This window comes from Vombatus ursinus, unplaced genomic scaffold, assembly GCF_900497805.2.
Source record: "Vombatus ursinus unplaced genomic scaffold, bare-nosed wombat genome assembly UNPS02015175.1, whole genome shotgun sequence".
In the NCBI taxonomy this organism is placed as follows: Eukaryota; Metazoa; Chordata; class Mammalia; order Diprotodontia; family Vombatidae; genus Vombatus; species Vombatus ursinus.
In genome coordinates, this window is record NW_020954953.1 from 22,592,921 (window position 1) to 22,735,219 (window position 142,299).

The 142,299-nt window shown below is 39.8% G+C and overlaps 3 protein-coding genes, 1 long non-coding RNA gene and 1 pseudogene across 9 annotated transcripts; 2 read left to right on the plus strand and 3 right to left on the minus strand.

Moving 5' to 3' along the window:
* Positions 1-354: 354 nt before the first annotated feature.
* Positions 355-19,083, plus strand: LOC114031499 (poly(A)-specific ribonuclease PNLDC1-like). Of its 4 annotated transcripts, none has more exons than XM_027846599.1 (19): positions 355-433; positions 1,439-1,496; positions 2,428-2,501; positions 3,883-3,922; positions 4,620-4,743; positions 4,952-5,040; positions 6,373-6,473; positions 7,099-7,175; positions 7,523-7,666; positions 9,239-9,308; positions 10,232-10,317; positions 11,104-11,159; positions 11,769-11,833; positions 12,360-12,413; positions 14,166-14,208; positions 15,812-15,908; positions 16,851-17,026; positions 17,187-17,285; positions 19,005-19,083. In XM_027846599.1, exons 1-19 carry the CDS (start codon positions 358-360, stop codon positions 19,030-19,032), a joined length of 1,557 nt encoding a protein of 518 aa, XP_027702400.1. In that variant the 5' UTR covers positions 355-357; the 3' UTR covers positions 19,033-19,083. The 4 variants fall into 4 exon arrangements, with proteins under 4 accessions (XP_027702400.1, XP_027702399.1, XP_027702401.1 ...); XM_027846598.1 differs by lacking the exon at positions 19,005-19,083 and adding an exon at positions 17,775-18,234; XM_027846600.1 differs by lacking the exons at positions 12,360-12,413; positions 19,005-19,083 and adding an exon at positions 17,775-18,234.
* A 21,956-nt stretch (positions 19,084-41,039) lies between these two features.
* LOC114031515 lies at positions 41,040-42,314 on the minus strand (annotated as a pseudogene).
* Positions 42,315-42,415: 101 nt separating this feature from the next.
* On the minus strand, positions 42,416-83,675 carry LOC114031418 (mas-related G-protein coupled receptor member H-like). Its single transcript, XM_027846486.1, has 4 exons — positions 83,546-83,675; positions 57,304-57,514; positions 48,806-49,705; positions 42,416-42,902 (listed from the first exon to the last, which is right to left on the minus strand). The coding sequence occupies exons 3-4, from the start codon at positions 49,671-49,673 to the stop codon at positions 42,727-42,729; spliced, it is 1,044 nt and encodes a 347-aa protein (XP_027702287.1). The 5' UTR covers positions 49,674-49,705; positions 57,304-57,514; positions 83,546-83,675; the 3' UTR covers positions 42,416-42,726.
* LOC114031419 (proto-oncogene Mas) lies at positions 71,445-93,695 on the plus strand. Of its 3 annotated transcripts, none has more exons than XM_027846487.1 (2): positions 71,445-71,628; positions 92,257-93,695. In XM_027846487.1, exon 2 carries the CDS (start codon positions 92,325-92,327, stop codon positions 93,300-93,302), a length of 978 nt encoding a protein of 325 aa, XP_027702288.1. In that variant the 5' UTR covers positions 71,445-71,628; positions 92,257-92,324; the 3' UTR covers positions 93,303-93,695. The 3 variants fall into 3 exon arrangements, with proteins under 3 accessions (XP_027702288.1, XP_027702290.1, XP_027702289.1); XM_027846489.1 differs by lacking the exon at positions 71,445-71,628 and adding an exon at positions 74,388-74,410; XM_027846488.1 differs by lacking the exon at positions 71,445-71,628 and adding an exon at positions 80,914-81,174.
* An 11,831-nt stretch (positions 93,696-105,526) lies between these two features.
* Positions 105,527-111,853, minus strand: LOC114031530. The gene is made up of 2 exons (XR_003567751.1): positions 111,816-111,853; positions 105,527-105,823 (listed from the first exon to the last, which is right to left on the minus strand). It is a non-coding gene; the product is annotated as an uncharacterized LOC114031530 (long non-coding RNA).
* Positions 111,854-142,299: the final 30,446 nt, after the last annotated feature.

Here is a 142,299-nt window from a genome sequence, read left to right on the forward strand (position 1 = left end):
CCCTTTCCTCTTTCTCCTCCCCTCTTCCTTCTTTCCCTCTTCCCCCTTCCCCCTCCTTCAATCTCCCCCTCCTTTCTCTCTCCTTCTCCTCCTTCTTCTTATCCTCTTCCTCCTCCCCTCTCCCTTCTTTCTCTCTTCCCCCCCTCCCCCCTCCTTCAGTCTTCCAGTCTCCCCCTCCCCTCCCCCTCTTCCATCGCCCCACGTGCCCTCGTGCAGCTCGGCGGGAAGGGGCCCTGGCCGGGCCTGGGGTGAGGGCGGGGCGCTTCCCCTTTAAGAAGCCGGCGGTCTCCGGGATCGCCCCGGGGGCGGGCCGCAGGAAGAGGCCCCCGGCAGGCCTCAGTGCGCACGTGGTCGGCCATGGAGTTGGGCGCCGACCGCTTTGAGCAGAAGCTGCCCTTGCTGGAGGAGCTCGTTCTGGGCTCCGACTTTCTGGGTAAAGAAGCCCCCGCGCCGGGGCTCTCGTCTCCTTCTCGGGCCGCCGGGAAGGTCGGAAGGGGGCGAAGGGCGGGCGCGCGTGGCGTCGAGGCGGCCTCTCCCGGGCTGCAGGCTGCTGTCTGGGAGCGCCGAGCTGGAGGGGCCGGGGAGCGGGCTTAGGATCCCGGCTGGGCCCCTCCGGGCCTGGGCAGCCCCGGGGACAGAAGTGGGGCGGGTGGGGCAGGATCAGAACTCACTTGTGTGCGGTGGGCTTCTTCCCTGGGTTCAAGGCTTCTCTGCAGGCTGCAGAGTGTCTGCCCTTAACAGGGAGCTGAATTTTGAGCCCCTTGGAGGCCCAGCCCTGGGAGTCCTGAGCCTCAGGAAGAGGGGGATGGAGGGGTCAGGCCAATTGGGATGTTCTTTTCTTTGGCTATTTCCTAGGCTTCCTGTTTCCCCTTTCCTGGCTTTCTGAGTGCCTAAGCTTTGCAGGATCCTGAAAGCAGCCCAGGACACTCTCCTCCTGCTGCTTAATTCAGAGTCCCACGTGCCCATTGGTCCAGTTTTCCCCAGATCTGTGTGTGTACTGGTGGACAAACTTCCTAGGTTACCCCTCCAGTTATGTCAGAATTTGGGCAAGAGACATTTTTCACCCAGTGGCAAATCTATGGAAGAATATAGACAAGAATCAGAGAAGAGCTAGCTTTGTTAGAGGAAACATACAAATTGTTGAGATCACAGATCCATTTTTGCTCCCTTGAACTAGGACAATCTGTGAAATGTATATTGTTTTGCATTAATCTTTTTTAAAAATTAATTTATTTTTTAGTGCCAAATTCTCTCTCTCCCTCTACCATCCATTGTAAAGGCAAGAAATACAATGCCCATTATACACATGAAGTCATTTGTTTTGCATTAGTCTTACAGCATCCTGCATGCTGAGTGCTCCCTAAGTACTGACTGGTGAGTAATGTGATCCTGATGTTCACAAATGGATTCTCTTTCATTTTATGAATTTCACCTGTAGGTTTGGACATAGAATTTACAGGCTTGAGGTCCATCTTTCCAAAAGGCCAGCAAACAAGGTAAAGTGGGAAAAACTTCTATCATCAGTTTATGTAGAATTCTGCTGGGACTTAATTTGAGTCATACAGGGTGGCATAATAGGTAGAGCACTGGGTGTGCAGTCAAGAAGACCTGAGTTTAGGGGCAGCTAGGTGGCACAGTGGATAGAGCACCAGCCCTGAATTCAGTAGGACCCGTGTTCAAATCCAACCTCAGACACATAACACTTACTAGCTGTGTGGCCCTGGGCAAGTCACTTAACCTCATTGCCTAGACAAAAAAAAAAGAAGACCTAATTTGAAATTCGGTCTCACCCCTTTAACTGCGTGACCCCTGGCAAGTTATTGAACGTCTGTTTGCCTCAGTTTCCTTAACTGTAAAATTAGTAACAGTATCTATCTGGAAGGGTTGTTGTGAGGATCAGATGAGAAATTTGTAAAGTGTTTAGCACAGTGCCTGGCACATAAGGGATGCTATATAAATGTTTATTATCATCTTCCACTCAGAGAGGAGACTTCATCTAGTAAAGTGGAATCTATATTTGAACAGACATTCTTTCTATAAAGTGGTCCTCTGGAATTTACAGGGATTAGTGCTAATAATTATAATAACAGCTCATAGTCACATAGTGCTTTAAGGTTTACGAGGTTTTCTTAAAGTAAAATTCTTAAGGTTTTCTTGTAAAGCTCCTAAGATTTTTTTTTCCATAACCCTAGGAAGTATATAGAGAAAATATAATTTTATTGAAAAGGAAACTGAAGCTCAGCAACATTAAAAAATTTCATTATTGTAGATCTAATGAATATTGGAACCAAAACTTAGACTTGGGTCTTCTGACTCAACTTCTATGCTCTTTCTGCTACCCAATACCTCTCTTAATAATGAAAATGAAAGCATCTTATTTGGAGACATTTTGTCAGTATTTGTAAAATACCTGTTCTCTTTTAACAGTCTCTTTGACTCACCAGCAGAGTGGTATCTGAAAACTAAGAAGAGCATTCAGCAGTTTACAGTGTGTCAGATTGGTGAGTTTACTGGTTAAAGATGGTGGCATCCTTCCCTGCTGTTCTAAGCTGTTAGATATATGGGAGGTGGTTAAATTTAGTGGAGAGAGGTTTGAATACTAGGTTTGAAACCTTGTTTTGCTACTTAATTCCTGTGTCACCCTGAGCAAATAGTTTCTGTAAAACAGACTGATACAGTTTTAAATCTGTGATCCTATTATCTTTAGGAGCACTTGGGAGTGTTGCAAAGTTGGTTTATCCTGTAGGTTTTTTTTGTTCGCTTGAACTGGTGATGATTTTTGGTGTCATGTTACTTATTCATCGTTCCCTAGATTAGGGCTTCCTTCCCTGAATTGACCCATTTCTTGGAATAATCTTTATGTAAGCGGAAGCATTAGTTTCACTTTGACATACATTTGTTTAAAGGAGGACCTATTGATCATCATGTTGTTTATGCTATGAAATTAATCCTTTCAAGTTGTTTGCCATCCTTTGATAAATCTGGAAAAGTATTTAAAATAATGTTTAATGATGGGCACTGTGCCAAATGCTGGGAATACAAAGAAGGGCTATGCTATGTTCAAAGAACTTGCAATTTAGTAGAGAAAATAGAATATGCAAACAATTACACAGGTATATCCAAGGTAGACGGGTGGTAATCTCACAGAGAAGGTATGAGCTTTAAATGGGAGCAAGACCAGAGTTGAGATTTTGGCTGAGACTTCAGGGAAGCCAGGGGGCAGAGATGAAGAGAGAGAATTCCAGACAATGGAGACAGCCAGTGAAAATGCCCAGTGGGGGGATGAAGTGTCTTCAAGTCTAGCGAGAGGCAAAATTTTCTCTATTGTAAGCTTTGTACAATTGATCTCTTCTATTGACGCAATTTTAATTTTTAAACAAGAAACATTCAACCTCAGAAGTGTGAAGTCTAGCAATATGGAACAGCTTCTTCTTGATCAGATCATCGGGATATGTTCTGTCCTAAAACTATTGTTAATCTGCCTGTCTCCTTTTTTGTCCCCAAACATTCCCGTAGAGATATTGAAGCCTGACCTATTCCTGATTCTTTCACATCTCTTGTTCATTTACTTGTGAAGCCTCTGTCTTCAATATTCATTTCTCTGCCTAAGAGAAGACATACTTTTGTCTTCAGATACTTAATTAACAAGTTTTTACTCAGAAGCAGGTAGAGAACAACCTGTAGCAGTTGCCCCTATATATAATAGCAAGATCACGTTTAGGAACTGTATGTTTTCTTTTCTTGGAAGTGTGGATACACAGAGTATTACCAAAAAAAAAAATGGCTCTTAATTTGTGGTTTGAAGGGATGGGAATATAACTAAAGTTCATTATAACCTCATCCTTCTCCCCCCCCCCCCCAACTCTTTTTTCATTCTTTTAGGATTGTCAATGTTTTCAAGTATGGGAAGAAAGTCAAACAAGTAAGTATGAAGACTTTTTTCAATAAAATTCAACAACTGTGGATGAGGTATACCTCATGTACAGCAGATGTAGAATGCAGCGTATTCTTTAAGATATTGGTATTTTGGTTTGTTTTGATGAACTAAACTTTTCTGTCAGAAAAAAAGAGGGTTCTTTTTCAGAGGTGGGACTGGGAAATCTCAACAGTGTAAAAAAAAAAAAAAAGAAGTAGCAAGAGGCAGTATGATATAGTGGATTGAGAACTGACTGCAGAGTCTGACAAATATTGGCTTTGTGGCCCTGGGTAATTTCACTTAAATTGAAATTTCACTTACCATCTTGATATCCCAGGAAATGCTTGGTAAGTTCAGAGGAGGTGGGAGGTGCAAAGTTGCTTGGGTGGAAAGGGTTTCCTCATTGAGAGCTCCTTGTCCCAATGAAATGACAGGTCTGCCCCCATAAAAATTGTTAAGAAATAAAAAAGAAAAAAAGCTATCACATAAAACATAACCAACCTGTACCCTCCTAAATCTTTAAGTATCTACTTCTATTATGTATGAGGCATTTTGCTAGACCATGGACCTTGATCTTTTATTTGTTTTATTTTATTTTGGTACGAATCACATTTGAGTGCAGGAAACTGAAAGATACTGCAAGTGTCCAATATTTAAAAAAAAAATTTTACTCTGTGTTTCTTTTCTTTTTTTTTTTAAATAGGTATATAGCCCATTCATATAACTTCTTCCTCTTCCCTACCACACTTGGGATTATGGATTCAGAGTTCTCCTTCCAGGCCTCTAGTATTCTATTTTTGAATCAATATGGTTTCGATTATAATAAGGTATGTTGTTTGTTGGTTTTTTTTTTCCTTTGCTCAACTTTCGCCAGTGCAGTAGGTGGGGAGAGTACAATCTCGAAAGGACTTATTTATAAGGAAGAAGAGCTAAGGCCTTTCCCTGTCTCTTATTCACACCCTTCAAACCAAAATTTCCTTTTAGCTTTATGGTGCCTGGCACGTCGGATGATGACTGCATTTTTTTTCTATTTAGTTTCTCAAAAATGGGATCCCATATATGAATGAAGAACAGGAGAAGAAAATTAAGCAAGACCTTTTAACAGGGAATTGGAAAGTTCGTAGGTAAAGTCTTTTCTCCTTAGTTTATACAGCCTTCTCTAAAAGTATGTACAAGCTCAACTTTTGTAGTTATATATTTGGTACTGATGTGCCAGAGAAGTATTCATTAGCATTTGGGAGAGCAAATGTTAGCTGTTAGCTATTGGTGAAAGTAGTCCATGTGTGATACAAGTTTCATAGAATCAGAAAACCAGAAGGAGCATTGAAATCCATCCAGCTATCTTCATGAGTGTTGAGGTTTTCCCCAAAATTCTACTTGTTTTTATTTCCCTAATTAAAAAGCATTCCTTCTTAGGGAAAAAGCCTGAAATTTCAACCTTTTCCTCCTTTTTTAAACATCAGAGGCTAATGGTTGCCCTTATTTCCCAAATAGCAATTCCATTTTTTTTTTTACCCAAATGAAGGGATAAATAAAAAGGCATTTAATATAAGCACTTTCTGTGTACAAAAAGCACTTGGCTCACGTGTAGAAAAGCAAGATAGTCTCTGCTCTGAAGGAGTTTATATCTAATAGTGACAGACAGCACATATAGGAGGGTTCAGTTGCAGGGCCCAGAGAAAGGTCGTTAGGGTGTAGAGCAAAACAGATGGTCATCCATCCTTTTTAGTGTTATTTCCATTGGTAATCCTATATTTCTTTCTGATGTTGAACTGTTTGTTTGTCAATGCCAAGGACTTTTTGGATTTTCAGTAACTGTAGTTGTTGAGGAGGTAGGGTTTGTAGCATCTGCCGAGGCAGGTGCCAGGTCACATCTCTACATAGGATTATTCTCTTAGATATTGGCTGTGAGCCTGGGTTGGAAGCAGGGCTGGTGCTTGATGGGTGAGGGGATAGAGTGCTGGTATTCCTAGACCCTTTTGGGCAGGGTCCTAGGCTGTTCCTACCAGGGTTGGAGAAGAGATGGTAGTATTTTTGACATAGATGAGCCTATATTTATCAGGGTCTCTGTTGCTAGCTTTTTTTTTTTTAATGATATGATTCTTTTCCTTTGGAACTATAGTAATAAGGATACTTAGCATTGAAGAAAACACAATTTTTTTTCCTCCTAATGTCCTTGTGAGGCAGGGAGGGGATCGGGAAACTTATCTCTCTTAAAAAGAGAAATATAGATCTTTTAAAAAAATTATTTTTATTACTTATATAGCAAGAGTGGTAATCTCTTTTTGGTGGCCCATTTTCTCCATTAAATCATCATGCTAGAACTTGAGACACAGGAAACAGTAACTTAGTTTTGAAGTCATCTCATTTTGTTTGGTTGTCAGGTTTATTTGGAATCATCTCATTTTATTTGGTTGTATTTTCATCTCCTTTTCTTCTTGGAATTTCATTTATAGTACATTGGACAAAGACCAAATGAAGGTGGTGATTGATGAGGTAACTCGGTGGTTGGAGATGGCACAAGAAGGAGACTGGATGACACTTCCTGATATAACTGGTAGGCAAGGAAACTTCTTTTTGTGGATAGGCGAATGTGAAAGGGGTACTTGGCCACGTCCATGGCACCCACCCATAAAACTGCTAGCCAGATTAAAAAAAAAAAACAAGGATTTTTCCTTATTCTTGAGATCCTGCCTGTTGGGGAGGCATGGGTCTTAGGTAGGACTTCTGATGCTGGTCCCTTCTCTTTGGGGAACTTAGGGTCATGCTGTGTAGAAGTGTGACCTCTGTCTTGCGAATAGATTCATTCTGGATTGGGGATTCATAAATGCGTAGGGATTCATAAATGCATGGGCATTCAGGGACCTCTCCCTAAGGGTAATCCCAAGTAGTTTTCATATTGATTGATTCTGTTTTTCCTCTTGCATTCCCTCTTTGCCTAAACTTCTCTCATGTAAGGTGAATGGAAGATAATTCTGACTCTGGGTTGTATTAAACATGTCTTTGACCATAACATGTCTCATGGGTATATGGAGATAGTTTTCCATTTGTTCCTCCTGTGGTCTAACTGCCTCAAGGTTGTAGATTTAGGAGGGAGAGTGGAATGTTTTTTTCAAATCTGAATATGTGACCTGTGAATTTCAGTCTTTGTTTTCAGTCTTGCTTCCCCTTCTTTGCTTCAGGGTTCCAGGCTTTTGAGGTACAGTTAGTACTGAGGCAGGCTCTCCCCACAGTTTGGACCCTGATGAAAGACAAAGGGGTGAGTTAGGAATTCTGTGCTTTTAGACTAAAGGATGTTTTCTGCCTTGCTTTAGAGGAGTCCTTGGTAGCCTCTTAATTTATCAGTCTTTGTCACCCAGCCAAACCTAATTTAAATTTGTGCTCTGTGAAAGGTCCATCTCCATGGGCCAGATGCCAGGTTTCCTCAGTGGAAGTCTGGAAAAAAGATGGTTTTGGGGAGGCTGGACTTAGCTGCCAGATTATTACAGCCTGCCCTCGGTTTCCTTCTTTCCCCTTCCCTACATCCTTCTTCCTTATGTTGGAGAGTTCTTTTCCCTTACCCCAGGTCTAAGGCCAGGATAACTTGTCCTCAATCTCTCCTGGCAGATACTAGTAAAGAAAGTGAGCAGGCAATATCGCTGGTGTCTAGAGAACTCCTCTCGTGACCATGATGACTGCAGGAGGGAGAAAATTCTCCTCTCTGCCCGGGGCTTTGCTGTTTTTTTCCAGATGCTGGTAAAAGCCAAGAAGGTAGAGATCCACATTTGTATTGCATGCTTTTTGACAGTGTTGAGGTTTATGGCCATGGCCAGTGATTCCTCTAGCCATGGGAGCTAGCTCCCTGTTCCTGTCATTATTTTACTTTGGGCAGCTGGGAGGTACAGTGGATAGAGTGGACTCTGTCAGGAAGATGCAAGTTAGAATCCTTCTTTGGACACTTGCTGTGTGATCCTGGGCAAGTCTCGGTTTCCCCATCTGTGAAGTGGTGATGATAATAGCCCCTCCCTTCATCACGGGGTTGTTATGAAGATTGAATGAAATCATATTATAACACATGTAACACACCTTAAAATACTACATAAATGTCAGCCATCATCATCATCATCGTCATTAGTATCTGTTACTTTAGTAACTGTTGATTTCATCCGTGTGAGGTCTCCACTCTCTAATGCAGATTGCAATCTTCCCATTTAATTAACCAATTATTTATTATTACATATTAAGCAATATTCACAAGTTGCTGTGGCTAAAAAAATTAATTTCCTTGTGGCCACTTTTTCATTGATGAGGTGTCTCTTAGCTAAGCCAGACTGGTCCGCAGAGTTCTGCCTTGTTGTCTCTTGCTGGGCTTCTGGCCATTATTACTTTTACCCACGTGATGATAGATGACTTTAGAAAAAGACTACCCCTAAGTAAAGCGTTGCCTTGTTTCTTGGGTTATGAAGCTTTGTGTTTGTTTTGAAGCAGAGTGCTGGTGTACTGCATTTTAAATTAAATAGTAGTTTTTATTAGCAAAGCACGCTATCTCTCCTGCATCTTGTGATTGATTTTATGGTTAAGAAATTCCTGAAGCTTACCTTACCTTGAGTTCTTCGTACTCCTTTCTTCCCTTCTCTCTCTCTCTCTCTCTCTTTTTTTTTTTTTTGGCAAGGCAATGGGGTTAAGTGACTTGCCCAGGGTCACATAGCTAGTAAGTGTCAAGTGTTTGGTCTGAGGCTGGATTTGCGCTCAGGTCCTCCTGACTTCAGGGCTGGTGCTCTATCCACTATGCCACCTAGCTGCCCCTCCCTTCTCTTTTTTTTCAAAATTTTTTTATTAATATTCCTCAAGAACATGGCCCATTTCCTTTTTGTCTTTGTTTTCCAGGCAACTTAGCAGAGCACCTGGCATATAACAGGTGCTAAAAAATTGCTTGTTGAGTACCTGATCCTCCCTGGTATTTGGGCTGTTAAGAGCCCCTTTTCTTAAAAGGAAAAGAGAGAATGATGTGGGAAGAGGTTGAAAAGGTTACCTGTAGCTACTGATAACACCGACTTGTTTGTAAGAAAATACTGATGGGGCAGCTAGGTGGTCCAGTGGATAGAGCTCCGGCCTTGGAGTCAGGAGGACCTGAGTTCAAATCTGGTCTCAGACCAAAGACTTGACACTTATTAGCTGTGTGACTCTGGGCAAGTCACTTAATCCTGATTGCCTCACCAAAAAGCAAAAAAAAAAAAAAAAACCAGAATAGAAAAAAAAAAAAGCAGAATAGCAGGAAAATACTGATGGCATTTGGTGACTTTGATTCATTTCTTATATGTCTCTTGGCCCTATTCTTTTTAGCCTTTGGTGGGACATAACATGATGATGGATCTTCTGCACCTTCATGAAAAGTTCTACAGACCTCTCCCAGGTAGGGAAAGAGATGTCCTTGCCCCTTTTCCATCCCAGCAAAACCTGACCTGGGGCTTTGGAGAGGGAGCTTGACCCGAGAAAGCTCACAATTTTTTAGTCTTTAGGGGATTATAGGGACTGGGAGAATATACCCTCTTGCCTGGCCACCTGCCCACCTCCACAGATACATGTTCCTCATCAATATCTAGAGGACCTTGGAGTCAAACAGGTGCTGCTTATTGTGATTCATCACTTGTTGTCTTCTTGGAACAAAAGATATCCACCATTCTGCCTTTTACCCTCCTCCACTAGGAAGGTAGCTTTAGCCTTTTATTTATTAAGCTTCTTTCCTCACTGGGCACCGAACCTCAGCCAAACTCATTGTATGTCACTTCCAGCTTCAAGCTTAGCTGATAAAGTTCTTAAAAATCAGCCCTTTCACCTCTCTCTTTTTGAAATGAGAGTCAGCATCCTCTCTTCATTTGATACCTTCTTAGTTTATAATTAGTGACCAAAGTCTCATCTTCAGTCTAAAATCCAATAAATTACATTTGTTTTATAATCAGAAAAAACAGCCCATTTCTTCTCCAGTATATTCTACAGTTTGTTCCATTCCAAAATGATCAGTTATTTGAGTTCTGAATCAGAGTAACTTTTTCCCTTAGAACTCTGAGCAAAGTAGACTGCTTTGCTTCATATGAAAGGGTAGAACCACAAAGGGAGACAGTACCTTACCCAAGTATAGAGGGTTTCCATAGGCTTAGTACAATTTTAAGCTTTAATAGTTTTGGAGACACCTTATGTCTATCTTGTCTCCCCTGGCTAAACTAACCTTCTTGAGGACAAAGATTTCGCTCTTGTCTTATATTCACACCCCCAGACACAATGCCAGGCACACAATAAAATACTTAACAAATGCTGATTGATTGAGTCTCTCCTCAGAATCCTATGAGCAGTTTAAGCTGAACATCCATGGCTTGTTTCCTGTCCTCATAGATACCAAGAATGTGACAAAACAGATTTGGAAGGTAAATAAACAAATTGCATTTTGTTAGTTTCAATGTACATCTTTCTTCTGCCTTCAGTTTCCTAATAAAGTTTTTAGAGTTCAGGCTCTAGTACTTGTTGCTGTTTTGCCCTGTGCAAGATTATGAATGGTGACAAAATCAATTCTGTCTTTTATGGAAACTTCAGTGTTTTTCCCTACCTGTTTTGTTTATTGAGATCATCAGCGCAGGGACTTTCTCAAATCCAGGGTTGGGGAGGGATTTGTTCTGTGAAATTTGGATTCAGTCAAAGGGCTGCACGTGAGGACCTAGATGGCCACATGAAGCAATATATGTAAAGCACTTTGCAAAACCTTAGAGGGTTGTGTAAATGTCAGTTTTAGTGATGGCAGTAGGGATGACAATGCAAGATGAAACTTGACTCTTTAGAAGCTTCAGAACCAAAAATTCCCTTCATGGCTCTGAGGTTATCTGGGCCTTTTGAGACCTGGAAATCTTAAGGTGTTTCCTGGGCCTCTAACTTGAGGCTCAGGTCACCACCTTGGTACACTGGTACACTTGGTACTCCTGTCAAAGAGGTGTGTCAGCAATATTGGAGTTACTTTCTGACCCCCAAAGAGACTGCATAGTCATTCAGTCTTGATTGGAGGAACAGGGATGGTTATGCTGTTGGACGACATTGGAGGGCACCAAAGGGCTATTTTACGAGTCCTTTGGGGTGTATTTAAGGTGAAGGTATAAAATCCTAGCTGACCTCATCTCTCATGTCCCAGTTTTGTTTTTGGTTTTTTTTTTCCTCCCTCACAGGAACTAAGTTTCCCGAGAGCTTCTAATCTTTTGGAGGTTTATGAAGTCCTAAACAGGCAAGCAAGATGTCTTTGATGCTGGTCAAATGTGCTTTTGTGAAGACCCAACCTTTTTTAGGAAGCAGAGTTGTCTTATCTTTGACCACAGCCTTGAGTTGGTATGGGTTTGCAGACTGACAGAAAAGCCCTCCTTTCAAAGAAGGGAGGCATCAGCTGTGTTCACTTCCCTGTTGAGAAGCTCAGCAGGTTGAGGGTGGGGATGGGAGAGGCATGACAGCTGCAGCTGGTTTAGAGACTTAATGGGTAAAGCTTCTTGATCTGCCTTTAACGTCTCTATCAACCACCTGGGGATTAATGATCCAGATATACCTCGCACTTCTGTTCATGGCCGGGGCAGAAGGTAGATCAGGGACGTAGATCAGAGTTCGGGGTGATAGAGGAATTCGACAAGTCCCTTAGAGCAGTGTGGTTTGGTCATTGCCAGTGTTCTCTTATTTGTCCTGTCCCTTGAATGAGCTCTCCCTTCAAGAGTCACAGTATTTTGGACTCAGATTGTCTTAATTTAGTTAAAGGGAAAAGAGGGTGTGTGAGTGCACACCCTGTTGTGAAAGAGTGAGCATTTTCAAGTAAGAAAAAAAACCTGACCTTTTGCTCTTTCTCCAATAGTGACCTGAATCCTACCAAGAATTCTTGTCCAGTGATCATTCATGCAAGCGAATGTATCAAATATGGTATGTTCCAATTAAAGTGAGGCCTGCTTCCTGGCTTACTGACCAGGGAGCTAGGTTTCCCTGAAATGTGCCTTATCCCTAGCAAGTGTTGGACAGATAGGCACATTCTCACTAGGCATTTCTCACCTGAGTTGTCTTTGATTCAGTTTGATTCAAGAAGCAATTATTAAGCACCTACAGTGTTCTAGGTACTGGGGAAGTTGTGATTGATCTTGTGATACGTCCTCTCGGTTTTGTTCAATAAGTTATTTTATCCTTTTGGGAAGCTCTTTCCTTTGCCACTGTCTTTCCCCTACATTTAATTTTTCTTCCTTTGGCAGGAGGAGAAAATTAGGAGGAGAAAAGGTGGAGCATTAGACATGGTTTTAGGGAAGGGCAGGTATGGGCTAGGCATTCGTAGTCCTAAATGCCAAAGGAGATAGAAAGTTGGTTGGATTGGGATAAAGAGTAGATAGTTGCTGGTCCAAGTTTCATTTCTAATCATAGCTCAATTCTGTTTTTCTACCTTATGGGGAAAATGTTTCAGTTGAGACCAAATACCCTCATGAAGCAGCTTATGATGCCTTCCTTTGTGGATCAGGTAAAAAAAGGAACTTAATTTTTTAAAAATTCCCATTCGTATAGTTATAAGATACCTACTGTGTGCAAGATACTGTGTTAGGGAGCTGAAGGTAAAAGAAGACACAACCCTTCCCTCAATAAACTTGCTCTTTGTGCATGTGTCTGTGTGAGGGAGAGGTGTACAAGTAATACAAGGCTCATTAGAGTTGGTAAGTGCATAGGAGGGGTCTGAAGGGAATGTCTGAGAGACTCTGGAAAGGAGAGATCACTAATAGCTGTAGAGATTGAGTCTATTTGGAGCATGTGGGCTTGGCAGACTATGGAGTATGTGAAGGATAAGAGTCCAAGATAAGTCTGGAAAGGCAATTTGGAGCCAGATTATGGAGGCCTTGCATCCCAGCTAAGATTTGGTAAACTGAGGGGAGGTTTTATTTGTTTGGGGTTTTTTTTTTGTTTTTTTTTTTTTTGCTAGGCAATGGGGTTAAGTGACTTGTTCAGGGTCACACAGCTAGTGAGTGTTATGTGTCTGTTAGGTCCTCCTGATTCCAGGGCCGGTGCTCTATCCACTGCGCCACCTAGCTGCCCCATTGAGGGGAGGTTTTAGAACAGGGGAGTGACATGTTCAGAGCCTGCATCAGGAAATTATTCTGGTGGGAGTGTGGGGTGGATGATGAAAGAAAAGAGAGAGACCAGAGGCAGGGAGGCCAGTGAAGAGTCTAGAAAAATAGGCCAGGGAAAGCTGGGGGTGGCAGCATTGTCTTGTGAGGAGACTGAGGTTGGTGGATTGCTTTTTTGTGAATTCTGAGCTGCAGTAAGGTTAAAGCCTGAGCAAGATAGGGAGACTCGGCCTCATTTAAAAAAAAAAAATCCAAAACAAAAAATAATAGTCCTGGGCAGAAGCAACCAGATCCCTAATGAGGATGATAATATGGGCATAAAAAGGAGTGAATAGAAACAAGATATAGTGTGGAATTAGAATAAAAGACCTGACAGTTGATTGGAGTTGGGGATGGAGAATACATGGAAGTCAATGAAAACTTGATAGGTTTTGAACTTGAATGACTGGGAGGATGGTGGAACCATGAGGAAAAACATTTATATTTACATTCGTGGGACTTTTCACTTTCCACAGTGATGAGAAACATAATGTGATAGCACTCTGAAACTGATGGGGAACAAAAATGAAACTTGGAGTCAGTTAATAAATATTAGATGCCTGCTCTGCGAGAGGCACTGTGCTAGATATTGGAAATTCCGAGTCCAATCTCTGCCCTCAAGACACTTACATTCTACTGGTGGAGAAAATGTATAAATACATTTTATATAAAATAAATAGAAGGCAATTTAGGGGTGTGGTCAAGACAGACTTCATGTAGAAAGTAGTACTTCTGCTGAGATTTGAAGGAAAAGGAGAATTTTCAGGCATGGGGCGTGGCCAGTACAAAGGCACAGAGTTGGGACACGATTGTCCTGTGTGAGGAATTACAAGAAGGCTAGTCTGTCTGGACCATGGATTTTGGGAAAGGGAGTGATGTATGAAGGCTGGGGAGGTCAGTTAGGTCCACGTGGAGAAGGGCTTTAAATACCAAACAGGAATTTGTATTTGATCCTGGAGTCTATTGGGAGCCACTGGAGTTTATTGAATAGGGAGTGACATCATTAGATCTGCATTTCAGGAACATCACTTTGGCATTTGGGTGGAGGATAAATTGGAGAAAGGAGAGACTTGAGCCAACGAGTCAATTATTTTTCAAATTTTCTTTCCTCCCAGTTCTCTTGAAGGTGGCACATTTACTACTATATAGAACAACTGGGTGAGTATTTCTTTTCATCTTGTACTTTTAATAGTTGATCAACAAGTACTTTCTGAACATTTACTATGTACCCAGCATGATCTTGGTTGTGGGGGAATAATGAGGACAGAGTCATCACAAGTATGGGAAACCCCTGACTTGGCAGGTTCTGACTAATGTGCTTTTCTTTCTCATAGGACCACTTTGGTTGGACAAAACCTGAGAACTCCCCTCCTTTCCTCACAATACTGCTACCAAGGATTGCTCTCCTTTTCTTTCCTCCTGCTTACAGACCCTTCTGCTGGCTACTACTGCTCAGTCTAATCCAGTCCAATGTAGACAATGGGTGGGAGGGACATAAAGTTGCTGACATTATGCAGACATAATCTGCTCTAACCCTTGTTTTTATTCTTGACTCCAAAGCTCTAACTCCTTACTGCTCTTATCTAACCCTTATCCTCTGTTCCTTTTCTGAGCCTCAGTGGCCCTTGTCCTAAGAAGACAGGTCTCAGGTCAAGAGAGCCATTGCTGGTAGTATGGAGCTAGGGGAGTAGAAATGGTCCTCTGGAGTTGATGAGTATTTCAAAGACCTGTGACTTTGTTGGTCTGGGTACTTCTTCCACTAACACAGATCCTTCTTTGAGTCAATGAGTTGTGTTGGCCCAAATATTTATCACTGAGGGCATACTTAGTGATGAGACTCTCAGAACTTAGCTTGACTGGTTTCAGACTGGGCCTGTACTTGATAGGGCCAACTGGAGCCAGAATAACCTTGAGGGTCACCCCCATGCTACAGTGAAGTATCAAAGGTGGGCTTTAGTGGAGGTGATAAAATTTTTACAAATTTTATTATTTGATACAACCTAGACCATGATAAATGATATTAAAAACTTAGATTTATTTAGCCTTTTGTAATTGGGAAGTGTTTTCAGTCAGTCAGCACAAGTGCTTATGATGTGCTAGGTACTGTGCTAATTGTTGGGGATACAAAGAAAAAGCAACAATAATCTCTGCCCTCAGGGAGAAGCTTTCAACATATTATGTAAATAAAACGAGGACATTGAAGATCCACACAGGAGGAGTGGAAGATAGCTTCAGAGGGGAAGGCATTAGCTGCTGGTGGGACCAGGAGAGGTCTTGCTTAGGTAGAAGGTAGCATTTGTGCTCTCTTGAAGGAACTTAATGATTTCCAAAAGTTTTTAATCTCTTCATAATATACCCCTGTGAAGTAAGTACCATGAATAATAGTGGCCTTATTTTACTGAGGAGAAAAAAGAAGGCAAGCAAGGTTAAATATGAGGAGGGAGTTCCTAGAAATGGATAGAGCAGCCTTTCCTAAAGACCCCGCCCATCCCGACGTGGGAGGCAGTGTGTTGGAATGAAGAGTCCTGGGTGTGGAGTCATGGGACCTGGCTTCGAATCCTGGCTCAGCTACTTATTATTGATGTGACCTCAAGCAAATTTGTTAATCTCTCTGGGCCTCTGCTAAATGAGGAGATCTCTAAAGATGTGCCCAGCTCTTCATCTGTGACCCTAGGTTGTAGTCTTTATCCAATGCAGAGGATACTGTGATTAAATATGTGTATCAGAACTGATTGGGGGCTTTCTCTTCCCCTCCTAACAGTGGCATAAGAATGGAGCCCACGTTCCCTCAGTATCTTGATGTTCTGGCTCCCTATGTGAACCAGGTGAACCTTATCCGAGCATGTATCTCTAAAATTGTGAGTAGTTGTGTGTGTCAGTCCTTTACTTTCTTTGGGGGGCCCCAAGTGGGAAGTCGCTTGGTGGTGGTTGGGGCTGGAGAAGGGGTGGGGTGCTGGGCATAGGGATCCCAGCGGCTTCTCCCTGTCTTCAGCATAAGGGCAGTCCTGGATGTAGGCCCACTGCAGCTCACTCTGTGTAAGCTGGGTGGGATGGTGTTCCCTTAGGGCCAGAGAGCAGGAACGGCCCTTTGGTAAGTTACTTGTGCAGACTTGAGTATGGTCCCTAACTCCTTAGTCTCCATCTTGATTGTCCTAAACCGTTGAGGTCTGAGCATCTTGTGTTTACTGTATGTACTTTATATTTACTTACTATCTGTGCACATGTTTTCCTCCAGCTGATTATAAGCTTCTTGAGGGCAGTGATTAGATTTTCAGGCACTTAACAAATGCTTGTCATTTTCATCAAACTGCCTCTCCATACCTACTCAGAGACCAAAACTGATGGTAGAAAGGAGAGCGACAGCTTGTGTATTGTGTCCTGACAAATCTGTAAAAACCAAGCTTACATTATTTGTTGTTGGGTCTAGTTTTCTTAAAGTTTTCTCAAGCGTATAATATATGTCTATTTTCTTAAGGCCCAGTCCATCCTGGCTCTGCCATTTTTTAGCTGGGTGACCCTGGGCAAATCACTTAACTTGTCTTGCCCTGAATCTCCCCATTTTTGACGTGAACTAGTTGAACCAAATGACCTCACTATTTCTCTCCAGCTCTAAGTCCATGATCCTATGACCTTTTAGTTGTGAGACCTGCAAACTGGTGGTGGTCTAAGGATCTTCAAAATGAAAAGTAGTGACTAAATGTAGTTTATAGTCTCTGAGTTTGTAGAGATAATAGCAATATCAGATTTGAAATTCAAAGCTGTGGACAGTGTGTTGATAGTCCATATATAATGTTTTCCAGAATTTCTCTGGTCCAGATTCCCCCAGCAACCGGCCACCCACCCTTATCCTCAAAGTCAAGAGGTGGCCTGGGGTAGATGAAGAACAAGTCTATTATGAATTCAAGGACCTCTGCAAATTTGATGTCCGACGATTCACCTGCAACCAGTTTCTACTTATGACCAACAAGTTCAAGGAGTAGGTGGCTCATGGGTTCATTTTCCCCTTCCTTGAAATAGCATCTTTTCCTTGCTTCACCTGCTTCTAGCCTAATGCGTACAGTATTATCTCTTTACTTGTGTAGTGCATTGCCAACCACTAACTGACTGAGGAAATGCCTTTTTTCCCCTCTCTCAAGTGTCAGGATTGTGTTGCAAGAATACAGGTATCACCCTGACTTGCAAGTGACCCTGTACCGATACTGGAGGCATTCACCTAATATCAACTGCATACTACAGTAAGTGGCCAGGGTCATAAAGGGTCATTTTGGTGGCATTCTCCACTTGCAGACAGAAGGTATCAGTTTGTTGAATCATGGCATGTTCACTAGATGATTTATAATGCAAGGGAACAGCTAATTATATGTCTTTGAGCTATGTAAGTGCTACATGAGGATCATGGCATCTGAATAAAACTTTTACATATATGCTTATATTAAAATTGCCCCCTTGGATGCCAAAGAAATTAATTTTTAATTTCTATGAGCCTCTGTAAATTTACTAGGAAAATTAAATTTACTAGGAACACAAAGGCACCATCTTAGGGATGTGTATATGTATGAGTTTAGTGTGATAGCACTGGACCTTGGGTAGTAAAGATTTCCCTTCTAGATGAACAAGACTCTAGAAGTGATGAGAGAAAAATACTCGGCCAAACTCGAGTGTAGCCCCAAAAGCCAAGTGATCCTTGGTTTGACGGCCATCTACCTTCCATCATTTCCTTGCAGAATCTGTGGTGTCGTTACTACTTGGGCCTTTCTGGCTTTCATTCTCGGAGGATCTCCATCGATCATACAGTGAAGGCTTCAGGAACTGTTGCCCCATCTCAACTTTGCCCTTGGAATGCCATTCTGCATGACTTGGCTCTTAAGAGTATTTTAAGATGGGCTTGTTAAATCTTTATGAGGTTTCTTTTCCTACCCCAAATCTCTTAAGTGTGTCCTTTTCCAGCGCTCCGGTGCCACAAAATTGAGGATTCAGTAGCATTGGCTCATGGGAAGAAATGTACTATTGGGACAAAAGCCCAAATCATTTTGATGACTGTATTTGTCAGTGAATTCATTAATCAGATTCCAGGGTGGCTGGTAAAAATATCTTGTGAGAGGAGATACAAGTTGCATAAATAAAAGGCTATGCTAACTTTTTTTTTTTTTAAATACTTTTCAACATCATGAGAAGAGTAAATGATTGATGGGTTTAGGGTAATTTTGGTTCTGTTTAAAACTACTTTTCTGAGTAGATTTAATAAAGAAAAAGTTTAATTGGGAAGAATAACTTGTAAGTGTTCTTTTGTGGGAGGGAAAAAAGTAACATTAGCCCAGACTTTGTCTTGGAGCGATGCATGAATACTTTTTGATCAATGTTTTTAATTGCAAAACATACTATTTTAGACTTTGAACAAAATATCCAGAAGGCATGATCTGCACCACTGGCATCTTATATCTCAAAAACTGAGGGTACAGTTAAGGAAATTTATTTAGGCTTCCTCTAAGTTAATTAATCCGTATTTAGCTTCACAGAAATCTTTATAAGACTCTTATGTTAGATGGGTCATTTACCCAACTTTACTTTCTTTGTATGTCGATGCTTTTTATCCCACACTCCCCACCCACCCTTGGGAAAAATAGAAGCAACCATTCAAGTTATTGCCCAGAATTGCCTGTTCCAGGATAAAAGACATATCAATCCTGAAGGGTGGTGGGAAAGGTCTTGCTACTCTGGATGGGGCATTCATGTCCTATTTGTATTTCAACACCCAGGATTTATAGCCATTAATGACTGGGAGAATTGAAACTGTTGACTTTTCAACAGTTGGTCTTATATACTGCCTTAAGCACAAATCAAAGTGATAGTCCCCCTCGATGCCCTCCCCCCACCCCTTTTTCACTAAACTATAAAGTTTTCTTTTTGGCCCATATGTTGGGTATGTGATCTGATTTTTTTTTTTTTTTTTACAGATGCCATTTTCAAGAAGATACAAAATAGGAAAATCCATCTTTTAACAAATAAATTAGAGTGATTGACAACCTATTTTACAAAATTGATTCACTCCAAGATCCCTTTAATTGGGAACTCTCCTGATATGTTTAAGTATTTGCTTAAAGAGAGGGAAAGAAGTAAACAGGAAAGCATAGGATGACAATATCAAGAATCATTATTGCTAGAACATCTTTGAAATAGTGGAGACTCTTGGGGTACAGGTTTGATTTGTAGAAACTGAAAACCAGTTCAAAATAACATTCAGATAGGCTTGATCCAAGGAAACGAGAGATGTTTGATTGTGTTGTTCTCTAGTCCCCCTAACCTCAATAAAAAACAAAAAAATTGGAATGTCAGAATGTCCACACAGAGGTGCCCCCAGTTCAAATCTAACAGCCCTTGGGAATCCGCTCAAGTCCCATCTTTTTAGTGAAGCATTCCCTATGGAAAGGTCACTATACTTGCCTACCCATTTTTAAGATTGCACTTGAAGTAAAGCTTTGGACTTTTGAACATTGTAGGGGTCTGCAAACTACAGCCGGCCAGCCAGCAGGCCTTTTTTGCACCACTAAGAATGATTTTTACATTTTTAAATATAGTAACACTTTATTTTAAAATGTAAAAAATCATTCTCATCCTAAAGAGGTAGTACAAAATCAGGCTGTGGACTAGGCCATAGTTTCCTGACCTCTTCTCTAGAAGGTGGCAACAACCCATGTGTTTTTTTTGTAAGCTCTTTGAGGATAAGGCTGTCTTTTGCCTCTTTTTGTATCCCCAGCTCTTATCACAGTGCCTGGCACACAGTAGGTGCTTAATAAGTGTTGAGTAATATCTCTTTCTATCTAGTAAATAGTAGGGAATCAATAAATATTTGTTAAATGGATGAATGCCATGTTTCATTATATATGTCTCTACCTATAGATTGTGCATTTTCCAACAGTCTTCTTTTCATGATTTAGTGGAAAGAGCTCTAGATTTGGAATCAGAGTTCAAATCCTGTCTGAGTTATTTATTACCTGTGTAGTCATACAGGGCAAGTTACTTAATCATCTCTCTGGGTCTTAGTGTTTTCATGTCAAACCTAACCCAACCCGAGGAGGTTGGACTAAATGATCTTAGATGTCCCAACTCTAGATCTATGATTTTATGATCTTTTATTGTACTGTTTGGCTGACTTAATTCTGTTAGAGATTCTCAGTGGTTTTTTTATGAGCTTGGGAGTGAAAATGGTGCAATAAACAAAACAAGACAATAATCCTTGCTTCATACCACACACAAAAGCTGATTAGCTTTTCAACAGCCACTATTCTCTTGGAGTCTTTAACTTTCTAGATTCTTCTCTTCTCTCCCCCTTAACCTTGACAAGCAGGGCCTGGGGCACTTAAAATGTTTATAATTTTAGCTGAATTTCTCATATTATCTTTTACTTCTTTCCTTCACTGCTAGAAATACATATTTTGGGTATTTTTAAAATTTCTTTTTTATTTAGTATTTCATTTTTTCATAGTTATATGTAAAAATAATTTTTAACATTCATTTTTAAAACTGAGTTCCAAATTCTCTCCTACCCCTCTCATTGGGAAGACAAACAATTAGATATAGGTTATACATGTGCAGTCATGCAAAACATGTCCATAATAGTCACATTGTGAAAGAAAATAGACCCAAAAAAACCCAAACTAAAAAAAAAAGTATGCTTCAATTTGCATTCAGACACCATCAGTTGTTTGTATGGGGATGTATAGCATTTTTCATCATAAGTCCTTTAGGGTCTTTTTTTTTTTAAATTCTAAAGGGACAGAACTACATAAATCACTCATTTTTCCTCCCTTCAAAATCTTGACCTTATAAAAACAGTTCCACTTGAGCTGTCTTTTTACCACTGAATGCTTTGCCCCTTTTATCTAATTGTTGGCCATCCCTTTCCAAACCCCAAACCTGGATGATTCCCACCATCACCCTGTCTGCTTTTACTCCCATGCTGCTGAATGGTACTGGAGGAAGTCATTCCTGTGCGGACTAGGTTCACTCTATCTCCAGTGGTGGTGTTTCCACCTGTGGGTGATGACAGGATCAGGGATATGCTCGTCTCTGTAGCTGAGAAAGAATGGAGGAACAGGTCATGGAAATTAAGTAGACTGAGGAACTGGGATACTCCCTCAAAGCCCTCTCCCCAGTTTCTGTGTGTGTGTGTGTGTGTGTGTGTGTGTGTGTATGTACGTATACAAACACGTATATAAAATCTCCTCCTGTATGAGGACAAGAGTTGGGATGGGATAGAAAGAAAGATTGAGCCAGGCACTAAACTCACTGAGGAAGGAAGGGAGGATGATGTGGGGGCAGATAGGTTGTAATTACCAGAATCTTAATTTGGATTGAATGAACCTCAAAGAAGGACAAGTTAGAACATTTTAGAAAATATCTTTGGAACTTTTAATATGAGAAAAAAATGATGAATAAAAGGAGTGACATAGATTCCATCTTAAAAGAACCACTGTACTCTTCCTCTTATCCTTGAGTTCTTTTTATTTTTTTAGAGTTTATTTTTAATTTGTATTTATTTTCTCTTTCACCTCCCTCTATTGAAAAAAAAAAAAGCAAAATCCTTATAAGAAATGTGTAGGGCAGCTAGATGTTGTAGTGGATAGAGCACAGGACCTGAGTTCAAATTTGACCTCAGACACTTGACACTTAGTAGCTCTGTGACCCTGGGCAAGTCACTTAACCCCATTGTCTAGCAAGAAAACAAAAATAAACAAAAGAAATGTGCATAGGTACTCAAAACAAATTTCCACATTGACCATGTCCAAAAATATGGCTCATTCTGCATCCTGAGTATATCACTATCTGCCAGGAGGTGAGTTAACATGCTTTATCATTGGTCCCCTGTAATTACAGTGGGTCATTACCTTAGAGTTCTAAAGTCTTTCAAAGTTGTTTGCCTTTACTGTGTTGTTATAGGATAAATTGTTCTACTGGTTCTACTCACTTCATTGTGTCAGTTTATACAAGTCTTTCCAGGTTTCTCTGAAACTGCCCCTTCTGTCATTTCATAAGAGGATAACAGTATTTCATTATACTTGTTCAGTCATTCCCTAGTTGATGGGCACTTCTTAGTTTCTTTGATGACACAAAGAACTGCTATATTTTTGTGCAAATGGGTTCTTTTCCTCTTTCTTTATTTGGGGTGAGTTTTTTTATAAAGATATAATTTATAATTCATGACACTTACCTTCCCTACAGAAAATTTATTTTTGTGTGTAATTTTTACAAAACACCAGTAACAATAGAAAATAATCACCATGGGGCAGTTTGTATGGTAGAAGTTAGAATCTGGGGCCTGTTTTTAACTGGGAAAAGGAGAAGCTGCCCTTTCTAACCTTAAGGATCTGTAGTACTCTTCTTAGGAATAAAGCTACCAATCTTCCCCTTTTCTTTCTTCCCACTCTGATATCTTTTTGTATAATGGGAAGTCATAATGGGAAACTAGATATGAAAAATATTTTATTTCTGTTCTAGGTGGTGGTGGGATTGTTAGCTACTAGAGGGCAAGGACTATCTTTTATTGTTCTTTGTATCCACGGTGCTTAGCACAGTTCTTGGCACATGGATGCTAATGACTGACTAACCAGATAGCTCTACCTGCTGTGTTATTATGTTGAATTAGTTTAGTTGAATTTAATGACTCAGTTTCCTCTAGATTCTTTTGGGGAAACTGTTCGATAATCTAGTAGATTTTAGCATTGGAGAAGATATCCTAAAATAATGTTGTTCAGTTGTATTCATAACCCATTTGGAATATTCTTGGCGAAGATACTGGAGTTGTTTGCCATTTCCTTCTGCAGTTCATTTTACAGAAGAGGAAATTGAAGCAAACAGGGTTAAGTGACTTGCCCAGGGTCACATAGCTAATAAGTATCTGAGGCTGGATTTGAACTCAGGTCTTCCTCACAACAGACCCAGCACTCTATCCACCACACCACCTAGCTACCCTAGAGTGAGGGATAACAGGAAGGAAAAGAGGGAATGAACATTTATTAAGTACTCACTACATTCTGGGCACTGTGCTAAGTGCTTTATAAATATCTCTTTTAACCCTCACAATAACCTTGGGAGGTAGGTGCTATTATCAGCCCCATTTTACAGTTGAGGAAGCTGAGGCAGCCAGGTTAAGTGCTTTGCCTACAGTCCCACAGTTAGTAAGTGTGTCTGAAGTCAAATCTGAACTTGGGTCTTGCTGACTTTGGCCCCAGATCTCTAGTCACTGAGTGCCTAGCTGCCTCCAGTTGAATAGATTGCATGCTGTAATGGAGGAAGGTGCCTAGTGGATTGGAGAGTCCCAGGATCACAACTGGAAGAATCTTGGAGGTCATTTAAGTCCGGACCTCTTATTTTACAGGAGGGAGGTCAGGACCAGAGAGGTTAAGTAATGTGCTCCAGCCATTGTTCCAGGATGGGTTGTGACAGTTGTAATGAAGTGGTAACACACAGGTGGGTGACGAAATCTCTCCTGCAGACTTAGCCCCCCCAGCTCCAGAGTATGCCAGTGTCTCTGCCCCATAGCCTGGGAAAGTGGAGACGTGAAAAGTTAGCATTCTCAGGGCAGCACAATCCAAAATAAAATGTTTGCTCTAAATTTGTCTGGGCTTGTTCTGCTCATGAGTAAATTTGTACTTAACCTTGAGTAACCCAAGTTGCACTTGTAGCTTCAGAGAAACAATTCATTTAACTATTCCTATGTCCAGCCATTCTGCTTTACTTTCTGTTGAGTAATCTCCTTATTCTCCACCGGAGAATCACAAAACTATGAGATCTGGAGAGCTGAAGGGAATGTTAGGAAGTCTATAGTCCAACATATTCATTCTACAGATGAGCCTTTCCCTCTCCCTCTCCTCTCCCTCTCTCGTCCTCCATCTTCCTCCTGCTTCTTCCTTTCCTCGTCCTCTTCCCCTCTCCCTTCTTCCTCTTTTCCCCCTTCCTTCAGTCCTTTAGTCTTCCCCTCCTCTTCCTCCCTCCCCCTGCTGCTGCTTCTCTTCCTCTCCTCCTTTCCTCTTCTTCCTCCCCCTCTTGTTCTTTCTCTTCCTCCTTCCCCACTCCTTCAGCCTTCCCTTCCTTTCCCTTCAGCTCCTCCTTCCCTTCCCCCTCCCCCTCCTCCTTTCCTCTTTCCCCTCTCCCTTCTTTCCCTCTTACCCCTCCCCCCCTCCTTCAATCTCCCCCTCCTTTCCCTCTCCCCCTCCTCCTCCTTCCTCTCCCTCCTCTTCCTGCTTCTTCCCTTCTCCTCCTCCTCCTTTCCTCCCTCCTCCTTTCCTCTTCCTCCTCCCCTCTCCCTTCTTTCCCTCTTCCCCCTCCCCCTCTTTCAGTCTCCCCCTCCTTCCCCTCTCTCCTCTTCCTGCTTCTTCCTCTCCTTCTCTTCCTTTTCTCCTCTTCCTCCTCCTCCTCTCCTTCCTCCCCTCTCCCTTCTTTCTCTCTTCCCCCCTCTTTCAGTCTGGAAAGTCTCCCCCTCCCCCTTTCCTTTTTCTTCTCCCCTCTCCCTTCTTTCCCTCTTCCCCCTTCCCCCTCCTTCAATCTCCCCCTCCTTTCTCTCTCCTTCTCCTCCTTCTTCTTCTCCTCTTCCTCCTCCCCTCTCCCTTCTTTCTCTCTTCCCCCCTCCCCCCTCCTTCAGTCTTCCAGTCTCCCCCTCCCCTCCCCCTCTTCCATCGCCCCACGTGCCCTCGTGCAGCTCGGCGGGAAGGGGCCCTGGCCGGGCCTGGGGTGAGGGCGGGGCGCTTCCCCTTTAAGAAGCCGGCGGTCTCCGGGATCGCCCCGGGGGCGGGCCGCAGGAAGAGGCCCCCGGCAGGCCTCAGTGCGCACGTGGTCGGCCATGGAGTTGGGCGCCGACGGCTTTGAGCAGAAGCTGCCCTTGCTGGAGGAGCTCGTTCTGGGCTCCGACTTTCTGGGTAAAGAAGCCCCCGCGCCGGGGCTCTCGTCTCCTTCTCGGGCCGCCGGGAAGGTCGGAAGGGGGCGAAGGGCGGGCGCGCGTGGCGTCGAGGCGGCCTCTCCCGGGCTGCAGGCTGCTGTCTGGGAGCGCCGAGCTGGAGGGGCCGGGGAGCGGGCTTAGGATCCCGGCTGGGCCCCTCCGGGCCTGGGCAGCCCCGGGGACAGCAGTGGGGCGGGTGGGGCAGGATCAGAACTCACTTGTGTGCGGTGGGCTTCTTCCCTGGGTTCAAGGCTTCTCTGCAGGCTGCAGAGTGTCTGCCCTTAACAGGGAGCTGAATTTTGAGCCCCTTGGAGGCCCAGCCCTGGGAGTCCTGAGCCTCAGGAAGAGGGGGATGGAGGGGTCAGGCCAATTGGGATGTTCTTTTCTTTGGCTATTTCCTAGGCTTCCTGTTTCCCCTTTCCTGGCTTTCTGAGTGCCTAAGCTTTGCAGGATCCTGAAAGCAGCCCAGGACACTCTCCTCCTGCTGCTTAATTCAGAGTCCCACGTGCCCATTGGTCCAGTTTTCCCCAGATCTGTGTGTGTACTGGTGGACAAACTTCCTAGGTTACCCCTCCAGTTATGTCAGAATTTGGGCAAGAGACATTTTTCACCCAGTGGCAAATCTATGGAAGGACCTTGTTGTTGTTCTTTGTTCTTTGTTCTGAAGGACCTTGGCACCTGGCAGATGATGCCACTACTTGCAAGTGAATTGGATTTAAGTGAGGGAGGACTGTGCAGAGGCACCAGCCTCACTTTCTTCTCTGGAGCCATCTGCGTCCAGTGGCTAGATATAATACGGGAAGACTGTAGATGGCCCTCATGGAAGGATATTGCCAAGAGTTAGTGAAGGATGAGCAGGCTTTGTTGGAGGAAACATGCAAATTAATGAGATCATAGATCCCTTTGAGTTTGCTCTCTTGAACTAGAACAATTTGGAAAATATGTTGTATATTGTTTTACATTAGTCTTTTTAAAAAATTAATTTAATTTTTATTTTTAGTGTCAAATTCTCTCTCTCCCTCTACCATTCATCCTAAAGGCAAGAAACACAACACCCATTATACATATGAAGCCATTTGTTTTGCATTAGTCTTACAGCATCCTGCATGCTGAGTGCTCCCTAAGTACTGACTGGTGAGTAATGTGATCCTGATGTTCACAAATGGATTTTCTTTCCTTTTATGAATTTCACCTGTCGGGTTGGAAATAGAATTTACAGGCTTGAGGTAGGTTTTTTCAAAAGGCCAGCAAACAAGGTTAAGTGGGAAAAACCTCTACTCTCAGTGCATAAAATCCTGGTGGTACTTACCTGTCTTAGACAAACTGAGACCTAGGAAAGACTTTAGCTTGAAAAGGTCAAGGTTTCCCACTGCATCGTGGGCCGTTGCCAGTTGTTTCGACTTATGTTTTGCCACTGGACTCTGATGACTCCGGAGGAGAGAGTGAGGCTAATGACTTTGCACAGTTCTGTCTCACTTAAATACAATTCAGTTGCAAGTCAAGATATCACCTTCCTGATGTCATTGGTTCTTTTCAAGGATGAAAGACCAATAACAGCAACTATAGATGAGGAGTATGAGACCCAGAAAGGTTATGACTCTGCCAAAGTCACACAGCTAGTTAATGGGAGAGACATTAAATTAAAACTGTAGTCTACTAACTTTTCATACTAATAATTACTGGCCTGCATCCATCCATCCATCCATCCAACCATCTTTCTCTCCATCTGTCTATCCATCTTTCCATCTGTCCATCCATCTATCCATCTATATCCATCTATCTCTATCCATCTATCCATCCATATATCCATCTATCTCTCTATGTCTCTCTATCCATCTATCCATCTATCTATACATCTATCTAGATAGACCTGGACCTGGGAGTGAGAAGCAACCTAATATGGTGAATAGAGATTGAGGACCTGGATTCAAGTCCTCCCTCTAACATATACTGGCTATATGTCCCTGGGTAAATCAGGCAGTTCTCTGAGATTAAAAGTTGTGGAGAAGATATTGGTTTGCATTTGTTGGAGGAATCCTTTTTTTGGGGGGGGTGCAGCACTGAGTGTTTAATTCAGTGTGCCATGAATACTGTGATAGGAGCAAAAAAAAAAAAAAAAAAGGTTGAGAATAACTGAGTTAGTTAAGCCAATCTAGGTGCTGTGGGAGCATCCTCCATCAATTGCATTATTCTGTATCCACCTAACTTAGACTGGAAATTATCTTGCTTTAAGACTGATCTATTCACACTTTAGTCATCCTCCAATGAGGGGGAAGCCTTCGCAGCTCTGGAATACAAACTCTAATGTCCTTCATTTATTCAGGAAAACATGCACCACAGGAAACTTCTTCTGCTCCCGACTGTTAGTCCTCACCTCTCTTCAGTCAGGGAAATCCTCTTCTTTACTCAAATATAGAGCATTTGCAAACTCTTTCAATTTATAATCACCATTAGAAAGGTGTTTAGAAAGTGTTAACCTGTTAATATGAATAGCAATTCTCTTTAAGCCAGAGAACAACACAGCTCATCAGAGTGGTTATCTCAAGGATTCTCTCACCCAGATGCTGCGTTGTATAATCAATCTCATAGCAACGCAGCTTAAATTACCTTTTTAAGCCAGGCAAACTGACCTGGCAAGCAACTATAAAGTCCTCTCTGCTTTTCCTGCTCTAGCCAGAGATGGCAGTAGAGAGTAATAGACCCTTGTGAGAAGCTTCACCTCTCTCCAACGGTAGGTGGCACTGAAGGGTAACCAATGTCAGGAAGCCCTTGGCCAGTTAAGTTGTGTCTCTTCCACCAACCGGGAATCGCTTAGCCGAAGCCTGACAGATAATTAACTGCGGCAACTCTGACAGCAAGTGGTTAACCCTCCCCCCCCCCCACCGTGCATCTTCACGTATTCCTGTTTAAGCGTCCTATGCCCATTTTTGCTTACTTTAATAGCTTAAAAGAAAAGCTCATGCCTTTCAGTGACTCACCTTTAACTTAAAAAGGAATAACCCTAAATTTCTCCTAGCAGATCAATAATCCTTTAAAAATCTTAAATCAGCATCCAGTTGTTTATGTAATTTCTCATTGTTAGTTTTACCCTCTTCAATTATAAAACCTATGCAACTCTAACCCTAAAGAGGTGAGGGTCCATAGTGCTCAAAAGCTCTAAAATCTGTATTCATTCGTTCTTTGGTGTCCTTGAAACTATTTCTTTATACTCCCTTTTCTACACTTTTTAATAAATATAAGCTCTTTATTTGTTTCTTTGTAGCACCAAACTGTTCCCACATAAGAAAATTATTGTACATCATTCGCATTTGAGAATTTTTATGTTACTTCACAGTTCATTTTCTCTCTAAAACTGCTCACATCTCACCTGAAATATGTGTTTGTTCATGCACAAGTATTAGTTTTTATTAAAAACAAAATTATTTTCCTGCTCTTTGTCAGAATCAAAAGATTCATCTGTGACAGTGACAATATCATTTCTTTTTTGTCAGTTGATATACATCTTTTCCTTTACTCAAAAATGCTTATTCTGTCCATTTCATTACTAAATTGTTTTATATGAAAAGGGTCTTATAGGAACAGCATACCTCACATCTTCCCACCAGTGAATATTTTCACTCCTCTGCAAATTAAAATTCAAAAATGGGGAGGAGAGTGTGTAACATCAGCTAACAAAAAAAGCCAGATATTTTCATAATATTTTATATTATATCAATGCTATTTTTTCTCATTCCAGGCAATCAACATATATGGTCAAAAATAATCTTGAGAGAGAATGTGTGTATGTATATATATATAAATATACATATATACACAATCATCTGAGCAGATAGACAACTAAATGTATAAATTACGTAAGATTCTGTATATACAAATCAGCAACAAATACACATAGATTAACATTTTCAACCAATAAAACATATGTATCAACAAATGGAATAAAATAAAGTATCACATGGTAATTGTATATAAACCTATAACATATTAAAGTATGGTATTTAACTATATGTAAACCTTTACAGATTTACCTGGTGCTTCACGTGTAAGTCTAACAACTGGCCTACTATTTCTTATACTCTTAACTTTATTTTCAAAATTCTTACCTGGTTTTATGAATTTATTTTTTGAAGGGAGGGGGCACAGGCTTCTTCTACCTGCTGTCCCTTCCCTTTTCTGGAATCTTCTGTAAGCTTCCTTGTCCTATGCAACCTCACTAAATGGCATCTTCCTGCTTTATAGAATATAAGCTCTTTGAGGGCAAAGATTTTCCCCTCCCCTCCCTGCCATTTACCTATTTCTCTCCTAATTTTAGCTGCATTGGTTTTGCTTGTGTACAAACTTCAATTTTATGTAATCAGAATGTCCATTTTTACCTCTGGTGATCCTCTCTGTCTCATTTGGTCATAAACTCTTCTCTTAACCATAGATCTGACAGGTAATTTCTTCCTTGCTCTTCTAATTTGTTTATGATGTCACCCTTTATGTCTAAATCATGTACAAATTTGGAGCTTGTCTTGGTATACAGTGTGAGATGTTCTTCTACACCTAGTTTTTGCCAGACTGCTGTCCAATTTCCCAGCAGTTTTTGTCAGATAGTGAGTTCTTGAGCCAATAGCTGGGACTGGGAGATTTATCAAACACTGGGCTGTTTGTTTGTACTCATTTGCTTCTGGTACTTAATCTGTTCCACTGATCAGTTCCTCTATTTCTTACCCCAGTACCAAAGTGATTTGATGATTCCTGCTTCACGGTATAGTTTGAGATTTGGTACTCCTAGGTTTCCTTCCCTCCCACTTTTTTCTATTAATTTTATTGAATTCTTGACCTTTTGATTCTCTGGAATAGGCAGAACTAGAGATGTCACGTGAGAAGTTAGGGATAGATAAACAAATCTGAGAATCATCTGCATAGAGAGAGAAATTGAATCCCTGGGAGCTGATGAAATCACCAAGTGAAATAGAATTGAGGGAGAAGATAAGAAGGCCCAAGCCATAGTCCTAAGGGACACTCGTGGTTAATGGGCACAGTCTGGATGAAACACTTTGTGAATTTTGTAGCCCTTTATAAAAATATCAGGGCACTTCTCAATGTCAGCCTATGAAAACTTCACCCAGGTTCAAAGCATGGTTTGAGTTACTATATAGTCAAAGCCACACTTCATGTGACCTCTATCCAGTGTTCCTAAACCAAAGGAAAACCTATAAACTCAAAGCAAAGGCATTTAATTAAATATTATGAGGGGCAGCTAGGTGGCACAGTGGATAGAGCACCAGCTGTGGAGTCAGGAGGACCTAAGTTCACATCCATTCTCAGACACTTGACACTTAACTAGCTATGTGACCCTGGGCAAGTCACTTAGCCCTATTGCCTAGCCAAAATTGAAATGAGTGTGTGTGTGTATCTGTATTTATTATGGCAAAATAAGTAATGAGGAAAATCCATTCTCTCCACCTACCCTATATGTATGGGGGCACAGATTTTCAAGTTGCCAGTGGGAAAGTATACATGTAGCCCAGCACTCATATTTCTTGGATTCCATGCTCCCTGGAGCTCTCCTCTGCCTCTGAATCCGCTGCTTGCTCCTTCCATGCAGAGCTGCTGATGTCATCTGTGGTTTTACCCACGTCATCTAGACTTTCCTCTTCTTGGCTGCCTTCATTTGGTTCTCTGCTGAGCTACTACTGCCATTGCTTGGTTCTTCCTTGAGCAGTTGCTGTTGTCACTTGGTGGTTCTCTATTGAGTGGCAGCTAATACGCATTCTCTTCTTCATTGGAAAGTGAGGACAAGTCTTTGGGAGGAAAAGCCCACAGCCTCAGAGGGCTTTGGCAGTTTTGTTTTGTTTTGTTTTTTCTTTTGGCAAGTCAAACTCTCATATATACCTCCTCCCCCTCACTCCCCCCACCCCCCCCCCATAATGAGAGTCTTTCAGGACACATCTTCGCTTCCTTTTAAGGGGCAGCTTCCCCACTCTAGTCTGATACTTGTGTTAAGGTGAGTAAATTTTTTTCACTTTCTATCATGACCTTCACAACTAGCCGTAAGTCTAGGCATATCACTCTGGACTTTCACTCAGTAAGAGTGGAGGTAACAGGATGGAGCTGTAGGATTGTCCTGACCTCCTGCAAATCTTTCCTCTCCTTACACATACTTAAAATTTTAGAGTTGAAATGAACAGTGCTCATGTAGTCTAAGCCCTCTGTTTTACAGAGGAGGAAATGGAGACTCCTGACAGTTGAAGTCACTTGCCCAGATGTCACACAGGTAATTAAGTGGTAGAGATAAGATTCAAGCATGTCTCCTGAATGCAAATCCAGTGCTTTCACCACTGTTCCACGTTGCCTGCTTCTTTCCATGGCAATGAAAGGAATCTTTGCCAGTGGTAACAAAAACCTATGAGTTAGCCGCAGATGCGGTAAAACCATGGTCTTACTTACTCTATGAGAGTGTGATGTGTAAACAGCCTGTACCCTTTAACATCTGGGCAGAATGGACCCTAGTAAGGAACCGTTGGTGCCTTCCATCTTAGAGATTTTATTGAGGTTCAGCTCAAATTCCACTTTCTTGTTTTGTTTTTTAGGCAGTTAGGGTTAAGTGACTTACCTAGGGTCACACAGCTAGTAAGTGTCAAGTGTTTAGTCTGAGGCTGGATTTGAACTCAGGTCCTCCTGACTTCAGGGCTGGTTCTCTATCCACTGCGCCACCTAGTTGCCCCCAAATTCCACTTTCTTAAGACCTTTTCCAGGCCTTCCACCTGCTAATGCCTTCCCTTCGGAGCTTACCTTTTATTTCCTCTCCCTCTATTTTCTATGTGCCTAATTATTTACTTGTCTCTCCTAGAGGGTAGGGACTGTTTTTACCTTTCTGTTCCTAGCACTTAGCATAGTTCCTGGCACAAAGTACAAGCTTAATAAATACTTAGTAAACTTTGCTCACTGGGCTAGCTCCCTGCTGGGTGTGGTATCTCTACTGGGAGAGTTTTCTACTAGTCCTAGCCAAGTCTCCCCGTGCCTACAGGGCACAAATTCTCTGTTGGGAGTTGCTCCACTGCTCTTGTGTCAACTGCAGGCATGTTGAGGATTGTTCCCTGTTACCAGCATTTTAGGCTGACCTCTTCAAGGTCACCCGCTCATCAGCTGTAATCTCGGGAATTTGTGGCCTGGAGGCCACATCTAGCCCTGTAGGTCCTTGGGTATGGCCTTTTGACTGGGTCCAAGTTTTATAGGACAAATCCTTTTATTAAGGGGATTTGTTCTATGAAGTTTGGATTCAGTCAAAGAGCTGCACTTGAGGACCTAGAGGACCCCATTTGGCGTTGAGGCTGCAGGTTCCCCACCCCTGTGGATAGAGTATAGTGGCTGTAGATCCTTTTCCTTAGAAGAACAGGTCAACAGAACTTTTAATCATTGCCACCACACTTAACTACCACAAGTTTGACAGAGTGCTCCCAGGCTAAAATGAAGACTTTTTTATCCAGAGGTATGTTGGTAAATGTTTAACAACTAGCTTGTCTCCTTCTCCCCCAAAGTATGCATAACACACTTTTAAGCTTAATCTGCATTATTTACATTTTCTCTATCCCTTTTTTAAGTCCAAACCCTGATTTATAGTATTTGCATATTTCCCAGGTGTAAATGTTCATACTGAAAATTCAAAAATTGTCTTCAGGATTTGAACTGACACCAACATACCCCTTTTTTCTTTCCCTATGATTAGGAGGGCATTAAAGTCCTCTGTTACAGATAATTGTCTGATTTAGAGTTAGCTATTCCCCAAATAATTGGGCTATTACTTTAACATGATCTAGAGCAAAAGGTTCCAACCAAGCCTGTGCTTACATCTTTGGTACTTAGGTTACTGGAGATCAGTGTCGATGAGGCAAGTGACAAGAACATAACCAAGATATCTGTCTGGGAAGCTTTATCTTGGCCAGTAAACACGCTCTTTGTTTTCCTAAATGTAAAATGATGGTGTTGGACTAGGTAACTTGTAAAAGTCTTTCTAATTCCACGAGTCCATGTAGGTAGAAGGAAACTATCACTTCTTCAAAAAGAATAAAATACATCAAAAAGTGCCACATCATGGCACCTAGGGTGTGCTACAGTCAGCTCGGACCATTTATGTGGAAGAAATCAGCAAATGCTATTAATCAGGGCTGGATTTCATGTTTTGTTGATTGTCTAGACTTAAGAAAGTCATGGTGAAAACATTAATAATGCAGATTAAATTTAAAAGTGGTCAAGCTACTTTTTTTTCCCCACAAAGTGCTGGTTGTTAACCATTTACTAGCACACCCCTGCCTATAATCCCTATTATCTCTATAATCCACTCTCTCAGGAGGCAAACTTCACAGTCCAGCTGCAATCTGTTTAGATCATTGTCTATCCCCATGCTGTGAAAGGATTAGGGTAAAGATCCACCTAAGAGAAGGAAAAGGTTTTGGTTATTTCATTTAATGGAAGTATTTCCTTCTGACTTTACCTTTGAACAGCAGGAAAAAAGAATACTTAAAGCAGAAGTTCTTAACATTTTGTGTGTGTCATGGACCCTTTGACAGTCTGGTGAAGCCTATGGACCCTTTTTCAGAATAATGTTTTAAAAAAATTTTTTAATGCATAAGATTACATTATATTGAAAATCAATTATCAAAATATAAAACAAACAAACAAAAAATTTACAAACTCCAGGTTAAAAATTCTTGCTTAAAGGGAGTATTCAAAAAGGGATTGAATGATTTCAGGAAAATGATTCTCCAAGGGCATGCAGAAAGTTAAATGACTGTTGTTTTGTTTGAAGAACAAAATGTTAACTAAACTTTACTCGGAGACTTGAAACTATGTTTTCCCTTATTGTGGAAGATTGCCTATTGTTTTGAGAATATCATAGATGGAAACTCAATGATGGCTTTTCAGAGTGTGATTTTTCAGGGTCAGAGGGTGACTCTGGCTGTCTTTGGTCCTCTGTGAGCAGAAATGTTTGGATTAGAATAACCTAAATTAATAAAAATTGTTTCTGACAAGCTTGTACTTAACAAATGGAGTGCTAAACTTTCTTCACAATGGTCATTGATATTATTGAACAGTGATGTACATCTTAGTTAAGATAAAATTCTAGGCCCCTCAGTAATGTTATAGAGCTATGACAAAATGGGTTACTTGAAAATATATTGGGAAAAACATGTTAGACAACTTTAGCATGAAAATCTTTTTCCAGTCTTATCTGGGGGTGAGGGATATCTATATTTTGGTCTCTTCATACAACCTGCAAAGAGATTCCTTTAATTTGTTATAATATTGTTTTTGCAGTTTAGGAATATGCCACTTTACAGTGTCACCAAGGACAAAAAGTATGAAGAATTGAGTGATTAAGGTGAGCCATGATATTTCTTTTTGAATTAGTGTTCTATGTTGATAGTGTACAGAAATGCTAATGATTTGTGTAGGTTTGTTTTATATAGTGCAACTTTTTTGAAGTTGTTCTTGTTTTGATTAGTTTTTAGTTGACTGTTTAGGGTTCCCTAAGTAAACCACTGTATTATCAGCAAAAAGTAATAACTATTTCCTCTTTGCTGATGCTTATTCCTTCAGTATCTTTTTCTTGTCTTATTGCTATAGCTAGCATTTCTAGTATAATATTGAGTAAATAAGGGTGATAGTGGACATCCTTGCTTCACACCTGGAAAGTCTTCTGGCTCATCCCCATTACAGATAATTCATGTTTTTAGTTTTAGAGTATCACTAAAACAAAGCTCCATGTATTCCTGCCCTTTCTAGGGTTTTTGAGAGGAATGGGTGTGGTAAAAGTCAAAACCTTTTTCTGAATCTACTGAAATACACATGCTTTTGGTTGTTTCTTTTATTGATGTGGTCAAGTGTGTTTATAGTTTTCCTGATACTGAATCAGCCCTGAGTTCCTGGTAAAAATCTAGCATGGTCCTAATATGTGATCTTCATGATATATTGCTGTAATTGCCTTGCTAGTATTTTATTTAAAATTTCTTTGGAAATCAATATTCATTAGAGAAATTGGTCTATGGTTTTTTTTCCCTCTGATTCTCCCTGTTTTAGGTATCAAAACCATATTTGTGCCATAGAAAAATTGGTAGGATTCCTTTTTTACCTATTTTTTCAAACAGTTTATGTAGTACTGGGTTTAATAATTTTTTAAGTATGGTAGAATTTGGTCCTGAGTTGTTTTTTTTCTCCCCCTAGGGAGTTCATTTCTGGCTTATTAAATTTCTTTTTCTGAGATAGAGTTGGTTACTTAAGTACTCTATTCCTGTTTTCTTAATCTGGGCAATTTGTATTTTTGTAAATATTCATCTATTTCATTTAGATTATCAGTTTTATTGGCATATAGTTGGGCAAAGAAAAAAATTATTTAAAAAATTATTTTTAAAAATTTTGTGCGACTAGTATTTTATTTTTTTCCCATTGCATGTAAAGATAGTTTTCAACATTCTTTGCATATCAGGATCTTTGCATTTATCAAATACTAGATTACTATGGTCATTTACTACTGTGTATTAATACTGCTAATTTATTCCACTGATTCACTACTCTATTTCTTAGTCAGTACCAGATTGTTTTAATGATTACTGCCATAGAGTACAGTTTGAGATCTGGTACAGATAGGCCATCTTCCTTCACAAATTATCTTGATATTCTTGATTTTTTGTGATTGCTGTTATCTCTTAGGCTAACACCTCCGTCATGTTATAGCTATGTGGGCCTCTTTCCAGGAATTGACTTTTTTATGTGGCCAACTACTATTTCTGGAATTTCATTAGTCCAAAATATCTGTATGTAGACCTGGGGAAAACGTGACCTTTAGTTCAGGCATGTGGAAATCTTTATTCCAAAATGGAAACTTGAAGTAGGGTAAGGAGGGAAAGGTTAACCATTTAGGTAAAAACATCAGCTCCTAGGCCTGGGTCCTCTCTCCTACCTGGGACATTCCCACAAAGTACATGAAAGGAGGACTCAGGATTGTTCCAAAGTAAAATGTAGCTTTGGAGCTAATCTCACTGTTGGCAGGCAAAAGTCGTTTTTGGCACTCACCAGTCATTGCCTTTCTCCTTCCTGGCCTTTTCTTCCCCCAGGCAGCCAGGTGGCCCAGTAAATAGAGCATTAGACTAGTAGTGAAGAAGATCCAAGTTCAAATCCTGTGATACTTATCTTTTCTCAACCTTAGTTTACTCATCTGTGAAATGGGGTTGTTATGAGGACCTTAAAGCACTACATAAATGCTAGGATATAACTAGTCACCACTTCTCTGTAAATTCTTCCCCTTTCAAGTTCTCTCCTGTGACTTGGCAAGATGAGTTCAGGTTAGAAGAAAGCTTTGGATATAGTAAGCCACACTAAAGTGTCCCTTACTATTTATTCCAAGGGCATTCACATTTAAAGAAGACCCAGAGTGCACACATGACCTTTGACTCATCCCTCTCTCCCTCAGCTTCTTATCCAGTCAGTTGCCTGGTTCTCAGGTCAGACAATCTCTCCCTGTTATTCTTCACTGCCGCCATTGTGGTTCAGGCCCTCATCCCCTTTCTCTCTTGGTCTATTCCAATCCTAACCAAACTTCTGGCTTCCAGTCTCTCTCCTCTCTAACTCCCCCTTCACACAGCTGCCACATTATTCTTCCTAATATTTGGGTCATTGAATGATAACATAATGCTCTAGTCAAACACCTCATTTTACTGATGAAGAAACTTAGACTCGAGGGTTAGCAATGTGCCTAAGGCCCAGCACATAATTACTTGTAGAGCCAGGGTTTAAATCCAGGTTGTGACTCCAAGTCTAGTGCTTTTCTTATTATACTGTGTTACTTCTTACGTGCTCCCACCACTGCTCAAAATTTTTCCGTGGCTCCTTATTGCTCATAGGATTAACTGTCAACTCTTTACTTATCCTGGTACTTAAGGACCCTCACAGTCTGGCTCCAGACTACTTTACCTTTCTTGAATTACTCTCCTTTACACACTGTATGCTAGAGAAACTAAGACTACTCGATGCTCTGTCTTCTCACTGATGTAGGCTATTCTCCCATGATTGGATCACATTGTTTCTACATCTTTGTCTTGTGAAAACCTTCTCTGCCTTCAAGGGTCAGGTTAAGGGCAACTTACCCCACCCAAAAGTCGTTTCTCCTTAAGCCTTTTTTTTGGGGGGGGGGAAGTTAGTACTTTGTGCTTTTCCCTTTGTGATTTCTCTTATTAGATTGTGAATTCCTTGATGGTGGTGTTTTGTTTTGTTTTTTTGTGTTTTTGTTTAGTCATTTCAGTCTTGTCTGACTCTTTGTGACCCCATTTGGGGTTTTCTTGGCAAAAATACTGGAGAGGTTTGCCATTTCCTTCTGTAGTCTGTTTTACCGATGAGGAAACTGAGGTCAAAAGGGTTAAGTGACTTGTCCAGGATCACACAGCTAGTAAGAGTTTGAGGCTGCATTTGAACTGGGTCATCCTGACTGCAGGCCTGGCACCCTTATTTACTGCACACTTAGCTGCCCATCCTTGAGGGCACATGTATAATCTATATTAAATTTCTTGCCTCCTCAAGGAGGGCTTGAGGAGGGAGAGGGGGAGAGAATTTTGAACTCAAAATTTTAGAAAATGAATGTTAAAAATTTTGGTTTACATGCAGTGGAGGGGAAAAAAGATTAAGCATAAAAAAAGAAGAAATTTTCCTCTAGCCAGAGTTGTGAAAAATTCTTCTATCTCTTTTCCTCCATTAAATAAAATGATATGGTCTTTTATGTTGAAGTGTAATATCTATTTGGAACTTGTATATGTGCTATAAGATGCTGCCCTAAACCACTTTTTGACAAACTGCCTTTCATTTTTCCCAGCAGGGGAAGGAAAAGAAAGGGAAGGAAAGGGAATAAGCATTTTATATAGCACCTACTATATGCCAGGCATTTGTTAAGTGCTTTGCAAATATTATCTCATTTAATCTTTATAACAACCCTGTGAGGTAGGTGCTGTTATTATCCTCCCTTTACAAATGAGGAAACTGAGGTAAACAGAAGTTAAATAACTTGCCTAGGGTCACACAGCTAGAAAGTATCTGAAGCTGGATTAGAACTCAGGTCTTTCTGACTCTAGGCCTAGTGCCCTATTCACTGTGCTGTATGTAGAGCAAACATGTAGTCTGTCCAATTGATTGAACACAAGGTTATTAAGATCAATTCGTGAAGGTAAAATATTGGACCTGTAAGTAATGGTTTAGAATAGATTGCTTGACAATGAAATGAGAAAAAAAAATTAGATAGTAGGCATGAAATTCTTTTGTTGGTATTATGAGGTAGAAAAAAAGACCAATTTTGGTCTCATGTTTTGCAAAGAGATCCTTTCAGTTTGTTATAATATTCTTTTTGAAATTTAGTAACACAACATTTTCCAGAGTCACTGAGGAAAAAAAACTTGAAGAGCTGAGTGATTAAGGTGAACCATGATGCTTCTTTGCTAACTAATTTTTCTCCCCTTATTGGAAGGTTCTGAGACCTTTTCCCTATTTCCCTGTGGTTATATTTTCAAAGAAATGTCAGTGTTCATTATACTTAGTGGAAGAAAGACACTTCATTCTGGATTTCAGGTAAATTAATCAAAGACACATTTATTAATTTTTACAAGTAATTGTAGGGATAGAGATTACAGACAATAAATTTTCCTACTAATCAGAGACCTTTGTGACTCAAGAAATTTCCAACTTACATTGTAAAATAATAATGAAACAAAAGATGAAGAAATTTTATAGTTAGGAAATAACAAAGGTATGTCTACAATTTTCATAGGCTGATTGTGGACACCAATCTTGTGGGAGATTCTGACTGCTCAAAGAATTCATTTTGTTGTTGTTCAGTCATTTAAGTGGCATCTAACTCTTTGTGACCCCATTTGGGGTCTTCTTGGCAAAGATACTGGAGTGGCTTGCCATTTCCTTCTCCAGTTCATTTTACAAATGAGGAAACTGAGGCAAACAAGGTTGAGTCACTTGCTCAGGGTCACTCAGCTCGCAAGTATCTGAGGCCAGAATTGAACTCAGGTCCTCCTGATTCCAGGCTGGACACTCTTTCCACTGTGCCACCTGCCTGCTTTCATAAGATTAAGGATACTCCCAAATCCTAATCTGGTCAGTGATTCCCGTGGAAACTAAGGCCACCCTAACCACCCTAATCCTTAGTTTTAATAGATTCCTTAGGACTGTTGGCTTTTTTTCCCACTTTTAGGGTGAAAACCTTGAGCTTATCTTTACTGTGTCTGGCCCACTAGCTATCTATGTATTGAGAACAATATTAACAAATGCTTTGGAGAACAACTACCACAAAACAAGATGAATATTGTGAAACTCAAAAGAACAGTCTTGATCCCAAAGAAGAGATATGAGAAGATGCCTCCCTCTACATTTTGCAGGGGTGAGGATTCTTGGGTGTGAGACATTGAATGTAACATTAGATTTTTTGATGTGTTGATTGGTTTTGCTGATTTTCTTTTCTTCGTTTTTTAAAAAATCCTCATAAAGTTGACTTTTAGAAAGAAGAGACATAGGAGAAAATATAGGCAATGTAAAAACAAAAAAAAATCCATAAAAATCTATTTTTAAAAAAAGAAGAAATACGTTTTGGAAACCTTTGAAGCAAAGTACAACCAATTCAGTAATTTACTTTCAGAAGACATATATCAAAAGTCCCTACCCTTGCCAGCTACTGTGGTGTGTGTGTATGTGTGTACGTATGTCTATGTGTATGTGTTCAGACAAAACTGAAAAACTGAAACAATTCCTGCCCTCAAAGAGCTTACAGAGGAGCTTTTCACCTACTGGAGGAAAACATCATGAACACAGATAATGAAATATATAATATATACAAAATCATTTTTATGGACAGAATGAAAATACTAACAACGTAGGTGAAGGGGCTTCAGAATAGGTTTCATATCAGAAGTAGCAGTTAAGCTAAGTCTTGAAGGGAGCTTGGGACTCCTGGAGAGGGAGGGGAAGAGCATTCCAGCTCTTCCATAGGGACAGCCTACACAGATATATTAAGATTGGAGATGGAATGTCTTCTATGGGGAATAGCACATAGACTAGATTGCCTGGAAAATAGAGGTGTGTGGAGGAGGGGAGTATAATTTGAAATTAATTTGGAAAGACTGGAAACACTTGTAAAGGGTTTCTAATGCCAAGGAGGAGTGTGTCTTAGAGACAACAGGGAGCCACAATAGAACCTTGAGTAAAAGAGTGTAATATAATCAGATCTGTACTTTAGGACCATTAATTGGCCAGCTGTGTGGAGGATAAATTGAAGAGACTCGAAGCAGGAAGAACAATCGGGAGGCTACTGTTATAGTCCAGGTAAGAAGGCCTGAATTGGGTTGGGTATATGGGTAGGAAGAACAGGATGGATACAAGAGACAGTTGAGGAATAGATCACATTCATCTCCTAAATGTATGTGGTTACAAGGGGATTACATTCTACTTGAGGGAGAGGCAAGAGTGAAGAATGAAGAGTTAAGGTCAGAGGATCATAGATTTAGAGTTAAAGGTCCTTATGGGCCATTAGATCTAGCTTTGTCTTTTTATAGATGAAGAAGGACAAGTTAAATGACTTGCCCAAGGTTTCTTTTAAGTGTCTAAGGTGAGATTTGAACCCCTCTCCTCCTAACTGGACTTGAGTCCAGTGGCCTATTGGCTATATCACACTGCCTTTTATAAGAGGAGAAGGAAGGTGGAAGAAGGAAAAAGGTAGGTTATCTTCAGGGATGTGAACCTGGGCAACTTGAAGGCTGATATCCACAGAAATTGGGAGGCAAAAGCATATAATGCATTTAGGGGAAAAGACAGTGAGTTCTGTTTTGGCAGTATTAAATTTGAGATGCTTGTAGGATATCCAGGTGGAGATGTCTAGGTGGCAGTTGGTGACATGGGACTTGCGGTCAGAAGAGAGATGAGGGCTAGATATATAGATATGATAATTTTTGTTGCTATATAATAATTGAACCTATGGAAATGGATGGGGATTAAAATACAAAAAAAGTCAGTCTCCGCCTATAAGGAAATAACAATCTAATCAGAAATGACAGCCAGAAAGAGAAGGGTTTCCAGGACAGATCTTTTGAAAATAGCTACAACTATTTTCCAGTGTCTGGTTTGTAGAATAATATTAGAAGGAATGGGTTAAGGACAGTAAAAACAACTAAAGTTGTCTACTCAAATAGGCAGCAATTTTTTCTTACCTTGGCTGAGAATATACTTTCTAGGTAATCTTAGTTTAATACAGAATAGGATTTGTTTCCAGTGAGAGGCACTGAATTTGGAGTGAATCTATGATCTATGATCTCATTCTTGGGTGTGACATCCTCAAAGACCCTTTGCAATGTATCTTTCAGAGACTTCCTGGTTCTCTTTCTCCTGATCTGACCAACCATCAAATAGACAATTGGGTTGACAGTGCTATTGATAAAGCATAATATATTCAAATATGGATGTAACAATCTCAGAGACTCATAGTTTTCATCTTCAAAATAACACATCATAACCAAGACTCTTGAAGGCATAGCAGAGAGAAGGAACAGAATGACCTTGGTTATGATGATGATGTAAAGCTTGGCTGGTTGGCAGTGCTTCAGGTTACAGAAGACCTTGATGAAGAGGATCAAGTTCGAGAAGACCATGAGAGGGGCAAACACAAGAAGGTTCAAGATAAGCAAAAATATTTCCACACCCATGCATGGTCTAAAAGAGAATCTGGGCTCTGCTGCCCACACACAAAAAAACCATTCTAACCAGCTCACAAAAACAGAATACCCACAGCAAGGTACAGATGATGGCAGTTTGGTGCTTCAGGCGTTGGCATTTGTACCAAATGGAGTAAAGGACTGAAAGACACCTTTCTGCACTGATGGCTGTCAGGAGGAAGAGGCCAGTGTTGTAGCCAAATAGAATGAGCACATAAAAAATACTCAGAAATAACTGTAGCCCAAATGATTGCATATCAAAATTGTAGGAAATTATTATGCCCGTATTAACAGTAGATGTACAAAGAAGGAAAACCAAGTCAGCAATTGAGAGGTGTAGGATATAAACAATAAAAGGGTTCTTCTTGAAGTGGAAGAAGAGAAACCAGATGACAAGTCCATTGCCAGCTGTTCCCAACAGAGTGATGAGCAGAGAGACATAAATTGAGATAATTTCAGCTGATTGTAAATTTAAAAAAGACTCATTCATATGGCTTGGGGCATCTGATGTGGATTCCATAGAAGGTCTGCTGGTTGAGGACAGCACCATTATCTAGAAATCATCAATTCTGCTCATCACACCTGTCAGCGTAGATACAAAATAGTGTCTATATAGATGGTATTTAATGCTATTTAATTATTAAATAATATGTTAATTGGATTTAGTGCTAGAAGGAACCTTAAAGACCAGTCCGTCAATCATCAGTCATTTTAAAGTGCCTAGCTAGGAGTTTAATCACTTATAAGACAGTGTTGTGTAGTGGGTGGGTTTAGTGGTAGATTCAAGGCTTTTTGAAAATAAGTAAAACCATTTCCCAGTATCTGTTACAGAGGACAGGATTAGAAGGTGGTGAGTGGAATGGACTAGGAGTAGTTTGGACAGCCCCATCAAGACGTATGTTTACAATACTTCTGTAAACCTGTTCTTTCCCTCAAAGATGCAAAAGGAATTTTAAAAATTGTCTGCAGAGATGGGCAGCAATCTTTTCTTCTCCTGGCTGAGAATCTATTTTATAGGTTACTGGTGTTTAATACAGGAGACAGTTTGCTTGTTTGTTTATCAGTGCCCCTGAGGAGGGCACTGATTTTGGAGTGCCCAGGTTTTTCTCTCCCACATGGACATGGGTTATCCTCAAAGATCTTTTGCATTGTGTCTTTCAAGGACTTCCTGGCTCTCTGCCCCCTGAACCAAACACCCAGCAAATATACAATCAGGTTAATGATACTGTTAATACAAGATAAAAATTCAAGTATATAAATAATATTGATAAAAACATAGTTTTCATTCTGGAAGTCAAATAACATCAGTAAAACTCTCAAAGTCTTGACAGAAATAAGAACAGGAACATAGGCTACATTCCACTAACAGATTGTAAGTTCTTTGAGGGCAAGGTCTGCCTGATTTCATCCTTACATCTTTCTTAGGGTGTTTTAAGAAACTTGCACTTAATTTAATAAATGAATTGAATTTATAGTTCCATTCTGTAGTAGAGAAGAGAGATGCTAGAAAGAAGCCTTGGCTGGTCGGGATGGAAAGGAAAGGAGACTGAATGATTCCTGGAATTTTGTAGAAAAAAAGATGGCCATGTTAGAAAAGTGAAGTGCATTCAACATGTTTATATTTTTGTATTTACTTGAGATACAACTCCCCCTTCTCAAGTGGATATTTTAAAAATGGGAAGACTTTGTGAGAAATAAAAATATTCTCTTTTTTTGGGAATAAAAATATTCTTAAGAAAGTTGCTCATGACTTGCTCCAAATAAAACAGACAGAGAGTATATGTTGAGTAAGAGGAGACTCATAGAGCAACAATTTAGTTAGGGAGCTGAAAAATGAGAAGTGAAATGAATATACGAACATGTCAATTATCTGCAGTTCCAACCATGGAGTCCCAAAGGATCTGGGACAACTCTGACTTGGGGCAAGTCCCTTTACCTCCCTGAGTCTCCATTTCCAAATTTATAAAATTAGGGGGTTGAAGTAAACAATATCTAAGGTCCCTTCCAGGTCCACTTTCCATGATTCCATAAATATTGTCAGATAACATCTTAGGGGATATCATATAGTGGATTTTGAAAGAAAATTGACAATAGGAGAGAACATAAAAGCACAATTAAACTCTAGTGCCTTGAAGGCAGAAAAGGATTTCAGTAGGCAGAGATGTGGAGCACAAAAGCACAGAGAGCTTTTAATTGTGGTCCCCCCCCCCTTTCTGGGTACCTTAACACACCGCCACCTATAACTATAAGCACCCAGTGTCAATGGGCAATTAACCAGTCAACAAGCATTCATTAAGTACTTACTACATGCTAAGCATTATTAATATAGTAGGGATCTAATGGTAACGTATTTTCTTGTACCCTTACAAGTTTTGCCATTGAAATCAGCGTGTTAGTATTTGTCTGCTATGATTTACTTGGAATGCAAATCCCAAATGGTTATTTTTGAAATACTAGAGTTTTATGGGAAATAATATTTCCTTAAGAATTGTGAACTCCTTGAGGGCAGGAACTGTCTTTGTCTTTCATTGTATCCCTAGAATTTAGCACAGTGCCTGGCTGGTAATAGGCATTTAATAAATGCTTATTGACTGACTGAAAAGGTTGCTTATGTCCCCAAATGTAAACAGACCAATAGTGTGTGCTAAGTAAGAGGAGGCTACAAGGGCAACAATATCAGTCAGTAAGGAAAGTGAAAAATAAGAAATTAAATTAAATTAATATGCCAACCCATCAAGGACCTATGAAATCATAAGTGGAGCCCTAAAGTATACCCTAATCCTTTTCTAATTTAGTAGCTAAGCTTTAGAGACATGGCTGAGCCTCAGAGCCTTGAAGAAATGAAATTATAGGTGGGAAAAGGGAGACAATTGACAGGATACCTACATCCTAGGAAGAGGAAGTTGACATACATAAATGAGCCCAAGATGTCAATGGTTGCATCATTGACAGTGCAGTAAAGAGGCTCCTTTATGGTAAGAGTAAGGTCAGAGTATTCCCATGGGAGAGAAGCTAGAGCATCAGCAGGAGAACCAGGAGACCAGGCTCTTGTCCTAACTGTCTCTCCTTGACACTGGTTGGGTCAGACATTTCACACACATGCCTCTTTCCCTTAGCCTCAGTTCACTCCTCCGAGTAAATTTAGAGGGAGATCTCAGGTCCCTTTTTGCTCAGAAATAGTGATGAACTTAATATGAACTTACTGTCAGGAATTCTGTCCAGCCCTGAGTTATCCTCCAACCACTTGCTTTTCTCTCCGAAGACAGCTTCTTGGGAGGGGGGGGATGCCAGTGTAACTGAGTAATTGCCAATTTAAACAGGTGGTTTTTACTGGCAGCTGGACAAAGTGCTCATTCACTCTTCAGACAGTGTCACCCCAAAGTGCACTGGATGATGCCAACAGGATCTTTTTGTTCTATGTGGAAGCGGGAACTTAAAACGGAATGGCTACGAAAGGTTTTTGAAGCCTTTCTGGCCTGATATCAAATCTGGCAATAATCCTGGTGTCTATGTTCAGTGAGATTTGAAATCTCTTTTGTAGCTGAAATTCTAGTGGTCTGTGTTGTTCTGGACATCGGAGAGCCTTGGCTTGGACACAGCTGCTCATAGGGGAGAAGCTGGCATCATTTTGCTTCCCCCCCTTCCTCCCCAATAGTCCCCCATCCCCACCCCATGGGGCACATCTATTGCTTTGGGAAAAAAGTCAGTATAAGTAGGCAAGCCACAGAATGACTGCCTAGAAAAATGACTCTGAAATGCTTGGTTGGTTAAATTTAAGTGAAATAAACAAACAAAAAGCCAGTTCTTTAGCAGTATGACCTAAGACATTTTATGGTTGTTGTCCTTCGTTTTTGAAGAGGACCAAAATGAACATAGACAGCTAGCTAGATAGACAGGCATATAGATAGGTAGGCAGACAGATTGATAGGTTGATAGAGCAGCTGGGTGGCGCAGTGGATAGAGCACAGGCCTAGAGTCAAGAAGATCTGAGTTCAAATCTGGCTTCAAACACTTACTATCTGTGTGATCTTGAGCAAGTCACTTAACCCTGTTTGCTTCAGTTTCCTCATCTGTAAAATGAGCTGGAGAAGGAAATGACAAACTACTCCAGGTATCTTTGCCAAGAAAACCTGAAATGGGGTCACGAAAAGTTAGACATGACTGAAATGATTTAACAACCACAACAAAAAAAATCGATAGATAGATAGACAATTTATTAAGATATTACTATATGCCAGATAGTGCCAAGTGCTGGGAATACAAATACAGACAAATAAGATGGTCCCTGACCTCAAGGAGCTTACATAATAATGGAGGAAGCCAGCACATAAAGGAGGTTTGTAGAGGTAAGTAGAGGTAAGTGATGTGGAGGTGTCCAGGAAGTAGTTCTGGGCAATAAAAGGCAAAAATTTCTCAGCCCTTGAGGTAGTGCTCTTAACATCTTGTGTCTTTGAAAACTATATTTCTTTTCACTTGTATTTTATAATAGTTTAACAAGTTCTTTTTCTGTCTCCTTCAGACACCAAACTCTTGATGTGAAAGAAGCATGACCTTACATTCTTTACAAAGTGATTTAATCCTTTTTATTTATGCAAAAGTTCATTATCTGCTCTTTTTGGCAACCAAACTGCTCACATATTAAAGACAGCAGTACCTTATATCTGCACGCACATGTATGTGTGTGTATATGTTTATAGACACATATGCGTAGCATGTAGGTATACACTAGTACATACACACATGGAGACACATGTATATACATGCATGCATGCATGTGTATCTATATATATATGCATGTGGGTGTATATACACACATACATATATGTGTGTGTATTGTAAATATAGAACATTTAGAACAACTGCTGAGTCCAGAGGGCTGGGACATTATTTATTCTCTCTCCACTTTAAGGCAGCCCTCTCTCCCTGGACCTAGGTATGTAGTCCAGAATAGGTTCAGATCTAGGGAAACCTGACCCCCTAGAAGAAGGGGTCAGACTCCTTTGCTAATAACTTTTGACTCTTTTAAAAATATTTGTAAAATTCTGACCTTAAACACCAAAGGAAAAGAACATTTCCATGTATACAGCAGAACACAAAAAGATCATTTACGAAACTGTTTTCATTTCACTCTGCCTGCTTTAAAAAAAGTATATAATAAATTCTATGTGTTAATTTCAAAACTGTTCTGCTTTTCTGTGTTTCCTTCTGAACTTTCTTCTGTTCTCTTCTGTGCATTACAAATGTTATACAGGCTTTCTTTCTGTTGGCCTCACTATTGCCATTCCCTCCTCTGACTTATACCATGACCCTCCCCAAGTAACCAAGAACAAGAAGAAAAAACAAGAAATCTTTGTGACAAATATGGGCGGTCAAGCAAAACAAATCCATATAGAGTCCATGCCTAAACATGTTTGACTGTACTTTTGTGTTCCTCAGCCTCTCTCAGGAGGTGGGTAACATGCTTCATCATAGGTCCTCTGTGTCAGTGCTTTGATCAGATTTCTTAAGTTTTCCAAAATTGTTTTTCTTTGTATAATTTGTTCTCTTGGTTCTGCTCACTCCATTATACGTAGTAGTAGTACTCATAGCTAGTATTTATACTGTGCTTTTGTTTGTAAAGCACTTTACAAACGTGATCTTATTTTATCCTCCCAACATTTGTTAAATGCCTACTATGTGCAATACCTGGAAAAGGAAATGGCAAACCATTCCAGTGTTTTGCCAAGAAAACCCCAAATGGGCTCATGAAGAGTTGGATATAACTGAAACAAATAAACAACAAATGTGTCAGACCTGTGCTAGGTGTTGGTAGAGACAGATACAATGAGTGAAATGATCCCAACTTTCAAAGAGCTTAGGTTCTAACAGGGAAGACAACCTGACCTATGTTAAGTGTTTTCAGAATAAAGAGAGGAGTCGGGGTAGTGGGGTGGACAGCGACAGCAGCCTTAAAGCCAAGAATATGCACATTCAAGCCCAGCCTCTGCCACATCCTGGAACCTGTTAAGGTGCAGGGCAAATTTCTAAGACTCTAAGGCTCAGAAAAAATGCCAACTTGCATTGGTAGAGGGAATTTTCTGACTAAGAATTCCTTATACCAAGGAAATTTCAGGGGCAGTACGTTTCCCTATCCCCTCTACAGGAAAAACAGAGAATAAACACAAACAAATACAAAGTAGTTAAATACAAGGTATATTGGGAGGGAGGGCACTAGCAGTTGGGGGTTAGAGAGTGGAATCAGGAAAGACTTCATGTTGAAAATGGTAAATGAGGTGGGTCTTGAAGGAAGAGAAGGATCCTGTGAGGCAAAGGTGAAAAGGAACACAATTCAGAAATGAGGGCTGACTGATGCGAAGTCACAGAGATGTATGGCAGAGGGCCACGTGTGAGGAACAAAGTGAAGGCAAGTTCAACTGGATCACGGAATGCGAGAAGAGTCGTCGTTCAGTCGTTTCAGTAGTGTCTGACTCTTCGCGATGGCATTTGAGGTTTTCTTGGCAAAGATATTGGAGTGGTTTGCCATTTCTTTCTCCTGCTCATTTTACAGAGGAGAAACTGAAGCAAACAGGATGAAATGACTTGCCCAGGGTCACACAGCTACTGAGTGTCTGATGCCAGGTTTGGAGCTCAGGAAGATGAATCTTCCTGACTCGAGGCCTGGCACTTCATCCAGGGTTCCACGTGCAGGAAGAGAGTAATGTGTAATAAGTTCAGAAAGATAAGTTGGAGCCAGGTTGTTAAGAGTTTTAAAAGCTAAACAGTAGAGTTTATATTCTTATGATCCTAGAGGCAATAGAACCATTGGAGTTTATTGAGTAGAAGAGTGACATGGTCATATCTGTGCTTAAGGAAAATCACTTTTGTAAGTGTTTTGTACAAAACGCTTTTATGAGCTAGGCAGGCGCTAATCCATCTTATACTGGCTGATCATCTATCTTCAGAACGTGACTTGTTTCTTTAACAATGCTCCCACTGGATGACACTGAAATTAGAGCACCTTCTTTTCTCTCTCTCGTGGGAGCGTGGCTGATCCTCAAAGACCCTAATTGCAATGTGTCTTTCAAGATCTTCTTGGATCTTTGCCCCTCGAGCCGACCAACCACCAAATAGACAACTGGGTTGATGGTACTATTAATACAAGATAATAAATTCAGATATATAAATACTATCGATAGAAATTCATTGTTTTCATCCTGGAAGTCAAATAACATCAACAAGACTCTCAAAGGCATTGCAAAGAGAAAGAACAGAATCACCATGCTTATGATGATGATGTAAAGCTTGGCTGGTTGGCAGTGCTTCAGATTACAGAAGACCTTGATAAAGAGAGTCAAGCTCGAGAAGACCATGAGAGGGGCAAACACAATGAAATTCAAGATAAGCAAAAATACTTCCACCATAGCACGTGGTCTAATGGGGAACCTGGGATGGGTACCCTGAAGACAGAAAAAGCCTTCTAACCAGGTCACAAAAATGGAGAGTGCCCACAGCAAGATGCAAACCACAGCAGACTGGTGCTTTGGGCGTTGGCATTGGTACCAGATGGGATAAAGGACTGAAAGACACCTCTCTATACTGATGGCTGTCAGGAGGTAGAGGCCAGTGTTGTAGCCAAACGGAATCAGCACGCAGAAGACGAAGTCAAATAATTGTAGTTTGGTTGAGTCATTCTTGGAATAAAACATGTGAACTATAGTATTGGTAGAAGTACAAAGTAGGAAAGTTAAGTCAGCCATTGAGAGGTGGAGGATGTAGACAGTAAAAGGGTTCTTCTTGAAGTGGAAGATGAGATACCAGATGACAAGTCCATTGCCAATTGTTCCCAGTATGGAGATAAGCAGAGAAACATAAGTTGAGACATTTTCTGTTGATTGTGATTTCAAGAAGGACCCATTCACCTGGATCTGGGTATCTGATATGGGCTCTGGAGAACTCACAGTAGTTGGAGGGTGCTCCATTATTTAGAAATCATCAATTCTTTTCTTTAAACCTGTCAGCAGAGATGGAAAATAGTGTATATAGATGCTATTCAGTTTTGAAAAAAAAATAGATTCACAAGATTTAAAGTTTGAAGGGACCTTAGAGATTATTTATGAGAGATGTAGTATAGTAGTTAATGTTAGACCTTCAGTCACAAAGAGCTGGATTCAAATTCTTTTTTTAATGGTATTTTGTTTTTTTTAATTACACAGAAAGACAATTTTTAACATTCATTTAAAAATTTTTTTGAGCTCTAAATTTTGTCCATTCCTCCTTTCCCTCTCCCTCCTCAAAACAGTAAGCAATTTGATGTAGGTAGTTACGTATGCAATCATGTAAAACATTTTCATATTTCTCATGTTGTGAAAGAAGAAACAGCCCAAGAGAAAAAAAAAACATAGGAGCAGCCAGGTGGTGCAGTGAATAGAGCACCAGTCCTGGAGTGAGGAGGACCTAAGTTCAAATCTGTTCAGATACTTATTAACTTCATGACCCTGGGGAAGTCACTTAACCTCAATTGCCTTTAAAAAAAAATGAAAAAAAGTAAAGAAAGTAGAAATGGTCTGCTTTGATTTGCATTCAGATTCCATCAATTCTTTCTCTGGATGTGGAGAGCATTTTTATCATGAGTCTTTTGGAATTGTCTTGGATCACTATTTTGGTAAGAAGAGTTAAGACATTCATAGCTGATCATCATATAGTATTGCTGTACTGTGTACAATGTTCTCCTGGTTCTGTTCACTTTACTTTGTATCAGTTCATGTAAGTCTTTCCAGGTTTTTCTGAAACTGGATTAAAATTCTACCTGATGCTTTCAGCTGTATGACCTTGAGCAAGTCACTAACCTCTTTTAGTCTCAGTTTTCTCATCTGTAAAATGGGGGGAAAATAATGCCTGTAGCATTTATATTCATAGGGTAGTTTTGAGGATCAGATGGGATAATGGATATTAAAGTGCTATCACATTAGCCAGATTTTCTGTCTTTTTTTTTTCCCATTTGAGAAAACTGAGGCCTAGAGAAGTTTACTTACTTTTCTAAACACACACTATTGGCAGCTTATTGGCCAAACTAGATCTAAGCCTAAACCTTTATAAGCTAAGGTTTCCACTAGAGCACATGTCAGTTGATCTTTTGATCTGTTTCAGTAACGCAGCTACTGCGATAGCAAGCCACCCTCCTGCATCTCTTCTTTTTATCCCTACCACCACTGTTATTTCTCTCCTCCTTATAAAGGAGAGAAGTGCCTCAGAGAAAATCGAACAGAAGAGCCTTCTCGGCATCATGCCTTTAATACCCAGCCAGTGATTTCTTCACCATTTCAGAGTATACTGTCACTGGATACAGAAATGCGGCAATCTTTCCCCTCTAGGAAAATGTTATTCTCCTTCCCATTTGGTGACTTCCCATCTAGCTGTGGTGACACCTCACTGTGATGTGACAGCAAAGTCACATCTAGATGTAATGACATACATTACTGTTACTCAGGCTTCTTTGAAGGGAGCTAGACTAGGACAGAGACTTGTCCTGGCTCAATCACTGTGTTACCGTTATTTTCCTTTCCGGGTTTCAGTTTCTTTAGCAAGAAAATGAGGGGCTTAGACTAGAGGATCCCTCAGTTCCCCTTCAATGCTGACATTCTATGATTGTACAGCTCAAAATTGGGCTGTTTTTCTTTTTTTTTTTATGCAGTTGGGGTTAAGTGACTTGCCCAGGGTCACACAGCTAGTAAGTGTCAAGTGTTTGGTCTGAGGCTGGATTTGAACTCAGGTCCTCCTGACTTCAGGGCCGGTGCTCTATCCACTGCACCACCTAGCTGCTCCATGGGCTGTTTTGCAAATGGACACTTAGACCTCAACTAGACATGCTTTTCTTCAGTGACTTCTATTTTTATGTGACAATAACTATTTCTGTGTCTCTCTTAGGACAGAAATTCCTATGTGTAGCTCTAGGGAAAAGGGGCTTTAGGTCAGGCTTGTGGAAACCTCAAATGCCATCGCGAAGAGTCAGACACTACTGAAACGACTGAACGACGACTCTTCTTGCATTCCGTGATCCAGTTGAACTTGCCTTCACTTTGTTCCTCACTCGTGGCCCTCTGCCATGCATCTCTGTGACTTTGCATCAGTCAGCCCCCATTTCTGAATTGTGTTCCTTTTCACCTTTGCCTCACAGGATCCCTCTCTTCCTTCAAGACCCACCTCATTTACCATTTTCAACATGAAGTCTTTCCTGATTCTACTCTCTAACCCCCAACTGCTAGTGCCCTCCCTCCCAATATTAGGACAGAAATTCCATGAGGCTGGTGTTTTCAGGATGTCCTTCCTGCCTGTGAGAGGACAAGTGGAGAGGATTTGAGACTGTTAGAACAAAGGATGAAGTTTGGGACTAACCGAGAGCAGCCTTGGGAGGTTAGCACCCCTTCCCTTGTGCTCTTCCTTCCTTGGCTTTTCTCAGTCCTGTCAGTACTTCTCCCCTCATCTCCTTCCTCCCTGCAGGTACCTATCACTTTCCTGATTCTCAGCAGCTGGGGTCTTTCCTGTCAGAAGGAAGCCACCTGACACAGCGAATCCGAAAGTATGATTTGAATGACCCCAGGGATATTTTGTTTTAAAAAGACCCCAAGCCTTTTTGAGTCTGCCCTCATTCTTCCTCATCTCAAGTCAGTTGCCAAAGTCTGTTGAATTCTTTCACACCTGTTCCTTTATTTCCACCCTTCCACCTTCCTAGTTCAGGCCCTCATCTTTCTCCTGGCCTATTAGACTAGCCCTGTTATTGGTTTCTTGTTAACCTATCCTTTACACAGCTGTCATTTTCTACTTCCTAATATGCTTCCATAGTATGTAGGATTTAGAGCTGACAGAGGCCTCAGAGATCATCTGTCTAGTCTAGCACCTTATTTTACCAGTGAGGAAACCTAGGCCCAGAAAAGTTGAGTGAGTTGCTTAAGGACACAGAGTAACTGGAAGAATCAGGACTCAAACACAAGTTTTCAGATCCTAACTCCAATATGTTTTCTACTGTCCCATGTTGCTTTGTATGATTCCTGCTCCAAAACTTTTAGTGTCTCTCTTCTGTTTATAGGATGATTTTCTGATTCGTAGATTAGGAGGCAGCTGGTAGTGCAGTGGACAGAGCTCTGGGCCTGGAGTCAAGAAGACCTAAGCTCAAGTCCAATCTTAGATACCTACTAGCTGTGTGACATTGGGCAAGTCACTTAACTCTCTCTGCCTCCGTTTCCTCAACTATAAAATGGGCATAATAATAGCACTTACCTCATAGAGTTGTTGTGAGGACCGAATGAGATAATATTTGTAAAAAGCACTTAGCATAGTACCTGGCACATAGTAGGAGCTATACAAATGCTTATTCCCCACTGAATCGCTGAATTACAGATTTTTAGAGTTAGAAGAGCCCTCAGTGACCCTCTAGTCCAAACTATACACTAAACTAGGATCCTCATTATATCCTACCTAACAAATGGTTTGAACACTGCTAAGAAGGGAGAACTCATCACCTCTCCAGGCAGTCTGTTCCACTTTCAGACAGATCTACTTGTTTAGCTTTTTTCTGACATCATGTCTAAATTTACCTTTGGGTAATTTCTACTCATTTTTCTTGGTTCTGTTATCTGGCGCCAAACAGAGCAATTCCAATCTCTCCTTCACCTGACAACCCTTCAGATCCTTGAAAAGAATTATCATGTTCCTCTGAAGGTTCTCTTTTTTTTTTTAAGTGAGGCAATCGGGGTTAAGTGACTTGCCCAAGGTCACACAGCTAGTATATGTCAAGTGTTTGGTCTGAGGCCGGATTTGAACTCAGGTCCTCCTGATTTCAGGGCTGGTGCTCTATCCACTGCGCCACCTAGCTGCCCCAGAAGGTTCTCTTCTTTAAGAGAAACATGTCCAGGTTATTCAGCTGATCCTTACATGATGTGGACTCAGTGTCCTTCCTTGTTCTGGTTCACTTCCTCTGGACTTGCTCCAGCTTATCTATGTCCTTTTAAAACTGTGTAAGGCAGGGCTAGCAATCATGATGTCAGAAGAAGCAAAAGCAAAAAGAGACTTAATTAAGAGATAATCAGGTAAACTTCATTTTGCTAAAAGGTGCCATAGACAATGAAGTAATATAAAAATTTTTTACAGCAAGTTTCTCTGATAAAGACCTAATTTCTCAAATTTATAGGGAACTGGGTCACATTTATAAAAATAAGAGCCACACCCCAATTGATAAATGGTCAAAGGATATGAACAGGCAGTTTTCAGAAAAAGAAATCAAAGCTATTCATAGTCATATGAAAAAATACTTTACATCACTATTGATTAGAAAAATGGAAATAAAAACAGCTCTGAGGTACCACCTCACACCTATAAGAAATGACAAACACTGGAGGGGATGATGAAAAAATTGGTACACTAAAGAACTGTTGGTAGAGTTGTGAGCTGGTCCAACCATTCTGGAAAACAATTTGGAACTATGTCCAAAGGGCTATGAAACTGTGCATATCTTTTTACCCAGCAACACTATTACTAGATCTGTGTCCCAAAGAGATCAAAGAAAAAAGAAAAGCACCTATATATACAAAAATGCTTATAGCAGCTCTTTTTGTCATGGCAAAAAACTGGAAATCTAAGGAATGCTCATCAGTTGGGGAATGGCTGAAGAAGTTCTGGCATATGGTTGTGATGGAGTACTCTTATGATATAAGAAATGATGAGGAGGGTAGTTTCAGAAAATTATGGCAAGACCTATATGAATTGATGCAAGTGCAGTGAGGTGAACCGAATCATTGTGTGCAGTAGTAACAGCAATGTTGTAATGATCATCAGCTGTGAAAGACTTGGCTACTTTGATTAATAAAATGATCCAAGAGATTTCCAGAGGACTCATGATGAAAAAATGCTATCCCTCTCCAGAGAGAGAACTGATGACCTGTGAGAGCAAATTGAAGTATAATTTTCTCTCTTTCTTTTTGTTTTTTTAAAATATGGCTAATATAGAAATAAGTTTTACATGGTTTCACATGTGTAATTGATATATTGCTTGCCTTTTCAGTTAAGTGGGAGAGGGGGTAGGAAGGGAGGGAGAGAATTTGGAACTCAAAAAATGTAAAAAGAAAAGAATATTAAAATAAATAAATAATAAAGAATATTAAAATAAATAATAAAAATAAAAATAATATAAAACTGTGGCACACAGAACTGGAAACAGAACTCACTACAGACGGGGCTGAGCAAGGTTTCTTACTTAGGTTGGCCCTATACCATTTGGCTCCAAATGACTTTATCTTAGGGCAATTCTTTGCCAAAACTATGTTATAGAAAAACTGGATTACTCACTGATATTGGATCTTCTTCTCTACTTTCTCTCCTCTGAACAATGATGTAGGTTATTCCCTATGCCTGAGTCAAAGTCCTGTAAGACCTCTGTCAGACCTTGGCCTTCAAGGCCCAACTTGGATGCTACCTCTTCCCTGAAGCCTTCTCTGGTAGCCCCAGTAGAAAATTATTTCTTCCTCTTTGATTTTTTTTAATACCACTTTGTCTAGCTACTTCCTTTGATCTTATCACTTTCTACCTGTCTTGTCATCCCCAATCAGGCTATAATTTCCTTTAGAGCAGAGATTGTCATTTTACGTCTTTTAATTTCTAGTCACTAGTAAGTTTGGTAGGAGAGCTTAAGTATACAAGCAGAAATTCAGTTCACTTGCTATCTTTTTCCCAGCTTTGAATGTCTTTAACTCAAACATAGTAGGTTTGTAATAATAATAATAATAATAACAACAACTCATTTATAGAGCACCTTACAATTTGCACATATTATCTCATTTAATCCTTACAAACTGCCTGACATGGGGTGCTAATATGACTCTGATTTTACAAATGAGAAACTGAGGATCAGAGAAATTGTGTCTTGCTCAGCACCATATACCTAATAAACATCTGAAGTAGTATTTGAACCTGGCCTTCCTGAATCCAAGAGTAGCATCCTATTCCCTTTGCTACAGTGACTCAGTTTCCATATCTGAAAAGTGGGAGTAATAATACTCTCACCTACCTCAGAGTTGTTGTGTGACTTTAAATAACATATGGAGTATTGCATAAATGACAGTATCATTTACAGAGTAGGTGATCAGTCAGTTGATGTGGAATGCTTGTCAAAACTATTTTAAAAATTATTTATTTTAAACATTAAAAAAAATTTTTTTTTGAGTTCCAGATGCTCGCCATTCCTCCAGTCCTTCCCCTACCCATTGAGAAGGCAAGAAATAAAATATTAATTATACATGTAAAATGCAAAGCACATTTCCATATTAGCCATCAAAACCAATATTATTAAGAAATGGTTAATGCTTTTATTCACAACCATTAGTAAATGAAAATGTATTTACATTTCCACATATTTCTGATTGTGCATATATATATAATGCATATACACACACACACATATATATATATACATATATACATGTGCATACATATACAGTTGAACTCCATATGATATCAGGAAGCCCAGCACACATTGAGCTCTGCTATTATAAAACTTGAGGAAAGTAATTTCTCAGTTTTTAAGTGTGTAAAATGTTAAGAGTTTGGACTAGACCATCTTCAAGATCTCTTCCTTCTCTAATTCCCATTATCCTATAAATATTTTAAGGTCATAATACCTTAGGGCAAGGCAGAAAAAGGATTTGGAAAATAAAACACTTTGGTAGTATAAGTAAACACCAGAGCACTATTAATGAATTTTTAATCATTCTTTTATGCTATAAACCTTGCAACCTTCCATTAATAGCTATAAATACCCATTGTCACTGGCCAATCAATCAGTCAGTTCATTTAGTACCTACTATGTGCCAAGCATTATCAATCCAATAAGAATCTAATAGTAACAAATTTTCTTATGGTCTTAAAAACATTTACATTAGAATCAATACACTAATGTTTATCTGTTGGTTACTTGAGATAAAACCTCCTTACCCTAAATGTATAATTCTAAAATACTAAGTCTTCATGAAAAATGACATTTTCTCGAAAAGGTTGCTCATGTCCCCCAAAATAACCAGACCTAGAGTGTGAACTGAGTAAGAGAAGTTTGCAAAGAAGCAGCATTTCTATTAGAAAACTGAAAGATGAGAAATTAAATTAATACACAGACATATCAGGTACGTACCTACAGTTTTATCAATGGAGCCCCAAAGCAGATCCCAACCCTTCTCTAGACTACTAAATTAAACTTAAAGAGTTATCTGAGACTTAGAGAGTTGAAAAAGTGAAATTACAAGAGAAGAGAAATATCGGATATTGTAAGAATGGTTTACAAGCACAAATAAGTCCAAGGCTGTCTAGTTATTTTATTGAGCCCAGCACACAAGAGGCTAAGACGACCATTGAGAGTAGGACCTGCTGTCCCATGGAGGAGGAGTGAGAGACCTGCTTCAGGCACCAAAGATCCAGGCTCTTGTCTCAGTTCTGCTGTGGACTCTTTGAATTGACTATATTGGGTCAAATCACTCACTTCCCTAAGCCCTAGTTTCCTCTTTTGTAAACTGAGTTTACTCTGATCCCTAACAGCTCTGAAGTAGTAATGAATAGAGAGCATAAACTTACCGTAAAGAATCCTGGTCAGATTTCTTTTTCCCAGTACTGTCAGCCAGACAGGTTGGTTTTCACTCCATAGACAGCTTCTTGGGGGAGCAGCCAGCATGACTTGGTAATTAACCATTTCAGGAAGTTGGTTTGGGGTCTGACTGAACAATGTGACCATCTCTTGCTGATAAACAGAGACCAGCACTGACCTGCAATCGCCCCCAGATTGTACCTGATGGAATTAGAGGGGACAACAAGAGGTTGGACTGGAGGGACCAAGGAGGGTGCTTGAAAACTCTTAGGGTTAATATCAATCTGGCAACATTCGGCTCTCAGAAGCTTATCTTAGCTTGCATCTGTGCCCAGTGAGATTTGAAATCTTTTTTGCAGATGAAATTGTAACTGTTTGTGCTATTATGGACATTGGAGGTCCTTGGCTTGGATGTGGAGTAGCACAGGATGGAAGCCAGTTCTTTGTCAGTAGAGGCTAAGAGAACAAGTGTTTATTAAGTGCTTTCTCTATGCCAGGTGCAGTGCTAAGCACTAATTTAGTCTCAAGTCTAAAGGATCATAGATAGAAGAGAACTTAGAGATCATAGAGTCCAACTACTAAATTTTTTGGATGAAGAGCTTGAGGTTCGTAGAGGTTGGGGCTTACCCCTGATAACACAGCTAGTTAGTAGCAGAAGTAGTAATTTTTTTTTTAGACAGTTGGGGTTAAGTGACTTGCCCAGGGTCACCCCGCTGGCAAGTGTCTGAGGTCAGATTTGAACTCAGGTCTTCCTGACTCTAGGATTGTGCTCTATCTGCTGCCTCTGAGAGGCAGTAATCTTAAACCCACATCTCCTGATACCTATAATAATAATTGTTCACATTTATATATATTTCAAAGCTGGCAAAGCATAGTTACTGCATATCTTATTGTCCCCATTTAACAGATGAAGAAACTGAGGTTCAGAATAGTTAAGCACCTTGGATAAGGTCACATAGGTAGGAAGAATCAGAAAAGTCAAGGGGGGTAGGTAGTGCTGGGCCTGGATCTGGAAGACCTAAGTTCAAAATCAACTTAGAAACTAGGTGTGTGAACAAGTTAACCTCTGTTTGTTTTAGTTTCTTCAACTGTAAAATAGGGATAATAATAGCATTTACCTCTCTGAGTTGTGAGAATCAAACAAAATGATATTTGTAAAGTGCTTATCACAATGCCTGGCACATAATAGACACCATAAATGCTAGTGATGATGATGGATTTGAACCCAGGCCTTCCCAATTCCAAGTCTAGTGTACTTTCCATCATAGAAGTTTTGACTCTTCCATAAATTACCTGTCTGTCTTTACAGTGGGGTTGCTATCTTTCCTTTCCTGTCTGTGGCCCTGTTTCATGGCAAAGAACTTATCTCTTGACCAAGATCCAGGTTTATGTGGTACAGTGCCAAGTTTTGTTATATTTTTGGAAGCTAAAAAGAGGGTGGGAACCTGAGGAGCTATGTACTAGCTATGTGGTGTTGGCCAAGACAGTTAATTTCTTGGTCTGTTTTCTTATCTATAGAATTTAGGGGTTGAATTAAAAGATTCCATAGAACATATGTAGTTATACACATATTTAATACATGTGTATGTACATATTATTGTTGTTGCATTGTTGTTCGGTCATTCAGTCTTATCAAGCTCGTCATGACCCCATGGACCACAGCATGTCAGACTCTTCTATTTTTCACTGTCTCCTGAAGTCTGTCTAAGCCTATGTTTCTTGCTTCTTTGACACCATCCATCCATCTGTTGTCCCCTTCTCCTTTTGCTTTCAATCTTTCCCAACATCAGGGTCTTTTCCAATGAGTCCTGTCTTCTTATTATGTGGCCAGTGTGTTTAAGCTTCAGCTTTGGCATTTGTCCTTCCAAAGAATAATTTGAATTAATTTCTTTAAGTATTGACTTATTTGATCTCCTTACTATCTAAGAGACTCTCAAAATTCTTCTCCAGCACCACAATTTGAAAGCGTTGGTTCAGCAGTGCTCAGCTTTCCTTATAGTCCAACTCTCACAGCCATATATTGCTAATGGAAAAACTGTGGCTTTGACCATAAGGAACTTTGTTGGCAAGGTGATGTCTCTCTGCTTTTTAATATGCTGTCCTGATTTCCCATAGCTTTGCTTCCAAGGAGCAAGTATCTTTTAATTTCATGGATGCAGTTACCACCTCCAGTGATCTTTGAGCCCAAGAATATAAAATCTGACCATACTTCGATTTCTTCTCCCTCTATTTGCCAGGAATTGATGGGATCAGTTTTCAAGATCTTAGTCTTAAATTTGTAAGTTTCAAGCCAGCTTTTATACTCTCCTCTTTCACCTTCATCAAGAGGCTTCTTAGTTCTTCTTTACTTTCTGCCATCAGAGTGGTATTGTCTGCATATCTGAGATGGTTGATATTTCTCCCAGCAACCTTAATTCTGGCTTTTGATTTATTTAGCCTAGCATTTCACATGATGTACTCGGCACATAAGTTAAATAAATATGGTGACAATATACAGCCTTGTCATAGTCCTTTTCCAATCTTAAACCAATCAATTGTTCCATATTTAGTTCTAACTTGCTTCTCATACAGATTCCTCAGGAGACAAGTAAGATGATCTGGTGGTACTCCTTATCTCTTTGAGGATTTGCCACATTTTGTTATGATCTGCACAATCAGAGGCTTTAGTGTAGTCAGTGAAACAGAAGATGTTTTTCTGGAATCCTTTGCTTTTCCATAATTCAGGAATTAGGATGTAAACTGGTCTTTTCTGATCCAGTGACCACTGTTGTGTTTTCCAAATTTGCTGGAATATTAAGTGCAGCACTTTAACAGCATCATCTTTTAGGATTTTAAATGGCTCAGCTGGAATTCTGTCACCTCTACTAGCCTTATTGTTAGCAATGCTTCCTCAGGCCCACTGGACTTCGTCCTCCAGGAAGAATGGGTATAATCTCAAAAATGACAAAATGATATCTGTTCAAATCCAAAGCAAACTGTTCATTATCACAGTAATACAAGTCTATACTCCAATCACTGATGCCAAAGATGCCAAGGTTGCTTAATTCTATGAAGACCTACAACATCTAGAAATAATGCCCCCAAAATATGTCACATTCATCATAGGGAATTGGAATGCTAAAGTTGAAAATCAAAAGAGAACTGGAATGACAGGCTAGTTTGGCCTTAAAGTACAAAATGTAGCAGGGCAGAGACTAATAGAGTTTTGTCAAGATAACTCCTTGGTCATAGCAAACACTTGTTTTCAACAACAAAGGTAACTAACTCTACATATGGACATCACCAGATGGTCAATATCGAAATCAGATTGATTTTGTACTTTGCAACCAAAGGTAGAAAAGCTCTACAGTCAGCTAAAACAAGGCCTAGAGCTGACTATGACCACGAGCTTCTTATTGCAAATTTCAGACTTAAATTGAAGAAAATAGGAAAACTATCACACTGTAAAGGTATGACCTAAATAACATCCTTTATGAATATGAAGTGGAGATGATGAATAGATTTAAGGGATTAGATCTGGTAGATAGACTGCCTGAAGAACTGTGGACAGAGGTTTACAATATTGTACAGAAGGCGACAATAAAAAACATTCCAAAGAAAAAGAGCAAGAAAGCAAAGTGGCTGTCTGATGAGGTTTTACAAGCAGTTGGGGAAAAAAGGGTGTCTCTTTCTCTTTCTCCTTTCCCTTTTGCTTATTGCTTATTGATTACAAGGGCAACTCCATTTCTTCTAAGGGATTCTTGCCCAACAGAGTATATTCACCCATTCTCATCCATTTAAGCTCACCGACACTGAAGATGTCAATGTTTAAACTTTCCATCTATTGTTTGACTATATCCAGCTTACTCTGGTTCATAGACCTTACATTCTAGGTTCTTATACAATATTGATCTTTGCAGCACTAGACTTTCCTTTCTTCACCAAATACATTCACAACTGAGCTTCCTTTCAGCTTTGGCCCAGTTGCTTTATTCTTTCTGGAGCTACATATATGTGTTTATGTATACACACACACACATATAGCACTCTTCCATGTGGTGAGCAAAGAAAGAAATGGTTTAGGACTCAGCTGAGAAGAGTTATCTTTATTTTCTGAATGTGGGCTTGAAGTTTCTTTCTTTCTTTTTTTTAAATTTAATTTTGTTTATTTATTTTTGCAGATCCAAGCATTTATCTTTTTCTTTTCTTTTGTTTTATTTTTATTTTTTAAAATTTATTTAAATATTTATTTTTAGTTTTCAACTTTCACAAGATTTTGAGTTCCAAATTTTCTCCCCATCTTGCCTATCCCTCCACCCCAAGACGGCGTGCATTCTGAATACCCTTTCTCCTAATATGCCCTCCCTTGTATCATCCCCCCCTCTCTTATCTCCTTCCCCTTCTATTTTCCTATAGGGCAGGATAGGTTTCTATACCCCATTGCCCATGTATCTGATTTCCCAGTTGCATGTAAAAACAATTTTTAACATTTGTTTTTGAAACTTTGGGTTCCAAAATCTCTCCCTTCTTCTCTCCCCACCCACCTTCATTGAGAAGGCAAGCAACTCGATACAGTAGTCATGCAGAGCACTTCCATAGTAGTCATGTTGTGAAAAACTAACTATATTTCCCTTCATCCTACCCCACCCCGTGTTTATTCTACTCTCTTTTGATCCTGTCCCTCCTTAGAAGTGTTTGTTTCTGATTACCCCCTCCTCCAATCTGCCCTCTCTTCTAACATTCCCCCCCCATCCCCTTCTCCTCTGTTTTCCTGTAGGGTAAGATAGATTTCCATACCCAATTGAGTATGTATGTTATTCCCTCCTTAGAGCTTGAAGTTTCTTAAGGCAGGCAGAAGTGGTGAAAGGAAGGTAGATATTGTGAATCTGGTTTATCCAGAAATAGTGAACATCTCTAGTGTGTCAACAATGAATGGGACCAACTCAAGTCTGTTCAAAGTATTGTAGAATACTGTAAGTAGTAAGCTGGAGTTCAAAACCTTCCATGCTGTCCTGTTTGGAGCACAAATAAGAATGTAGGGGGTGGTGTGCTATGTTTCCCCCTCATACGTTATGAATATTCACCTGATGTCTAGATCTGGCTTGAAGGAGGCATCAATAGATATATCTTCAGTCTCTTCCATCCACCCTTCTTCAAGGAAGATTGATTCTTGCCAGAGGGGAAGTAAGAGGTTGATAGCAGAGGCAGAACATCCTGCTTCCTTCAGAGAAACGGTACTAGGCTAGAATTATACATACCTACTCCCTTAAAACTTATTAGTCTAGGAGAGATAATTTTTAGGTTCACACTAAGTTCCTGATCACTGTAGGAGTGACTCAAAATACATATTCATGACTTGACTCCATTCTCACCAAATGCCAATTTTACAATAAACACACTTGGCAAATAGCAAATGAACTCATTTGCTCAGGCTGATAACAGAATTCAGTAAAGATGAGACCATGCCAGGCAACACATAGAATGAATGAGTTTTGCCACTGGGAATGAGATAACTCAGAGAAAGAGATGGGAAGACAAGCAGAGAGAGAGACATAGGAACACTCAGAGATAGAGACATACAGAGACACAGAGAGACAGAGACACATACAAGGATAGAGACACACAGAGAGATAGAGACGTACATATAAAGACAGAAAGAGACAGAGACACCCAGAAACATACACAGAGAGACAGAGACACATACAAGGATAGCGACACACAGAGAGACAGAGACATACATATAAAGATAGACGAGATGGAGACACACAGATAATCTGTCCTACCCAGGCTGCCAGCCAAATGCAGTTGGTGTCTACGCTTTCATTCCTATGCTATCTTGATTATTTTCTTTTAATTAAAATTTGAAGGCCAGCAATCCTGATGGATGATTAATGACAGCAGTGGGGAGGACAACTTCTTTTACTCTTAAGAAGAAAGAGATGCTTTTATTTCCCTTGGCAAGATCCAATGAGAGATAGTTGAGGTGTTGTGCCTTTTTCTAACTGAATGTGGGCACCATTATTGGTATGGGCTAAGGTGTGGTGGGGAAGCTGGCCCCTGGGTCCCCAAGGAGAGAAATGGCTTATAAATTTAAAAATCATCCTATACACCAGTAAGAGAAAAAATCAAGCCCGTATGTTATGGATTTTTATCATTACCTCCAGGACCATTATTATTACCCATAAAGCTCATCACAAGTGGGAGATCTTAATGACATTTGCATGTGTATATCAACTGCATTCCCATTACAGGTGACCCACAGATAGAGGAAGTCCCTAATGCAAGGTGAGGTTCGGGACCAATTTTAGTACTTTAAGGTTCTGTGGCTTTTGTTTCTCCACCATTTTAGCCTGAAGCATTGGAACAGTAGCTGTTGAGGTTGTACTTGGTTTGGCTTTGATATTTCTGAATCTAGCCATCTAGCACTGGGAATGCAAGCTGCTGAATCACTGAGGCTACTGTTAGCCATGTCTGGTGTTAAGAGGAATTCCAGTACCAAAACTTGGCCCCTTCAGATCTCTCAAGGAAATCAACATGCATTATTATTCCCAAGACATATTAATTACTAATTCTCATGTACAGTTCTCCAACATGTGTGGACATTTTATAGGTGAGATTCCATTTATACTAGTACCTTTATTCTAACATATCTGTCTGTCTGTCTATCTATCTGTATGTATGTATATTTGTGTGTACAACTAGGTGGCGCACTGGATACAATACTGGGACTGGAGTCAGCAAGACCTGAGTTCAAATCCAGCCTCAGAAACTTACTAGCTGTGTGACCCTGGGCAAGTTTCTTAACACTGTTTATCTCAGTTTCCTCATCTGTAAAATGAGCTAGAGAAGGAAAGTGCAGACTATTTCTGTTTCTCTGCCAAAAAAACTCCTCCCAAAAAGGGTTCACAAAGAGTTGGACATTACTGAAATTACTAAATATACACATACATGTATGTGCATGTGTAAATATTATACACATATACATATTTACATATGCACACAAATGCTTTGCAGACCCTAAACTTGCTATATGGATGGGCTATTCTCCTTTATTCCAAATCTCTTCTTTTACATGAGGACACTGAGGCCCAGAGATGTCAAGTGACTTACCTGAGGTCATACAGGTAGCAGGGCTAGACCTTACTTATATACCTTTGTGACATTAAGGCTAGATGTCTATTCATTATACCATGACGTGTCAACTGATTTTTAAAGACAGTTCTGTAAAACAGCTGTGGACAGAAAAATATGCAAAACCCCTGACTGTTATTTCTTTCTCTCCTTCCATCCCTACAAATAAGTCATTTTCTAGGATTTCTTTCTTTTGTCTAAAAAGGAGAGGTGCCTCAGTGAGAAATGGATATCGAGAGGAGAAAGGCCTTTTTAACATTGGTTCACTCTAGGCCTTAGTTCCTAGCCAGTAATATTATCATTATTCCAGAGTATACCATATTTTCCTTCATAATTGACTTGTGTTTTTTTCCTCCAGGAGAACATTATTCTCCTTTTCCAATTAAAATTATCCTTTTGAACCTAGCTATATGACAGATGTGATTGTCAGTATAAGCTTCCTTAAATTTCTTTATTATATGAAATTAGCTTGGTAAAAACACTGTTTTGGGGGGGCAGCTAGGTGGTGCAGTGGATAGAGCACCAGCCCTGGAGTCAGGAGGACTTGAGTTCAAGTGTGGCCTCAGACACATAACACTAGCTGTGTGACTCCAGGCAAGTCACTTAACCCCAATTGCCTCACCAAAAAAACCCCAAAAAACTGGTTTGGGAGTTCAGGGACCACTTGATGACCCTGAGCAAATTACTACCTCTCTGGGTTTCAGTTACCTTCACTATAAAATGAAGGGCTTGAACCAGATGCCCTTTAAGGTCTTCTCCAACTCTGATATTCCATGACCATATTGGGCATGTTCTCTAGCATCTCGTGTGGAATAGGAGAAAGGCAGGGCCTCACCACCCTGGGGCATTGCCCTCTTTGCAGATGAGAACTCAGTCCTCAGCTGGACAGCCCTTCTATTTTTATGTGCTCAATGACTTTTTCTGAAGTCCCAGCAGAACAAAATTCTTGAATGTAACCCTGGGGAAAACTGGACATTAGGTCATACATGTGGAAAACTTTATTTCAAAATGGAAGCTTGATGAGGGAGGCAGGGAAGAAGGATTTAGATAAAAATAACCTCTCCCAGACTGATGTTTTCAAGACTTTCCTGCTACGTGGAACACTCCCACAAAAGGATCTTAGAGGAGAAAGGTCAGAGGATTGTTCCAAAGTAAGATGGAGGTTTGGGCTTAATCTGTGGACTGAGCCTCAGCAGAACTGTGAACAGGCAGTTTGTCTTTGGGATCCACTTCTCATTGCCTTTTTCTTTTTGAGCTTTTCCCATGTTCAAAGGCCAGTGGATTGCCTTTGAAGTAGGTACTATTATTAATCTCAATTTACAAATAAAAAACAAACAAACTGCAGATCAGAATGGTTAAGTGACTTTTCCTCAGCTACTAGGTATCTGAAACCATATTTAAACCCAACCAAATCTTTCTGGTTCTTGGGGTTCGTTTGTAATTGTTTAACAAACAGCATTCTGGGCAGGGGGAATGTATGCAAGACATATTTTTAAAAGTTTAAGTTTGAATTATTAGCACTTTCTTAAACCTAGACAATCATAACAATATATCAAATCCTGATCCACCATCTTCACCTATTTCCCTGGTGTAAGTACTCACAATAAAAATTTAACAATCAGCTTGAGCTAGTACAGTTGGCTCTAGCATACCACTGATATACACTGTTCTTTTCTGAGCCTTAGTTACTTCATCTGTAAAATGGGGGTGATAATACCTTCACCTACCTCATAAGCTTGTTGTGTGGTTCAAGTGATATACCTTATGAATTATTGCATAAAAGAAAGTTATTATATGAAGAGTAGGCAGTTAGTCAGTTGGTCCAGGACACCTCTCAAGACTAATGTTGTTAGTTCTTTAATATAAAGGGTGGCTCTTTGGGGAGGAGAAGAAGGGATAAAAGGAAGAAACTGAGGCAATGTAAAAAGATAGCAAGAAAGAGCTATTTAAAAGATAAGGTTGTTAAGGAGGGGCTTCTGCCTTAATTTAAGATCTTCAGCAAATGGACAAATCATAGAAACAGTAGAGTTTCATCAAAGAAAATGACAATGAAACAACATATCCTAATTTGAGGGATGCAGGAAATGTATTCCTGAGGGGGAAGTTTTTATCTACAAACAGTTTGGTCAGTGAAAAAGAGAAAGAATAGATCAGTGAATTGGACATGCAACCTACAAAAGTTACAAAATCAAAAAAAATTATTTAGTGCTTACCAGGCATTGTACTAAGTGATCAAAGAAAGGTAAAGAATGATCCCTGCTCTCAAAGAGCTCACATTCTAACAGATGAGACAACATGCAAAGAACTGTGTATGTACATGATATTATATAATGTAAAAGGGTGGTAATCTCAAAGGGAACGCACTAGGGTAAGGGGGGCCAGGTAAGACCTCTTATAGAAGGTGAGATCTGAGTTGAGTCTTGAAGGAAACCAGGGAAACCAGCAGGTCGAAGTGAAGAGGGGCAGTGTCTTCATTGAGAAAGATGGAGATCTCCTGAGAGTCAGTAGATAACAGAATCTTGACTGATAAATTTGGGTAGAATGAGTCTGAAAGGATGAGAAGTTACTGGTAGTAGAAGGAAAGTCTGGAAGTGGCCATGGGGAGCCCCATGACCAGTGAATTACAGAGATATGAGTAAACATGCAACCAGTACTGGAAAAGGTGGTCAGGGTTCCATGTCATCAGGAAGGAGCTAGGTCTCAACAAAAGCCAAAAGATGGAAGGAGTGGGAAAGGAAAATGTTTAAGATGAAATTGTTTGTTAACATGAGAGTACAGAGAGGAGTGGATAGGTATGGAGTGAGACCTTTGAGTAGTATGGTTGAAAGGATGGAAATAAGGGAGCAGGCAGTGGGGAGCAAGATACGGGGTTTGTATTATGGCATCTGGGAGTTAGGAACCACTAGAATGGGGAGAGTATTGTCAGGCCACAATCGGCTAACCCCCGAGGATGAGTCCAATGGTTAGTTATCAATGTTAGTTTAGTTAGTTATCAATGGTTAGAGAAAGGTCCCTTGAGGGAGGAAAGTGAATTAGATTACTCAAGGCCCTCCCTCCATGTTCAACTTTGTGGCAGGTGATGGCGTAGTGTTCTATGAGGCCCAGGAGGCCCAGAAGGCCCAAAATAAAGCAGATGAGAGCAGGAGACAGTATAGCCTGGAAGAGAGATGGACAGGAGGCAGGACCTCACAATTTGAGATAAGTCTGGTCAGAGAATAGCCTCCATCCCAAGGACTGGAGAACACCCTGGGGCAAAGAGAAATAGAGACTGAAAGGCCTGAATCAGTGCTGATCTCAACAGGAAGAGATAGAAAATGAAATTCCATTCAAAATAACTGCAAAATGTGTAAAATACTCGAGAAACTATTTGTTAAGACACATGAGAACTATATGAACACAACCATAAAACACTTTATGGGGAATAAAAACACACCTAAATAATTGGAAGTATATTAATTGCTCTTGGGTAGGCTGATAAAAATTAAAATGACAACAGTAAAAAAATCAAATAAAACAACAACAGTACATAAATTAATTTACTCATTCAGTGCCATACCAGTCAAACTACTAAAGGATTACTTTAAGGAGCTAGGAAAACTAATAACAGAATTCATATAGAGGGAGGGATATAATGAAAAAAAAAGTGACTTAGCAGTACTAGTTCGCTAGTACTATATTATTACAAAGTAATAATCCTCAAAATGATTTGGTCCTGATTAACAGAGAGAAACAAGTTCAGAAGGAAAAAGACAAATAGGATTACTTTGAAAGTAACATGTTGAATTGTGTGTGCATGTATATATATTTATATACATATATCTATATAGCAAGCTATATAATAGAAAATAGTGGTTTCATAAATAGCCCTTACTTTCTGTTCTCCTTTGCGTAATACATATATGCAGACTCTTTTTAAGTAGAGTTGGACATAATTTGTTCCTAATTTTGTTGGCTGATAATAGCTAATAGATACCATGTTGTTGAGGAATGGTTTTACAAGGAAGAGAAGAATGAAATGATGATGAGCCCAAAGGCTCCAATGAATAAGATTGGCCTAGTTGGCCAAAAGTAGCAAGTGACAAGAATATTACACAGAAGAAAAAAGGAAGGAAAAGATTCTTGTATAATTAAAGGTTAAAATCAGAATTGGGGCTCTTCCTAAAGAGGAGAGAGCTGGATGCTTTGAGCAAGAGGAGGCTACTTGTGCTGCTAAGAATAATAGAGCCACAGAAGCTACCAGGTAAGAGATAATCCAGGCAAGGGTAGAGGAAGAAGAGAAAATTAGGAGTTATAGATGACTCTCTGCTCAGAAATTATGAAACAACCATTTGTCATTCTGTTAACAGTAGACAGATGTGATAGGATCAATATCTACTGCCCCCACCTCAGGTTAGACTAATTATTTTTCTAACAGGCAAGAAAGCTGTTCCAGGATGTAATTGGAGTGAGGGTGGGAGGTGGAAAGGGGTTTCAGGCTCAAGAAACATTGTTGATGATGCAGCTTCCTGGTGATATCAGGTCTTGTTTTCGTAGTTTGCTATTGATAGTTTCATAGTTTGCATAAAAAGGCCAGACCATGTGGAGTTGGGGCCCTTCAGACTTGGTGATTGTCCTAAGGTCCTGAAAGGTACTTGCTGGTCAGATATATTTCTCTATAGAAGGGAAAAGATTCTAACCTAGCTGAGTCACTACATCTTTTTTTGTCATTTCTGTGCAAAGATTAAGTCAACCTTCTCTTGTTGACCTATAAATGTCTCGTTACATTCCGATAATGTAAAATGTAAATTTCTGATAAAACTACCAAAGAACCAGCCTGAGTCAGGCTCTGACATCAAGAATTCTGTTGTCTTTCTGGGGCATGTATCTAAGACATAAGAAAGAACCTTCCAAGACTTATGAAATGGATGACAATTAACCACTTCTGAAGATTCACACAAGCACACATGACACTTTTAGAAGGAACCTAAAAAAGTATTACAAATAATTATGAAATCTTGGTCAAGAAACTTGAAGATTATAAGGGCGTAGTTTTCATTTCCCTGTTTTTTGCTCACTGAAAATATGGTATATAGAAGAGAAAAATTAATTTGGGAAATAAACAGCTAACCAACAAGGTAGTGTCTGCAAAAGAGATTTAGATTTCTGAAACACAGTTTTGGGTTTAGAGTTGATGGATTCCTAGCCATAGATGGAGTAGACCCAAAATAGGTTGGTAAGAATAATTGCCAGGTGTCATGCAAACCTAATCAAAAGGACTTTAAACTAAAAAGGAATAAGAGGTAAAAAGCATGATGGAGAATGTCTGAGTAAAGGTAGAAATTAGAAACAGAAGTGATTTTGTCATTTGAGTGTACTACTGACGATTTAGACAAAAAGAAAATAGTTGAGGAGTTTGGGAAACAGTTCACAAGTCTGTCCCAGAGACATGATATAGTAGTGATAGGAGTTCAAGTATCCAGATATGCTCTAAAGAGCTCTCTGTGCCAAAAGTAGGGCAGCCAATAACTTCTTAACTTGACTTAGTGATAATGTCATCGTTCAAAAATAGGAAATTCTGCTGTGGAGATGATTTTAACTACCAGGGAGGAACTGGTTGCTGGGGTGGAAATGATGGGAAGTTTGAGGGGGAAGTGACCATTCAGTCATAGAGTTTATGGTAAAGAAGAGGAAATCTGAACACAACCTGGCATGCTCCGTAGACTTTAAGAAAGCAGAATTCAAAGGGTTCAGAGAACACAGATAGACTTCTATGGTATATGAAGTATATGCAGTAAAATACTTCAGGGGAAGTCAGCCCAAGAGGAATGGGAGATTCTAAAGAATAAAATTCTAGACACAGTTCCTTTTTAGGTTGTATATGTAAATCATGTTAAGCATACTTCCACCTTAGTCAAGTTGTGAAAGGAGAAACAGAAAAAAAGGGAAAAACCATGAAAAAAAACGAAAAAAGTGGAAATAATATGCTTTGATCTGCATTCAGACTGCATCAGTTCTTTCTCTGGATGTGGATAGCATTTTCCATCATGAATCTTTTGGAATGGTCTTAGATCATTGCACTGCTTGACAAGAGCTAAATCTGTCATAGTTGATGATTGCACAGTGTTGCTGTTATTGTGTACAATGTTCTCCTGGTTCTGTCAACTTCATTCAGCATCAGTTCATGTAAGTCTTTCCAGGCATTTCTGAAATCCACCTGCTCATCATTTCTTTTCTTTTCTTTTTCTTTTTTTTCTTTTTTTTTTTTTTAAGACAATTGGGATTAAGTGACTTGCCCAGGGTCACACAGCTAGTAAGTGTCAAGTATTTGGTCTGAGGCCAGATTTAATCTCAGGTCTTCCTGACTCCAGGGCTGGTGCTCTATCCACTGTGCCACTTAACTGCCCCCTGCTCATCGTTTCTTATGGAATAATAGCATTTCCTTACATTCATATACCACAACTTATTTAGCCATTCCCCATTAATGGGCATCCCTTCAATTTCCAATTCTTTGCCACTGCAAAAAGAACTGCTACAAATATTTTTGTACATGTGGGTCCTTTTCCCTTTTTTATGATCTCTGTAGGATACAGACCTAGTAGTGGTATTACTGGATCAAAGAGTATGTATAGTTTAGTTGCCCTTTGGGCATAGTTCCATAAAGACACAATACCATTGAGGAATAAAAATCAAACTTGTCTGGAGACTGATATGGATGCATAGGAATTGACCATTTTTTAAATGGTCAATTTTAGAAAAGAACAGAAGAAAGGATAGGCAACAAAGGTGAATATTAAAGAGTGGCACAGTCTTGTAAAAATGGTGTCAAGAGCACTAAAGTTCAGAATGAGCTAAGACCAATGAGAGAAGCTAAGGGCAAAAAAAGGGCTGTTGTTGTGTCAACAATATTGAGAGAAAAAAAGAGAATCAAAGAAGGGATTGGACCGTTGCTTGGGGTGATTGGAATTATGAAAAATGACAACAGTGAAAGCAGAGCTAATCAGCTGTTATTCTTTTTCTGTTTTCTCTCTCACAAAGGAGAATAACCCTTAAACCAGAAATAACAGAACAAAATGACTAGAAGGGAGTTGATACCCAAGATAAAGAAGGACTTTGATGAATTCAAGTTCCTGGGCCCAATGAACTATGTCCTCTCATTGTGAAAGAACTGGCAGATACTGTTGCTGAACTCACTAATGATATTGGAAAGATCACAGAAAGTCAGAGAGGTAAGAATGGGAGAAGGTCAAATGCTGTTCTAATTTTAAATAAAGGAAGAAGAATAATTTTCAAACTATAGACTAACAAGCTCAACTTCCATTTCTGGGGAAATTTTTGGTCGTTCTCCAGAGAGAGCTAGAGAATATCTTTAAAGGGAAAAGTCATTACAAAGAACCAGCTGCAGACATGATAATGTTTTTAATGAAATCAACTAAAATTGTAAGGCAAAATAGCACTTAAATATAAAAGTTATGCCACAGTGAAGCCAATTTGACAGCTAATATAGTTTGAATCACAAAATGTCAAGCTGCTTTATTTGCTATCAGAAATTAAAACAAGTGAAATCTCTATTCCCACACAAATTTGGGGTGAATATATTTTCCAAACTCAAATTACAGTTCCTGTAGTGTTTTTCGGCCTTTGATGCAAATGCTAAAGGAATTTCTATGTTTTAAAATATCTATTTAACCGTGCAATTAAGAAGCGTCTACATAAACTTCAATTGGAAGTGACTGATTTGTAATTGAAAATTAATTTGTAGTGTAATGACATGCCAAATGGGCAAAAGGTGCAGTGGATAGAATGCTGGGTTTGGAGTCAGAAAGACTCCTCTTCCTGAATTCAAATGTGGCTTCAGACACTTACAAACTGTGTGACCTTAGGCAAGTCACTTAACCCTGTTTGCCTCAGTTTCCTGAAGCAAAATGAGCTAGAGAAGAAAGTGGCAAACCACTCCAGTATCTTTGCCAAGAAAACCCCAAATTTGGTCATGAAGAGTCAGACATGACTGAAATGACTCAACAATGACAGTGCCAAAAGGCAAACATCGAGATAAGAATCTAATAGAATTCTCTAAATTCTCTAAAAGCAATGAATATACTCAACTAAAATTATATGATCATGGACTGATATCCATATTTGGCAATACTCATTTTTGTGAAAAGACATTTTCAAAGATGGAAGATATAAAAATCTCATTACAGATCAGCATAAACAGATGAACATTTGCAATCAATTTTAATGATAGAGAACACTTTGAACATAGATAAAATGTTATTCCCCCAAAAGAATTCTATTCTTCTCATTAGTAGACCAGAGTTACAAAAAAATTGTAATCAATTATTACTATTGTATTTTGAATTTCATCAATAAGAGATTTGTAAAAACTTGTTTTCTCTCTTGTTATATAGGAACCTACACAATATCCTTGATTTTGATTCACAGAGTCTCAAATATTTACTATCTGTCCCTTTACATAAAAGACTTGCTGACCCTTAGACTTAGAACATTGGGCTGAATCTAAGAAGATGAAATTCAATATGGATTAAAGTCTTGCACTTAAGTAGAAAAAATTGACTTCACAAATGCAAGATGGGGGAGACATAGATAAACAGTGGTTATTCAGAAGGGGTGCTGTAGACTCCAAGCTTAACATGAGTTTGAAGTATGACGTTTTAGCCAAAAAAAGCAAATGAGATTCGGACTACATTAAGAGAGGCATAGTCTTCAGACATAAGGAGGTGATAATCCCTCTGTGCCTCATCTCAGGGACTGTGTTCAGTAATGATGGTACAGTGGATTGAAGACCTGAGTTCAAATCCAGCTTCAGACACTTCACTGTGACCTTAGGCAACTCATTTAACCTCTCCACCTCAGTTTTCTCATTTGTAAAATAGGGATAATAATAGCACCTACCTCTCAGGGTGGTTGTGAGCATAAAATGAAATGGTATTTCTAAAATGCTTTGCAACATTCACAGCACTAACTAAATGTCCAGAGTAAAAGCAGTCAGGGATCTTCAGCAAAGGGCCTTGGGTCCGTGTTACATGAGATTTGGTTGAAGGAATTGCTTCTCTCATGGAAAAGGGGAGACTGTGGGGGTGGGATGAGATGGGAGAACATAATAGCCGTTTCTCAAGGGCTAGCAGGTAAAGGGGGATTAGAACTTGTTTTGTCTTAACAGCAGAACCAGAAGTGATGCCTGGGAAAAGGGGAAAAGGCTCATTTAGTAGGTTTGATGTCAGGAAAATATTTCCTAACAGTGAGAGCTGTCCAAAAGTGGGCTGGCTTTCCTTGAGAGGTGGTGTGTTCTGTCTCTTTGGACATCTTCAGGCATAGGCTGGACAACTATTTGTCCAGTGTGTTATAGTGGGCATTCCCTTTCACATAGGGGTTCGACTAGATGGCCTCTGGGTTCCTTTCCAATTCAAATTCTGGAATTTTGCAAAAAGCCTGTGTGACTGAGAAGGGCTCTTAAAGCCTGTAAGGCTGATAGCAATTTGTCAACATCCTATTCTCAAGAGCTTATTCTTAGCCAGGTCTGTGTCAGGTGAGGTTTGAAACCTCTTTTAGAGCTGAAATGCTTGTGGCCTGCAATGTTCTGTTCATGTAGACAGCTGCTGCATCTCTCTCTCTCTTTTTCTGTGCGAAAAGAAGAGCAGCTAATAATTTCTTGATTTGCCTTAATGATAATTTCCTCTGCTAAACGGCAGAGAAGCCAAGAAGGGGAAGTTCTATTCTGGTCAGATTCTCACCAGCAGGAAGTAACTGGTTGCCAGAGCAGAGATGATCAGAATCTTGTGGGGAAGTGACCATTTTGTCTTAAAAAAAATTTTTTTAAATATTTTATTTCTTTCAGTCAGCAGAAATCTGCCTTCTCACTCTCCCCACTCCCCATCTACCCCCAAATGAGAAGAAAAGAAAGACAAACCCATTACAAACACATAGTCAATCAGAACAAATTTCACATAGTGTTTTCTCATTCTACACTGAGTCCTTCTTTATTAGGAGGTGAGTAGCATGTTTCATTATTTTTTTTTCTTTCTTTTTTTTTTTTTAAGGCAATTGGGGTTAAGTGACTTGACCAGGGTCACACAGCTGATAAGTGTCAAGTGTTGGTCTGAGGCCAGATTTGAACTCAGGTCCTCCTGACTTCAGGGCCAGTGCTCTATCCACTGCGCCACCTACCTGCCCCAGCATGTTTCATTATTAATCCTCTGGAATCTTAGTTGGTCATTATGCTGATAAGAGTTCCTTATTCTTTTAGAATTTATTTGCCTTTTTCATATTGTTATCATCATAGAATTGTTCTCTAGTTCTGTTCACTTTACTATGCGTCAGTTTATACAGGTTTTCCTAGGTCTTCGTGAAACCATCCCCTTCATCATTTCTTACAGCACAACAGCAGTCCGTCACATTTATATGACATAACTTGTTCATTGATTCCCCAATTTATGGGTACCCCTCAGACTCCCATTCTTTGCCACCTTAAAAAGAACTATAAATATTTTTGTACATCCTTAGAGTTTGCTTTTCTTAGGACTAATTTCTTCCTTAATCTACCTTCCTTCTAATTCCTTCTCCCTCCTCTACAAGGAGAAAATCAAACATTTGAAATGTGTCTGAGAACTCCACTTCTCTATATTGGCCACATTAGATTTCCGAAATATTAACTGGCTTTATTCCCCAATATTAAACATAAAAACCACATGGTTTTTCATATATAAACATATATTTCTATATGTATAACATTTAGAAATATAGAAATCCAAATAGAAATAGTATAAACCTTTCCTGAATCATAAACAAAAATGATTTGGGGGATAGCAAGGATGGCAAATGAGCTGCTGTGTAAATTCTAGGATGAGGCAAAAAGTTGGAAGACTGGTTAATTCTCCTTTACTCTGTTTCAGGAATATATTTCTATGTATGTTTTACATATAGAAATATAGAAATTCAAGTAGAAGTAACATAAACCTGTCCTAAATCATAAACAAAAATGATTTGGGGGACAACAAGAATGGTAAATGGGCTACTGTGTAAATTCTAGAATGAGGCAGACAAATTGGAAGGCTGGTTAATTCCCCTTTCCTCTATTTCAGGAATATATACATATATTTCTACATATTTCATATATAGAAATGTAGAAGTCCAAATAGAAGTAACATAAACCTGTCCTAAATCATAAACAAAAATGATTTGGGGGACAGCAAGGATGGCAAATGGACTTCTGTGTAAATTCTAGAATGAGGAAGCCAAAAGTTGGAAGGCTGGTTAATTCTCCCTTCCTTCCTCTGTTTCAATTTCATCTTCCTTGGATATTTGACATCCATAGTGTCAAGTAGTTTCTCAGGGATTGTATTAGTGTGCTGTCTTTGCATGGTTCTTCTCTTACTGTATCAAGTCCAGAAATGGCTTTGCCAAAAACCATCTTCACAAGGGAACAAGCTTTCTATGGGGAGTTCAGGATCTTAGAAGAGAACAAAGCATCAGACTCAATTGTATGGGATGCAATGGTTGTATCTCCTTTTTGCTGATTTAAAATACTTCTTAATAGACTTGTGATTGATCTAGTACTAATCTCAGCCAAGTATTAGTATTAGTCTCCTTTCATTTTTCAAATTAAAAACTTTGCTTCCACCTTGTAAAGCGTTAGGAATTAAGAACTTTCCCAACGGAGACAGCACATTGTTATAGATCACTTAGCTTGGTTTCAGTTTTCTCTCTGTTTTCGTGCCCATCTGCTGTTTTTTTCTTAGCATCTTCCATCTTTTGCTTAACACTTGATGGACCTTCCAAGATGACTTCTAGGCTCCTACATTTTTGTAAGTAACAGATAAGATTCTTCTCCTCATTGAAACATTCAGCTCCTTACGTAGAGACATCATGTGGGCTTCCATGTCTCATATCTTTCATCCTGCTTATCCAGTTTGGCTTTCTGTGTGAGTATTTTGTGCCCAGAATGAGTTGTGACTGGCCAGAACGAGGTTCAGTGAACACTGGGGTGGTTACTCTTTGAGGCAGATCAGCTAACCAGTTCTAGATCCATTTATAATCATACTTTCATCTAACCTAGTGGTTTCCAAAGTGGGGGCATGACCCCGAAGAGTGTGTGATCAACCATTCAGAATGTGGAAAGATGGGTTGCATCCTACCCTTCCTGAGATAGCCAGTCATGGAACTTGTCTCCATCATAATCACACTTACCTTTTTCTCATTGTGGCCCAGTAGTCCCCTCTTTGACCTCCTCCCACTCCTAGGCAAGCTTTCAACTTGCTCCTATTTGGAGTTCAACCTCTTAGGGTAGTTAAAACATTAACTGCTACTCTGTATCTAACTGCTACTGTATCTACAGTAGCAGCATAGGTGACACTGTGAAAATTCTGCTTCTTTCCTCATCCAGCAGGTATGCACAAGTGCATGATCAGAAGAATTTGGAGACCACTGATGTAGCTCCCATAGCTCCATTTTTTTTCCCACAAGAATAGCCTGAGTGACTTTGTCAAGTGCTGAAATGCATGTAAACAATATGAAATGATTTCCCTGTTATACCTGTCAAAAAAAGAAATGGGTTCATTTGAACAAATATGTAAAGGGCTTTCATGTGAAAAAAGGAATAAATTTATTTTGTTTGATCCCAGAGAGCAAAATCGGGAATAATGCATGAAAGTTACAAAGACATCAATTTAGGCTTGATATCAGAGGGAAAGTTGTTTTTTTTTAATCAATTAGAGACAACCAAAAGCAGAATAGACTGCTTTGGGAGTTATTTTCCCTTCATTGGAGGTCTTCAAGCAAGGCTGAATGACTGCTTGTCAGGCATTTTATATTAGAGTTCTCTTTCTTGCTATTGGCTAGACTAAATGTCTGCTGAAGTTCTCAAATTCTGGGATTCTGGGAACTTGGACACTGGAAGGCCTCAGACTGGACAAAATGCTGACCATGAAGTAGGAATTGGTATGTTTTTGATCCTTACCAACGATACCCATTAGTGCTCTAAATTAATATTAAGATAAGTGAACAGGACAAAAAAATCATTGCCTGAAGGAGCCAGACAAAGGTTGTTAGAGTGAAACCTGAAACAGTTTATAGTCACGAGTTCGTAAGACCATAAATTTAGTGTTAGAAGCAACCTTAGAAATCATCAAACTCAGTCCCTTAATTTTACAGATAAGATAAACCAGCAACAAGTAGCAGATGCAGGATTTGAAGCCAAGTCATTTGGGTTATTTCCACCATACCAAATTGTGACTAAATTAGTTGTCATGCACCATGAGGCTACACTCTGCTTAACATTAACTCTGGAGACAATCACCTTTTTGAAAAAGAGATCATACTAATTTGTAATGTTCCTTCTATCTCTTAAATTCTGTTTTATTGGCCTCCTAGTCTGTAATCTTTTGCCCTTTAGTTATTGTCCTCACCAGCATGGATAACTGCAATCACTGTTGTTTTATGAGTCAAATGCTGGAGTATTCAACCTCTCTAACCTTTCTATAACAAAGTGAGGTGATCCAGAAGGAAACTAAGTGAGGATGTCCATTCTAAACAAAAACATGGGAAGGTATAGAGCTTGGTCCTGGAACAAAGACCCTCTTCAGGAACTAAAGTTGAAAAGATGAGTAAGACAAAGATGACATGAGCCAGTATCAAAAATTATAGCTATCCCTCTCTGCCTCTCCCACCCCCCTCCCCCAATAAAAGAGAGTAAATCTGTAACAACTATAAGCAGAGAAATAGGGAAAAATGGATTTTCTACAAGGAGTCCATGAATACCTAGAAGAAATGAAATAAGAGATTAAAAAATGAAATAAAAACTCTCGAGGAAAGAACTAAGAGAATAAGTAGTCTGATTTAGAAGGGGGAAAAAAGGTCAGCCTTATCCAAGATACGCACTTTTTGAAATCAATGACTCCATGATCAAATAAAATAATATTTGTAAAGCACTTAGCACAGTGTCTGACACATAGTAGGTGCTATATAAATTCTTCCCATAAGACAAATATTAGAACAAAATTTAAATATTTTAAAAATAGAAGAAAATGTAAGAAATCTGATATCAAAATCAACTGACTGAGAAAAAAGGTTAAGGAGAAATAATTTAAGAATCATTGGACTTTTTGAAAACAATTATTTTTAAAAAGTCTGGGCACTGTATTCCAAGAAATCACAAATGAAATCTACCCAGATCTATTAGAACCTTAGGGCAAAGTAAAGATGAAAAGCATTTATCAATAACCTCCTGAAGGAACCCCAAAAGGAAAGGTTCCATGAATGTCATAGCCAAAATCCAGAGCTCCCATATGAAAGAAAAAATATTGCAAACATTCAGAAAGAGGCAGTTCAAGTACCAAGGAACCAGTCAGGATCACACAAAATCTGGCAACTTCTACAGTAAATGAGCAAAAATCTTCTAAAAGATTTCGTATCTCTCACCCAGATTACCACTTGTTCCACTCGCCCTGAAAAACTTCTAGATAGAGGCCTCTTTAGATATAGGACAGGATGACAAAAATATTCTAAAAGACAAAAGACATGGACTTATCACCAAGAATAACTTAACCTGCAAAGCAATGATGATGCAAAGACCAATTTTGTCTTCAGAGGACCCACAATGAGACGTGTTACCTGTCTCCTCCAAGAGCTGGGTTGGATTCCATTATGCACATTATTAGACATGGCCACTGTGTGGTTTAGCTTTCCTTAATTATTCTTATTTGTTTAAAAAAAGGTGGGCTTTTTTTTTTCCATTTCTCTTGTTTTTTAAAAATTACATTGGGGGAGGTATTGAGAGGGAGGAAAGGGTTAGTAATAGTGACATCCTCCCAAATTTAGGGTCATTGCTTAAAATACACATGAAAGAACAGAAGAACTCTAGAAGGAAAAAACAGACAAATAGAAAAGTTTTGAAAAGAATGTACGTTGTTTATTATATACTTTAAAAAAACAAAAGCAAGCAATATCAAATGGAGATTCATGGTTTCATTAAAATTCCTCTTTTGTGTTCAAATTTGTATATATGGAAATGTTCTTTTTGTATGCAAGTTCAAAATAAAAAATAAATTAATTTAAAAACTTTAAATAAGTGTTATGAGACCACAGATGTGGAACACTGCCTATAATATTAGATTTTTTTAAATATGTTGGTTAATTTTCTCAAATTTTTTTCAATTTTTATTCTTTATAAGAAAGGTAAGATAAAAGCAAAACATGTCTATAAAATTCCATTTAAAAATAAAGATTAGTGAGAAAGATAATTCTATCTAGGTATAGCAAGAATTTATCTAAAATTTTTATCAAATGCTTTACCAACTTTTTCTCCATTCAGTTGTATTACTGTAATTATTGAGGTTAAAATTTAGCTGTTGTGCAATATCAAAATTGCCATGAAGCCTGAGGAGTCTATCCAAATGTTCTGACCCTTTAGTTAAACAGTGATAGTTCTTAACTTGCTAAATTTAAAGCCTAGTTGGAGACCCAGGGTAAATGGCCCTCCTGTTCCCCACTTATGAATGGCTTTGCCAATGATAGCTCATAAGGCTACTTCCATAATCCCCTTTATCTTAGGCAGTGCTCACCATATTTGCTCTTTCTTTTGCTAGACAGCATTGGAAGGATCAACATTGCTTGTAGATGTGTATAGTGTGTGTGTGTGTGTGTGAGTGAGAGAGAGAGAGAGAGAGAGAACATCCCTCCTGTCCTATATCTAAAGAGGCCTCTATCTGGAAGTTTGTCAGGGCGAGTGGAACAAGTGGTCACCCGGGTGAGAGATGCAAAGCATGCCGTCAATTGAGCAGAGTGAAGCAGAGCCTAGTCCTGCATTTTTTGATTCTTATTTTGACAAGTTATTCTTGTTCAGTTCCAGCTTAACTGCTAAATGATTCAGTGGGGATAATGAGTAGGTCTTGGAGGCAGAAGACTTGGGTTCAAGTCCAACCACTGCCATATACAGGCTGTTAAATTTTGGGTAAATCAGTTAACATCTCAGTACTCCTAAGCAATTATCTGAGGCTTTAAATTGCTAGGAAGGTGCCAATCTGCGCTGGCATTGGAAGTTCTTCAATGGGAGCTTCCTAAACCAATAAAATCATGGGTCTGGCCCATTCTTGCTAAATAAATGCTGATCTCTGTTACTTCTGCCTACTGAGAAACTTCCAATTTTGGGAGTACCCGCTAATTCATTGTCCTGAGCCAAAGCCCCAGTGACCTCATCTTAGTTACAGTTTTGGTCCCATCACACTGGAATGCAGGGGAACACAGATTGCTCTTTTCCACAAACTCTCCTTGACTCTCTTGGCCTTTCTTTTTGCTCTCCCTTTCCTACCACTCGTTTCCACCCCTCACTGAGAAAGATGATTACTCACAAAGACAATTCAAGCACAGAAATAGCCAACCTATTTGTAGCTTAAATGCTGGCAGTTTTATTTTTACAGAATTGCTGTATTCTCCCTAAGTATAAATCATTATCTACCACAAATGAAACTCAAGTTCCATCTGTAACAGTTCCTGCCTAACTAGTGGTGCCAATTAGTCACAAAAACAATTGTCACCTTCTACTACCCACTCAAGAAGGGAGGGAAAGAAAAAAAGAGATTCATTTCACCCAGAGTTTCCATTGCTTACTATTGGTCACTCTCTCCTCTTAACCGGGTTGCCACTCCAGCTTCCAGCTGGTCTTTTCCTCTTTCACCCTCTGGCTAGGATTGTACTAACCAATCTCTGCTGCCAGTATGGACAGACTCTTCTGTTCTTTTAAGAGTTGGTAGAGCAAACTGGTAAGTCGATCAGTTCTGTTGACTTAAATAATGACATCATAGGCACTCTTGCAGTTGTAAGCTCTGCCTAGGGTTTCACAGCCCCAAGAGGAACAGAATGAATCTTTCACAAAATCTGGATGGTCTTTCATGCCCTGAAAAATAATTAAATGAAAAGCAAGAAAGCAGGGAAGTTCTTTCTGTCTTTCTTTCTCATTTCCCCTCTCTTTGTTCTTCCCTGCCTTCAGTGTCTCTTCTTATTTTTTGTAACTGCCCCCCCATATCATTGCCAATTTGCCTGTTATTTTTATTGTATCCTCATTGTCCTCTGCGTATATGTATGTGAGTGTCATATGTGTCTGTCTCGTCCCTATCTGCATTCGGGAGTCTTCCCTTTTGTCTTGTAGCTTGCCTTGTTTTGATGATTCCCCATGTTCAGTTTCTGCATTTTCTCTGAGAAATGCCAACTGCTCCAGTGGACAGGACTCTCACTTACCTGGAGGAATAAGAATCAGGTACCAGAAGTGTGTTCCATGAGTTTGTGGGACTGACTTGGCTAATTTTGACTCTATGTGACACAGGCAGGTTCGGAGGCATTTGGAGTTCCCCAATTTGGGCTTGGGGTTGAGCGATTTTAGGGGCTGGCTTTTCCTTTTTTTATTTCCTTCTTTCTATAGGAAGACCAGAATAGCAGGTCTGTCTTCCCATTCTTTTGTGTGTGTTTGGTCTTGATTATTATGGAAAACAAACTGAAGAAAAGTGATTTCATAGATATTTGTTTACCATAGAATGTGGACTTCCCTTCTCCCCTTTTTTATATCTGATCCATTCTCTAGGTCATGTGCTGCTTCTCATGCTGTTGACTTTGTCCACTGGCTTATGATCGGTTTGAAGATAGAAGGAAAAAGGAGAAATTATCTTTTTTTGGCCATTTATTATGATTCTGGCCCTTCTTATTATTTGCTCTGAGACAAAAGTGCTCTGATATTCTACCCATCACCCTCAAGGGGATTTGAATTGGGTCTAGTTGCCATTTAGTATATTGGCAGAGGGAAGGTGATAGGAAAAGGAGAAAAACTTACATTTAAGTGAAGAGACCTTAGTTTTCTGATTGTGTAGGAAGAGATCTGAATTCTGACTTTAGTGTTTGCTCCCAGGAAGAAGTTTCCAGAATTAGGTAGATAGGAGAATGCTCAGAGCACCCTGATATAGCCTTAACTGCTATCTCCTACCTCTTAGCTAACTAAGTGGTTTTCCTAGTATTTGTCCAATGGGGCACTTTGCTCTTACAGACTGCATTGTGCATATGGTAGCCAGAAAAGAGAGATGGGAAGGAGCTGTTTTTCTCCTGTTGAATTTTGCCCTTCCTATTAACATGTTATTAGGTCATTTATCCCTTCGTATTTCATATCATAGCGATTGGTCCCCAGCTGGCCCTCACTGGGGTTTGAAGCAGGTCCATTTTCATATGTCACTCTCTCCTTCATACCTACTGCAGTTTAGTGTGAAGATTTTCCCTCAGATGTGTCACTGAATGATGCCATTGGAAGCATAGCTTCTGCTGATAAGCGTGGGACCATCTGCTTGGCACATCGCAAATATTTTCAGTCGTGGGAGAGCAGCCCTTTATTTCAGTAGAGAAAGGAGGCTCCAGCCACACTTCAAGAAGAGGCTGAGGTTGGAGATCCTCTGACTGAAGGGTGGGGAGGAGGGGAAATCTGCACCCTCTGGATGGATGCCCCAGAATGCTGAAGAGGATCCTTCCCATGGGAATCTCTGGACCCTCCCATGAGGATAACATTAGTAAGTCTCTCCTCCTATTTTAATCATTCAGGTGTTGTCTTTTTTTTAACCAGAGAAAAAAAGAAAAACTACCATTCAGAGAACTGCTTCTGTGCTGGTCACTCCGTCACGTATGAGATGTTTGCTTGTTGGGTGTGTGTTGTCAGTAAGCTCTCTCAGTTTCACACTGTTATTTTGGAGTGCTTTGTCCTTAAGTGTTAGTTGTTTTGGGTCAGATGTTTTATACCTTCCCCAACCTTCCTTGAAAATTGCCATTAGGCAACTTCTCGTTGATCCAGGTCAGGAGGTGAAGGTCTTAAGATTAAATCTTGGTTGGTGGAGTCTCAAGTTGTAAAAGCGGCTTTCTAAATAATTCCTTTCTGGCCAGGTGTTTGGACTGATTCGGGGTTGGGGGTTGGGAGAGAACTGTTGCTCCCTTTGCCTCCCCATCCCTCAATGATATTACTAGGGAAAATTTTGGAGTGTTGACTTGAACAAAGTGTGCAATAGCACATGTGAGGGAGAGAGTGTGATGTGTGAGGAAGAGTATTGAATTTGGATTGGAGATGAGTTCATGCACCACCAGTATGACCTTGGGCAAGTCACTGACCTTTAAAATGAGGGGACTGGACAAAATGGCTTCTGAGGTTTCTTCCAGTTCTCGATTTGTGAACCTGTGATTTCTAGGCTCCCGTCCAGCTCTAAACGGATGATCAAAGAAGAGCAGAGTTTGCTCGGCATCTCTCTCTGCTTTCAGACACAAGGCATCAGCACTAGCTCTGTGGTTGAAAGAATCAGAAAAGCAATCATTGAGGACAAAGTTTCTGATAAAAGAAGTTTCTGAGTCTTAATCTTGAATGTAGGCATCTTAGTGATGCTGACTGGGCAGGGTGCCTGGGGCTGATTTAGGCCATTCAGTGCACAGCATGGGAGTTAAGAATAAGAGGTTGACATTATAGGGTTAGGTCCAAGAACTGGAGACAGGTTTCTGGAGCGCCCCTCTCGAACTGTTTTCATTTGGTTTGGTTTGGTGTGTTAAATGAGGATCCTGAGGCAGCATGGGATTTGGGAGGTCAGTAGCGTGGAAGTATTGGAGGGGAGTAGCTAGCTTCTTCAGTCTCCACGGAAAACAGCAACAACAGCAAACTTTAGAGAGACTTTCACTTGAATTATTTTCACTAGTTTTGTCTACTCTTTCTTGTTTCCCCTTTTAGTTTCTTTCTGGCTGAAAAGTAAATATAGCCTACACATCTGCCAGGGCACAACCCGATCAAACTTTAGTTTTAAAAGAAATATTCATACCTAACTTCCCTGCATATCGAATAATTTTCATAACCTGGAATTTCATATATATATATATATATATATATATACACATACATATATATACACACACACACACGCAGACTCATACATTGGCAAAGTGCTCTATAATCTCTCTTCTTTCATCTTTTAAAAAATGTTTTCATTCTATTATTTTTACAAAATTTTATCAATTTTTTAATAGCACAGTCATTTGCTGATATACCCCCCCATTATACTCTGACTTGTAATAAAATCAATTATTCCAAACCAGCTGAAAAAAAATGACCGTGTCTAGCAGTTCATGCAACATTCTGCTCTACCTCTTTCCCCAAAGAATTGTGTTTCATCAGTGGACATTGCAGTTAACCTGTGTTCTCTTGCCTTTTTGTGTTATTTGTATTTACGTTATTAGTCACTGTGCATATGATACTCATGGCTCTGCTTAGTTCTGCCCTATATCAGTTCATACAAATCCTCCCATGTTTCTCTGCAATTCCTCATATTCATTTGTTTTTTAGAGACCAATACTATTACATTACAGATGTATATCTCAGTTTGCTGAGTTATTCCCTTGTCATGGTATGTCTTTGTATTTTTTTTGGTGAGGCAATCAGGGTTAAGTGACTTGCCCAGGGTCACACAGCTAGTAAGTGTCAAGTGTCTGAGGCCAGATTTGAACTCAGATTCTCCTGACTCCAAGGCCAGAGCTGTATCCACTGCGCCACCTGGCTGCCCCATGTCTTTATGTTTTCTTAAAACTACTCTGAGAAATATGTCTTCAGAAGTATTATCTCCATGTTATCAGGGATGAAATGAAAAGGAAAGACTAAATTACCCAAACAAGGACATGTACTCCATAGCCTGGGTAGAATTAGGCCCTAAGAAGAATCAGCCTTAATACACAAAAGGTAGCTGACTATATATTATTTGAGGGCCAAAAAGGTTCCCTTAGTCCAAAATCATCCCTCCTAACCAGGTGTCATGTTGCCTAGAATTCTACCATTAATATGAATATTTGTGTGTGTGTGTTAAGAATCCCCCCTCTTAAAAGCTTGGTGGTCCTGATTTTTTTTGTTTGTTTATTTGCCTTTTTGGTGAGGCAGTCAGGGTTAGGTGACTTGCCCAGGGTCACACAGCTAGTAAATGTCAAATGTCTGAGGCCACACTTGAACTCAGGTCTTCCTGACTCCAAGGCCAGAGCTCTATCCACTGTGCCACCTAGCTGCCCTGTGGTCCTGGTTTAAAATGCAGATATCCTTAGGAGAAGTAGCTTTTGGAGTTACTAATACCATAGCATGAATTAATTTATCCTTGTTCAGAGACACCAAGGACTGTATGAAAGAGGAAGAGGAATTTTCAGGAAGAAACTATGGAAGTCTTAACAAATAAACCACCTGCTTTTCCCCCAGCGCTCTACGTTTCTAAGAGATTGCTTAAGCTCAGACTTGATGAGGGGCAGATGAAATGAGATTCATTCTTCTTGTTTTCTGGGGGCAGATGCTATCTTACTCTTTTTTTAGTGTACTCACCTAAAAGGATTATTCTGGTGAGCTAGTTCACTGAGTAGTGTGGTAGAAGTCACACTCAGTCTGAGTTCAGGAGGGACCTGTGTTTGAATCTCATCTCTACAATAACAAATGTGTTCAGTTGGGGTTTTTTTGTTTGTTTTGTTTTGTTTTGTTTGAGTAGTTTGTGACTCTTTGTGACCTTATTTGGGGTTTTCTTGGCAAAGAGACTGGAGCAGTTTGCCATTTTCCTTCTCCAGCCCATTTTACAGATGAGGAAACTGAGGCAGACAGGGTTTAGTGACTTGCCCAGGATCATGTAGCTAATAAGTGTCTGAGGGCAGATTTGAACTCAGGAAGATGAGTCTTCCTGACTCCAAGCCTGGCACTCTATCCACTGTACCACCTAGCTGCCCTACAATGACTAATCCTGTGTACCAGATTCTTTGGTCCCTATCACTTCTCTGTACTGTGATTGAGAACTTTTTTGTAACTGAGTTATACTATGTGGCAGGCAGAAAAAATGTATACTTCAGCTCCCTACATCTCTATAATTCAGTCACAACCTAAATTCCTCAGCCTCCTTAAATTTGGCCTTCCATTCGTCTCTAGGTCCTATGTAATGGGAATGTGCTTTCTAGCATACTTATTCAAATAAAACTCTACAGCAACAGAAATTGCAGAGCCTGTAAGAAGGGAGAGTTGTTATAAAAGGATTTTAATCTGTATTCTAGTCGTAGGCATGTGACAAATTGGCTGAATCTCTGATTCACACATTAGAGAATTATTTTAATTAATGATTGTTCCTAAATTTATGCAAGTAGGTTTTTTTTTTTTAATATTGGTTCCTCCAGGGGCATTTTGAGTGGGTCTGCTCTCTGAATGCGACTGACTGGTTCTTGAAGCAGACAGCGTTGCTGTTCATTATAAGATTCATTATCATTATCAGGTTCATTATCAGATCACTCCTACATTTAGTCATAATCTGGTATTTTAACAACAGGCAATTCATTCTTTCAGTTTCCTGTCCCCTTTTCCAGTAATGTCATTGTCCAGCAAAGCTGTTAATGCTATCAGACTATCATGATATGAGGTCAATCTGGGATGGCTTTAATTGGTTCCTATACAAAGCTTGATGGACTGAGCTATACTTATTAGGCTTGATATTGATTGATAGTTAAGTCAGATGCTGACTGGTGACTCAGGAATAGTGAAGGATGCTTCATTTGTTTCTTCCTCTTTCCCATTTCTTCTTCCTTTCCTTGATTAGGTTCAAGAAACTTTAAGGAAGCGGGATGAGTATGCTACCTCTCTAGAAATGCTGGAGCATCATGGGACATTAATTATTTCTTTAGTTTACTGCTTATTCTTTGCCATTTCCATTTCATAAGGATCTGAGACAATGGTATATTGATGAATTTTTAATAATCCACTCTCTGGGAAAAAATTTTTTAATTTAATCTGCATCATTAACATTTTCTCTGTCACTTTATTAAATCTTGTTAAGTTAAAAGAACAGTAAGTCAAGCCCTTATTTGTAGTGTTTGCCAATTTCTGAGGTGTAAATGTTCACATTGAAAATTTAGCAACCACCTCTTGCCTATTCAACCTGGATCTAGCACATCCCTGATGGGGAATGACTTAATACAAGAATTATGAGGGGGCATTGCATCTGGAACATGGGAGGTTATAATCAGGTTGTAATCTGTCCTAGTCATATCACATTGGCAATCTAATGTTGGGTTTGAGGAATGTCATTTTGAAACTTGAAGGGTGTCCAGAGGAGTGTAGCCAGAGTATTTTGGTCTAGTCCTCAAGATCACGCCAACAGTGTCATATGAGAAAAGGGGAACTTTGTTGTTTGTTTGTTTTTTCCTTTTTCTTTTTTGGTGAGGCAGTCAGGGTTAAGTGACTTGCCCAGGATCACACAGGTAGTATGTGTCAAATGTCTGAAGCTGGATTTGAATTCAGGTCCTCCTGACTCCAAGGCCAGAGCTCTATCACTGCACTGCCTAGCTGCTCCGTAAAAAGGGTTTTTTTTTTTAATCCTAGAATGGAAAAGACTTAGGTGTAAGGTGGATGAGTGTATGGTGGGTTAGCCTCTCATCTGAAGGGCTGTTTTGGAAGAAGTATTAGAAGTGTTCTGTCTGACCCTGGAAGAAATATCTAGAAGGAATGGTAGATGTTATAGAGAGATTTCAGCCCAATACAAGTGTTGTCTTACAAGGGAATGGGTGATCTTATTAAGTATATTAGTTTCTTGGAGCTTGGTCAGACATTGAAGACGCCAAGGTCATCCATTGCATTCCGAGCTATCAACAATCATTTTGACTTTTATCCTGCCACTGGACTTTGACTCAGGAAGAGAAAGTAAGGCTAATGATGTTGTGCAACTTTGCCTCACTTACATCCCATTCGTGAGCAAGTCAAGACATCACCCGATGAAATGAAGGATGAACAACAACAACAAGACAGGCTCATTTTCAGAAGCGAATGGAACATGTAGAGGGTATTTAGCTCAATTGGTACCTGAACAAGAATTCACTCTATCACCAACCCTACAAATGACCATCAACCTTTGCTCAAAGACCTCCAGGAAAGAAGAAACCATTATTTACCAGGCAGGCCGTGCTACTCTCTGATAGCTTTAATTGTTAGAAAGTTTTTCCTTACATCAAGCCTCTGTGTAGCTTCCTCCCTATTGCTCCAAGTTCTCCCCTCTAGGGCCAAATAAAACAAATATAATACTCCTTTTACATGCTAGCTTTCTAAATATTTAAAAACATTCCATCACTCCTCTGTCACTTAGTAGTTGTACAAGTGACAGGGCAGCTAAGTGGTACAGCAGATAGAGTGTTGAATTTGAAGTCAAAAAAACCTGAATTCAGATCTTTTCTCAGACTCTTACTCAGTAAACCTGGACTTAATCTCACTTAACTTGTCTCAACCTCAGTTTTCTCATTTGCAAAATGGGGATAATAATAGCACCTACCTCTTAGGGTTGTGCTGAAGCTCAAATAAGATAACATGTGAAATTCTGTGCAAATGTTAAAGTGATATATGTATATACACGTGTATGTGTGATAGCTATTATTATTGTGTGATTTATGAAAGTTGCAACCTCTCTGGGTTTCAGTTTCCACATCTGTAAAATGAAGGTTAGGGTTAACTTAGAGCCTACTTTTTAACCTAATAGTTTTCTATTTAAGTTATTAAGAGTTACATTAAAAAAAAGTAAAACCGGTACCGAGGTTCAGACTTATCAAAAGCTGTATTTCATTATAATTTTATAAAAAATTAATTATTCCATACATTTTAAAGACTTTAAAAATAAAGACAAAACAAAGTTGTATTTGGATATACAAAATATTTAAAGAAGTTATACTTAGGGTTTATGTGAAAAAATTTAAAGATAAAAGATTGACAGAAATGGTGTTTATCATTAAATGTTATACAATGATTATATGTTTCTTAATGAATAAAAAGGATAATATGGTAGTGTTGCATAGGGGATAGAGTGCTAGATTTGGAATAAGGGATATCTGGGTTTGAATCTTGCCTCTCATACTTATAAGCTGAGTTTGTTGTTATTTTTCAGTTGTTTCAGTTGTGTATGACTATGACCCCAATTGGGGTTTCCTTGGCAAAGATACTGGAGTGGTTGCCATTTCCTTCTCCAGCTCATTTTATAGACGAGGAAACTGAGGTAAAAAGGATGAAGTGACTTGCCCAGAATCACAGTGTTCATAAGTGTCTGAGGCTAAATTTGAGCTCAGGTCTTCCTGACTCCAGGCCCTGTATTGTATCCACTGTACCACCTAACTGCATTCCCATGTGTTATCACATTTCTCTAAATCTTAATTTTCTTAGCTGTAAAATAATACTTACAATATTATTATATATTTGGTCCTTATTTATCATATATAGTATTATAGTAGCTTGTAAGATTGTTATGAGGCTCAAATAATTTAATATATGTAAAGTGCTTTGCAAACCTTAAAGCATTATCTAAATGTTAGTTATCATTATTATAAGGATAATATTGACAACATTATGTTAAAAGAGGAAAAAGTAATTGTGTTAAGAAATTGGCCCTTAAGCTGACTTAGTTCAAGAGCCAATTTTATGAACAAAGGGGTCACACCTTTCCTAGTCCTACTAAAGTAAGTTTGTCAAAAAATATTAAATGTAATAAAATGTATATAAGGACATCTAGTACATCATAAAGATAAAAGTTTTTTTTTAAATACGCAAGAAACAAATTACTTTGAGAATTGTACCCTGAGCTTGATTTGACAGCTTTGAGAGGTTACCATAGCCGCTCCTAAAATTTGGTACATCAACACTGTACGTTGTGCCATTTGTAGAGTTATACTTTCACAAGATTAACACTTAATCATACCATGAGTCAAGGGAAGAGGCTCAGACTTAATGATTTCAGTCTTCTCTCTGACTTGTGATTAGAAAATTTTTTCAGTCCTTTTTATACCCTTGACCATTGCTCTATGTGTCTTCAAAGCATCCTAAAGATCACACTCAGTAAAACTTCGAGGTGTGTGGAGCTGGGGTGACATGTTTTTCATAGCCTCCATAATGCTCCTGGTCTCTTTGTAAATCAACCTGGGGCAAGAGAGAAGGAGTTAGGCATAGCCAGCACAGCTAGCAATCTCTGCTCTAGATTATAGAACCTGGATCTAGAGCCTCGAGGAAGGAACTTCTGAGACCATCTAGCCCAATCCATCTATTTTATAGATAAGGAAGCCTCAGAGTCTTAGGGAGGTTAAGAGACTTGCTTAAGGTAATACAGATACTAAGTGTTAGAGACAAATGTGAACTCAGGCCTTCTGACTCCAGAGTTGATTCTTTTGTTCAGTATTCTTGTTTTTATTGTGTTTTTCCTGTCAGCCACAAAATCACTGATCTCCATACATTTATTAAAGCACTAGTTCAACATAGAGGCTTACAAATAACCATCTTCTAAGATTAAAGTAAGGGTCAAGCCTCCTAAATGGCTGTGTGTTGACAGCCTTCTTTTCTATCATTGCTTCCAGGTTAATTCTTTGTTAAATGTCTATCAGCAGTGTTCTTGTTTTGTTCTCTTGGATGTTTTCATCTATATGTTATATATTTCTGAAAATATATTCTGCTTACACTTACCATATGTTACCTAGGAAGTATGTTTGAATACAATAACCAGCTCGACTAGGTGCCTTCATAAGGGATATTTCATATCTAAGTGCTTTTAGCTGATTTTCTTTTCTGTGATTTTTTTCTTCTAGCTTGGTTTGTTTTTAGTATACTAGCTTTCTTAAGCATTAATAAAATAGCTTACATTTGGAAAGAAAAAACAATTTTACTGTGTACTCCCTCCTTATTGAGTATTACTTTTGACTTATGTTTTGTGAGGTCAGTTGAGTTCATCTCAGTTATAAAGGCAGAAGAAATGAGATATAGGAAGGTGACTTGACTTTCTTTTCTTTTTTTTTTATGTTGTATTGATTGATATATTTTTGTCTTTATATCAACTTCATTTCCAAATAGATCCCCTCTTCTACTGCCCAGAGCACTATCTCCTTAACAGAGACAAAAAGAGAAAAAAATTGAAACATTTTCTGCAAAACTAACCTGTATATCAGTTGAGTCTGAGAATATTTGTAATGTTCCACAGCCATAGTTCCACCACCTCCTCTTCAATGAAGAGATGGAGGTGCATTTTCTCATCATTTCCTCCCAGCCAAGTTTGGCTATTATACTTAGCATTCAGTTACTTCCTCCCTCCCTTCCTCCTTTCTTTCCTTCCGTCCTTCCTTTTTTCTTTTTTTCTTTTTCCATTCTTTCAATTTATATTGTTGTAGTCTTCATGAGTTTTATTTTGCTGATTCTATATCAATTCATGTGAGTCTTTTTGTGCTTCTCTGTAGACAATTGACTTTCTCAGAGCTAGACAGAAAATTTTGGCTAGGAACTGAACAGTTCTCAACCTAGTGCTTTTTCTTTCTTTTTTTTTTTTCTTTTGCAATGGTCACTCATCCCACTGCTGATTAATATAGGAACTCTGGCCTGTTTTGTTTCTGACCTGAATTGGTTTGCCCTTTCTAAAGCAGCCTGATTTCTCCCTTTCCCCATGTGCTCTCTTCCTCCCACCCCGCCCCCCAGCTCCATCACCCCTGCCAAGGACTTACTACCATATTGTTGCCATACAGTATGGACATTGGATCATCTTAGCCTATTGCAGCTCAGAACCCCCAAGTTCAGCTTCAGCCTCCCCAGTAGCAGGGATTGTAGGTATGTGCCACCATGCTGGGCAACTTGGTGTTTTTACTATGCTCCTTCTGGCCCTGATTAAATATGTTAATATAGAATTCCAGAGAAAATGGGGATCATGAAAGGTCACCAGATTGGCCTTCCACATCACTGCCATTCTCAGAAAGAAATTGTATTGCCTCTCTTTAAAAAGGTTTATAGCATACATGTTATAACTATTCATATTGAATTTCTCTCTCCTGTTCAGACTCACTGATTGCATGGCATATTTTTGGACCCATTCACAGAAAAGAAGCCCTGCTCTAAGACTTCCTCATGGATGAAGCAAACCTCACATCATTTATCCCTGAAACTCTAGGGAACACTTCCACCAACAGGAACACATCTACAGGAGATGTGGATCGGAAAATCCCAATTGTGCACTGGGTCATCTTGAGTATCTCCCCACTGGGCTTTGTTGAAAATGGAATTCTCCTGTGGTTTCTCTGTTTTCGGATGAGGAGAAACCCCTTCACAGTCTACATCACCCACCTGTCTATTGCCGACATCTCTCTGCTCTTTTGTATCTTTATTTTGTCAGTTGACTATGCTCTAGATTATGAGCTATCTTCTGGGTATTATTATACCATTGTCACATTATCAGTGACCTTTCTGTTTGGCTACAACACTGGCCTCTACCTCCTAACAGCCATCAGTGTGGAACGTTGTCTCTCAGTCCTGTACCCCATCTGGTACCGATGTCACCGCCCTAAACATCAGTCTGCTTGTGTCTGTGGCCTGCTCTGGGCTCTTTCTTGCTTGGTGACCACAATGGAGCATGTCATGTGCATTGACATTGGAAGAAAGGGCCACTCCCAGAGTGACTGCAGAGCCGTGATTATCTTCATCTCCATCTTGAGCTTCCTCGTGTTCACGCCTCTCATGGTGGTGTCCAGTGTGATCCTGGTGGTGAAGATCCGAAGGAATAGCTGGACCTCTCATTCCTCCAAGCTCTACATAGTCATCATGGTCACCATTATCATCTTCCTCATTTTTGCTATGCCCATGAGACTTCTTTACCTCCTGTACTATGAGTACTGGTCGACGTTTGGGAACATGCACCATATTTCCCTTCTCTTCTCTACCATCAATAGCAGTGCAAACCCTTTTATTTACTTCTTTGTGGGCAGCAGTAAGAAGAAACCATTTAAGGAGTCCTTAAAGGTAGTACTGAACAGGGCTTTCAAAGATGAGATGCAACTAAGACGCCAAGAAGACAACCCTGATGCTAGTGCTGCTGAGACTGTGGTCTGAAGCTCAGGAATTTAATCATGGGGATTTATGCTGCTTGAAGTTGCTGCTGGGGAAGCAGATATTTCCTGGACAATCCCTGGAATGCTTTTTAAGCCCATTCTAAGTATGGCATAGCAGGTGTCCTTACCAGATGCAGGTGTATGGTTGGATTGGTACCATGTACGTAGCTTCTGGAACTGCCTACACCTGCGTCAGGCCTGTATTAATTTACCCACCACAACACCTTCTCTTTCCTCTAAAGTTTTGTGACAGCGTTACCCCCAAGGAGCTGTAAAAAAGAGTTACAATTGAAACATTTACAAATATTCCCAGAAAAATAGCAGAAGGATATGTTGGAACTTGGATTCTTTTACAATAGTAAAAGAAAAAAAAGACTTAAAAAACCCAGCTTTATCATGTGCACATTCTTTATTATTTTAAAAATTTTATTTATAATAAATTTTTTTTCCCTTATAGCACTTAAATCCAATGGAGAAGTATATCTCTATTGAAATCCTGTGCAGCTTCTGCAATCTTGAACTGATAACTCTTGATACGTTAGGCAATAATCTTAGGGTAGCATGATGTAATAGATAAATGGATGGCCTTAGGACTGAGAAAGCCTGGGTTTAAGTCCTATCTCTGACATATTCTAGTTGTGTGAACATGGGCAAATCACTTAACCTCTCACTGTCCCAGGCAATCAATCATCTAAGACTATTAAGTTACAAATGAGTTGTTGATCTCTGCTGGTGGAAGGACTTTCCACACTGGGAGTTTCCACAATGATAAGATTCGGGGGAAAACGATTGGGGTATGCACTTCCTCCCCCCCAATTACTCTCAGAGGAAGAAGACGGAACTTTGTGGCTTCTTTTGGAAGAAATCTTGATTTAAAGAATTGTCTGTATTTTTGAGTCCTTTGTGTTGTATTATAAACATTGATGAGTAGAACTGGATACATCCATCCATGTTAGTGAACCAATATCTGGACTTGCCCCTGTGAAATGATTTTTCATTCATTGAAACAGACTTTTTTCTCAGAGCCAGTTTCCCTTGAGCTCTACCTCTCTAAGACATTCTCTTGCTATTTTTTCTGGACGAAGTCATGTGGTAGGGGAGGGTGCATGGGAGTATCATGGGAAAATGATGTTGGTAGGTCAGGAAACAGGACTTTGTTCCCAAGAAGAGTCTCGGCACAACTTCCTCAGCATCGTTGCCGACTCCCCACAATTCCACTGCTCATCTGCAGGGATGTATGACCACTTCAGGACTGTCTTCACTATCTTGGACTGCATGTCCTTGTTATTAGTTGTCATGTGTGAAATGTGCTAATTTAGAGACTCCATGCTATGCTAACTTGCCTTCTGTCCCTTTTCCAAGAGCCTCATAGAGATAGTGTTTCAAGTGGCAATTTGGTGGAGTAAAATGTCTAAATTCCTAAATGAGAAGTATTAGTATTTGTTTTAACTGCATGTTCCTAAAAGGATGAGAGAAGCAATGATGAAGAGGCTATTGTTATGGTCTTTCCTCTCCAAGGGCCTTCTCCAAGAAAACATTCCCTTCATTTCTCCATGAAAACAAGGCTGGCTCTTTCCAGAAGGGTAGCCTCACTGGGGTAAGCTAGAATCTCTCCCGCCGTGCCCATCCTCATCCCAACTGCCAACAAAGTTCAGATGCAAGGCTCTTAACAGTGAGTGACAACATCTGATTCACAGAGAAGACAGTTTGATTCCTACAGCCCAGATGGAGTGTGCGGTGGTGACATTTAGAATGGACTTGTTTTTGAGGGAAAACATGGCATCTTCATATAGAAAGTGCAGAATAAATAATGGAGAACTGGGGAACTGTTTTCTCACTCTCAGTAATCATAGAAGACAGCATTAGTTTCAAAGCAGAACAGATCAAACTACCTTTTCTAAAAGGGGTTTTGGAGCTTCTTGAAATATTTCTAACCAAAGGAAATTTGGAAATGTTAGCCCTACACTTAAGTCCATTCTTCAAATAAGGCAAAGTCGAATGTAACTGTGAACAGAAATATCTTTAACTTTTTAACAGTACTGTTATAAAGAACTGCAATTCAGATTTCAAAATAATCCTTCAGTGTTGAGAAATCAGGTGATTTTCCTTCTTCCTCTTATCTCCTTCCATCCCATCCTAGTGTTTGCCAATAAATATTTAATGATCAGCTAAGGGAAACATGTACCCACACACACTTAATCTGCCTTATTAAGATTTTCTCCATTACTTCCTTGAGTCTAGAAAATCAACACAACAATATATTAAGCCCTGATTTGTAAGGTTTCTTGATTCCTGGGGTATAAATGCTCACACTGAACATTTAACCATAAGTTCTTAAGCCCTTCCAGCTGTCTCCAGCATACTCTTAATTCCCATCCCACTTTACCCACCACCTTCCAAGTTTAAAAAAAAAAAGTGAATTGTAAGCTGCAAACTATAATAGGTAATATGCCAGGAAACTAAGATAAAGTAGGTGAAGAACTAGTAAAGAATTTAAAAAAAATTCACACGTGAAGGAAGGCCTACTATGTCTGCTATCATTAGGGTGCACGGACCTAAGTCATTGCAAGCAATTGTCTCCCTTGCTAGAGTGTAAGCTCTTTGCGAGTAGGGCTTGTATATCCATCTATCTATCTATCTATCTATCTAGATATAGATGTCTATACATCTATATATAGATAGATATATATGTGTATATATATATGTATGTATATCTATATATATGTATATATATATATATTTTTTTTCTTTGTATATATAGATCCCAAGCACCTAGCACAGTACCTGGCCCATAGCTCGTGTTTAATAAATAATTGTTGATTGATTGATTCCAAAGTTATGATTATTTCTGACATTTGCTGAGGCCTGAGGTGAACCCTAGAATTTTGAAAGGGTCTTCTCTCAAGGAGGGAAAGAAGGTAGCTTACACATATATACCCGTAAGCCAAGGTAATATAAAATGTATTGTGGTAACAAAGCTATTTCAGAGTATTCAGAAGAGGGAAAGATCGCGTCCAGCTAGAGTGTTTAAGGGTAGCGTCCTGGAAGAAGTGCTATTTGAGCATAGATTTGAAGGATAAAACTTTCCTTCAACAGGTAGAGATGGGAGCAAGGGTATTCCAAGCAAAGAGAATGGGATGATCAGAAGCAAAAAGATGGAAGAAGGCCAAAGGCATGTTTAGGGAACAACACATGGCCCAGTTTGACTGGAGCACGGGGAGTTTGGGGAAGTAATGGAAGATAATGTTGGAGAAATACATTGGGACCAGATTAAGGAGAAGTTTGACTGTCTGTGTGGATTTGATTCTGTAGGCAATGGGGAGTCATTGAAAGTTTTTGAGCAGGAGGATACTGTGATTAGAGTAGTACTTTAAAATGATTAATTTGGTGGTAATATGCAGGGTAGGTTGAAGAGGGGAGAGATTGAAGGTAGATGTTGTACCCACTCACACTCTGATACCCTGGCTCTGGGTCCATTATGTTCCTATCTTAAGTGTCCTCTTTTCCCATGAAGAAGCTACTGGGGGCTCAGAATGTTCCATTCTGCTGTATTATATTTAGGGGAGCTGGCATCTCTCTCCCCAGATGCTTGAGAAACACACTTTTCCTTCCTTTCCCTTTCCTTCCCTTCTTTTCCTTCCCTTCCTTTACCTTTCTTTCCCTTCACTTCTTTTCCTTCCCTTCTTTTCTTTTTTCTTTCTTTCCTTTCCCTTTCCTTCCTTTCCCTTCCCTTCCCTTGCCTCCACCCCATCCTTTTCCTAAAGCTTATTAGATGTCGAAGCTTAAGTCAGTACCTCAATCTATAACATCTGTAAAAACTGAACTCATCTTCCTCCCTAATTCTGCTTTTCTCCACATTTTTTCTATTTCTATTAATGGAACCAGGACTCCTGGAATCCTAACCTTGAATTTATCTTTAGTTCTTTTATTTTCCTTGCCCTATACATTCAGTTTGTTGCCAAGTCCTGCCATTTCTACCTCCACAGTGTCTCTCATACCCAAGTTCCCCCTACCCACTACCATTATAACCCCCCTAGTCCAGGCCCTCATCTTCTCTCACTGCTAGAATTCTAATAGCCTCCCTCCACAAGTCATCATTCTGCTCTCTGAGTCATCTTCCTTACACCACCATGATGATGTCGTTCCACAAACTCAGTGACACCCCACTGCCCATTTAATAAAGTATCAATTCCTGACATTCAAGGGCCTCCACAGTCTGGTTCTACCCTCTCCACCTCACCTAACCTTATATTACTATTCCATCCAATTTAAACTACTCTTTCTGCCCTCCGTTCTCATTCTTCCTTTGGTCTCTATGCAGTGGCTCACATTCTCCCCATGCCAGGAATGACTCCATTACTTTCTGTCATAGGGCAATACCTGTTGAAGTTTCTCTCTATCTTCCAGGCTCAAATGACACACCATGTCCTCCATTAAGCCTTGCTTGACTCCACCCCACTTGGGTGAAAATTATCACTTTTCCAAACCCATTACAACTCCCAGATTCAAACCTCTATCCCTCTTACCTGAACTCGGGTAATACATAGCTCCCCTACTAGTCTCTCTGCCTCTAGTTGTTCCTATTTGCAATGTATCTTTCATATCATATCCAGAGTAATCTTCCAAATGCAAAAGTCTGGCAGTGTTATTCAGCACTTGAAAAACTTTAGTGGCTTACTGTCTATTTAATAAAACATTAATTTAGTCTGGCATTCAAGACCCTCCACAACCCTGACTCCCACTCACTTCTACAACCTGTTTTCATAGTACCCCATCCCCAGCCTCTTTACACATTATGCAAGTGAACTGGACAACTTGCATGCTTTTCCCATGCATGGCATGCAATCTTGGCCTGTCTCCTTCTCTGCCCTTTGAAGTCTTTATGCCTCCTTTAAGACCACAACTCAGGTGGCACTTCGCTCCTATATGTTGATATTTTCCCTCTCCTCGAACCTCTCAGATCACTTTTACCTACAACCTCACAACAAGATTTTTAAAGGAAAGATGAGAAAGCACTGATACTTTATTTTCAATCTGTGTTGAAGGTACATGCATATGTCTTACTCCTTACTGGATTATGAACTTCTTGAGGGTAAGGACTACTGAAAGTACTGAAGAAACACTTTTAAAAAGCTTGATCTGCATAATTAACATTTTCTCCATCACTTTCTTAAATCTAGACAATCAACAAAACAATAAATCAAACCCTGTTTGTAGCATTTGCTGATTTCCAAGGTGTAAATGCTCACGCTGAAAACTTAACAATCCAGCTGGTTGGAAATGACTCCAACGCCTTCGTAACCAGGGCACTGGGGATATTGAAAATGGAGTGAAGAGCTCTCAGCAGGATAAAGAATTGCTGGAAGGAAGGACGAGAAGCTGTGCTGAAAACATATTTTGCCAATTCTACAATTCCTCCTTCCTCTTCCCTCCTCCAGGCCTGACCTATGAAGTATTACTCTTCAGAGGGTGGTGACCCAGTGTTTTACATTTCCACTGAAAACCCCCTGAACAGAGGTAACGTCATCACATGAGTGATTTCAGTTAGATATAAGAGATTGTCATGTGGATGACCGCCCTTAAAAACTGACTTAGGTGATTAGAATTGTCTTTCCTGAGAACTTAGCAACTAGATGGTTCTCTTCTGTCTGATCTGCTTTGGATTCTTTCCCTTAAAACCCCAGAGTGTCAGAACTGTAAGGGGCTCTATGGATCATCTAGTCTATCTCCCCACTATTATCATTTTATAGGAGAAAAAACTAAGACGCAGAGCAGGGAAGTGACTTCATAAGAATATCCTAGGATTTCATCATAGATGAGGCACTAAAGTCATTGCAGGAACTGATGATGATAAATAATAACAATAATTATTATAATAATAATTATTATTATTATCAGGGACCACTTCATTTTTGTCTGTTTCCTCAGAGTCTAGCTCAATGTCTGGCATATAGTAGACACTGAATTTCTCGTTGATTAATTGATTGATGACAATACAAATAGAAACAACCCATTTTATGACCATAAAAAGAATTAAAACCCACTTCTTTGAGATTGCAAGCTCTGTTTCATGGTAAACTCACTGGAAGCACAGCCTGAATCTTTCCCCTGTTATGTAAATCTTTTCAGTGCCTGCTACAAAATCATACATCCCAGTGTGCTGAATTAAGAAATGCTTAAAGATGAAATGCTAATGGGTTTGAGAAAAACTCATTTTTAAAGGTTACCTTCAAAACTGATAATTTAAGCATTGCTAGTTTATATGATCAAGATTTTAAGATTTGCTATGAGATCTGTATTAACAATTTCACTTTCTGTTTTGTGTGATGTTTTATTTTCCAATTCTTTCCAAATACATTTTAGAAATTTAAATAAGAATAAATTTAAAGAAACATGGATGTGTAATAAGTTTTAAGCTATAGGTCATAACATGTCAGAGCTGGAAGGGACCTTAGAGGTCATCTAGTCTTAACGTTTTATAGATGAAGTTGAATGTCACAGAAGCTAACAATGGGTATCCTCCAAAGCTTTGATCTGGGCCTTCTTGTCTTTTCTCCCTATTCTGTTTCAGTTGGTGATCTTATTGGCTGCCATATATTCAATTATCATCTCTATGCAGATGGTTCTCAGGTTTATTTATCCAGTCCTAACCTCTTTTTTAATCTCCAGTCTCACATCTTCAACTGCCTATTGGGCAAATGAGATATTCTGGGATGAGGGAAAATGAGGAGTTGTGCATGCCTCCATGGCTGCAAACCTGGGGGAGATGATGCCGTTGAAAGAAACAGGGAAGTCTAGAAGAGGTGTGAGAAAGATGGATTTTATTTTATATATGATGAGGTTGAGATACCTATAAGCTGTTTAGGTGGAGGTATTCAGCAGCAGTTAATGATACGGGTCTTGAGCTCTAGAGAGAGATAAGGGCTAGCTCTATATTAATTTGAGAGTTATCTGCATAGAAATGCTAGTTGGCCTCATGGTAGCTGATGAGGTCACCAAGAAAGAGAATCTCGAGTGAGAAGAGAAGAAGGCCAGGATAGGGCTTTGGGATATATATATATATATGGGGTAGGGCATGGATGATATTCCCACAGAACTGTGAAGACTGAGAAAATGTCATTGGACTTAGCAGCGAGGAGGTCATTGGTGAACTTGGAGAGAACCCCTTGAGTTGAGTGATGGGCAGGGAAACCAGCTTGCAATAAGCTGAGAAATCAGCGGGAGGTGAGAAAGAGACTGTGGAATGGAAGATGTTTTTGCTCATCCTTCATTTTCAGAGGACCAGTGATATCACAGATGATGTCACTCATATGGGAATTGGATATAAATGAGGCAGAGTTGCACAAAATGGTCAGCCTCGCTGTCTCTTCCAGAGTCATCAAAGTCCAATTGCAAGACGAAAGTCAGGATGACTGGCAATGGCCCAGAATGCAGGGGATGATCTTGGCACCTTCAATGTCTGACTAAACTCTAAGTACTCCACAGTGCCTGCTTCAGCTGCCTTCATGGACATTGGAACAAATTGTTCTCATCCTCCCATTCCACTGGGGAAGTCCTCCCATGTTTGTGTTAGACAGCCCCCTAATTCGCTGACAGATCTGAGGCCTGGTCTAGCCCTTCTGCCAAGGTGGTTTTACCAGGGTGTGGCTGCTGTGTATTGTACAGCTTCTTGGAGCCACAGGTGAGAGTGGGGTGGCAGGTGGACATCAAAGGTGAATGAACAGTCCTGAAAAGGGCTTGGCAAGCCCTCATGCCAGAGGTGCCAGCTTGAATGCCCCATGCACCTTTGGGAGAGAGATAGCCAGCTATTTTCTGGGGACCAAACCTGCTATTGCATATTGGGAGAGTAATTCTAGAGTCTGACTACAGAGATAAGTATGTAAAGTGCTTTGTAAACTATAAGACACTATATAAATGTGATCTATTATTATTAAATAGTATGACATCTATACTACCCAAACCGCTGTTTGTGGTAACAAGGGTTGATGTAGTCTGGGAAGAACTCATTTAGTGCCTTTGGAACTTTATCCAAATCTTTAAATGGTGTAAAGAACAATATACTGTCCAAAGACAGGTTAGAAAAACTTGAAGGAGAAGCAAGAATATGGATAATCAATCAGCCAACATTTATTAAGCCCTAGGGCATATATGTTGCAGGCATAATAGTAGGTGCTAGATATATAAAGAGAAATGAAATAGTCCCTCCCCTCAAAGAGCTTATGTCCTAATGGGAGAAACAAAATGTACATATGGAAGTATAGGCAGAATAGATAGAAAATTATTACTATGGAGGGGGAAGGTTACAAGGCACTATCTATCAACAAAGGTGTGTTGTGTTTTATTTCATTTAGTTTAATAAAAGAAAGAAAAGTTAACGATCATTCTATTGGAATTAAACCTGCAGCTCTTGCATAGAGTACATTGAATCCGATCAGGAAGGCATAATGGAGGTCATTTAGATGTTGGCTGGATGGTGTTACAGAGGAGGAACTCAAGACCCATAGAGGAGACAACTTGTCTGTGATCATGCAGGACACAGGAACTGGGTGTTCTTCATTACCCTCTATTTCTACTTCATATCATCCAAAGCTGAGAATCCTGGGGTGAGAGGCCAAGTAAACAGGAAGAAAGGGCTGTACATCAGCAAGTCCTTTAGCTACTTCCCCATTTTCTTGAGTGAAAAATGAGTCCAGAAGAAATGACATGTATTGGAGTTTTTCCTGCACTATCTTCTGGGTGTCAAGATACAAAATGGTGGTAGATAATGGACAACAGATTGAGGAGATGGCAGGGTCATGGGTAGATTTTTTTTTAAGCATGAGGGAGATCTGAGTATTTGAAATCAATAGGGAAGGAGCTAGTGAATAAAGAAATAATTAGAGAGAGGGAGCTAAGGAGCCATTTGCCTACATCTGTGGTAGGCAAAAGCTATATTCTGATATTGCTGGGGAGACTCTGGATGTGAGTAAAATAGCCAAATTCTGAGGTTTTCAGGAGAAACTCTAGGGGGTGGGGAGAAGGTGTCACAAGCCAAGGAATAATTTATGATAAATCTCTGTCCGTGTGAACAGAAACCTTAGGGTCTGGGGCCATTGGCTATACCAGTTACTCCTCTTTCTTCTATGTGGCCTGTCACTTTATTACCAGAGGAAGTTAAATTGGCCAGACAAAAAATAACAGTAACAATAATAGCTAGCATTTCTATAGTGCTTACTATGCATCAGGCACTCCGCTAAGTACTTTACAATTATTTTCTCATTTGATCCTCACAACAACTGTGGGAGGTTGGTACTAAATCACATTAGTTGTTATTAGCACCTCTTTCCCTTCTGGGTGATTGCAAATTGGTCACTGAAGCATATATTCCCAGTTTGGTATTGGATAGAAATCTGGAATCAGGAAGAATCAGAAATTTCCAGACTAATCTTTTTTTCCCCCCCAATATTTTACCTGGACATTTCATATACCCTTTTTTTAATCTTCAGGGATTCTTATCTTCCATGATTTCTTAAAACAAGCGGCTTACTAATCTGAGATACCCATCAATTCCTTTTTTTTTTTTTGCTCTGTGAGGCAGTTGGGGTTAAGTGACTTGCTCAGGGTCACATAGCAAGTGAGTATTCACCTAGCTGCCCAGACTTTTTTTTTTTTTGGCGAGGCAATGGAGTGAATTGACTTGCCCAGCATCATATAGCTAGTAAGTGTCAAGTGTCTGAGGTCAAATTTGAACTCAGGTCCTCCTGACTCCAGGGCCGGTGCTCTACCCTCTGCACCATCTAGCTGCCCACCCATCAATTCTTTAAGCACTTTAGGGTATACATCATCATGCTCTGCTGATTTCAATACCTCGAGTTGTTTCCCAATTAAGGTTTAGATTTCCAGCCTCCTATCACAGTTATAGCTGCTGACATTGGATATTTTCTGTAAAGATAGAAATGGTGGTCTCAAGAGCTTTTGCATTTTCAAAAAAGAAAAAGAAAGGAGGAAAAAGAAGAAAAGCAGAGAGGGGATGGGACAGTTGAAGGGACAAGCTCCCAAGGGCAGGAGCACAAGGATTTACCTTGGCAAAGAGAAAGGCCACATCCTCTCTGAGGCTGGAGCTAAGGAGGAGAAAATTGGAGATGATGTTGAGGGAATTTGAGATGTAGAGTTGGGGTGTAGAGGAAGCTGGTGACAGATGGCCTCATTGTTTTCAGTGAAGTGTTAGGCAAGTTCCTCCCCTGTGAGAGAAAGGGCAGGGGTGGTGTAGGTGGTTTGAGGAGAGATGAGAAGATTTGTAACAGATGACAGTACAAGAATCATCAATTTTCAGTTTCATCTTGTTAGGTTCAGCTCTCTATTCTAGCGTGTCAAATCTTTATCATCCAGAATGTTAACTATCATTCCCAACTTTGTCAATCAGTACCCATGCTTGTATATTTCCTCTCTGAGAATGTTAACATTGTGATAGACAAAGGATCACAGACAGAGACAGAGAGATAGAAACACGGAGACAGATATATGTGTGTATACATACATACAGAGAGAGAGAGTGCGCATCTTGATAATTAGTAATAGTATAATTTATTGATTTATGTACCCAACTATTGCCCACAACAAAGTAGGGCTGACAACCTACCACTCCATATTGCCCTATAGATCACTGTACATGCCAGTCACAGGTCTTCTATAGAGGGAGCACAGGGCCATGCCATTAAGGATAGTGACCGGTTGAAGACTGACCCATCGCCACTCCAACAAAGGATCTGGAATAGTTGATGCTTCCTTCTTAAACACACCTTCCTCTGATGAGATCACTATAAGAGAGGGTAGTAAAGGGATGTGGATCGGCTCAGCCTTGGGGCGACATGCCCCTGGTCACCAGGCACTTTGGACTAGGAGCCTGGGGCACACAATAGAGTTCAGGAAGCCAGGGCTGCCATCTGGCTGTCCTGATGAGTGGAGACTGACATTTCAGTACTAACTGAAGTGGATTGTGGGGTTAACGATTTCCACTTGATACTATGTTGTTGTTATTCAGTTATTTTTCAGTCATGTCTGACTATGACCGCATTTGGGGTTTTCTTGACAAAGATACTAGAATGGTTTTGCCATTTCTTTCTCCAGCTCATTTTAGAGAGGAGGAAATTGAGGCAAACAGGACTAAGTGACTTGCCCTAAGTGTACTATAGTACTATGTACCCCTCAAGAAACATCTCTAACATTGTAAGTATCTCATATCCTTCAATTCTAGCACCTTTGTAATTTGAACCTGAACACTGATGGTAAGGCCAATACCCCATCATTCCTGTATTTTAAGCTGTCCAAAGGTCTGAATTATGTTCTCAACTGCCATCGCTTTTGAAAATATTATTTTAAAAATGTTATTGATGGCTTCTGTTTTTATATCACCTTTATTTCCCAATATATCTCACCCTCACCCTACATCTCCTACCAGAGACATCCCTTAAAATAAAGAATGAAAAAAGGAGGGAAAAAAGCCCACGGTTCAGGAAAATTATCCAATGAATCAACTAAGACTGATATAGTCTGTTCTCTCTGCAAAGAAGAAAGAGAGGTATATTCTCACATCCCTTTTCTAGGGTCATAATTTGGATTCTTGTAATTCCATAACATTCAATTTCAATTTTGTTGAGCTTCTATGGTGGTTTTGATCAAATGAGATAAAGTCTGTATCTTGTAAACTTTAAAGTACTGTATAGGGGCAGCTAAGTGGCGCAGTGGATAGAGCACCAACCTTGGAGTCAGGAGGACCTGAGTTCAAATCCAGCCTCAGACACTTGACACTTACTAGCTGTGTAACCCTGGGTGAGTCACTTAACCCCATTGCCTTGCAAAATAAAAAAAATGTATAATATAATTGGTAGTTATTATTAGTACTAGTAGTAGTAGTAATAATTACATTGTTGTAGTCATTCAGTGACTACTGTGGCGTTGAGGCTACATGTGGCATTCTGGGTCCTCAGGTATGACCTTTTTACTGAGTCCGAGTTTTACAGAACAAATCCTTTTATTAAGGTGATTTTTTTTCTGTGAGGTTTGGATTCAGTCAAAGGGCCATACTTGAGGACCTACAGGGCTACATGTCGCCTTGAGGCCGCAGGTTCCCAACCCCTGGATACTGTTTTCCTGCCTCTTCTTACTTCACTTGTCATTAGTTCATGTCTTCCCATGCTTCTCTGTATTTTTCATATTCATAATTTCTTATAGATCAACAATATTCCATTACATTTGTGTATGATAATTTATTAAGCCATTCCCCAAACAAATAAATGTTATATTCTTAGCCAGGTATTTACTTTCCAATCTTTTTCAAAACCAGCTTTTGATTGACAGAAGAGATGAAAACCCTTATGCTCCCAAGGCCTTAATTTTTTGCTCCAGACTTCATAATTTTGAGTGATGCTTTCTAGGTTCCCTCTATCAGCATCACTTGCATCTGCATGAATCACCAGAAGTGGGTAGTAGTAATCAGGCTTGACGAGTCTTGTGAGATTCTTTGCCATGTCATGGATACATGCCCTAGGAAGACAGGAGACCTGCTTCTCTATTGTTATCAAGTCAGCAATCTGAGAGCCAACAGCATAGATACGCAGTCTCTGTATATACCACTGGCAGGCATAAAACATAGGCAGGTAGGAAGGAAAAAAGGGAAAAAAGAGATAGTTGGGAAGGGAAGAAAGAGGATGGAGGAGAGAGAGAGGGAGGGAGTAAGAAGGGTAAAGAGAAAAGCAAGTGTGATATCCCAGCCATCAACAGATTTCTTATGTATCATTCCCTAGTCACCAGTGTAACAGACTACCTGCCCTAGTTCACTGATGACTGGGTTAAAAATAACTCCTCGGCCTTTTATCTGGATCACAGACCACTCTGTGACCAGCCTCCAAAGTGATTTTACCAGAGTGCTATTTTTTTTTACCATCATGTCAGCTGCCCTATTCAACAAACTCCAGTAGCTCCCTATCACAGGGATCGAATACAACATCTTTTGGCCTTCAAAGCTCTTCATAGCCCAGTTGCCTCCTACCTTTCTAGTCTTCTTGCACATTACTCCCTGCCAAGTAGGCTTCAATCCAGTGACATTGACCTTCTGGCTATTCCATGAGCAAGACGTTCTCTCTTTGGGCTCCTAGCATTTTCTCTGGCTATCCCCCATATCTGAATGCTCTCCATCCTTTCTGCCTGCTGGCTTCCCTGGTTTCCTTTAAGTCTCAACTAAAATCCCATTTTCCATGGGAAGCCTTACCCCTCTTAATTCTAGAGTGTTCCCTCTCTCAATTATTTCCTGTGAACACTTTCTATAGCTCGTTTGTACATATCTGTTTGCTTGTTGTCTCCACCATTAGATTGTGAGCTCCTTGAGGGTAGGGACTATCTTTTGCCTCTTTTTGTATCCTCAGCACTTAGCACATTGCCTGACAAATAACATAGTAGGTGCTTAATAAAAGTTAATTGATGGATTGTGACACCCTCTTCCCATCTTTGTGTTATGGCTCTGATCAGTGCTCTGATACTAAACTGGAGCCCTATAAGAGGGATACAGTGGAAACTGAAGGGCCGAGTTTGGATCTTGGCTCTGCCGTTTATAATCTATGTGACCTTAGAAAGGCTATGTGATCTTCTTTAGGCCTCATTTCCTCATGTATAAAATGAGAGGATTGCACTAACACACTAGATGACAGGGTCAGTATGATTGTGCAGAACAATGGACCAAAGGTGAAAAGATCACATTTAATGGGGATAAGTTTTTTCACTCTATTCACTGCACTTCCTAGCTGCCACAATCCAGTCTTAGGCTCCGTTAAAAAGACACTAATGTTTAGCACTAGGAAGGGAATAGTCTCATTGTACTTTGTCCTGGTCAGACCACACATCTGCAGTAATTGAGTATTTAGTTTTAGTCATCATATTTGGAAGTGACCATAAGAAGGCAGTTAGGTGGTGCAGTGGATAGAATGCCAGGCCTGGAGTCAAGAGGACTCACCTTCCTGAGTTCAAATCCAGCCTCAGACATTTATAACTGTGTGACCCTGGGCAAGAAACTTAACCCTGTTTGCCTCAGTTTCTTCATCTGTAAAATGAGCTAGAGAAGGAAATGGCAAACCACTCCAGAATCTTTACCAAGAAAACCCCAATGGGGTCATGAAGAGTCAGACACAACTGAAATGACCAAACAACAAATCTGTCCTCAAGTGACTAAATGTCAGGTTTGAGTTTCTTTTGAACAGCTGTTTGATCTAAAGGCTGGTGCATTGAAAAGAACACTGAACTTAAGTCACACAGTGTGAGTTTGAATCCTGGACTCTTCTGTGTGACCTTGGGCAAGTTACAACCTAGGTGGGCCTCAGTTTCACCTGTCAAATGAAGGGGTTGTTTTCAAAGGTCTCTTTTAATTCTAACTGTATGATCTTACGGACTTGTAAAAATAGCAGGGTGGTGTTTGAAGGAGCTTGCATCATTCTGTCTGGGTCAACCCTTACTTACTTATAGTGTCAGTTGAAATTCACTAAGGTCTCTTCCACCAGAACAGCTGTTTTTCATACCCCTGGAATTCTGGACCTTCCATCATCTTGGCCATCAAGACTCAAAAGCTAATACAGGTTTATATAAAGTAACATAATGATTATAAAATACTATTTATATAACATATAATATATTTTATAATGTAATATAATGTTTATATAACTTGGCTTCCACCCAGTCCTATATAACATTTTGCATACTGCTGTGTATGGGAGGGAGATGTGACTCCTGATTGGCAGAGAGATCAGTGGAGTTGAGCTCAACACCACATACTGCATAAGGGATTTACCTAGTGGATTCTATAGACATTCTTGGGATATGTGGAAAAAGAAGGAGCAGATGCATAAGAGAACCTGGTTTCTAACAGTGAACTGGCTTACCAGCTTGCCTACCTTGAGACTGTTAGAATGGATCTCCTTGGGTGAGATTGGCTCACTCCTAGCTGAAGAGCTCACTCTTGTGTATTTTCTGCTATATTCTAATCTGTGGAACTCCAATTTCTATTTGTTGTTTTGCTTGGATAAATAGGTTTATTCTCTGTTTGTGATGGTCTTTTGTGTAACTATAGTTTGGTGGGAAAAAATTAAGCTAGAAAGTATAAGGTAAGGAACACGTACCCCCTTAAGAAGCAATCATGGAAGCAGCTTTCCTTCAGAACTCAGACTCATATGTACAGTAACAGCAATATTGTTTAAAGAATGACTTTGAGCAACTAAGTCATTTTGACTATTACAAATACACAAATTAGAAATAAAGGACATGTGAAGAAAGAAGCTATCTGCATCCAGAGAAAGAACTGATAAGTAGAAGTATGTATAAAATAAAAAAAAAAAATATATATATATATATATACCTGTTTGTGTCTAATGGTAGCCATCTCCATTGGGGGAGAGTGGGGGAGAGAAGAAAAAAAGGGAAAAAAAGAAATTTACATGATAACTTTATTGCATATTTAAAAGGAATAACAAGTTGTATATAATTGATTTGCAATGTCTTAAGCAATCGTCTTTTTTTATTATGCTGTGTTATAGAAATGCTCATTTTCCATAAATTTAAAATAAAATACATTAAAAATTTTTTTTAAAGATATTGAAACTCTTCCCCCTCTCAAAAAAAAGAACTCAGACTCGTACCTCTAGATTGGAGATATTTAAGAGGGGTGCTGAAAGATATAATTCTAGCATAATACCCCTTTTCCTCTGTGTCCTGGGCATATAGGCATTGTCCTTGGCTTTCCCAGACCTCAGATCATATCTATCTGCACCACCCAGCCTGATCTATGTATTAAGATTACTCATATGGATATACCTATCCTGTTATATTTATCAGTAATTATATGGAAATAAGAAAAAATTTAGACCTAATTGTTTCAATGGCTCCCAAAAGACCAAGCATGTGATATAATAAGAGATTAAACTATTTTTAAAATACAATCAAAGATTCTAATGAAAACATTTACATTTACTAAAGATATGCGACCAATGTGGCTGTCCCCCTAATTTTCTTGATTCATAGTAGAAGTGTTCTCTGAATCCTTATTTTGCTGTAAGAGGGGGTTCCTGAATGATACCTAGGTTTATGTGTACTGCCACTCTATCCACTGGTCACTGTCTTTACCAAATTTCTCACATAACATCAACAAGTCATATCACTTTGTAAAACCAAATGTCAGATGCCACTGTATTCTCTGCCTCTTATGTCCTGCTGATCATTCATGCTGAGAGGCATCTGTCTGATCTTTCATTCAATCATGTTCTAATATAGCCATTACAGGAACCCACCACCATTCCTGTTTTTCTTCTCTGTTCTCCTGGTGAGTCTATAAGAATAATTTGTGGTAAGCAAGTTGAGCTTTTATTTGAAATCTGAAAAAAACATAAATTACACCATAAAAATCTTAAGAGCCTAGAGTTTGGAAGGGATGATGAAGGTCATCTAGTCAATTCCCTTTCTAATATACTAATATTTGTTTTTTATACATACTACTTTAAAGTTTGCAAAATGTTTTATATATATTATCTCTTTCTTTTAAAAAACATTTACTTTTTATAATTCTGAATTTAAACACCAAAAAGGGCATTTCCTGTATGAATAGCCAAGTAAAAAAAGGATTATATTTGAGATTGTGAATCTCATTTTCATACTGATTGCTTTCTTTAAAAAAAAAAAAGCGTATAATAGGTTCCCATGATACTTTCAAAACTGTTCACCTTATCTGTGCTTCCTTATGAATTTACTTCTGTTCTTTTTCATGCATTTTTCAAGATATTTAAATGCCCCTCCTTTTTTATTTTTGCGTCGCTATTGCAAACTATTTCTCCCCCAATTAGAAACTAAAAAAAAAAGAAGAAAAAAAAACACATTAACACACTTTGTCCTTACAGCACTCCTTATGAGGTAGGTACTACAGGTGCTCTCTCTCTCTCTCTGTCTCTCTGTCTCTCTCTCTCTCTCCTCCCCCCCCTCTCTTTTTAATAGAGGAAGAAACTGAGACTCAGAGAGTCCCACAGTCAAATAGCTAGTAAGGATTGGAGAAAGGGTTTAAATCTTCCTCCTCTGAAGTTTCCAAGGTCAGTGTTCTTTGTGCTATGTGCCATCCATCTTGCCTTTTCTATGAGTAGGAAGAATGTTGGATTTACCATCAGTAGACCTGGGTTTGATTCTTAGCTCTGTTACTTTATATGTGTGTGTGTGTGTGTGTGTGTGTGTGTGTGTGTGTGTATGTACATACACACACACAAAATGTGTATGTATGTAAATGTGTGTATTCACACATATACACATATGTATGTGTATATATATTGTGTGTGTGCATGTATATATATATATATATATAAATCCTTGGGCAAGTCACTTAATTTCTTTGGACCTCAGTTTCCTTATCTCCAAAATGTGGGGCTTAAGCTAAAGATTTCTGAGGTCTCTTCTAACTATGAATTTATGATTCTACATACAACTTTCTATGTTGGAGAACGCACAACTTTGCACAGAAACCCACCCTGTTGTTGGACAACTCTATATTATAAAAGGCAGTGTGGTCATTCTGGTCCAGTGGAATACAGGCTTCCTAGAAAGGTGGAGGACTTCAGTTCAAATCGTGATTGGGGCAAGTCACTTAATCTCTGTGGGCTTCAGTTTCCTCATCTGTAAAGTGAGGAAGGTTGAAGTGGATGATCCCTCAGGGCCTTCCCAGCTCTAAATTTATGATTAAGAATTTGATTAAATAAGCATGATATAGTGTATAAGGCCCTGGACTTAGAGTCAGGAAGACCTGGGTTCAAATCTTGCTTCAGACACTAGCTATGTGATGCTGGACAAATCACTCAACCATTCAGTCAGGGCCTCAGTTTTCTAATTTTTAAAATGAGGGGACTGGACACTACAGACTTTGAGGTACTTTTCACCTCTTCTATCCTTGTAGAGTGTCATAGTGGCTAACTCTGGAGTCTCCTCCTACTGATCCCATTCCCGTCACATCATTTAGCCTTCAGGGCCAAATGTGGTTGGTCCAGGAGCCAGCTGTTGCTCATTTTCAGAAGGGACTATGGACAGACTCCAAGTCCATATGTGGTTGACCACAGATTCCCCTCCCTGCTCTTTTGACAGCCAAAAGGGATGCTGTCTACTCAAGGCCAATTCTGTGGTATAGGGATTACTGACCTGTTTGCATAGATTAAAGAGGAGGATGAACCATTCAATTGCCTGGTACCTTGAATCTCTTAGAAAAGTTTAGTATAGAAGGGTAGATGAATGGGAATGGAAGAATAAGGGAGGGATCCTTTGGAAGATGAGGGAGAGATCTCTAGAGGGGAGGGTAAGAGAAGAGGTCAAAGGGGGATATAGAAGGGTGTTTAGATTTATGGGAATGGGAGGATAGGGGAGGATAGGCTAAGTCAAAGGAGAGCAAGGTATACGGGCCGCACGCCGACCCTCTGCCAGTCGTGCGCCAGTACCCACTTCCCTTAAAAGAAGTGCACTGCCAGAGTCTTACCCATGCCTGGGTCCTCGGTCCTCAGCCGGATCACCACACAGAGACAAGCCATCGGAAGGCACCAACACCAGAGTTTTATTCAGAGGCCAACACAGCAAACCATCATAGCAAGCCCAAGCAGCAAGGCCAGAGCAACAGAGCAGGAGCCAGGGGAGAGCGCACGTGTGTTCTGACCACGCTTGTTCCTAAGTACCTACTTAGCCCCTCCTCCCCAGCCCGCTACTAGCCAATGATTGTAGGGTCAGATACCAGAAGGGGCTGTCTGAGTTTAGCACACCAAGGGGGAGGGAGTGACGTAGGAGGCCAGGATTGGATACAGGAAGGAGGCATCTGGGATTGACGCATAGACAAGAGTACGTGACCTAGGAAGTCAGACTCAGGAGGGGACTGGGTCAGTGCTGCACAAAGTCAGGAAGGTCACAAGAGGCATCTGGGGATGACGTTGCATATAGGGAGGGGACTAAGCAGAGGGAACTCAGTCCTCTGCCATCCCACTCCCACGTGGCACCGCCCCTTGCCTCAGGAGTTCAGGCTTGGCTACTTCCTTGCACCCAGCTTATCTCATAGCACTGCCCAATTGCCTCATGGCTTCTCCGAATCCAGCCCATCCCAGTACACACGACTCTGCCTACCACAGTCCCTGCCTAGACTTCCAAAATACCCAGATCTTACCTTACCCATGCCACAGTACCCGACTGGCAGCTGCCAACATCAGACAGTCCCTCACAGCAAGGTAGCGGGTAGAAGTAAAGTAGAGGAGTCAGGAGGGATAGGAAATAAGAGATACACATATAAAAACAGATCAGGAGTAGAATTTGTTAGGGAAAGTAAATGTCTATATATGTACATATGTATGTATGTATATACATGTATATGTGTATGTATATATCTACACATAAATATATCTGCACTTAATTGTAGCCTGGGGGGGGAAGGAAGGGAGAAAAAAGAACGGAGTATAAAGTGCACATCAGAGAACAAAAGAAAACTTACAAGGAAGCAATGAAGATGGACAGCTCTCAACACAACATGTAGTATTTATCATACAGGCTTTCTTTCTTTTTTTTTCTTTTTAGGCAATTGGGGTTAAGTGACTTACCCAGGGTCACACAGCTACTAAGTGTCAAGTGTTTGGTCTGAGGCTGGGTTTGAACTCAGGTCATCTTGACTTCAGGGCTGGTGCTCTGTCCACTGCACCACCTAGCTGCCTCTCATACAGGCTCTCTTGAAATGAAAATTTATTGCTATATATTTTGAATCCTCTCTTATGTTCTGTTGTGCACATGATACACTTTTTTTTCTTTTCTTACTTTGTATTTAAGTTTCAATATTTAAGTTTATAATATGTTTCTTTTTCTTTTCTCTATTCTGTATTTGAGTTCAGGTATTTGAGCATAAAATTTTTTAAAAATAGAAAAAAAAAAGGGAAAAGTTTATCCAGCATCTAAAGTAAGAGAGGTTGCACAGCTATAGTTAACCTAGTATAATCTTTGTTATGTCTAACTATTTAGGAGTATCTTAATTACCCCTCAGTTCTCTCTAAAGTACTCAAGTTGGATTATTCAGATAGCTAATATTTATATGTTGTTGTTCAGTCACTTTCAGTTGCCGTCCGACCCCCATTTGGGGTTAGAGATACTGGAGTGGTTTGCCGTTTCCTTCTCTAGCTCATTTTATAGATGAGGAAACTGAGACAAACAGGGTTAAGTGACTTGCTCGGGGTCACACAGCTAGTCAGTGTCTGAGATTAGATTTGAACTCAGGTCTTCCTGACTCCAGGCCCTGCACTCTCAATGGACCACCTAGCTGCCCTGACATTTATATAGGTCTTTAAAATTGTTTATCTCTACATATCTGCTCCTGGGCTTCTGTTTGTTTTAGCCATGCCTCAGGCAGACCCTATTCTCTCTGGCCAATGAGAGAAGGAATCCTAGCATGCTATTTGAGATCCTATCTCTCTTTACTTTATCTGTTATCTGTTGTATGATAAATAAATAAATAAATATGTAGTACAGTTTTAAGTTTTGAGATACCCTGTATTTCAGGAGTTAAATTGGAAGGCTCTACATTTATCTGACTTATTTGTTTACTTACTTTGTCTAATTTTACCCTTTTGGATAATTTTGCTTTCTGGTCCAGGTTTAATGAATGCTTGTTGACTGACTAAAACCACAAAACATTCATTAATATCCATAAAATAAATAGCAACAAATTAAAACAAAGAAGAGGAGGAAGAGGAAGAAGGAGAAGGAAAAGAAGGAGGAACAGGAGAAGGTGGAGGAGGAGGAGGAGGAGCAGGAGGAGAGATTCAGCCTGGCAATTGGATGGGATTGCATGTAAAACACATTTCTGGGTAACTCAGCAGTTGGCTATTTAATTCATTGCCCTATTAGGTTACTCTTCTGCTTGCAGAGTTTCTATTCCTTGGGAGGAAAGGCCTGAGGAGCAAGTCAATTCAACAAATATTAAATGCCTGCTATGTGCAAGGCCCTGTGCTACATTTTTTGGGGGGGGGAGGGGGGAGATAGAAACCAAAAACAAACAAACCCCAAATCAGAGAAAAACAGTTCCCACCTTCAAATGGAGTGAAGGGGCATGTAAATGCAAAATACTTCCTGGAGCAAGAGGGCATTAAGGCTTCCTGTGGTTCAGTTGTGTCCAGCTCTTCATGCCCATGGACCAGAGTGTCCAGAGGGTTTTTTTGGCAAAGAGAGTGAAAATGTTGCAGTGTGAGAGGTTGAGACCCCTCAAAGACTGGAGTACAGGATGGGGTCGTCTGGAATGAATGCACAGACTCATGCATTCCTTAAGTCAAGTTGCCAAAGATTTACTGTTACACTATACAGCGGGCTATGATTCTTAAGGAACCTGTGACCTTAGAGGAGTTCAGTTAAAGTTTACACAGGATAAACTGTAGTAAAACATGTGCCAAATATGCTAACTAGGTGATTCAGGGTGGGATTAAGGAGTTGTCAGTACTTAAAGGAACATGCACTTTTTTTTTTTAAGGCAGTTGGGGTTAAGTGACTTGCCCAGGGTCACACAGCTAGTGTCAAGTGTTTGGTCTGAGGTTCGATTTGAACTCAGGTTCTCCTGACTTCAGCGCCAGTGCTCTGTCCACTATGCCAACTAGCTGCCCCGAACATGCACTTTTTGTATCTATTGCACAGGTGTTTTACCCAGAATTCACCAGGAAAAACCCAAGGAGGGGCTACGTGGAGGTGTGGTTTTTAGATCTGCTGTGTCACTAAGTTGATTAGCAGCAGTCAGGGCCAACTGAAGTTTGCCCAGTCTGCCCCTAGTCAGTGTCTTGTTTGACAAGATAGATGTAGGGAGTATGCATATATCTTAAGTCTAGAATACATGTAATGAGGAGTCCAGGATGTAGATAATGAAGTAGAGTAGTGGTATAGATAGTCCAGTGGGTACAAATATCTTTATGACTCAATGCTAAGCCAGTTCAAACTAATAATTCCTTCAGGTGTAGTAATTGCACCAGGGACAGAGATAAGTATGTTGCTGAGGCCCACTCATGAATAATTGCTAGGCATAGTGTCCTTGGGCTGAGGAGAAACTGCCAGGGATAGTGTTTCTGAGGCTAGGGAGAAACATGGTCTTGGAACTGGGGTCCCAGTACAAGTACCTAAACACCCCATCAGAATGGTTTATCATTCCTTCTCCAGTTCATTTGACAGATGAGGAAACTGAGGCAAACAGGTTAAATGACTTGCCCAGGGTCCCACAGCTAGTAAGTGTCTTGAGGCTGGATTTGAATTCAGGTCTTCCTGACTCCAGCCCCAGCACTCACTCTATCCACTCTACCTTTCTGCATTCTCCCCCCTGCTTGGATCTTAGGTCCTATCTTTTTCAACTTTTAATTATTATTAGTTTAGCTATCCTACATTCCACCTAAAATGGGGAGACAAGACTTCAGGGAGGGCCAGATCAGTGCTGAGGACAACAAAGCTTACTTCTTTAGGTTCTTGTAGGTCATGATACATGAAATGCAGCAAAACTTTTACCCTGTAATAGATGAATACAAAATACAAATGGAGCTGTGTTTTCGAGGATACAGAATACAACTCAGCCGTGCCTGTCTCTGTTCAACTCTTGTCTGTGTCTTTCCATAAGTCTGACTCCAAGCATACTTTCAACATGCTGGAGGCCTTCCTCATTTTTCCCCAACATAGCCGTGTCTTCTTCTGTCTTATATTGGTGAAGTTCATTTTTTCTTCTACTGAAGTGCATTTATCCTTTTTGAATGTCACCTTATCAGATTCAGCTCAGTGCTCTAGCTTGCCAAGATCCTTTGGAATATCAGTCTGTCATCCATTGTGTTACCATCCCTCCCAGTTTTATGTCATCTTCTGATTTGATGAGAATACTAAATATACTTTTATTCAAGCCAATAACCATTGATTAAGCACCTGCTATGTGCCAGGCACTGTGCTAAGTACTTGGGATAGAAACAAAAGCAAAAAACAGTCCCTATTCTCAAGAAACTCTTAGTCTAATGGGAGTGACCATATGAAAGTATCCATGTACAAACAAGATATATACAGTTATCCCAGTTATCCCTTCCACATCTTGACTTTCCCCATTGTACTTTCAATATACTGCAGGTTGGCATAAGAAATTAAATGAGAATTTTTTGAGAGTTTTGCAGAAGCCACAGTAACACATGAAGGCCAGAAGATGACACAGAAAAAGTTTAGAAACTCAGAAATGCACAAAATATATGTATAATATTGTATAACATCAATATATTTTATCTTTTAATACCATAATAATTCATACTTCTTCTCAGGTACAAAGGGAGAGCCAAAAAATTTTACAGATTTTCCAGATTGTGGAGGTGCTATGTCCCTGACTGCCACAATATGGAAGGGATAACTGTATAAATCAGAGATAATTGATAGAAGGAAGGCCTTAGCATTAAGGGAGATTGGGAAAGGCTTCTTGCAGAGGATGGAATTTTAGCTATGCCCTGAAGGAGACCAGGAAATTTACCAGATGGAGATAAAGGGGGAGAGAATTCCAGGTATGGAGGATAGCTTGTGAAAATGTCTGGAGTTAGGAGATGGGAATCTTGTGCAAGGAATAGCAAGGATCCAGGGTCACTGGATCAAGAGGAGTAAAGTATAAGAAAACTGGAGAGGTAGGAAGAGTCCAGATTATGAAGGATTTTAAAAGCCAATCAGAAGATTTCATACTGAAACTTGGCTGTGATAGGGAGCCATTAGAGTTTGTAGAATGGAGGGTGACATAGAGCAGTGCTTTCAGAAGATCAATTTGATAGCTGAGTGGAGGATGGAGGGGAGTAGGGCAGAGATTTGAGGCAAACAGACCAACCGGAAGTCTACTGCAATAGTCTGGGTTTGAGGTGATGCGCCATGGTGATGGTAGTGTCAGAGAAGAGAAGAGGACATAAATGAGAGATGTGGTGAAGGCAGAATTCATAGGACTTGGCAATAGATTGCCAGTGACAAAAAAAGTTAATGTTAATCCAAATCCCATTTTCAGATGCCACCTTCTTAACTAGCTGTGTATTTCCCAAATTAATTTTTTAATTTGTGTAACCCTGGGCAAGTCACTTGACCTCTGTTTGCCTCTGTTTTCTCATCTATAAAATGGGGATAATACAGCACCTGCCTTGCAGTGCTGTGAGGATCAAATGAGAGAATATTTTTAAAGTGCTTAGCACAATACCTGGCACACAGTAGATGCTATAAATGCTTATTCTTTTCCATTCCCTTCACCTCTGTGGCTCTACTTTATCATTCTTAGGAGCACAAGCAGCTTCCTTCCTCCTCAGAGCATCCAATTCTTTCCTTTTCAGGAAGAGCTTCAAATCTCTTGTCAAGCTCTAATTATATAGGTCCCCCTTTCCTTTTCTGTCTCTACCATGTTGCACTTTCCCATACTTTGTCATTTTGAAAAGAGTCAAGACTCTCATCTTCCCTCTCATAACCTTGTCCCTCCCCCTATTGAAATGTTGCTTCTCTTTCCGTTAGGAATCCTTCATTAAGTCCCTTTTCCTTCTCACTTGCAACACAGTCAACAGTCACTACCCAATGGCAGAAATACAAGCATCGCATACTCAGTGCAAATCATTGCACATTTTCCTCTATTATCCATAATAGTTGACATTTTCAGCTTTGTTTATTGAAGCTACTCATAGGTATTTGTACTGCAGCCCTAAGTATCTGGTTAAAACTTATTACAATTGGTTATTCATTTTAAAATGTTGAAACTTTTTACAACCCATTTGCCCCTTCCACCAATCCTCTCTTATCAGTTTGCTTAGTTCTCCGTGTACCTGTTCTTACTCATCTTGCTCTGTCTTCGCTTGTCAGCTACCTTCACCTTCTCCTTCTTGGATTTACCTTTTAAAGTAGTGCCCAATGCAGCAGAGATATAAAGGAGGATGAAAATTGAGAAGGAACCATTAGATTTGGAAATTAATACATTTTTAGTAACTTTGGAGGGTGCAGTTTCAATAGAGTGTTGAGGTCAGGAGCCAAAATGAGAAGAGAAAATGGAGGCTCAGGAATGCAGATAGCTTTTTCAAGGAGTTGGGCTGAACAAGGGAGGAAAGATATAGGATAATGCCCAGGATGAGTAGCTTGTTACTATTTTTTTTAAAAAGAGAACCTATTTAAAAGTAGATTACCAAAATGATTAATCAGTCAATTTTTCTTTTTTGTCATCTTTGCCAACATGTGATTGTGAGGCAGAACTTCAGAGTTCTTTTAATTTTTATTTCTCTAATTATTAGTGATTTGGAGGATTTTTGCATATATTTGTTGATAACTTGGATTTCTTCCTTTGAAGGCTGCTTCTTCATTTGCTTTGATCATTTATCGAATGGGGAATGACTCTTGTTCTTATAAATTTGAACAATCAATCAACATGCATTTGTTTAAAAACACCTACTATGTGTAAGGCACTGAGAATACAAAGTCAAAAATTAAACAGTCCCTGCCCTTAAGGAGTTTACATGCCAAGTGGGGAGAGGGAGATAACACATATACATTTAAGTATTTATAAAATAAATATGAAATCAATGCAGAAGAGGGGAACTGAGGCATTAGTACTGAGGAGATCAGGGAAAGTTTTAATGGTAAACCTTGCAGCACTGACCAGGGAAACTGAACCTCCCCACAAAAAACAATCACTGGGGAGGTTATAAGTCTTCTCCCTGGAACTTAATAGCTTTCTAAGTGGTTCACAGTGAAGGTTTTTAGTGATTAAGGAAATTAATTCTCACTGTTCTGGCTAATGAGATTGTTCTCCTGTCTCCCTCCTCCAGCCCACCTGCTGTGATTTGGTATGTTGTGGTTAAACTTTACTAAAGAAATGGAACAGAGCCTGTTCCAATGTTCTCATTCCAATTTTGAACAAAGATTCAACTTTTAGCTTCCCAGATGCCTGTAGGATGCAGGAAATGGGCAAAAGAAGAGGTAGAAACAGTGTAGTTGTTCTGGTATTTTGATACTGTTTTTAGGATGTTTCCAGGAAGTCTTGGGTTACAATCTTTCCTTGAGCTCAAATTGAAAATCAGGAAATAAAGTATCTTGAAAAGAGTGAGTGACCTAAGTATTCCAGTCCAGAACCTGGTGATTTGAAAGATGCAGATTCAAGACAGATGGGGTTGGAAACATGAAGGACAATTTAGAAGCATCATGAAACAAAAAAGAAAAGCAATTTGCAAAGGCTAAAAAAATTAGCCTAAAGGACATGATATTCTGTTAAATCAGTGAACTGAGGAGAGTGACTTTGCTTGGAAAGTATAAGAATAAAAGGTTAGGAAAAGGAGTTGTATGATAATCTTTAGATTTTGATAATAAGGATAATCTTTAGGTGCTTACAGTAAAGTGTACATTGTACAGAACATGCAAAAAGCATGGTCCCTTGCTGGAGGGAGCTTAAATCCTTAAAAATTAATGAGATTTCCATAGGCATCAGAGTGATAGAGCACATGTGACTATAACATTTTTCCCCTACTGTATACAGACACTTCCCTAGTCATAGCTAAGGGTCCAATTCCTGTTATCCCCGGAGACCAGTTCCTAACCATTCAAAGAATCAAATAAGGAACCTCTGCTTCAGACTGCCTTTGGCTTAGGGTCAAGATAATTCCTACTGTTGATATTGCTGCTGCTACTTAGGCTCCTTGCCAGGTTAACTAAATCCCTGCCGCTGTTTCTTTATCTAGGTCACTGATCTCTGCTGCCCAGACCAACTACCTGTCCCTTGATCTATGCCTGATTCTGGACCTTGGCTCAAATGGTATTTATTTCTTAACCCTCAGCTAGCTTCACCTCTGACCCTTGACTACTGCTGGCTCTCCTGGTTCCTCCGTAATGACCCATGTCTTGGCATTGTCCATGCCTTGGTGCGAACCTAGAATTGACTTATAGAAAGGTAGAGAGACGGAAAAAGAGAGAGAGAGACGCAGAAACATAGAGACAGAGTCAGACAAAGGGACAGAAACAGAGAGACAGCGTTAGAGACAAGTCAAAGTAGAGACAAAGACAATGACAGAGACAGATATAGGGACAGAAATAGAGAGAGAGAAGGGCAGACATTCTCCTGATTTTCAAAATGGGGACAAGAATAGACTTTGCTAACTACAGATTGGTGAATTTGACCTAGATTTTTGCAAATTTTTAGAACACAGTGCCATGATTAGTGAACATTTAGAAAAGGAAAGAAGGGTCACAATATTGCTTCATCAAGAACAGGTCATGACAGACTAACCTTATCTTTAGCAAGATTATTAATCTGGTAGATTAGGTGAATGCTGTAGATATGACATAGATTTTAGCAAAGCATTTGACAAAAAGAACAAAATGATCATCTTATGTACAAGATTAAGAGATAGCAGTTAGAAAATAGTATGGGGATTCTCAAAATTGTCGAGTCTGCAAGAAAAAAACCACTGAGGCAGAGATCTAGGCCAATGATACTTTCTTAAAGGTCCGTGGCCCTCTCTAATGAAGTGGACCTCATATTTTCCTCACAATCTGAGATGCTCCCTTCCTCCAGAGCCTTAGTTTTATAGTGCCTGATACCCAGACAATACAGGTGGAGCAGACCAAAAGTGCAGAAGGTCATTGGTTGACCTTCCAGGAGAGTCTGCACAAAATACAGAAGCCCATTGGTTGACAGATGTGCTAGGGAGACCTTAATAGACCTATCTTGACCTTCCAAGATTTCCTACCAACAGGCTTATGGATTGGGCGGATGAGTGCATGTCAAAACATCTACATGGGTAGACAGGCTGGTAGAAGGGCAGCTTGCTGGCTGGCACCAGGGCCACTCATTGGCTACGTGCTCACTGTCATCTCCCCATGTTGAGCAATAGAGGGATGACAATAGAGGGATGGAGGGTCAACACAGATAGCTGGGGGACTTTCCATGTACTTGAGTCACCACTGTCATGCTGGGCTTAGTCACTGTAACAAGGAAAAATAAGGGTAGAGGTCCTCTAGTTAGTTTCCTATGATTAAGCAAATGAACTTGCAATCTATAGTTCATAGCTCTGAGGCCTAATATCAGAACTTACAATCACTGCCCCAGTGGAACTGATTAATACTGATTGGAATAAACTAATCATCTATCACAGTAGTACAATAAGGAAGACTTAGGAACAGTCAGTCAAATTCACTTCTATCTATTCTGTATATATCTTGTATGTACCTAATTGTTAACATGATGTCTCCTCCTTAGACTGTGAGCAACTTGAGGGTAGTGACCGTGTTTTTGTCCTTTTTTGTATCCCTAGCACTTAGCACTGTGCCTGACAGTTGTTTCAGTCATGTCTGACTCTTCATGACCTCATTTTGGGATTTTCTTTGCAAAGGTACTAAAGTGGTTTGCCATTTCCACAGAAGCAGGAACAGAGAAGTTGTAAAGAGGCAGTTTCAGGCTTGATATAAATGTAACAGTGACTTCCCTGACCCCCACCTTCTGAAGGCCAGATGTGTTACATTTTATGCCTCCCCTAGGATTCTCCACTACCCCAGGAGGAGTAGAAGTTCTAGTTTTTGGCTGTGCTGCTTTTGGTACTTTCAGTTTCAGGTTTCTTTCAGAAGGTAACTGGTGAATTCTTCTTATTTTTAATTTGCCCTCTGATTCTAATAGATCTGGGCAGTTTTTATGATCTCTTCAATAATGGCATCTGGGCACTTTTTTGGTCATGATTTTCAGGTCATTTGATGACTATTCTTTCTCTGTTTTCTTTGCTAGACCCTCCTCCAGATCATGGTTCAGTGCTGGACTCTCATCTCTTTTTTTTTTTTTCTCTATACTATTTCACTTGTTGATCTCATCAACTTCCATGGAATTAATTACCCATTTCTATGCTGATAATTCTCAAATCTACCTTTCCAACCCCAATCTCTCTGCTGACCTCCAATCTTACATCTCCAGTGGCCTTTTAGACATCTTGAACTAGATGTCCAGTAGACATCTTTTTCTTTTTTTTGCCTTTTTTTTGCCTTTATTTATTTATTTATTTATTTTAGGCAATTGGGGTTAAGTGACTTGCCCAGGGTCACACAGCTAGTAAGTGTCAAGTGTTTGGTCTGAGGCCGCATTTGAACTCAGGTCCTCCTGACTTTGGGGCCGGTGCTCTATCCACCGCACCACCTAGCTGCCCCCTCCAGCAGACATCTTAAACTAATTTGTCCAACGCAGAACTCATTACCTTTCTCCTAAACCCACCCTCTTTTCCTACCTCCCTTACTACTGTAGAGGGCAACATCCTCCTCCCAGTCTCTCAGGCTCTTAACCTAGGAGTCACCCTGGATTCCTCATTATCTCTCCATATCTAAGCTATTGCCAAGGCCTGTCAATTTCACCTTTGCAACATCTCTTGAACGTGTTCCCTTCTCTCCTCTCATACTACTACCACTCTGGCGCACGCTCTCATCTCCTTACTTTTTGATTATTGCAATAGCTGGCTGGTGGGTCTGCCTGGCCCAAATCTCTTCTCTTCCAATTCATTCTCCATTCAGTCACTAAAATGATTTTCCAAATCATAGGTTTGATCATGTTAACCCCCACCCCCCTTACTCAGTAAACTCCAGTGGCTCCCTATTATCTCCAGGATCAAATACAAAATGATCTGTTTTGGCATTCAAAGACTTTTATAACCTAGTCCTCTGCTACCTTTCCAGTCTTCTTACACCTTACTCCCCTTCATATATCCTTCCATCCAATGATATTGGACTCCTGGCTGCTGAAGACTCTCCAACTCGTCTCCAGGCATTCTCTCTGACCATCCCCCATGCCTAGGACACTCTCACTCATTCACTCTGACTACTGACTTCCCTGGCTTCCTTTAAGTCCCAATTAAAATCCCTCCTGGAGAGTATGGAGTGTTCAAGGGGGACCAGCACCTCTAGTGTAAGAGTTTGCTGAAAAGGGCAACTTATCTACCTTTGGTGTCTACCTGGCACTCAACTCTTACCTGTGGCTCCGAGAAGCTGTAGCATAGGCAGTGGCCACATTCTGTTAAACCATCTCAGCAGAAGGTTGAGGCTAATCAATGAGTCTCAAACCCATCAGTGAGTTAGGGGGATGTCTACCCAAGCATGGGAAGACTTCCCCTGGTGGAATGGGCAGATTGGAACAATTTGTTCCAATGGCTATGAAGGCGGGTGTCGCAGGTGCTTGGGGCACTTGATCAGACAACAAAGACACCAAGGTCATTTACTGCATCCCGGGCCATTGCAAGTTGTCTTGACTTTTGTCTTGCAACTGGATTTTGATGACTCTGAAAGAGAGAGTGACGATGACAACTTTGTGTCAAATCTGGGTGACCCTGGCTAAATTATTTAATCCTTTTTGTCCCAGTTTCCTCATTTCCTCAAAATGAGCTGGAGGAGGAAATGGCAAACCACTCCAGTATCTTTGCCAAGATAACCCCAAGTGGGATCATAAAGAGTTGAACATGGCTGAAACAACTGAGCAACTCTATTTCACTTAAATCCAATTCATGCACAAGTCAAGACACTCCATGATGTCATTGGTCCTCTTTGAAAATGAAAGACAAACAATAACAAAATCCCACCTTCTACAGGAAGCCTTCCCTAATCCCTCTTAATTCTAGTGCCTTCCCTCTGTTAATTATTTCCCATTTATTCTATATTTAGCTTGCTTTGTATGTATTTGTTTGCAGATTGTCTTTTCCATTAGATCATAAGCTCCTTGTGGACAGGGACTATCTTTTATGTCTTTTTGTTTTCCATTGCTTGGCACATGGGAGGCACCTAATAAATGTTTGTGATTGATGGATTCTTAGATGAGCTCCCTTTGACTGTTTTCAAGGTCGGTTGTTTTTAAGAGTATATATCTTATATATTCTGCTTTTTTTATGCAGTTGGTTTTGTTTTAATATTTCTTGTTGCCTCAAGGAGTCATTGCTACCTTTGTGGTTCATTTTAATTTTTAGGGAATTCAGTTCTTAGGTATGACTTACTACCGTCTGTTCTAAATTTTTAATTCCCCTTGTCATTCCTCCTTAATTGCTATTTTCTTTAATATTATACTTTGTATCCCTTGTTTCATTTCTTCCAGATTCTCTTGTAGTCTTTGTGCCTAGGATTTTCTTTTCTCTGCTGGAACTTGTTATGGAATTACTGTCTTCCTCTGGGTTTACCTCTTGGGCTTCTCTCAGTCCAGAGTATTTCTTAATTGTTTTTGGTATTTTCTTCTCTTTGTTCATATCTCCAGTCTTAGTTTCTGGATCGGGCCTTGGTTCTTGAGTCAGGGACTCTGGTCCCTTTCATTCTCTTGAAAGTTATGGATGGGAAGACCTTGCTTAGTCTTGGATCCTGTGTCTGAGAGCAGGTCACACCTTTTACGAGAATCCCTGAGTCGTCTCAGTTTCCTGCTGGCTTGACTTTGGCTTTAGCCTCAACTCCTTCTCTGTCCCCTTCTCCTTGCATAGTTCTGAACCTGGACATGGCTCCATCTTTTGCTGTCCTGTTACAGGCCCCAGTTAAATGCTGATTGTGCTGATATTAGGCCCGCTGGGGTCTTTGCTTCCCAGGTACTTCCCTGGCCTGTTCTCCTGCTGTGGCTCCAGCCTGGACTGATTGGGCCCTGGTGTGGCCCTGTCTGCTGTCCTTTGCCTGGTTCGTCTCTTTGCTTAGAATTTACTTGAGATCCAGGTCATCTTTTTCTGCAGTCCTAGACCGAATGGATGAGCTTATAGCTATTTCTTATTGGTTTACTTTATCGTTGTTTCTTCTGGCATATTTTTAGATCTTTGCTGTGTAGAGGGATTTTGGACCCCCCTAGATCCCAGCATACTGCCATTTCTCTACAGCACCCCTGCTATAGAAAATCTTTTCTTATCACTCACTCTTTTGCACCTTCCCTGCTTGATCTATTTTGAATTATTTGAAAAATCTGCCTCTTGTATGGACTGATGCTAAGTGAAGTGAGCAGAACCAGGACAACATTGTACACAGTAGTAACTACGTTATGTGATGACTAACTTTGATAGACTTAGCTCTTCTCAGCAATGCAAGGATCTAAGACATCTCCAAAAGTCTCATGCTGGAAAATGCTATCCACATCCAGAGAAAGAACTGGAGTTTGAATGCACATGGAAGCATACTATTTGCTCTTTTTTTTTCTTCTGTTTTTGTTTTGTTTCTTCTTTCTTGTGGTTCTTCCTATTGGTTCTAATTCTTCTTTACAACATGACTAATATGAAAATATGCTTAATAGTAGAGCCTATATTAGATTGCATGCCATCTTAGGGAAGGGGAGAAATTTTAAAACTCAAAAGCTTATGGAAGTGAATGTTGAAAACTAAAAATAAATTAGTAAAAAATAAAAATAAATATAATCTGTCTAAATGTTGTATCCCCGATTGAATTTAAGCTCCCTGAAAGCAGAAAATTTTTTTTCATTTTGTCTTTGTAGTCTGAAGAGGCCTGTGGTGTATTGGTTATGGCATCAATGCGCCTCAGAACTAGGAAGACCTGGGTTCAAATTCTGCCTCTGTTTACTGGCTATATGACCTTGGAAGTTAGATGCTCCTACTCATCCTGTATTACAGATGAGGAAACAGAGGCACAGAGAGGTTTAGTGAGTTGCTCACACATCTCTGGGCAAGTATCTAAGACATAAATTGAAGAAAAAAGCATCTGCATCCATCAGTAGAGGGAATTTCCTCATCCAAGGTTTTCCCTCAATCACAGGTTTAGTTTCTTAATACAGTGTCTTGTGCTCAGTAAGTTGCCACTTAATAAATGGTTCAACATATTAGACCACAAGTTGCTAATCACTAACTAGGGCAACTTCTTTTCCCAGAGAGGAACCTTAATCTGGGTCTGTATCTAAGGGCATCTGAATCCCAGTGTATGAGAGAAACAAGTAGGGTCTCTCAGCAGGGTATGGACCAAAAAAGTTGCCACAACAGAGAAGAAGAGGAGGTCATTTAAAAATCCAGATATCACCCCATCTCCTGAGGGTGGAGAGAGATGTTTTTACATTTGACTAGAAGTCAGTCTTCTTATGAGGCAGCAAGTAAGGTCAGGAATCAAGGCCTAGGTATCAAGTGAGAAGTCTATACTCAGGTCGATACTGTTCCCAGGGCTTCAACAGAGAGGGCTAAATGGGGCTGATTGAATGCTTCTTTGTTTGGATGGTGAGCAGCAGTTGCAGAGAAGTTCAAAGGTCAGAATCACAAAGGGAATAAGCCAAGATGAGGAAGAGGGCCGATGAGGCAAGGAGCTCAGAAGACTAGAGATAGGATGCAGGCACTAAAAATAGAAGCAAGGTCAAAACCAGGAGTCCAGACAAGGTCCAAGATGGAACCTAGGGAAAGGCAACCTCCTGGGTTCAGGCTGCTAACACTTGGTAGTGCCAAACAATTGGATTGTCTCAGCATAGTGCTACTCAGTTGGGTATTTGGGCAAGTGCATATATTTATATCCACTGAGTGCAGCTAGTCTGGCCCTAGATTCCTTCTGAAGACCTTTCAGCATTAGAGCTCCTATTATGACATTGGATGACCTTGGCCTTTCTAAGTTAAGGTCTTTCCCAGGCCTCAGTTTGTCTGAGACAACACCCATTCAATGACTAAGGGCTAGGTAAGAACTGAGACAGAAGATGGTCTAATTTACAAATATCAATCTGGAAGGGGAAGACCCTCAAACTTTCTGGCCAGAACAGAAAACAATTGCTATTTACTCTCATTCTAAGCCAACCTGAGCCATCGCCAGTTGTGTTGACTTTTGTCTTGCCACTGGACTTTAATGACACTGGAGGAGAGAGTGAGGCTGATGACTTTGTGCAGCTCCGCCTCACTGAAATCCAATTCCACCTGTGATGTCGTTGGTCCTCTTGGAGAATGCAGGTTGAACAGCAACAGCAACCTTGTGGCAATAGTCAGCCTGCGGTACGAGGTCAAGGAAAATATGACAAAGTATTGGCCGAGTTTGGCAGTTATAACAGTTAGGGCTGACTCATGAATGTGGTGGCTGTACAAATCACTCTGGTGTAGCAGAGAGAATAAGAGTAATAAAAGCACCCACTATATGCCAAGTACTTTACAAATATTGTCTCATGTGACCCTCATAGCATCCCTGGGAGGTCAGTGCTGTCATTTCCCCCCATTTTACAGTTGAAGAAACTACAGAGATTAAGTAACTTTCCCAGGGTCACACAACTAGTAAGTTTCTGAGGCTGGATTTGAACTCAGGTCTTCCTGACTCCAGGGGAAGAGCTCTCTTCACTGTGCCACCTAGCTGCTAGACTTGGAGTCAGAAAGATTTGGGTTTGTATCCCACCTCAAGCTACTTACTAGCTGTGTGACCCTGGGGAAGTGACTGAAACTCCCTGAGCCTCAGTTTCCTCTTCTGTAAAATGGGGTGAGCAATATTAGCACCTACCTCACAGGGTCCTTGTGAGGATGAAATGAGATAATGTATGGAAAGCATTTTGTGAACCTTCAAATCCTATATAAATGTCAACTACTACTACTATTATTATTATCATCCTGCCTCCCTGCTCCCCCAAACCCATTTACATTCTGCATCAAGAAATGCTGCTGCTTTTTCAGGCAGTCATGGATAGACAGCAAAGCAAAATAAATCAAGAAAAAATGAAAGGAAATTGAAAAAATTAATAAAAATCTTTCAATACAAGGGAAAAGGCATAGGCTACTAGAAAATATTAAAAAGTTGAAGGTGTCTGTAGTTAAACATGTCTGATGAAATAAAAAAAAAACCATGGCATCTCTTAGGAAGAGAATGTGTTAACAAACAAAGCTGAAACCTCATATAAAAGTGACTCATAAGAAAATAATTCACTTGGGGCAAAGTCAGGATGATCTGAGTTCAAATCTGGCCTCAGACACTTACTAGCTGTGTGACCCTGGGCAAGTCACTTAACCCCAATTGAACCTTAATTGCCTCCAAAATAAAAATAATAATTCACTTGAAACAAAGATTATGTCTACTCTGTGCCAAAGCAAATAGTAAAGAGAGTGCTTATCTTTGTATGCATATTTAAAAGATAAATACTTTGAAAATTTGATGGCTATGTGATCTCATCTATGTAGACAACTTGTAACCTCTCCAGGCCTTCTTGCCACATCCACTTTACACATTTCTACAGGAGATCCACCCCGTGTGTTCAGAGTCCTCCTCTAGATGTCTTAACATCATGTGGACACCAGTGAAGCCCATAAATTGTCCTTAGATCAAATGAGATAATAGTGGTAGAGTGCTTGGCACCATGTCTGGCCCATGGTAAGCACTATATAAATGTTAATTGTAAGAATAATTATTATTATTATATTATAAATCATAATTATTATATATAATATTATCATATGTAATTATTATATGTAATATAATTATTATTATGTGAGCCTTTGCCTTTCCTACATGACTAACCCACCTCCTTTGTGGTCCTTTATCACCCAAACCACAAGAGGTGGCTGGATCTTTCACTTTTCAGTTACTTGTTTTGGTGAGACAGCCTGAAACTACAGAAATGCCAGTGGGAATATTCAGGGAGTATCTGTGCCACACAGAGACAGTGAATGTGACAAATTATAATGATTGATGAGGCTAAAAATAGGACTTCATTCCTTCCTTTAAGAATTTATTGAGCATGTGCTTTGAGCACGAAGGAAGAGGGGGATCGGTAGAGGATGGACATCAGGGAAGAGGCATCTTATAAAAGAAGTGTAGCATAGGATTTGCTAGCCTGCAAGAACTAGTAATTCAGTTGTGGAAGAAAGACTTTTATAAGGGGCAGCTAGGTGGCGCAGTGGTAGAGCACTGGCCCTGAAGTCAGAAGGACTTGAGTTCAAATCCAGCCTCAGACCAAACTGCTTGACACTTACTAACTGTGTGACCTTGGGCAAGTCACTTAACCCCGATTGCCTCACTAAAAACAAACAAACAAACAAAAAGACTTTTATATATGAAACAATTCAGGGCAGTATGCAATTAAGCATCAGAATAAGTGATCTACAAAACAACTGTTACACATGGCTAATTTGGAAATATGCTTTGCATGACTTCATGTGTATAATGGGGATCGTATTTCCTGCCTTCTCAATGTGGGGGAGGGGCTGGAGGGAGGAAAAGAATTTGGAAATGAAAAGAAAGCAGAACAAAAAAACAAAATAACTAATACGGAAGATGGAGACTGGGTATAGCAGAAGAAATGTAGAATGCCTCCTCCAGGGTTAAGTGTATGAGGCTTATTGAAGCTTCAGGGTAATTTGTATGGCCCTAATACATGCAAACAGGAAAGAGTACTGGATTTGAACTCAAGAAGAACTGGGTTCAGTTTTCCCTCTATACCTGTGCAATCATGGATGGGCAAGTCCCTTTACCTTCCTCTGGAGGAATTTACTTCCCTCACCTGTAAAATGAGGGGGTTGAGCTAGATGAGTCCTAAGTTCCCTTTTGGCTCTAAATCTGAGATCCTACGATGTATTTATTGGAGGTAAATAGATTCAGATCACCAAGTGGCAATATATTTTAAGTAGCCAAGCATTTTTTAAAAAAATATTTATTTTTAGTTTTCAACATTGACTTCCATAATATTTTGAGTTCCAAATTTTCTCCCCATCTTTCCCCTCCCCCCACCCCAAGACAGCATGCAATCTGATATAGGCTCTACATATACATTCATATTAAACCTATTTTCACGTTAGTCATGTTGTAGAGAAGAATTAGAACCAATGGGAGAAAAGAAAAAACAAACCAAAAAAAAAGAGAGAGAAAAAAAAAAGAGAGCTCAAGTAATATGCTTCGATCTGTCTTCAGACTCCATAGTTCTTTTTCTGGATGTAGACAGTATTTTCCATCATGAGTCCTTTGGAGTTATCTTGGATTCTTGCATAGCTGAGAGGAGATAAGTCTGTCAAAGTTAGTCATCGCACTTTGTGGCTGTTACTGTGTACAGTGTTCTCCTGGTTCTGCTCACTTCACTCAGCATCACTTCATATAATGTCTTTCCAGGTTTTTCTGAAGTCTGCCTGCTCATCATTTCTTATAGCACAACAGTATTCCATTACATTCGTATACTATAACTTATTCAGCCATTCCCCAACTGAGGGGCATCCCCTCAATTTCTGATTCTTTGCCACCACAAAGAGATCCTTTGAATATTTTTGTACATGTGGGTCCTTTTCCCATTTGTATGTTCTCTTTGGGATACAGACCTAGAAGTGGTATTGCTGGGTCAAAGGGTATGCACATTTTTGTAGCCTTTTGGGCATAGTTCCAAATCAATAATTTATTTTTTTTAGGGAGTCTATAGTCTGGTATTAATTCCAGCCAAAAAAAAACTCCAGAGGCTCAGTGTCTCAGGGAATAGAAGCAAAGATTTTTCCCAGCTCACTATGGACTTCAGATAATTCTATGAAGGCTTTGATTATTTTTTTCCATCTGAATCTCAGAGTTGGAAGAGACCCCAGAGGCTAAGTGGTCCAATCAGAATCCAAAAAAGGAATCTTCTCTATGACATACCAGACAAATGCTCATCCAAATTATTTGAAGACTGTTACTAAGAGGGGTCCCACTACCTAAGATCTCCATTAGCCTTTAAGCTCCTTGAGAAAAGGGACTGCTTCTTGTCTTTATATTATCCACACCTAGAGCACTGCTTAATATATATTAGGTGCTTAATAAATGCACCTAAGCAATAAATGCTAAGTTAACTGATTAAACTACATGCCCTAAAGGCAACTAGGTGGTGGAGCGAATAGAGCACTGACCTAGAGTCAGAATAGACCTAAGTTCAGCTATGATGATGATAATGATGATGATGATGATGATGATGTAGATGATGTAGCCCTTACTTTTCCTGCATGACCAACCCATCTCTTTTATTGATTCTTTGTATCTCTGAAGAGGTCCTTTATCATCCAAACCATAAGTGGTGGCTAGATTTTCCACTTTTCAGTTAGTTGTTTTGATGAGAAAGCCTAAAACTGCAGAAATGCAGAAATGGGAATATTCATGGTGTATCTGTGCCACACAGGGACACTGAATATGACAAAGCATAATATGATTGCTGAGGCTAAAAAAGGGTTTTCATTCCAAGTTCAAATCAGACCTCAGACTAACTATGTGACCTTGGGCAAATCACTTAACCTCCATCTGCCTCGGTTTCCTCATCTATAAAATGGGGATGAAAATATCACTTATCTTTTTGGGTGGCTGTGAGAATGAAATGAGTTAATATTTGTAAAATGCTAGCTACTTTGTTAGTTCTCATTCTACCTTCAGAAAGCTTAAATTAATTGTCAGGAAATTTTTCTTTATAGTAAGCCTAAAGTTATCTCTACATCACTTCCAACTTCTCCTCCAGGTCCTGCCTCCAGAACTCTGAATCTCTTTGCCATATGAAAACACTCCAAATAATTGAAGTCAGTGGTTTAGTTTTAGGATACTAACACTAAGAGCTTTTGAGTTTTATTGGCTTTCAGGGATAGATGGAGCTTGATAAAGCAATTAAGTTGTACTTCAGCCTTTTCCTGAAAAGACTATAAAGAATATTTTATTCTTTATTCTGCCTCTTGTTTTTTATGTATAATGAACATTAACTTTTTTTCTATAATTTCTTTTTGTAAGGCAAAGAGAGTTCCTAAATATATTTATTAGCTACAAAATAAACAAGAGTAATAAAATATCACAGATCACTCTCTCCCCTATTTGATAACATGATCCAGAGAATTAAGATATTTTTAAAAGTGATACAGCCTTGCCCTCTTCTAATCTAATTTATGTTGTACTTTGGCAACAAATCACAGAGTTACATAAGAGTACCACCCTATTTCTACCATGTAAAAGCTAGAAAAATCTAACCCACTATGTAAATTTAGAAATATAGAATATTTTGTTAGGATGAAATTTTTGTCTCCTTCCTGATAAAATTTTAATGACTTTGTAACATGTACAGTCCATGTGTCCTGCTAGTATCCATAAAAAAAAGGCCCCCTCCAACTCATTGGGTGGTCCTCTTGGGAGGGGACTTAATTGTGGCATATGGAAGAGAATCACAATGGTTGAATAGGCATGGCTGGATGGGTTGTGGTCTTTATCACTGGAAGGAATAGTTATTCTATTGAGATCATACAGCCCACAGCAAATCAGGAAATTGAAGTGTTACTTGTTATAAAGGAAAAACAGACAACATAACACAGTACCTTCAGTGTCATGTTTATTTAATAGTAATGGATAATATTTACATGGGGCTCATTATGTTCTGGGTACCGTGCTAAGCACTTTGCCATTATCTCATTTGATACTTACAACAACCTTAGGAGGTAGGTGCTGTTTTTATTCCCCATTTTACAGAAGAGGAATCTGAGGTTTTCCTCACTCTAGGTCCACATTCTATCCACTGCCCTACTCTCAAGTTTTGGCTGAAAGGAGATAAAAAGGACCCTTATATATGGAGTGTTAAAAGTCATCTTTTAACAAGTGGGGAATGATTTTCTGCTTTATCTATACAGACAAACCAAGAACAGGATCTTGGATGACAGATCCTGGGAAATTCCCTACCCTGCCATGTTCCAAGTCCCATTTTAAACTGGGTCAGAGAAGCTTAGAATGTAAAGACAATCTTTCCACCCATCGTACCACATTATGTCCCTGGGCTTTTTATAGGGCCAAGTATGAGATCTGTTAGGGTGAATGACAGAATTGATCAGGGTCAACTGCTCAGTCTAGAGCAGGAATTCTAGACATTTTCTGTGCCATGGACCCCTTTGGCCCCTATAAATCTCTTCTCAGTATAGTGTTTGTTGCCTATGTTCATAATTGAAGGAAATATAAATTTAACTTCTAAGTTAGTGAGAACAAGATGCATTTTTTTCCTACAGTTCACAGATCCCTTGAAATCTAGAGGTCTGTAGACTCTAGGGTAAAAATTACTGGTCTACAATCTGGAGTGGGTTAATAAGGAACCAAGAATGTGTGGGGCTGAACATCAATGAGATAGGTAGGCTAAAGTAATAAAATAAAAATGACAATTCCACCTAAATTAATCTACTTAATTCAATACCATACCAATTGAACTAACAAAAATATTTTATAGAGATAGAAAAAAATAATAACAGAATTCATCTGGAAGAACAAAGGGTCAAGGATATCAAGGGAATTAATGAAAAAAAAATGCAAAGGAAGATAGCCTAGTCCCACCAGATTAATTACATTATAAAGCAGAAATCATCAAAACTATTTGGTACTGGTTAAGAAATAGAGAGGTGGACCAGTGGAATAGATTAGGTACATAATGCACAGTAGTGAATGACCATAGTAATTTAGTGTTTGATAAATGCAAAGATTCAAGCTTTTGAAAGAACTCACTATTTGACAAAAATTGCTGGGAAAACTGGAAAGCACTTTGGCAGGACCTAGGTATAGACCAACATCTCACACCATATATCAAGATAAGGTCAAAATGGGTACCTAAAGAGTGATATCACAAGTAAATTCGGGGAGCATGGAATATCTTAGCTGTCATATCTATGGATAAAAGAAGAGTTTATGACAAAACAAGAGATAATGAGCATTATAGGAAGTAAAATAGATAATTTTGATTATATTAAATCAAAAAGGTTTTGTGTAAACAAAACAAATATAGTCAAGATTAGAAGGAAATCAGAAAACTGGGGGAAATTTTTTTACAGCAAGTTTCTCTGATAAAGATCTCATTTCTCAAATATATAGAGAACTTAGTGAAATTTATAAGAATACAAGTCATAGGAAGTGACTTCAAGGATATTGAAGGCAGGCAGTTTTCAGAAGAAGAAATCAAAGCTATCTATAGTCATGTGGAAAAAAACACTCTAGCTATTGATTAGAGAAGTGCAGATTAAAATAACTCTGAGGTACCACCTTACACCTATCAGATGGGCTAATATGATAGAAAAGGAAAATGATAAATGTTGGAGGGGATGTGGGAAAATTGGGGCACTAATGTACTGTTGGTAGAGTTGTGAACTGATCCAGCTATTCTGGAGAGCAATTTGGAACTATGCCTCAAGGGGCTATAAAATTCTGAATACCCTTTGACCCAGAAATGCCACTACTAGGTCTATATCCCAGAGATTTTTAAAAAAAGGAAAAGGACCTATATGTACAAAATTATTTATAGCAGTCCTTTTTGTGGTGGCAAAGAATTAGAAATTGAGGGGATGCCCAGCATTTGGGAAATGACTGAATAAGTTACAGTATATGATTGTGGTGGAATACTATTATGCTATAAGGAATGATGAGCAGAATGGTTTCAGAAAAACCTGGAAAGATGAACTGATGCAAAGGGAAGTGAGCAGAACCTGGAAAAATATTGTACATAGTAACAACAATATTATATGATAATCAACTGTGAATGATGTAGCTGTTCTCAGCAGGACAATGATCCAAGACAATTCTGAAGGACTCATGATGAAAAATACTGTCCACATTCAGAGAAAGAACTAATGGAGCCTAAGTGCAAATCGAAGAATTTTTTTTTTTACTTTTTAAATTTTTCTTTTTTTTTTGTTTGTTTTTGGTGTGTTTTCTTTTGCAGCATGGCTAATATGGAAATATGTTTTGCATGACTGTACATGTATAATCTATATCAAATTGCTTGCCTTTTCAAAGAGGGAGAGGAAGGGGAGAGGGAGAGAATTTGGAATTCAAAATTTTTAAAATTAATATTTAAAAATGCTTTTATATGTAATCAGAAAAAAGAAAATAAAGGAATTGCTTTGAATGAAAGGGGGAAAAAAAAGAACAACAATGAAGAACAGGAAGGGTGAGGAATAGGAGGACCTAGTTTATGAATTAAAGAATTTTCCTCCCTTGATACCTCTTAATTTTGAGGAACTTGCTATTAAAGGAAGGTTTTTCCCCCCTCCTCCACCTCCCACCCCATCTTTTGCTTCTGATTCAAAATAGTTGCTATACACTCTATGGTTTCCACTGAAAATCAAAAATTATATCTATTTTAACCTGATAAAAGCTTTCTTAGGGGCCTGGGAGAATCAGGGCCACATTGCATTCATCTAGATTGACTGATACTGCTTTTCTAAGTGCCAGATGGTGACTTTTAACCTTAGCTGCTGAACTAGCATTTGCTTATATACTGAAAAGAAGGAGGGTGTTTAATCTAAGAAGTGTTTAGAGAGAAGTTTAGATAACTACAGTACGTGAACGTAACATTTTAGGAAGGACACTGACAAACTATAGCATTACTAGGGGAAAGATAACCAGGATGATGAGAAAATTCAAAAGCATAATCATAAATATTAGGTGAAAGAACCAGAGAAAAGAAAACTTAGAAGGCGACATGACTGCTATCTACAAATGCTTAAAGTGCTATCATATGGAAATAGAATTTGGCTTAGTCTGTGTCACCCCAGAAGGCAGAACTAAAACCAACTGGCAGATTTTAGAGATCTGGAGGAATCTCTTAAATATTACACTGTCCAACAATGGATTTCTTTAGGTAGTGAGTTCCTTGTCACTTGAAGTATTCAAGTGGAGGCCACATGGCAAGTTGTCACGGGTGATGTAGAGGGGATTCAAAATAGAGATTGGACTGGCCTCATGGACTAAATTACCTCCCAAAGCTAAGATTATGTGATTTCTTTTGATGTCTCTGTTCTATAATGGACTGTTTGACTCTCCTCTGCACCCTACTCTATCCCATCCTGTTGTGTGTTTTTCAGTCATTTCAGTCATGTCCACTCTTCATGACCCCTTTGGGGTTTTTCTTGGCAAAGATACTGGAGTGGTTTTGCTGTTTCTTTCTCTAGGTCATTTGACAGATGAGGAAAGTAAGGCAAGTGACTTGCCCAGGGTCACAGAGCTAGTGTCTGAGGCTGGATTTGAACTCATGAAGATGAGTCTTCCTGACTCCAGCACTATCCACTGTGCCATCTAACTGCCCACTATCTTACCCTATCCTATCCTTCTAACCCTGCAAATAAATTCTAATTTAAATCCTTTGAGTAGACTAAGCTTTCCCCTAAATCTTGGGACTAATCATGGCTGTTGGCAAGCAGGTTATTAAGAACTTCAGGTCAGCTGTTCTGTGTCTCAGCAGAATCAGTCTTGTTATTGGTATTGTTCTGAAACTCCACAAATCAGTTCTTACCATGTCCTCCGTTTCTCCCATGACTAAATTTCTCCTTTGGGCCCAGTTAGTGATTTTCCCTCCCTGTTCCCTCCAGCTTCCTCAGAGCTGAGTTGTAGCTTTTAAATCTTCCATATGGGGCCAGGAGTATCTTTTCTAGTATTGTTGATAATGAAACCTTAAATTGTGTATTCTCCCCAATATCACCCCTAGTTTCAGTCTTCCCAGTATCATAACTGGTGATCACTGCTCCAATATCATTGATAACCAGTTAATAAAAGTTGTAAAAATCAATTAATTTTTACAAAGGGATATTTAGGGAGAAGATATAGCAAGAATATAGCAAATACAAAGGCCTCCAAAAAACTCAAAAGCTTATGGAAGTGATTTTTGAAAACTAAAAATAAATTAATTAATTTTTAAAAAGCCTCCAAAAACTGAATACACTCATGCTTTCCTCCAGAGAGTGGTGACTACCACAACCACTCTGAAATTTCCCCCATCAGCTTTACTTCTGGGTTTGGCACACCAGCTGGATGAGTCATTCCCACGTTTGTAGTTCAGCCAAGTCATCAGCCAAGTCAATCCACTGTTAGGCTGGTCATACAGATCCTTTGGGCTGGATCCTCACTGACTCAGTTGCTACAACTAGAGAAGACTCTGCTGTGGACTCTTGTTGCTACTATACCCACCTCTGGTTAATCTTTAACCCTTTGAAGTTCACAAGGTCATACCTGGACAGGTCTTTTTTTGTCTCTGATGACCTAAGACCAAAAAAGAATTCACACAGGAGAGACAGAAGAAACATAAGCACTTTGCACCCATGACCATATGGAATCCTGGTTGGAGAGAAGAGGCAGCTGGTGGTGGTACCTCTTTCTCTACCCAGAAGCTTGTAGAAATTCTTACCTTATGTGCCACCAGGGAAGAATGAGAGCTTTTGTTGTTTTGTGTCTTTTGTATGCACGTCTTTGTTCCAGCTCAGCAGCTAATTAAAGAACTTTCAATCACCAGGTAAATTGCCAACAGGAAATAGTCAAGACTGGTCTTTTCTAGGGATAAGGCCCCTCCATTATGCATCATCACCAATTTCCAGAAGAAAGCTCACCTTGCCTCCATGTGGACTGCTCTACCTGGCAGAACATATTATGTATGTTCAAAAGGCCATGCCCTCATTGGCCAATATTCTCCTTCCCTACCTCCCATTACATTTTTTTATACTAACCTATGATTACATTAGGGCAGGTAGGTGGCACAGTGGATAGAGTGCTGAGCCTGGAAGTAGGAAGACTTATCTTCCTGAGTTCAAATCCGGCCTCAGACACTTACTAGCTATGTGACCCTGGGCAAGTCACTTAACCCTGTTTACCTCAGTTTCCTCATCTGTAAAATGAGCTGGAGAAGGAAATGGCAAACCATTCCAATATCTTTGCCAAGAAAACCCGAAATGGGGTCATGAAGAGTTGGACATGACATAAATGACTAAACAATGATTCCATTGGTATAAGAAATATAGGTGTAGGGAAAGTCCCTCTATCAATGTAGTCTGGCAACTACTCTGAAATTTAGTCTTAGAGAATGGTCTGGAACTCTGATAGGCTAAGTGACTTGCTACCTTTAGCCAGTATGTGTCAGAGGTGGGAATTAAACCCACAACTTTATGACTTGAGGCCTAAACCACTGCCTCTCAGATGTGGTAACTTCTGAGTTAGATCAGAAATATTCAAAGTTTTGTTGGTGCTCATCTAGTACCACTGCTTCTACCTGAAAGCGATTGGAAAGATAGGACAATGTCTGACCAAGTTCTCAGTGTCCTATAGCGCCTGCTTCACTGGCCTTCATGGCTGTTGGTCTAGCACGTCTGGTGGGAGGGCTTGCTGAGCCCTTTTCGGGGCTGTTCATCCGTCTTTTGTGTCCATCACCCAACTCTTGTCTGTGGCTCCAAGAAGCTGTAACACGCATAACAGCCACACTCCAGTAAAACTATCTTGGCAGATGGGCTAAAACAAGCTGAGGGTAAGCCTCAAACCTGTCAGTGAGTTAGGGGGATGTCTACCGCAAGCAGAACTGGTGGATGAGAACCAAGTGAAACAATATAGAGGGAGAAAAGAAGAAGGTCCAAGACAAACTCCTTCCAGACACTCACAGTTGGTGGACCTGACCTGGATGAAGATCCAGTGAAAGAGACTTAGAAGGAGCCATCAGATATGTAGGAGGGGAACCAGGAGAGAATAGTCACAAAAACCTAGAAAGAAGAGAGCAGAAGAGGTGATCGACAGTGTCAAAGGGTGTGGAGAGGTTGGAAAGAAAGAGCATTGAGAAAAGGCCATTGGATTTGACAATTAGGGGATCAACAGTAACTTTGGAGACAGTAGTTTTGGTGGAATGATGAAGTTGGAAGTCAGATTTTGTAGTTAAGAAAAGAATAAAAATAGAGCAAATGAAGGAACTCCTTCTCAAGGAGTTTAGCTATAAAGGACTGAAGAGATATGGGCCAATAGTTAGTGGGAAGGGATCAAGTGAAGGTTTTTTAAGGATGGAGGAGACATGGGCATGTTTGTAGGTAGTAGGGAAGCAACCAGTAGACAAAGAGAGTTTGGAGATAAATGAGATTGTAGGGATGATGGAGGGGTCAATCTTCTGAACATCAATAAGATAAAATATTCTTCTAAAAGAGAATTTCTAGAATTGTCAATATTTAATTTAAATAAAATAAAGACTTTCCTAGTCATCCTCTGTGTGATTTAAGGAAGTAGATTAGTTTGTCCTCCTTAAGGAATGATGATTGGCAACATAGTATAGTGGATGAAAAGCTGACCTCAAAGTCAGGAAAACCTGGGTTCAAGTTCTACCAGCATAGGCTAAGTGAAGTGATTATAAGCAGGTCACTTAACCTTTAAGTACCCCGAGGCAACTCCTAGACTAAAAGTCACAAAGCAGGTCAGAATCAGACTCAATGAACATTTATTAAGTGCCAGGCACTGTGTTAAGTGCTAGGGATACAAAGAAGGCATAAGACAATTCCTAGCCTCAGGGAGCTCACAGTCTAATGGGGGGGGGGGGAAATACATTAAAAAAAAACAAAACTGAGAAGCAGGGGAGGTTCCCTGTTCTGGGGTGTGGGGCATGATGAATGAATGCAGCTGGAGTAGGAAATGATCTGAGGAGGTGTGAGTTCATGAGTTAACTTCAACTTGCAGAATAATGAGTTTCTGGAGATGATGAAGTCCAGAAAGGCAGCTGGGTAGGAAATGATGAGAGAATTCCCTGATTGCCCTCCCTAAATGGTGGAGGATCAGGGAGGAGCTCCCAGATGTCCACCTCCCAACCTCCCCAAGCAGAGGGAGAGGGAGCCCCAAGGGGCAGGGGTTGTTGAGGAGGTGTGAGTTTCTGAGTTGATTAATCTTACAGAATGATGAGTTTCTGGAGATGATGAAGCCTCAGGAAGTAGCTGGGAAAATGACAAGGAGAATCCCCTGAGATGAGGCAACTCTGTGAGATTAAAAGTCACAAAGTAGGTGGTAACTTGCACTGGTAGAGGGAATTTCACAGAAGGGAGTTCCCTATGATGAGAAAATCACAGGCCCAGTCTAAAAAAAAAAAATCACTACTGCTAATTTTTCAGATACTATTGGTTAACCTCAAAGAACAGAAAACTTTCCATTTGCAAAACTGGATAAACACAATCAGAAAAAAAGAAAAAGAATTTATTCCTTTCTGTCCAGATTTGAATCCAGGGCCAGAAGAGGCTACCATGGACTTAAAAGACCTTCTGAGAAAACCGAGGAAGAAAAAATACGACCGAAAACAATTATCCTGTTCCTAGCAATAAAGCCTAAGTCTGACTTGGAGAAAAGGCAGCCTGGATCTAGCAGACTGCCTACCACTTGGCCCAGCTCCACAGATCCCAATTTCACAGATGCCAGCTATGTTGGAGGAAAAGTACAATTCCTCCAACTCCACCTCCTCCACCACAATCCTACTAGAACATTAAAAAAATCTATCTGTGCCATAGTTAACTCGGTTTAGAGTGGGATCATTTTACAGGTACTTTACCTCTCCTCTGAAAGGTCACCAGCACATTTGGTCCATCTGTAGGGTCTGTCACAGTGAAAGACCTAGGATCGTAGAACTAGACCTGAAAAGCACCTTAAAAATCCTCTGGTCCAAATCTCTCATTTCCAGATGAGAAACCTGAGATCCAGAGAGTTTAGTGATTTTCCAAGGCTCACAGAGTTGGTATGTACCAGAACTGGGACTTGAAACCAGTTCCTTTGACTTCGTATCTGATGCTCTATCCACCGCAGGAGGCACTGACTCAGTGGCTCCTGGAAATGAGGGGGTTCTTCAGCGCTTCCCTTTCCCTTCCAGTAACCAGGACAAGCAAGGTAAGACTCCCTCCCGTCCACATATTGACATGCTCATAAATAACTAAAAAGCATTGTTGCTGAAAGGGAGATAATTAACATTGCTCACTGATTTTAAACTTATGGTCTATGTAGGCTATCTTTTATCATCTCTTTATGTTTTTTTCTGGTTCCCCAAAAGACTTCTCTGCCATTCTGCCTTATTCCCAATAGCTACTAATCTAAACTTTGCATCTTTATTAGCACTTAAATCAAAGCTCTGCATGCTGAAGGAGTTGAATAAGTGTTTGTCATATGAATGAATGGCTTAATGCTACTCCTCTTTGTCTACCATGGAATTATGACTGTTCCAAAGGATACATATGCCCACATAGGTTGTCTGAATATTATGGATGTGACTTACAGGTAGCATGGATAGATATGGCCCCCATCACCCTTGCAGAGAGGAGGATAGCCAAGGGCTGTACCTCTATCACTTTCTGTAGCTGGTACAGAAAGTAGAGAAAGTCAGCCTCAAAAAAATAGCTAAGGCTGGGTACTCTTTCCTCCCTTAGCCTCTGAGAGTGGTATTCGGCTCCTCTCAAATATTGGTAGTCTAGGAGATGATAGGTTCAGAACAAAAGCTCTTATTGTTCTAAAGGGGAGGGTAATCTTTAGTTTACCTTTGTCAACTTAGCTCCTTCTCACCAAACACTGGCTACACAAAAGATCATCACAAATAGTGAATATCAAACAAACACATTTATTCCAAACAAAATAAGAAATAGAAAATGGAGACTAGAATGTACCAAAAAATATACAGAACTTGAGAGTAGATGCTAAATTTTCAAGGGGAGCATTTATATCTTGGAAATTGGCAAATGCTACAAATCAGGGTTTTATTTATTGTTTTGTTGACTGTCTAGATTTAAGAATTGATGAAGAAAATATTAATAATGAAGATTACACTTACAAGTGTGTCAAACATACATACCCCTCCTCCCCAAAAGCTATCTGTTAAACCTTTACCAGCATGTCTCTGGTGGGGATAGGGTGGATTTTACTTTGAAATTGACTTTCCTTTGTATTGAACCAATTTTCTATATCAAGAGTCAGAAAGTATGCCCAGGGCCTCAACCAATGGGGCTCCTAAAATAACCTAAGCTGGAATTTCTTGAAACAAGCATCTCCTATCCTTCTATCCATGTTCTCAAAAGCAACCTTCTCTCATTCTGCACGTCTGTTACCCCAGCTGACCATTGAATGATGATCCCTCCTAGGAAGGAGCACTAGTGAGCATAGTTCTTCTGAGTCAGCTCCCTCCACGTGCCAGTAGTTCCTCCCCTAAAGGCTCATTTACCATTCTCTCTCCAAACCTCCCAATCACTTTCCCCTCTGTTCTCAGCAATTTTACCCTCCTCACCCTGGTTCTCTTTAGTGCTACATTTTTCCTTTGTTTCTTTACACACACACACACACACACACACACACACACACACACACACACACAC

Excerpts from the sequence above, each read along its gene's own strand:
- LOC114031499 (XM_027846598.1), top strand. The coding sequence starts at position 358 with ATGGAGTTGGGCGCCGACCGCTTTGAGCAGAAGCTGCCCTTGCTGGAG. Across the intron at positions 7,176-7,522 it reads CCCTGATGAAAGACAAAGGG|ATACTAGTAAAGAAAGTGAG; the intron begins GTGAGTTAGGAA and ends CTCTCCTGGCAG. Across the intron at positions 15,909-16,850 it reads GAGCATGTATCTCTAAAATT|AATTTCTCTGGTCCAGATTC; the intron begins GTGAGTAGTTGT and ends AATGTTTTCCAG.
- LOC114031418 (XM_027846486.1), bottom strand. The coding sequence starts at position 49,673 with ATGGAGCACCCTCCAACTACTGTGAGTTCTCCAGAGCCCATATCAGAT. Across the intron at positions 42,903-48,805 it reads CTATTTGGTGGTTGGTCGGC|TCAGGGGGCAGAGAGCCAGG; the intron begins TCGAGGGGCAAA and ends TGGGTGTTTGGT.
- LOC114031419 (XM_027846487.1), top strand. The coding sequence starts at position 92,325 with ATGGATGAAGCAAACCTCACATCATTTATCCCTGAAACTCTAGGGAAC.